The following is a 122750-nucleotide window of genomic DNA, read 5'->3' on the forward strand; positions in this document are numbered from 1 at the left end:
TCAATCAAAAATGTTATGAATTGTAAACTGTTGCTGACCTGATAAAACTATTTTGTTGAACTTTTAAGAGCTCAGAGATTCAAAACAAGACCACATATTTGGTGTTGATCTCTGATTGAAAGGGAAAAATATTGGATTTGTAAACAGTGCAGTTGAAATTTGGTAACAAGTATGATTTGTGTGCTTGTCAACCTCTCTGTGTCCACCAGATGGTGGAGGCTCATCTGCCACAGTCAGTGAGGGAGATCCTGATTTGGACTGTGGATTTCTTCCGGAAAAATCTACTGAGCTGGATTCGGGAACATGGTGGATGGGTGTGTTCATACTGTATCTGATTTCTTTTCTCTTTTTTTTTTTGCATTTCCCTTTGTGTTTTATGGTCACAGAAACATTTTATTCACAAGGAAAATACTATACACTGTTGATTAATATTGGGAATATGCAAGGAATTTCTGAATTTTGAAAAAAAATTTCAATAATTGTAGTTCAATGTATTTAATATCCCATTAGTTAAAATCAAAAACTATTTTCTCTCACAGCTTATAAAATGAAACCATGCAGAGAGGTTGAAAATTTGGTTGAGTGGCAGTTCATTGGATATCCAAAGCTTGTATAATAAAAAGCTTTAATATTGTATAGCTTTATGAGTACTTTAAAATATTAGCATCTGACACTGGCTAAACATTTTTTAGTGTGCAATGTTACTGTGCTTATTTAGCACATTTAAGTAGGCCATTTGTTTGGAGTGTGTTTTAGTAGGAGTTTGCACAGATTTGCTAGAGGAATGTCTTTTTGTCTGAAATATACTGCTCAAAAAAATAATTACAATTATGTGAATCCCTCTTCTGGGATATCAACCTCTCCAGTTAGGGAGCAAAACCAAGTGTGAATCAATTTCACCAGCTGTTGTGCATGTGGAACAAATAACTGGTGTAAATAAGAGGCAATTAATAACCCCCTAAAGGAATCTTTCTGCAGGTGGAAGCCACAGACCATTCCTTGTCCTTATCCTTTCTGTCTGATTTTTGGCAAATTGTTCATTTTGCCAGAGCCCTTACCACTAGAGATAGTATGAGGTGGTGTCTGCAACGCACGGGAGATGCTCAGGTAGTGCAGCTCAGCAAGCATGACATATCAATGCGCACTTTGGCAAGAAGGTTTGTTACATCTCCCAGCCCAGTATCACGAGGATGGAGGCGATACCAAGAGACTGGTCAGTACACCAAGAGGTGGAGAGGAGGCCCAAGGACGGGATCAACACAGCTGAAGGAGGCGATACCAAGAGACTGGTCTGTACACCAAGAGGTGGAGAGGAGGCCCAAGGACGGGATCAACACAGCTGAAGGAAGGCTATCTGTTTCTTCGTGTATGAAGAAGTAGAAGGGGCACTCACAATCCTACAGAATGGAGACGCCGTGGAGAATTTTTCTGCTTCCTTCAACATCCTCCAGCATGACCGGTTTAGCTGTTGGTTCAGTGATGGCCTGGGAAGACATTTTTGTAGACCTGTACACAGACCTTCCTTGAGCTAGCCAGAGCTACCCGGATTAGGTATTGCCATTAGGTATTGGAATGAGATCTTCAGACCGGTTGTCAGACTATACCGTATACTGGTGCAATGGCCCTGGATTCCTTCTGCCCCATGTGGCTGGAGTGTGTCAGCAGTTCCTAAATGTTGAAAACATGCTATGGACTGGCCAGCCTGTTCCCCAGACCTGAATCAAGTCAAGCACCTCTGGGACATCATGTCTTGTTTCATCCACTGCCAGCCACATCGCTAGAGATGGGAATAGATTCCATTTTCAAAACTGCTAAACAATTCGATTCTTTATCGATTCTCAAATTTGTAGTTTGGCAGAGAAAAACATCCAGGGGACTTTGAATAGATTAAAAGAAATAATTGAATGAATAAAATAAAATAAAAAACTCCCACTGGATATTAAATCCAGGCTTCTCACTATCATAAAAACATTATCCCCAAAAGACGATTAATATGCTGTGGTGAAGGTTGTGTATGCAAGTCCCTGCGTTGTAAACGTGCCCTGAGCGGGCACTGTATATCTTGCGGCAAGCGTGTGAAGTATGTTCTTTTCCCCTACCTGAGCATGCTTCAAGATGTTTTAATGACACCCCAGTTGAAGATTATTGAAAAATTAAAAGTACAACAAAAAGAACTACACACATTGTATAGTATTTAAATACAAAGACGCATTGTTGTAGAGATCGCCAACTTATTGCTAACACTCAATGGAAAAACCTATTCACAGGCGAGCAAATATTTCCATTAGCTCACCGGAGGTATTTACCTTCAAATAACATATTCACACACAAATGATGTAGTAACACGTACAGACAGCTAATATAATAATACTCTCAGGCATATTCTTCCTAATCTGTGAAAAATTAGTTTATTCAAGTTCTAAGGCGACTTTCTTCAACTCTTTTTTTTTTTTTTTTTTTTGTAAGCTTTGAGTAAACTTGTAGCTCCTTGCCTGTATCGCTCCACACTGCCCCTAAGAATCCAAGGCAAACTTCCGGTCGCAGTTTCTGGCAGGGGGGATTTTAGTATTTACACATGGAAAATTTGTATTCACTGTCTTCCAGAATGCATTGCTATAGGTAAAATTACTGTATCACATTTTGACTGTGTCTTAGTTTTATTTTCTAAAGACCGGCTTTAATAGTTAAAGTTGTGTTGTTTTTAGTCATTAAATTACTTCTGCTTTTGGTGACAATCTGGCACCCTTACACAGAATGGTTAGAGAGAGGTTACAGTGATATAGCCTGTTAATATCACTTGCAGGTCGATCATCCCGTGAATGTTAGATGGGCCACACGTTGCGTAAATGGCGTAACATGCGGATTACGTCATTCTCCCCTACTAGAATCGATAAGGGAACCATTTGAAAATTTGGTGAACGATTCCAAGGAATCATTAACTTCAGAACCGGTTCTCGATTCCCATCCCAACACGTCGCACTACAGACTGTCCAACAGATGGCCTGATCAAGGTCTGGGAGAAGATTCTCAGGGGAACATCTGTCATCTTATCAAGGGTATGCCCACACATTGTAGGGAGTGCATACAGGCACGTGGAGCCCACACACACAACTGAGCATAATTTTGACTTGTCACAGAACATCAGCCTGTTATCTGATTTGTCCACTTTTACTTGGAGTATGATTCTGAATCCAAACCACTGACTGTTAATTATTTTTCTTTCCATTAATCATTCTTTTGTTATTTTGTTCTCAATGCATTCCACTACTGCGCTATGTGATCATGAAAGTAGCTTCACTATTTAAAATCTATTTTATATTGAAAACTGTGACATAAAATAGCTTTTCAGTCTCAAAATGTCAGATTCAGAAGGAGCAGTGTGGTTTTCGTCCTGGAACACAGAATCAGTTCTACACCCACGGCAGGGTCCTTGACGATGCCTGGGAGTTTGTCCAACCAGTCTAGATGTGCTTTGTGAACTTGGAGGTCCTATGGAGGGTGCTCCGGGAGTATGGAATACCAGAACCCTCTAAGGGCGGTTCGGTCCCTGTACGACCGTTGTCAGAGTTTGGTCCGCATTGCCGGGAGGAAGTCAAATTTGTTTCCAGTGAAGGTTGGACTCTGCAAAGGCTTCCATTTGTCAACGATTCTGTTCATTACCTTTACGATCAGAGTTTCTAGGCATAGCGGAGGTGTTGAGGGAGTCTGGTTTGGTGACCTCAGCATTGCGTGTCTGCTTTTTGCAAATGATGTGGTTCTGATGGCTTCATCAAGCTGTAATCTTCAACCGTTGCTGGAGTGGTTCGCAGTGATTCGCAGTGTGTGAAGCGAAAAGGATGAAAATCAGCACCTCCAAATCTGATGCCATGGTCTTCAATCGTAAAAGCGTGGAGTGGTTAGGGTCTCCGGGTCGAGGAAGAGATCCTGCTCAAGTAGAGGAATTCAAGTATGTTGGGGTCTTGTTCATGACTGAGGGAAGAATGGAGCAGGAGATCGACACGCAGATCGGTGCAGCATCTGCATCTGTATCGGTCTGTCGTGGTAAAAGAATGACCTGAGCCGAAACGTGAAGTATCGATTTACCGGTCGATTTATGTTTGTGCCATCACATATGGTAATGAGTTGGGGGTCGTGACCATAAGAACAAGATCACAAATGCAAGTGGCCGAAATGCGATTTCCTCCGCAGGGTTTCTTACAGATAGGATTATAAGGTTGGCCATCCGGGAGGGGCTCAGAATCGAGCCACTGCTCCTCTGCATAGAGAGGAGCTAGATAAGGTAGCTTGGGTATGTGGTTAGGATGCCCCCTCGACGACTCCCTGGTGAGGTGTTCCAGGCATGTTCCACCAGGAGGAGGCCACGAGGAATACCCAGGACACGCTGAAAAGACTGTCTCCCAGTTGGCTTGAGAACACCTCGCGATTCCCCACTCCCCCCGGAAGAGCTGAACGAAGTGGCTGGGGAGAGGCAAGTCTGGGCTCCCCTGCTTTAGAGGATGCCCCCACAACTCAACCCCTGTATAAGCAGAAGAAAATGGATGGATGGGTGAAATTGTGACATTATGACCACACTACTGAGAAATGTAGTTAAATAAGTTATTTAATAACACTGCTACTGCCCAACACTCAGGGCTGAATTGGGACAAAAAATCGGCTATTCATTTTTGGTTTAGACCAGTGATTTCCAACCTTTTTGGAGCCAAGGTACATATTTTACAATTGAAAAATCTCACGGCACACCAACAAACAAAAATGTCACAAAAGGTGGATACATTAATTACTGTACATACTTCCTGCCATCTAAAAGAAGACCTTTTAATTGTTCTGTCTGTCACTATGCCTCAAAGGCATAAATAGATGAACAAAGATACATTATTTCTTGTAAATAAATATTTTTTTTTAGAAATTATGTAAAATTATACAATTTCCCACAGCACACCTAAAGAGCGTTCACAGCACACTAATGTGCCCCGGCACACTGGTTGGGAGTCACTGGTTTAGACCGGCCCCACATAATCATCAGAACACATACTGTAATAATAATAATAATTTGTGATTATTTTCAATTTGTGTATGTGTTCCCCTAAGGAATGCATTTTACTATTATCTCAAATGCAACTCTAATTATTGTGTTGTGTATGTTATGTAGTGTGTACAGTATAATCCATTTCTAATCCAATCTCTCCTCTCTCCCAACTGCTAAATCAACACCCTGTCTTGACTAGACATAAAAAAGGGAGAGATCTTTTATAATATAGGAGGAGGTATTGCAAACTTAATTATAAACAAAATTAAAATTATAAATATTTACAACTACCTGGAAAAAAATTGCAACAATTTAAACCATCAAAACACTATAATGTGGGACTATTCCACTAATGCTTGCAGATGTTCCATCCTTTTTCATTTGTTTTTTTCCTACGTAGACGGCCCTATTCAGCATGTCACAGTTACATTTTCATTTTCTGATAATAATCTGAAAAGGCACCTAGTCGTGCATGACACTAAGATTACCGAAAAGAAACGGCTTCAGGTGTCCTTATAACCAAAAAAATAGCAGCAACATGTTTATAAGAAAAAACGTACTTTGCATCTAGGCTGATGATAATTTACAGTTAAACATTACTTTAGAAGTCTATCAAATAACCATTTTGTAAAGCAAAAAAGTAGATTTACTCATGCATAGTTGTAGTTTCAAGCATAATGTGTCATCAACATCCTAAATATCAGATGTTTTTGTCCATTGTTAACTCCACCACTTTTGTCTGCTCTGTGTAGTTCAATTGAATTTTTTGATCAGTTTTATTGAAATCGTCTTTAGTATGTATTTTCTGAATTTCCTTGATATTGCAGCTCAATTCCAATTCTCCCAACCTTTAAAAAGCTGTAACATCAATTTGTATCAGACTAAAAACTGAGTTTTATAAGCTCCTGCAAAGCAGCCACATCTTAAAAGCCTTTGACACTGTCTTACTCCTTTTCACTGTGGGCATACCTTTTGCTAATAATGCTTTTATACAACCCCAATTCCAATGAAGTTGGGGCGTTGTGGTAAACATGAATAAAAAAAGAATACAATCATTTGCAAATCATGTTCCACCTATATTTAATTGAATACACTACAAAGACAAGATATTTAATGTTCAAACTGATCAATTTTATTGTTTTTAGCTAATAATCATTACATTTTATGGCTGCAACACATTCCAGAAAAGATGGGACAGGGCGATGTTTACCACTGTGTTACATCACCTTTTCTTTTAACAACATTCAATAAATGTTTGGGAACTGAGGACACTAATTATTGAAGCTTTGTAGGTGGAATTCTTTCCCCTTCTCGCTTGATGTACAGCTTTAGCTGTTCAACAGTCCGGGGTCTCCGTTGTCGTATTTTACACTTCATAATGCGGCACACATTTTCAATGGGAGACAGGTCTGGAATGCAGGCAGGCCAGTCTAGTACCTGCACTCTTTTCCTACGAAGCCACGCGGTTGTAACGCATGCAGAATGTGGTTTGGGATTGTCTTGCAGAAATAAATGAAAAGAACGTAGCTTGGATGGCACCATATGTTTCTCCAAAACGTGTATGTACCGTTCAGCATTAATGGTGCCTTGACAGATGTGTAAGTTACCCATGCCATTGGCACTAACACAGCCCCATACCATCACAGATGCTGGCTTTTGAACTTTGCATCCATAACAGTCCGGATGGTTATTTTCCTCTTTGGGCCGGAGGACACGACGTCCACAATTTCCAAAAACAATTTGAAATGTGGTATTGTCAGACAACAGAACACTTTTCCTCTTTGCATCAGTCCATCTTAGATGAGCTCGGGCCCAGTGAAGCCGGCGGTGTTTCTGGGTGTTGTTGATAAATGGCTTTTGCTTTGCATAGTAGAGTTTCAAGTTGTACTTACGGATGTAACGCCGAACTCTATTAACTGACATTGGTTTTCTGAAGTGTTCCTGAGCCCATGTGGTGATAACCTTTACACATTGATGTCGGTTTTTGATGACGTGCCGCCTGAGGGATCGAAAGTCACGGGCATTCAATGTTGGTTTTCGGCCTTGTCGCTTACATGCAGTGATTTATCCAGATTCTCTGAACCTTTTGATGATGATATGGACCGTAAATGATGAAATCCCTAAATTCCTTGCAATTGTACATTGAGGAACATTGTCAGTAAACTGTTTGACTATTTTCACACGCACTTGTTCACAAAGAGGTGAACCTCTCTCCATCTTTGCTTGTGAATGACAGCAATTCAGGGAAGCTCGTTTTATACCCAATCATGGCACCCACCTGTTCCCAATTAGCCTGTTCACCTGTGGGATGTTCCAAACAGGTGTTTGATGAGCATTCCTCAACTTTCTCAGTCTTTTTTGCCCAAAAAAAAAAAAAGGACAGTCATTGGTATGCCTGGCACAGAAGCCACTGTACGTCAACAATAGTCATTAGGTGGAAGCTCCCTTATTAATATTCCATTCAATGGTAAAGTGGTAGTGGGGCTGTGTCACGTTCAAGGAGGCCATGTTTTTGTGTTATTTGTTAGAGGCAGACTTAATGAGTTCCTTTGGAATGGACTGCATTGTAAGTGGGAGATAGGTGGTGTCGTAAGCCCCCTCCTCTGTTAACCGATGGTCTTTCCACCTTCGCGTAGATGGCCTCTCTCACTCCTCTTTCAAACCATCTGTCTTCCCTGTCTAGAATATACACATTTTTGTTGTCAAAACAGTGCCATCTTTCTTGGAGGTGCAGGTAGACAGCTGAGTCTTGATCAGAGGAGTTTGCAAGTCTGTGTTATGACATGCGTCTGCTCAGTGGTTGCTTGGTTTCCCCGATGTATGAATCTGTGCATTCCTCACTGCACTTAACAGCATACACTAGATTGCTTTTCTGGGTATGGGGTGTCCGGTCTTTGGGCTCTACCAGCCTTTGTCTTAGGGGTTTGCCAGGTTTGACATGTACCAGAATGTCGTGATGGTTGAAAATTCTGCTGATTTTCTCAGACAGACCTGATACATACGAAATGACAATATTGTTGGGTCTGTCACTCTTTTCTTTCTCCTCCACCTTGCTCTTGCTAATGTGGCGTTCAAACAATATTTGTGGTATGGTTAAATAAAATTGTTTCTTTTTGTCAACAGATCAGCAGTTTCTCAGAGCTGACAACATCCTCCATGCAGACCGTGGGATTGAACTCCCAAAACTATATCCTCATCATCATCTTCTGTGCTGGCCTGGCTCTAGGAAGTGTTATCACCTGGAGGCTGACCAGACACTGCTAAGGACCCTCATACAACATGCTGCTTGCTTACCCAGTTGCCACTATTCTACTTTTCTTTTTCTTTTTTTGAGGATTTTGTGTTGTTATGTTTTGGCACCACGATGTCAAAAATGGTACTTTGGTATTTTCATACTTCTATTGAGACTGTATTTTATTAAATATTATGTGTTATCCTTCGTGTGATTAGGACACCAAATTTTAAAAAAATGGCAGCATTCTTGTGGTCTAAATGTATTGAAATTTGTGAAATTAATGTATTTTCTTGTGAAGGAATATTTGAGATTGACAGTTTTTTTTTTATGTGTTGGGGTATATGCAAATGAATGCATCCCTATGGGGGGGCACAAGCCAGTGCAAACTGTAGGCCGGTCCCAAGCCCAGATAAATACAGAGGATTGCGTCAGGAAGGGCATCCGGCATAAAACTTTGCCAAACAAATATGAGCATTCATCAAAAGAATTCCATACCAGATCGGACGTGGCCCGGGTTTACAACGTCCGCCACCGGCGCCGTCAACCTGCAGGGCGCCGTTGGAAATTCAGCTACTGTGGGTCGAAGTCAAAGAAGAAGAAGAAGAGGTGGAAAGCGGGGTCTTCGGCAGAAAGAGAACAGGAAAGCACAGAGCCTAGAACTGAATGTGGGGACTTTGAATGTTGGGACTATGACAGGAAAATCTCGGGAGTTGGTTGACATGATGATTAGGAGAAAGGTTGATATATTGTGTGTCCAGGTGACCAGGTGGAAAGGCAGTAGGGCTAGAAGTTTAGGGGCAGGGTTTAAATTATTTTTACCATGGTGTCGAGACTCAAGAGAAATTGAGTCGGGGTTATTTTAAAAGAAGAGTTTGCTAAGAATGTCTTGGAGGTGAAAAGAGTATCAGATCGAGTGATGAGGCTGACACTTGAAATTTAGGGTGTTATGTGTAATGTGGTGAAAGAGAAATTCTGGAAGGAGCTAGACGAAGTAGTTCTGAGCATCCCAGACAGAGAGAGAGTCGTAATTGGTGCAGATTGTAATGGACATGTTGGTGAAGGTAATAGGGGCGATGAAGAAGTGATGGGTAAGTACGGCATCCAGGAAAGGAACTTGGAGGGACAGGACGAGTGTTGTGCAGCTTTTCGGGAAGAGGTGAGACAGGCTCTCGGTGGATGGGAGGAGCTTCCAGAAGACTGGAACACCACAGCCAAGGTGATCAGAGAGGCAGGCAGGAGAGTACTTGGTGTATCTTCTGGCAGGAAAGGAAAGAAGGCGACTTGGTGGTGGAACCTCACAGTACAGGAAATCACACAAGGAAAAAGGTTAGCTAAGAAGAAGTGGGACACTGAGAGGACCGAGGAGAGGCGAAAGGAATACATTGAGATGCGACACAGGGCAAACGTAGAGGTGGCAAAGGCCAAACAAGAGGCATATGATGACGTATGGAAGGTTGGACACTAAAGAAGGAGAAAAGGATCTATACAGGCTGGACAGACAGAGGGATAGAGATGGGAAGGATGTGCAGCAGGTTAGGGTGATTAAGGATAGAGATGGAAATATGTTGACTGGTGCCAGCAGTGTGCTAGCTAGATGGAAAGAATACTTCGAGGAGTTGATGAATGAGGAAAATGAGAGAGAAGGGAGAGTAGAAGAGGCAAGTGTGGTGGACCAGGAAGTGGCAATGATTAGCAAGGGGGAAGTTAGAAATGCATTAAAGAGGATGAAAAATGGAAAGGCAGTTGGTCCTGATGACGTTCCTGTCGAGGTATGGAAGCATCTAGGAGAGGTGGCTGTGGAGTTTTTGACCAGCTTGTTCAATAGAATTCTAGTGCGTGAGAAGATGCCTGAGGAATGGAGGAAAAGTGTACTGGTGCCCATTTTTAAGAACAAAGGTGATGAGCAAAGCTTTGGGAACTATAGAGGACTAAAGTTGATGAGCCACACAATAAAGTTATGGGAAAGAGTAGTGGAGGCTAGACTCAGGACAGAAGTGAGTATTTGCGAGCAACAGTATGGTTTCATGCCGAGAAAGAGTACCACAGATGCATTATTTGCCTTGAGGATGTTGATGGAAAAGTACAGAGAAGGTCAGAAGGAGCTACATTGTGTCTTTTGTAGATCAAGAGAAAGCCTATGACAAAGTACCCAGAGAGGAACTGTGGTACTGCATGCGGACGTCTGGAGTGGCAGAGAAGTATGTTAGAAAAATACAGGACATGTACGAGGGCAGCAGAACAGCGGTGAGGTGTGCTGTACGTGTGACAGACGAATTTAAGATGGAGGTGGGACTGCATCAGGGATCAGCCCTGAGCCCCTTCCTTTTTGCAGTGGTGATGGATAGGCTGACAGATGAGACTGGAATCCCCGTGGACCATGATGTTTGCAGATGTCATTGTGATCTGCAGTGAAAGCAGGGAGCAGCTGGAGGAACAGTTAGAAAGATGGAGGCATGCACTGGAAAGAAGAGGAATGAAGATTAGCCGAAGTTAGACAGAATATATGTGCATGAATGAGAAGGGTGGTGGGGGAAGAGTGAGGTTACAGGGAGAAGCGATAGCAAGGGTGGAGGACTTTAAATACTTGGGGTCAACCGTCCAGAGCATTGGTGAGTGTGGTCAGGAAGTGAAGAAACTAGTCCGAGGAGGTTGGAACGGGTGGAGGAAGGTGTCAGGTGTGTTATGTGACAGAAGAGTCTTTGCTAGGATGAAGGGCAAAGTTTATAAAACAGTGGTGAAGCCAGCCATGATGTACGGATGAGAGACAGTGGCACTGAAGAGACAATAGGAAGCAGAGTTGGAGGTGGCGGAAATGAAGATGGGGAGGTTCGCTCTCGAAGTGACCAGGTGGGATAAAATTAGAAATGAGCTCATCAGACGGACAGCCAAGGTTCGATGTTTTGGAGACAAAGTTAGAGAGAGCAGACTTCGATGGTTTGGACACGTCCAGAGGAGTAATTGTGAGTATATTGGTAGAAGGATGATGAGATTGGAGCTGCCAGGCTCCAGCTGCCAAAGAGAAGATTGATGGATGTCGTGAGGGAAGACATGAGGGCAGTTGGTGTTCGAGAGCAGGATACAGGAGATAGGCTGACATGGAAAACGATGACGCGGTGTGGCGACCCCTCACGGGACAAGCTGAAAGGAAAAGAAGAAGAGAATAAGAGTGGCGAAAACAGAAGCAGGGAGCAAGGCTCCAATATCCAGAATATGTAAACAGGGTGTTGTTGGTTTACGACAGTGCATCCATCCATCCATCCATTTTCTGAGCCGCTTCTCCTCATTAGAGTCGTGGGCGTGCTGGAGCCTATCCCAGCTATCTTCGGGTAGGAGGCGGGGTACACCCTGAACTGGTTGCCAGCCAATCGCAGGGCACATACAAATAAACAACCATTTTCACTCACATTCACACCTACGGGCAATTTAGAGTTGTCAATTAACCTACCATGCATGTTTTTGGGATGTGGGAGGAAACCGGAGTGCCCAGAGAAAACCCACGCAGGCACGGGAAGAACATGCAAACTCCACACAGGCGGGCCGGGAATTGAACCCCGGTCCTCAGAACTGCGAGGCAGACGCTCTAACTAGTCGCTCACCGTGCCGCTACGACACTACCAGTATATGAAATTTAGAAGTTTCGGATGGTACACTCTGAACTAGTTTAGGGAGTTGTGTAAGAAAAAGTCATCAAGTGGCACAAGAAGGCAAGCTCGAATTTTTTTTTGAAATTATTATTATAATATTATTATTTTTAATTTATTTTTTGAATTTTGTTTTCCTGAATTGTTTTTATGTTTTTTTTTTTTTTTTGGTGGGGGGGGGGGGGGGGGGGGGGGCTTTTCCCTCTGGCTCAGGCCACACCATTGCTAGTCATACAAGCATCCATCCATCCATTTTCTGAGCCGCTTATCCTCACTAGGGTCGCGGGCGTGGTGGAGCCTATCCCAGCTGTGATTGGGCAGGAGGCGGGGTACACCCTGAACTGGTTGCCAGCCAATCGCAGGGCACATACAAACAGACAACCATTCGCACTCACATGCACACCTACAGGCAGTTTAGAGTCTCCAATTTATGCATTTTTTTGGGATGTGGGAGGAACCCGGAGAACACCCACGCAGGCACGGGGAGAACATGCAAACTCCACACAGGTGGGGCCGGGGATTGAACCCGGGTCCTCAGAACTGTGAGGCTGACGCTCTAACCAGTCGGCCACCGTGCCGCCGTCATACAAGCAATTAATTAATTTGCATCCCTAAGGCCGCCGTCGTACAAGCAATTCATTAATTTTCATGCCTAAGTGTTAGTACATTTAACTTTTACCAAAGCTAAATAGAACTTATTTGAATTAGCGAAAGTCCTAAATTGCTTTCACAAATTGAATTGACTTGCAGTGATAAACATCACACACCGTCAAATCAATTTGTTTAACTGAATCATAACTACATTTATTTAGCAAAGCTAAATTAATTAATTGGTTAAATTCGTTTAAAATTTAGTTGATTCGTTTCACTCCACCCAAGTGCACTTCACAACTATTTTAAATCAATGATTAAATTGCCAACTCTCATGCAGCAATTTTAATTTGATCAAATATATTTTGTGCGCATAACTTGACTCCGTTAACACTTTTGCTCGATTCGATCAGTGCTTCTACGCACATTCTCGAACACCTTTAAAGTTACGTGATAAACTCTCACACCATAATCTCACACCATAATTTGCAAACGCTATTTAATTGTTTAACAATTAATTACACCGCTTATATTGTGCCTCTATTCCAAATTAGACACACCGCTTAAACGAGCTTACATTACAAACAATTCAGTTATTATATTATTATATTATTGTTATTATATTCATACAGCACCTGCACACGCAACACAATAATGGCGGAACTTTCAGAAAGTCCGAGTCAATACGACAGACACAATGGAAGAGCATGTCAGTAACTTAACTGGGGACGTTGTCCTGGGCTATGCAGTCTCTCTCAAAAATGCTTTGAAGCCTTGAAGTCCTCAATAACAACATTACACAACTTATGACTGATGACGAGCACAAAACCTTAAAAGATAAAAATCTCGCTTGAACGCTTGGTTGCATGGTGCTGAACTCAAATAGAGTGACCTCGACGACACTCGGGTGAAGCACAGACTGGAAGCTGAACAACATAAAGTCCAGTTAACTGTACATCTGACAGAAACCACCACCTCCTTGATGTTGAAATTGCTGCGGAGGCTCGGTTAGCCAACCTAACTGCTGCAGCATGTCTAAAGACGTGATGATGATAAATCAGCCCAGGCCCCTATCTCTAGTGAACTAACTTCCGGAGTTCACCAAAAACAGCTACAAGACTCTTATGCCGAGATTCCCCACTTAAAAGCTCAAACTGGTATAATTAGCTGACCGACTGTCTTATGACCAAGTGCTTGAATTACGGGCCGAATATCAGCGAGCAACTCTTCTGCTGCGTCAAGATTCCGGTGACATCCAGCGGCTCACCGAATGCACTGAAACGCTCAAAGCAGAACGCTCCAAAGAGATGGAACAGTCCTACGAGATCAAGACAGTCACAGCAGTCCTTGAGACGGAGCTGTCCCGCCTCCAGCAACAGCTCCAGGACCAAGAGGATGAGTTATCCCATGTCAGGCGTGAGCTACAATTAGCACGACAGCTGTCTGCCGACTCTCTGACTCATCCCATCGCTCCGCCCCCTGCTAAAGACAGCCGGGGTCCCTCCCTCGCCAGACGTGTCACAAAGCCCTACAAAACGACTCCAACCTTTGGGCCGGAACCCACCTTCAGGGGGCGCTGTGCAAACCCGTCACGGGTGGCGACCCCACCAGCCTTCAGACTTTAAAAGACGCGTAACATTCCGAGGTTTGAGCCTAAACCGAAAGGGGCACACGACACAGCCGCGTACCTTAGATACCTCAAATTTCACCATAAACGATTCCCTTCCGCTACTACTGACAACAGATTGTACTTTATTAAAGTTACGTCTAGCCGAGAAGTAAGTAGCTTAATTGAATGGCAACCGGTTCATGTACTGGCATTACCCAGCTCTCTGCCAAGCATTGTCTCAAGAATTTGGTGATCCAGAGGCTGCAACCAGCTTATCTGCAGACCTCACAGTTAAACAGGGGAGACTTGAGACTTGTGGGAGGAAACCGGAGTGCCCAGAGAAAACCCATGCAGGTACGGGGAGAACATGCAAACTTCACTCAGGCGGGCCGGGGATTGAACCCCGCTCCTCAGAACTGTGAGGCTGACGCTCTAACCAGTCGGTCACCGTGCCGCTGCTAAGAAACATTTGTTGGCAAATGATACATTGTATTTATTGATATCTTTTCCATTTTTTAAATAATTTAAGTTATTCTGCTATCTGCTATTTATTTTACTGTAATTATGGAAATATGGGTAATCACAAACCGTTTTTAATGTTTAAAAATACAATGCGTAGGAAAAGAAACTATGCATCTATTGAAGATGCATCAACAATTGCTAATAATATTAAACGGCAACCCTTTGAATCGTAATCGAATTGAGTCATGTGTTCTGTGCTACTGGTTCTTTTAAGGACAACCTTCACAGATGAACAGAGAGGAGATTACACAGTGAGAAAAACAGAGCAAATTGAATGAAGAGTATTTTTGATGGTCTGATCTTACCCCCCCCCATTTTGTGGAGTACTTCTGCTTCTGGCTTCCCTCTCTCCCTGCTGTTGGAGGGCATATGAGAGAAAGAGAGAAAGAGAGAGAGAGAGAGAGAATGGATGTGGGCGTGAGACACTCTATCATATCCTTCCTGCTCTGCTCGAACAGAACCAAGTGTTTTAGTAAATTGAAAGAAAGGGAGTGGTGCCGCAGGAAGGGTGGCGGTGGTGTCGGCGGTCAAAAAGGACAGACAGGCGCTTTAGTAAAGGACATTAATTTTCATCAAGCACAGCACAGCACTCCTCACTCTTAAATACTTCTGTTTGTTATGAGCTCAGCAATCTCTTTATAACCTCTTAATCACAATTTAATCATAAATAATCTACAATATGGCATGTTTTGTAACTGTTTTACAGTATATTCTCATCAACAGTCAACTCCACTTATTTTCAATGCAAATACAACCCCAATTCCAATGAAGTTGGGACGTTGTGTTAAACATAAATACAAACAGAGTTTGGTGGGGGTCTTTTTGGTGATCCCAAGACACACACCACACACTCTCATACACTTATACACACACACGCACACGCACACTTACCTCACTTTCTAGTGTACTAGGTTCAGTCTTCTCCTGGATCTCCCTCACTGTGGCTGCAGCGGCTGGGGTCCTTGGCAGGTCCTGCCTCCGTTGGATGGGTGGTGTCACAAGTGCCTTCCCCAGCTCATTGAGAAAGATGCGCCTCTTGTAGAGCTTTGACACATTCTAGTCAGGAAAGATCTCAGTCCAGATGACAAACGCATTATAGGCCGATACATTGATCATGTTATGTAAGATGACCAATGGCCAGCGCGCAGTCATTCGCTTGGTGCTGTAGGACCGTGTTACTTGTTCCAAGTTGTCTACCCCCCCTTTGCTGGCATTGTAATCCAAGATCATGCTTAGTTTGATTTCAGCAGTTTTGTGCAGTGCTCATGAGCACAAAATGTTTTTTTCCTTTTTGGGGCAGTAAGACACTTGGGCTGTGGTGTCTGTGAAGGCAAACATGGAAGATTGACTGACATATTTGGGGATGAAGACCACTGTATTTCACCATTTTCTTGTCTTGCTTGGAGGAATAGGAATATCAATTCCCTCATCTGGTTCAAAATCAGAATCATTACAATCAGAATTTAGCTCAAGATAGTCTTCAGCTTCAGACACATCCTCCTCTATTTCACTGTCATGATCAAAGATGACTTCCACTGCCTTCTGGACTGTCATCCTTTTGCTTCTGTTGCTCATTTTGGAAAGGTCTTCCTGACAGAGTGTAATGTTGGTAGGACTCCCATGCAGAAAATATTTTATATGTTTTGCCCCTCCCCTGTTGAGTGTCCACTGAATGTGGGTGGAGAACAAAAATGGTTCCCGTCAAAAGTCACCGCACTTGTGTGTGTGTGTGTGTGTGTGTTAGTGAGAGAGAGTGATACTAAGTCTCACAGATACAAAGAAAGAAATAGGCTGACATTTCTGACACCCTTTTAACTCCAGTTTGACTGGTGGGTCAAATTGACCTGAAGAGTATCGATGTGATATAAACATGCACGGTTGCAAATATGTGAGATGAACCATTTTCATTTTATATGTTGATTGCACTCATTAAGGCAAGCAGAAGAAGTTTCATGCTGCAAAAATACTTTTAACTATTTTTCCTCGATCTTCAAACCTTAAAACGGTTCAATTTGACCCGTTTTTCTGTCACCTTTCGGGCTGGGGTATATTTTTTATTTCGAAATCTGGATTATGCGAGATTGGGGAGAGCATATTGGGGGCTAATTGAGATCCTGTAGAGTCTAAACTTTTGCACCAAGCCGTTATTGGGTTCTTGAAGCATTTATGCCGTTTAAGACTTGTGGAAATAAATGGGAGTTTTGGGAGTTCGATTTTGTTGCAGTCTATTTGTTCCAATTCGAGCCAAGAATCATACTCCTCATTGTGGTGCAACCATTTGATGATGTATTGTAATTGGTTAGCTAAATAATAGTGTTTAAAGTTGGGAGCATTTAGGCCTCCCTCCTGTTTACTTTTCTGAAGAGTGGATAAACTAATTATATTTTTCTTATTTTTGGAATAAAAAAATATTACAGCAGAATCTAATGTCTGAAACCATTTAAATGTGGGTTTAAATTGAATCATTGCGAATAAATTATTTTTATTTTATTTTTATTGTGGCTATTCTTTCCAGTAGTGATATAGGCTAGTTATTCCAGTGTCTTAAGTCAGCTGTGATTTTTTCCAGAAGTGATGTGTAATTTAGATTGGTTTTGGGGAAATATTAATACCTAACTACTTAATGTTTCCTATAGGAATGGGGTTATCTGAGATTTGATCTGCAGCATTCCATGAGTTTGCTGTTATGGAGTATTGTTGATTTTGTCCAGTTGATAGAATAATCTGATCCATCCATCCATCCATTTTCTGAGCCGCTTCTCCTCACTAGGGTCGCGGGCGTGCTGGAGCCTATCCCAGCTATCACCGGGAAGGAGGTGGGGTACACCCTGAACTGGTTGCCAGCCAATCGCAGGGCACATACAAACAAACAACCATTCGCACTCACATTCACACCTACGGGCAATTAAGAGTCTCCAATTCATGCATGTTTTTGGGATGTGGGAGGAAACTGGAGTTCCCGGAGAAAACCCACGCAGGCACGGGGAGAACATGCAAACGCCACACAGGCGGGGCCGGGGATTGAACCCCTGTCCTCAGAACTGTGAGGCTGACGCTCTAACCAGTCGTCCACCGTGCCGCAGAATAATCTGATATTCGTGAAAATGTTTTCATGAGATTGAAGACTGCCTGAAGAGAAGACTTGGGTTCCTGGAAATAAAGAAGAATATCATCAGCATACAGATTTATTTTGTGTTCTGTCAGTTGCGAGCAGATACCTTTAATATTAGGATTCTGACGTATAGCAGCAGCAAGAGGTTTGAGTTTGGTGGGTGTCCTGAACTTGAATCAACTTTTAGATTGAGAGAAATTGATATCGCTGATAATGATTGGGTGTATTTTGGGGGTAATTCTTTGAGCTGCCGAATTGTTTGTAAGAAAAAAATCTATTCTTGAGAAAGCGCGCTGAACTGACGATAAAAATGTGTATTCTCTTATTGTACGGTTTTTCAGTCTCCATATGTCAACAAGACCAAAGTCGTCCATATACTGCTCTCGTATATTGGGGCATTGTGGCTGATTGCTATTTTTATATATTCCAGTCTAAGAGTTTGTAGTTCTGCTGACGAATGTTTGTCCGAAGCGCAGTGTTATCTAATCTTAACTCGTTGACTTTGTTGATCTTATGTATTTTCTGCTTGAGAAAATGAAACTGGCAGTCATTTATTGGCGTGACGTCAGAGGCAGAAGTGGAGCCCAAATTCACTGCATACCCACCTGGTGGGAGAAAATGAATTTATAATACTATTAAGTTGCAGTATTAACTCATATATCATCCCATATATCGTAGCTGTCGGGTGGAATCCCCTCACCTCCAAAATGACAAGTATTCAGGAAATTTTACAACCACAATTCCAATGAAGTTGGGACATTGTGTTAAACAAATAAAAACAGAATACAATTATTTGCAAATCATGTTCAACCTATATTTAATTGAATACACTCCAAAGACAATACATTTAATGTTCAAATTGATAAACTTTATTGTTTAAAAATGAATAATAAATAATACAAATAACAAATAATCATTAACTTAGAATTACTTAGAACTTAGAAAAGCTGGGACAGGGTCATGTTTACCACTGTTGCATCACCTTTTCTTTTAACAACATTCAATAAACATTTGGGAACTGAGGACACTAATTGTTGAAGCTTTTTAGGTGGAATTCTTTCCCATTCTAGCTTGATGTACAGCTTCAGCTGTTCAACAGTCTGGGGTCTCAGCTTCATAATGCGTCACACATTTTCAATGGGAGACAGGTCTGGACTCCAGGCAGGCCAGTCTAGTACCCACACTCTTTTACTACGAAGCCACGCTGTTGTAACACGTTCTGAATGTGGTTTGGAAATGTCTTGTTGAAATAAGCAGGGGCGTCCATGAAAAAGACGTTTTCTCACGCACTTGTTCACAAAGAGGTGAACCTCGCCCCATTTTTGCTTGTGAATGACTGAGCAATTCAGGGAAGCTCCTTTTATACCCAATCATGACACCCACCTGTTCCCAATTAGCCTGTTCACCTGTGGGATGTCCCAAGCAGGTGTTTGATCAGCATTCCGCAACTTTCTCAGTCTTTTTTGCCACCTGTCCCAGCTTTTTTGAACGTGCTGCAGCCATAAAATTCCAAGTTAATAATTATTTGCTAAAAAAAATAAAGTTTATCAGTTTGAACATTAAATATGTTGTATTTGTAGTGTATTCAATTAAATATAAGTTGAAAATGAGTTGCAAATCATTGTATTCTGTTTTTATTTATGTTTAACACAACGTCCCAACTTCATTAGAATTGGGGTAAAAGATTACAGCTTGCTTGAGTTTCGAAACACCGCTTTGTTCATGTTGGTATTATACTGCTACACTTTTATATGAACAACACTTAGCAACCCAAAATTATGTTCAATCGCTAATTTAAAATGCTGAAAAATCGCAAATGTATTGGGTGTAATTGATTAAAATGATACAAGCATTGGGCATGGTGGACGACTGGTTAGCGAGCCTGCCTCACTGTTCTGAGGACTTGGGTTCAGATCCAGCCTCGCCTGTAGAGAGTTTGCATGTTCTCCCCGTGCCTGAGTGGGTTTTCTCCGGGTACTCCGGTTTCCTCCCACATCCCCAAAACCTGCATGATAGGTTAATTGAAGACTCTAAATTGCCCACAGCTGTGAATGTGAGTGCAAATGGTGGTTTGTTTATATGTGCCGACCAGTTCAGGGTGTACACCGCCTCTCGCCCAGAGTCAGCTGGGATAGGGTCCAGCACGCCCGCGACCCGAGTGAGGATAAGCAGTACGAATGCATGATACAAACATGGCAGGCGAGTGCCACTTTTTGCAAGCCTCATGAACCAAAGCAATCATATATGTGCCTTAATGTCCCAAAAATATCACCAATCCTCACTAAAATTTAAATGGACATATCCACTTATGCCAGCTCCAACCACTGCAAATATTACAACAATCGGTCCAATATTTTGGATTTTATGGACGTCATTATAAGCGTTTCCATCTCCACGCTCTCACGATACAGAAAAAGCTCAATGTCACTTAATGTTAGAAAACTATAATCAGTCGTGACCAAAGATTTATGTGGACATCCCTCCTTATGGCCACTTCAACCTATGAAATTATCAGAATGATACCCCGAATATCATGAATTTTATGGACGTTATACGTGTTCCTTTTTCTCAAGTAGTCGTGTATGGAGAGTAAAATGGTAGTGTCCATAAAATCTAAAATATCTATCCGATTGTTCTGGTACTTTCAGAGGTGTAGGTGGGCATAAATAGAGATGTCCACATACATTTTGGTGACGATTGTAATTTTGGAACCTTAAGTGATAGAAGATTTTTGGCCGGGAGACGCTTTGTCATTCGCTCAAGCCAAGCAATCATACACCATTGCAATTGCTCTCTCACATGAACAAAAGCTATGCAACCGCCCAATTATGTTAAGTCGCTAATTTAATACACGGAAAAATTGCTCATTTATTACACGGTCATTGATGAAAATGGTATGAACACGTCATCCTCAGAAAGTCTTTTAGACATCTCAGAGGCATTTCTGATGCAATCAATACAACATTAAGCTAACGAAACACGTTTCTCAGAATCAGAATCATCTTTATTTGCCAAGTATGTCAAAAATACACAAGGAATTTGTCTCCGGTAGTTGGAGCCGCTCTAGTACGACAACAGACAGTCAATTGACAGAGAACACTTTGGAGACATAAAGACATTGACCAAAAAAAAACAGTCACTGAGCAGTAAAGGGTTGCTAGTTATCTGGTAATGCCGGTACATTATTATTATTTATTTTTTTGATAATTGTGCAAAAAGATGCAGAGTCCTCTAGCACTTAGAGTAGTTCGAATGAACTGACAGAGAATACTTTTGAGACATCCATCCAACCATTCATTTTCTGAGCCGCTTATCCTCACAAGGGTCGCGGGAGTGCTGGAGCCTATCCCAGCTATCATCAGGCAGGAGGCGGGGTACACTCTGAACTGGTTGCCAGCCAATCGCCGGGCACACATAAACAAACAACCATTCATACTCACATTCACACCTACGGGCAATTTAGAGACGTCAATTAACCTACCATGCATGTTTTTGTGATGTGGGAGGAAACTGGATTGCCCCAGAACTGTGAGGGAGATGTGATAACTAGTCGTCCATCGTGCCGACTCAAACTGTTGTATTTCAGAAATAACATTGAGATATTGCAAGCATTTATTTGTTACCAAATATGAAAAATAGTTGAAAATCCTATTACCCTTGATTTCTGATTCCAAAACTAGTTCATAAATTTCGGGTGACGAAGTGATTCGGCTGTTAGGCTATTACAGCCGAACAGGACAAAAACAAAAAAAATAATTATGAGGTTCTTAAAACTTTTATGGTTTCACAGTCATAACGGCCCTCTGAGAGAAACCGTAACTACAATGTGGCGCGGAACAAAAATGAGTTTGACAACCATGCGGTAGATGAAGGGTTTGGTAACAGAAAAATATATATATAATATCTCAGCATTATTGTTTATTATTATGACCATTTGGAATTTGGGTACAGATTTTAACAAAAATCCAGGAAGTTGACAAGCATGATTTGGTTTTGCGGGCCACATAAAATGATGTGGCGGGCCGCATCTGGCCCCCAGGCCTTGGGTTTGACCCCTATGCTCTAGTTCACCAGAAAACAAACCTAAAATTACCAATGAGTCTATTTAGGGGGATTTTTTTCTGCGGACATCGTGTAAATTCTGAACAAACCAATAGTGTCAATGTTCACAGGATTAGCTGGGTCCCAATATGTTTAACACAACCTGTTGACACTAGTTCACCATTGTGTGTTTGAATTTCAAATTCCATCCATCCATCCATCCATTTTCTGAGCCGCTTCTCCTCACTAGGGTCGCGGGCGTGCTGGAGCCTATCCCAGCTATCATCGGGCAGGAGGCGGCGTACACCCTGAACTGGTTGCCAGCCAATCGCAGGGCACATACAAACAAACAACCATTCGCACTCACAGTCACACCTACGGGCAACTTAGAGTCATCAATTAACCTACCATGCATGTTTTTGGGATGTGGGAGGAAACCGGAGTGCCTGGAGAAAAGCCACGCAGGCACGGGGAGAACATGCAAACTCCACACAGGCGGGGCCGGCGATTGAACCCCGGTCCTCAGAACTTTGAGGCAGACGCTCTAACCTGTCTACCACCGTGCCGCCCCATTGTAGTATTTAAAAAAAAAAAAAAACTTACTCTCCTGGCAAATCACTGGCAGTATCAGGTTGTTTTTATTGCCATAACTACATCTATCAATCTAGTTAAATGCTAGTTTATGACAGGACACCTTATGAAACACTGCAAATGGATTTTCAATAGATGGACATATGCTATTTTTTTTAAACAAGTCAGCCAGCTGCAGGTGAGAGACTGTAAAAAAAAAAATACATTATTGCACGATGATGAGTTTGTCTTGTGTAGTTGTTATATACAACATTTCCAACAGTGTTTTCTATTACTCAACTCAAAAGGTGACCTTATAAACAACTAATTTCTTCTTTAATAAAAAATGTTGTCGCGGACACGCCATGAAAAGATGACACCCAGCACCCCAGTCTCTGGCGAGGCTCGCTCTTCCCACCGAGATAGACGGTCACGGAGTGGCGAGACGTAACTTCACATATCGACGCTAAATGAATCAACAGCAGAAACAGAAACAGAAATCATTAATATTTTATTCCACTCTAGTGAGGAGAAGCGGCTCAGAAAATAGATGGATGGGTTTTAAACCACAAAATAATACCAAAATGGGAAATTAACACTCAGAGGTGGTCCAGCTCCCCTTTTGGTCCTGAAGGTGGTAAAGGAAGGCGGGAGGGGGTAAACCACCCACTTCTGGCTCGCTTCAGCCATAAAAAGCCCAGAGCTATGCTCTCTGGGAAGTTCTTGTCTCACCCGACCAACTTGCCAACGTCTGGCCCAGGCAGGACGCAAACCTCACCACGAGGTGACGAGGACACATCGGAGCATACCCGGCTGTAGAGCATCCTGCAAGCGCTCCGAGCTACCCTGTTTGGAGGCCTGAGCTCACACCGAAGGAACGGAAGTGGGCACAACGCGTCCGTTCCTAATGTCTTGCGAGCTGAGACACCCCGGGCTCCTGCTGTCCTGCCTGGGAACTTTTTGGTCTCCTTTTTCCCCTTTTTTCTTCTTCCTTTCCGCCAAATCAACCTGTTCCCGGTGTGGACCGGGCTGGCCGAACACTCGGAAGCTTGAGCCGCCTGCCTCAAACGTGTTCAAGACACATAAATCCAAAATTGCGGTCTACTAAAACTACAGATTAGTGCATATTTGGGTTTAAATTAACGAGAACAGGAATACCAATATGCATTCACTAGACCAATCTCACATCATAAGTCAGTTTCCTTTGCCAATGTTCATCTGTACTTTGTTTTGTGTTTTTCTGTCTTCTTCCCCTCTAGATCCCCCCATGTTACATCATTACATTTTCCATAAAATTCACTACCTGCATTTTTGTGTGTGTGTTTGGGTTCGAGAAAAAAACCCTCTGGAAGTCACGAACACTTATCAAAGTTTTCTAAAGTGTAGCAACCATCAGATTACGAGACTGATAAAAAGGTTTCTCGTCGCTTCTCCTAAATTGTATCCACATAAAAAGCGACGTGGTGCCCCTCTTATATAGAAAATAGCTTGATAAACCAGACATGACGCAGCCGTCGCTTCCAGCTCATTCTTTCCTCCTAAATTAATTACATTTTTATTTAACCCATATATGCTACAATGTTTTTAATATTCCTTTCTTCTGAGATGAAATACTCATATTGTATTCATACTGTTACAAAAGGTATGTGCTTTTCTGACAATAAACCATACTTTTATAATGTATTGAATAAATCTATATAATAATAATAATAATAATAATGTAACGAATACTCCCTACAAAATACATCTGTCGATGGCACACCAAAGAACTGATGATCTTTGCATGGCTACCACTGAGCCCTCAGCCAGCGGGCCAGGACCTATAGACACCAGATATCTGTTTTGACTCAAGTGGACCGATAAAAAAAAAATAGATAAAGACTCCCTCACGGACATCCTGGTGATTCTCATAAATACATTTTTGTGTGGACAGCCAAATGACCAAGAATCTGGGAGGGTGTCCTGCCCAGAGCTTGCAGTTCGGAATAATTGATGACAATGGATTTATTAGTTGCTCTGCGATTGGCTGGCAACCAGTTCAGGGTGTACCCCGCCTCCTGCCCGATGACAGCTGGGATAGGCTCCAGCACGCCCGCGACCCTAGTGAGGAGAAGCTGCTCAGAAAATGGATGGATGGATTTATTAATTAAACTGGCCTCAGTGGATTTATTAGTTGCCCAGACTCCCCATGAACCCGCCAGAGGAGATACAAAGGCCCTTGTGTTGACATTCTTTTTTTTTTGGTCCTTTTCGGTTGTTAGGTCAAGCAGAATGAAAAATCTGAATCCCTTTTATGCTGGAACAGTTTTACTGTATCACAGTGGAGTTTTTAAGCTTCCCCTGTGGTTTCTTAGTATTATAATTGAGGTTTATTGAGAATCAGACTTGATCAGTCGAACAGAACAAAGTTCCTAGAAGGGAGATAGAAACAAAGACAAAAGATAAAGCACTAATTGTAAACAGGATGAGAGAAGTAAATCATTACATTATCAACAGCAAAGAAACATTAAATATGAGTGTTGCAGGGGGCTGTAGTGCTCCACCCTGTGAGGGAAGGACAGGACAATATAGACCAGGAGAAGCATCCAGGACAAGGGTCAGAAGAAGCATCCAGGACAAGGGTCGTGAACACGGCTGTACAACTGAAGTGTGGTGGGATTAATTATGTAAATTATAAAAGTCTACAGGACAAGTGTATAAATGAGGGGATACACAAGCGATTTGCATATTCATGAGTTATTTGTCGCAGTAACTGCGTGACCCCACACCCAGTGAAAGAGTCCTAGGGGTGTGTGCCTGCGGATACATGCAAGTGAATTGACACTGTTTTACATGCACAAAGACTGACAGAAGTGTCCTGTAATTGCTGTGGCTGCACCGCAGAGGCTGAGGACCCCACACAATCAACCGAGGGGCGGGATCAAGCCCAGGGGTCCACCTGAGAGCACCCCGGTGGACGGGACACGTCCCACACCGAGGGATCCAGGACGGTCTGCCGGCCCCACTGAGGCGCCCCGACAACCGACCGAGGCCGCAGGGACCCAATGGCACACCCCAGCCAATCACCCCACCACACCCACCGCCCCACACGCCCCGTGAGACAATGCAAAAGCTGGGAATTATTTTTATTTTAGAGACACTGGGTTTATGCCCACATATAAACTGAGGGTCAAATTCAATAGTAGAGGTGTGTGTGGTTTATTCTCCCGCGGTGGTCTTTTTCCTCTTGTTTTTGCTCTCTTGTCTTCCTTCTGCAACAAGACCTTGGCTTTGGGCCAAAGCCCTCTCCCCCACGTCACGAGTGTGGGCGAGCCCCACTGGCTTGGCCCGACAAAAATCTTCCCAGCCGCTTCAACACTCCCGAGGCCAAAGAGAGCCTCCTCTGCACAACTCCTCAACCACGCATTTCGAGCAAAAGGGTTGAGTCTGTCTGTCCTATATCTTGCGCTTTACGTTTCCCTGTAATTTTCGTTGTGAAGTCCCTCTACGTTGTTTCCCCGAATTCCCCCGTAGTTTTCATTAAATTCCTTCTAAAATTCCACTTCCTGTTGTGTCCTGTGCGTGTTTGAGTGCTGAAATCGAGAACTATCATTCTATTAATGTAGCAAGCCTTTTAGAGAACAGAGCTGGATAGAGGTTATTTGTCGCTTTCCTTAAAGTTTACAAACATAAAAAGAGACGTGGTGCCCTACACGAGACAAAGATAGCTTTGATTCTAACATTCTAACGTTCGTGGAATTACCCCGGAAGTAGACGCAGGCGTTTACTTTCCGACCTTTCCAAATTAATTACAGTTTTATCCAAACCAATATATGCTACAACAACAACAACAATAATAATAATAATGCTATTGGCTCGCGACCAGTTCAGGGTGTACCCCGCCTCTTGCCCAAAGATAGCTGGGATGGCTCCAGCACGCCCGCGACCCTAGTGAGGATAAGGAATACGGATGGAGGAGAATAATAATAATAATACATTATTTTTATATTAATACATTATTATTGTATTATATTATTATTATATTATATTCCATCCAGCCATCCATTTTCTGAGCCGCTTATCGTCACAAGGGTCGCGGGAGTGCTGGAGCCTATCCCAGCTATCATCGGGCAGGAGGCGGGGTAAACCCTGAACTGGTTGCCAGCCAATTGCAGGGCACACATAAACAAACAAGCATTTGCACTCACATCCACACCTAGGGTAATTTATAGACTTCAATTAACCTACAAGCATGTTTTTGGGATGTGGGAGGAAACCGGAGCACCTGGAGAAAACCCACGCAGGCACGGGGAGAACATGCAAACTCTGCACAGGCGGGGCCGGGATTTGAACCGCGGTCCTCAGAACTGTGAGGCAGACGTGCTAACCAGTCGACCACTGTTCCACCTTTATTATAATTGTTATTATTATATACATTATTTTATTATAATACATTATTATTATTATACATCCATCCATCCATTTTCTGAGCCGCTTCTCCTCACTCGGGTCGGGGGAGTGCTGAAGCCTATCCCAGCTATCATTGGGCAGGAAGCGGGGTACACCCTGAACTGGTTGCCAGCCAATCGCAGGGCACACACAAACAAACAACCATTCACACTCACATTCACACCTACGGGCAATTTAGAGTCGTCAATTAACCGAGCATTCATGTTTTTTGGGATGTGGGAGGAAACCGGAGTGCCCGGAGAAAACCCACGCAGGCACGGGGAGAACATGCAAACTCCACACAGGCGGGGCCGGGGATTGAACCCCGGTCCTCAGAACTGTGAGGTAGACGCTCTAACCAGTCGTCCACCGTGCTGTCTATTATTATACATTATTATAATAATACATTATTATTATTATTATTATTGTTAGTGGCATTTGGGTTTTCCACCAAATGGTCTTTTTCAAGGTCTAAAAAGTTAGATCAAATTTCAGAAGAGTACGTTCCAAAATTAGGTCAAGGGCTCAACCCACCAAAAAGTACTCGAACTTGACTCTTTTTTTTTTTTGAGAATCAGAGCTGCGATTGACTGGCGACCAGTTCAGGGTGTACCCCGCCTCTCGCCCGAAGGTAGCTTGGATAGGCCCCAGAACGCCCGTGACCCTAGTGAGGAGAAGCGGAACGGAAGATGAATGAATGAGAAGCCAAGCAATTCGCATATTCGTGAGTTATGACAGGGGAGCCCAAACGCCAAGCAGTCATCCAGCCCGGGGGGGCCCGGCCTCAAGAGCACCGCCATGAAACTAAGTGAGAACCCACTTTCCCCCCGTTTCTATGACTGCTAGGTCCCCGACTGGCAGTCATTCGCCCTACTCCGTGTATCTACTCCCCCCCCCCCCGAGTGATGTGGTGCATTAAAATCTGGAGAGGCTAGTGAGCCGGGGTGGGGACAGTGTTGCCAGGCACTGCTGCCTAGCAGCCACATACTCCCCACCCAAGACCCACCGGCCCCCAGAGGTTGGTGTATGTGGTGCATTAAAACATGGGGATGAGTGTGTGTGATGCATTCAATTCCAGGGGGGCAGTCAGGCCGGAGGACCGGGAAACAGCACAGACGTGCTGAAACCCGGGCCGACACCCACACCCTCCCGATCCCATACCAGTCCCCCAGGAACCCCTGGATATGTATATGTGCCCAGATGTGACTAGTGAGAAAAATCTCGACAGTGAGTGGAGTGAGTGTGTGCTAAGTGAGTGATTAAGAAGCTTAATCAGCAGGTCGTCTAATAGAATTGTTTTCTTCGTGGTAGCTAACACGATGAGTAATGATTGTGAATATTTATAAGGAAGGTCGATTATGCTTAAATCGCCAAGTATGCACAATCTTGGGGAAAGTGGAATCCTGAAATTCAAAATACAAGAGCGTTTTTGTGTAGCCGAAGACCAAAAGCATTGAATTGGTGCCCATTCCCATATAGCATGAAAATAGGTGTCTGGGTTATTTTTGGTGCATTACGCGCATATATTAGATGGAGAGAAGCCCATTTTATGCATGGTGTACTGAGTAAAGTGTGTTCTATGGAGCACTTTGTATTGTATAAGATGTAAATTTGTGTTTTTTGCCATTCTAAACGTATTGTTACATATCTGTATCCAGTAGTTACGGACAGCGGACAGGGAAAGGTCTTCTTCCCATCGAGTGATTGGTAAGTGCATTGATTTAGTGCATGAAATTCATTTATAAACTTTTGAGCGAATTCTTTTACTTTGCGGAAGAAGCTTCACTATTTGCTTGACAAACTCAGGCAGTCCGAGGGTGCTCTGGAGTGTTGGTATTCTTTTTTTTTTGTATTGCTGCTTTTAATTTATTGTATTGAAGGAAGTTTCCACCTGTTATTTGAAATTCTTGGAAAACTTCCATCATGTGTCCTAAAAATATTATCGTTAAATAGTTGTTGTCGGTGGTCAATTCCATGTTGTTCCCATGTGCTAAAATGAAGGGGTCTATTATTAATGTCAAAATCAGGATTATGGCAGATTGGGGAGAGCATACTGGGAGCTAATTGAGATGCTGTAGATTCTAAACTTTGCCACCAATCCGTTAAGGTGGAAGTGATTATTGGGTTCTTGAAGCATTTATGGCGTTTAAGACTTGTGGAAATAAATGAGTGTTTTGCAAGTATAACGTTATTGCAGTCTATTTGTTCCAATTCTAGCCGAGAATAATACTCCTCATTGTGGTTTAACCATTTGATGAGGTATTGTAATTGGTTAGCTAAATAATAGTGTTTAAAGTTGGGAGCATTTAGGTCTCCCTCCTGTTTACTTTTCTGAAGAGTGGATAGACTACTTCTATTTTTCTTATTACTGGACTGAGTTTAACATTCCCAAATGACCATAAAATTGTACTATATATATATATATATATATATATATATATATATATATATATATATATATATATATATATTTTTTTTTTTTTTAATTTCTTTTTTCTTTTTCTTTTGGCAAATTTGGGTATGGGTCTATTTAGCACATCAGCCTCGCAGTTCTGGGGACCGGGGTTCAAATCCCGGCCCCGCTTGTGTGTAGTTTGCATGTTCTCCCCGTGCCTGGGTGCGTTTTCTCCGGGCACTCCAGTTTCCTCACACATCCCAAAGACATGTGTGGTAGGTTGATTGAAGACTCTAAATTGTCCATAGGTGTGAATGTGAGTGCGAATGGTTGTTTGTTTCTGTGTGCCCTGCGATTGGCTGGCGATCGGTTCGGGGTGTGTGTCCCTCCTGCCCGAAGATGGCTGGGATAGGCTCCAGCAGCCCGCGACCCTGGTGAGGATAAGCGGTAAAGAAAATGGATGGATGGAAATAACATTGGCTTTTGGACAGTTTCCATTTCAACCAATCATTGTTTCAACAGCACAATTAACGACCCAGCGTGGTGGAATGGTTGGAATCCTAAATCGCAGAGCCAAGTTTTGTTTTGCTCTTTAAAATAGAATATTTTTCAATGTTAAATGCATTATGGAAAGTAAAATGTTAAGCAGGTAAATTAATTCCTAAATTTATAGTGTCGTAAAAAATAGTGTCAAATCAACTGATTTATAGTTAACAACTTGAATGTAGGATTTGGCAGTTATTTGTGAACTTACTGAATTGTATTAACTGGATAAAATTATTCATTCATTCTTTCATTTTCCGTACCACTTATTCTCACTAGGGTCGCGAGCGTGCTGGAGCCTATTCCCTCCTATCTTCGGGTGATAGGCGGAGTACACCCTGAACTGGTCGCCAGCCAATCGCAGGGCACATATTTATCATTCAAACCTCGGGGCAATTTAGAGTCTTCAATTAACCTCCCATGCATGTTTTTGGGATGTGGTAGGAAACCAGAGTACTCAGAGAAAACCCACACAGGCACGAGGGAGAACATACAAACTCCACACAGGCGAGGCTGGATTTGAACCCTTGTCTTCAGAACTGTGAGGCGAATGTGCTCACTAGTCATCCACCTTAGTGTTTGCAAAATATTAACAGTTGGATTGATGTTCCCCCCGCCCCTCCCTTTCTAAATCTCAATGTATTAAAAGCGCATTGGAAGAGATCTTCAAACACAGCGATAAATGTGGACAATTGTTTTCATATGTTGTACATGAATGTCTTACAGTTTTCATTCGACAGTGATGGTATGATAGGCCTAGGGTGAGTTGGAAAACTTTTTTCACAATTTACAAATTGTAATGGAATACCTCACTCTATCTATCTATCTATCTATCTATCTATCTATCTATCTATCTATCTATCTATCTATCTATCTATCTATCTATCTATCTATCTATCTATCTATCTATCTATCTATCTATCTATCTATCAGCTTTTGCAGTGGGAATTTATTTGATTGATAAAATCAGCTTTCCTTGTGTAGCCTCCCCCATCTCTCTCATCCCCACACAGCACACAGCACACAGGCGCCAGCGCAGACTCCTCCTTCACTAGCTCTCTCTCCTCCTCTCCGTGACACCTTGCTGGGATGCATTTCCAGAGACTAAATACACAACGGGGATCGGCGGCGAATGGGAGAGGGTACTAGCAGAATCAGCATCGCACCACCACCACCACCCAGGCGCACCAACCGAAGCATGCCCGATCGCAGACATGACTTGCTCGGTGTCAGATAGCGAGAAGATCGTGATCAACTGCGGCGGGATCCGACACGAGACCTACCGGAGCACCCTGAAGACGCTGCCGGGCACGCGCTTGTCCTGGCTGACAGAGCCCGACGCCTACAGCAACTTCGACTACGACCCCAAGTCAGACGAGTTCTTCTTTGACCGCCACCCGGCCACTTTTGCCTTCATCCTCAACTACTACCGCACCGGGAAACTTCACTGTCCTAACGATGTCTGCGGGCCGCTCTTCGAGGAAGAACTCGCCTTCTGGGGAATCGACGAGACAGACGTGGAGGCCTGCTGCTGGATGAACTATCGGCAGCACCGCGACGCTGAGGAAGCCCTGGACAGCTTCGAGACCCCCGAGCCCGACGCGCCCGAGGACGACCCGGCTCTCACCGGCGGAGCGGACGGTGACCTGAAGCGGCTGTGCGTGCAGGAGGACGGTCGCAGGGCGACGTGGTGGGAGGTGTGGCAGCCCAAGATGTGGGCGCTGTTTGAGGACCCATACTCATCAAAATACGCCCGGGTGAGTGGCCGAACAGGCATGGGCTATTCTCACATTATTCTTTCTTTGCACGCACGTTCCTCTGCATACATTGGTCACTCCAGTGTTACCACTGCGTTTTTTTGCGGGGGGAAAAGTTACCACAAACCTGCCCTGGCAAGAGAAAGAATGGCACTACACAGATTTGCACTTGCAAAAAAGTTGACACAGGTAAATTTCAAGAGAAAGGTTGCACCCCTCAAACCATATAAAACCGTGTACATGTACTGTATATGCGTCATTTTCATAACATTTGTTTCAATAACGGTGAAGAGGTGGCCCACTGAATTTCCTTTTGGAAAATCAACTAATTTTTACTGATATGAGTACTTGAATTATTGGCAGTTGTTTCCCATCAAAAGCTCATGATTGTTTCTTTTTTTTTTCTTTCTTTCTTTCTTTTCTTTTTTTTTTTAAACCTGTCCTCTTCAGCTGCATTGCCTTGCAGAATGGTGGTTCTGTATGCCTTTATGCTGGAACACTTTTGCTGTGCACCAGGGGAGTTTGAAATACTCCCTCTCCTTATTTACATTTTTTTTTAAAATTCTGATGTTTATTGAAAATGCAGCTGGACAGAAAATGGTTTTAGGGGCAGACAGAGGGATAGAGTGGACAAGGAGACTAGGGGTGAGAACCACAGCAGAACAATAGTGAGACAGTCTAGATATTTGAACACAAGTAACATTACAACAGATCGGGGGCACCCGGTGAGGACGGGAGGGGGGGGGGGGGGGTTCCACCCGATGAGGACATGCAATAACTAACCAAGAGAACAAGATAAGAGAGGACAGAAAAGTATAGGACATGATGTGTGAAAATGAGCAAGGCTATATACGAGTGGTGCGGTGGGATTCTTTTTTAGTGCCTCAACACCTGTAAGAACCTGTGAGTTGATATGTTAGTATAACCTGTGTTGTTGTTAGTGATCCCAGTAATTAAAGCCTATCATGTGCCTATCAAACTTATTCGTGAATGAACCCCTTATCACATGCATGTTAGTCAACTGGTGTACGGAGTTTCTGAGCCGGCACATCGAGAAAGGGTGAGTTCCCCCCACCCACAAGGAGTGGAGGGTGGGGGGCAAGTCAGCGAGCCCGTCCAGCACCGAGCCCCCAGAACCCCGGGAGCTCCCGAGCCCGACCGAAGTGCCCAGACCAGTCCCAAAGGGATGGGCACAGGCCCTGGACAACAAACCCCGCACCCCACCCAGCGAGTCCCCCGCCGCCCCCACCAACCCCGGAGAGCATGGGGCCCCACCCACCAACAGGGTTCAACGCAGGAGCCAGCCGCCACCCAAAAATGGTCATATCCCGCCAAAGCAAGCCCATGTTAAGCGCCCGTTGTGAGCTAGGACGGGCGAGGGCACCAAGAGAGGGGAGAGGAAGGCGGGGCCCAAAGGGGGCGCATGCCCCAGGAGTTAAGTCAAGAGAAATATGAAAACCCACCACCCACTCTATTTCTATGGTTACCAGGTCCCTGTACCGTGATTGTGTGTGGTGCAGTGTTGTGTATTAAAACTGGAGAAACTGGTGGGGATGAGGTGAGACGGTCCCAGGGAAATACTGACCTGCAACCGTCATCCCCACCCAGGCCAACCAGCACCCCAAGGATGTGCGAATATTTGTAGTGCAGTAAAAATCCACGGGAGAAAGGCATGGCGGGCCAGAGAGCAAGACACCTGGTTGTGTGTCCTCCCCAGCCCGACCCAGCCCTCCCCCCACAGACGGGTGTATGATAGATTAAAACTGGCGGACCAGCTGAGCAGTGAAGGGGGAAAGAGGGGGGCAACCAGACCGGAAACCAGCACAAATGTACCAGCACCCGGCCCGGCGCCCGCCCCACCATACCTGGTGCCAGTCCCCCAGGGGACCGTGAAGGAGATATGAGTGTGCCCATTGTTGCGGAGTATGTACAGTGTGAGTACTAAAAATGTGCTGATTGTGAAGTAAGAGGCTAGACTCCTACGGGTCTGCCGACCGCCCGGCAGACCGCAGAGAATGCTAATTCTGACCCCTCCAACCAACCATAGCCCAGTGACCAGAACAGGGCAAGAAGTCAGGCCCGACCGAGGTGGAAGGTGCTGACACCCAGCATGACTCCCAAGTCAGCCGGGGACCCCACATAGCCCGAGGGAAAGAAGGACGACGACCACGGCAAGGTAAGAGGAGGGCATGCAGCAGCACGACCCCCAAGCTCCCACCCGGAGACCAAGACGAGACCCCGGGATTGGGGTCACCGACACAACCATACCCAAGAGGAGGAGGGGGGAACAGGCCCGGCATCCTCAGAGGCCAACCTCGCAATTCCAGAAGGATAGGGGTTAAAATGCATGCAAGTGTCCATATGACGTGCACAGGGGTCTAAAATGACAAGAAATGATTTGGTCAGATTAATTCCATTTACATTACAGATTACATTATATTACATTTCTGTATGACATTCTTTCCAAGGCAAACAGAATCAAGCTTCAAGGTTCACCATTTTAATGAAAGGTGACCAACTTTTCCTAAAATTACCCATTTGCTTATTACGTTTGGCAGAAATATTTTCTAGTGTTATATACTCTATGACAAGATTTTGCCATTGGTTAATGTTGATAGCTTGTTTTTAGCGATAACTAGAATTTGTAGATAATTAGTATTGGTTGAGCATGTTTACTTGGAAGATCTATACCTTTTAAACCACCCAGCAGACAAAGATGAGGAGAAAATGGAATCCTACAGTTGAAAAGTGAGGAAAGTTTCTGTGTAACTAGTGACCAGAAGTGCTCTACGGGTGTACAATGCCAAAGAGCATGCAAATAAGTGTCTGGAGCGTTTTCAGTACAACGAGTGCATATGTTTGATTTTGAATAGCCCATTTTATGCATACTATATTGCATAACGTATCATCTATGGAGTACTTTGAACTGGATTAGCTGTAAATTATTGTCATCGAGAATGTGTTTCTACAGATTTGTGCCCAGTAATCAATGTCAGTAGATACTAAGAGGTGTTTTTCCCATTTTGAGATTCATAAGTATATTAAATTAGTATTTGAGATTAATTTGTATACTTTTGAAAGGAGTTTTTTGTTTTGTGGAAGTAGTTCTACTATTTTCCGAACAAAAACGGGCAGTTCCAAAGTATTCACGTGTGTTAAGAATAGTTTTAGGATTGTTGTTCTAACTTTATAGTATTGAAGGAAGTTACCACCTCTAATTTGAAATTCTTGGAATAAGCTTTCACGTGACATGAATACATTGTTTTTGTATAAGTGATGTCGGCGGTTAATTCCACTTTGTTGCCATATGCTGCAGTGAAGGGGTATTTTGTGATCCACAAAATCAGGATGGTGCCAGATTGGGGAGGAATGATATGGTGCTAACTGAGATTGCGTGGTTTCGAGACTTTTCCACCAAGATGATACAGTGGCAGCAATAACCGGATTCTTAAAACAATTGTGGTGTTTGAGACTTGTGCTGACAAATGGGAGGTCTGAAAGTTTGGTGCTATTGCAGTCTAGTTCTAGTTCCAGCCAAGATTGTTTTTCAAGATTAGGATGAAACCATTTAATGAGGTACTGTATTTGACTAGCTAAGTAATAGCGTTTGAAGTTGGGTGCGACAAGTCCCCACTTCTGCTTTACCTTTCTGAAGGGTAGCTAGGCTGATTCTATTTTTCTTATTTTTAGAGTAATATTTTAAAATATCAAGCATTTGGAACCATTTTAATGTGGGTTTGAATATGATCCTTGAAAATAAATAGTTCATTTGTGGTAACGTTTTCATCTGTAGCTATATGCCCTAAACGTTTTATGAAGCTGTTTATGACTTTACTGTTATGCTCTTTTGTCTTTAACATCATAAAAAGAAGTGTATTACAATAGGCCACCACCATTTGCTGTCAATAAAGATTGCCTTTACGATGAATGCCTTCAATTTTAAATCATCACTAACTTCCTGAAAATAGGAAAGCATGGCTGTTTCTCTGTTGCAGAAATAACCCATATTAAAACCAAGGCAGGCTGCACGGTAGCCGACTGGTTAGAGCGTCTGCCTCACAGTTCTGAGGATCTGGGTTCAATCCCCGGCCCCGCCTGGGTGGAGTTTGCATGTTCTCCCCGTGCCTGCGTGGGTTTTCTCCGGGCACTCCGGTTTCCTCCCACATCCCAAAAACATGCATTAATTGGAGACTCTAAATTGCCCGTAGGCATGACTGTGAGTGCGAATGGTTGTTTGTTTCTATGTGCCCTGCGATTGGCTGGCAACCAGTTCAGGGTGTACCCTGCCTCCTGCCCGATGACAGCTGGGATAGGCTCCAGCACGCCTGCGACCCTAGTGAGGAGAAGCGGCTCAGAAAATGGATGGATGGAAAACCAAGGCAGCATAAAAAAATGCTTTTTTAAAAAAAAGCGTCTTCATTATTGATCAAATTCTATGAAAATTACCCATTCTTAAAGCAATTTAGGCCCGTCATCTTGATCAAATGCAAGATGTTAGGTCACTAAGTCACCAAATTCCCTCAATGGCACTTATGTGTGAACCATGTTGCCCTGGATGCAGTATCATAAGTCCTCAGTAATGATAAGTGAATCTCCACTTTGGTTTCAGTCAGACTGCCTTGGTTGACAGGTCTCTGCAACATTGCATGGACATCAGAGAAATGGCCTCTGGAATGGCAGATTGGGGTGGCGGTCCCCCTTTTTAAAGGGTGTGTGTTTTAACTACAAGGGGTTTCCGCTCTTCAGCCTCCCTGGTAAGTTATATTTGAGGGTTCTTGAGAGGAGGGTCCATCTGGAAGTTGAATCTCAGATTCAGGAAGAGCATTGTGGTTTTCATCCTGGCCGTGGATAAGTGGCTCTACACTCTCAGCAGGGTCGTGAAGGATGCATGAGAGTTCCCCAAAACATTATACACGTGCTTTGTGGACTTGGGAGAAGGCATTTGACTGTGTCTCTTAGGAGTCCTGTCCAAGGTGCTCCAGGAGTATGGGGTACTGGACCCTGATATGTGGTGTTCAATCCCTGTATGACCAGTGACACACCGGGGGAAGACGACCTAGGACACGCTGGAAAGACTATATCTCCCGGCTGGTCTCCACAGAAGAACTGGGCAAAGTGGCTGGAGAGAGGGAAATCTGAGCTTCCCTGCTTAGGTTGCTGCCCTTGTATTCCAACCCCCCGGATAAATGGAAGAAAATGGTGGATGGATGGATACTTGCATTCCTGAGCAGGGGAAAAAAAAAAATTTAGTGTTTGAATGTTATGCATGATTATTATTTTACTTCTCATAGAACCGTGGTGAGCTAGCTCAAATTTGCATAGAAACATTTATAAAAAGGAGAATTCTACATTCTACACAAAATGGTAAAAATAGGGAGCTCACAGAAAGTGAAAGAGTCTGCACAAAAGTATTTCATGATGCTGGATAGACTTCAAATGTTTTATTACAGGTGGTTGAAGGAATGTTGTCTGCCTTGTGTGTGTATGGCAAGGTAAGAAAGAGAATTGTAATTACTGAAAAACATTTAGTTTATTCTGAATTATTTAACTTTGAGTTAAGTGGAACAAGTACAATGTAGTGGTGGGACTGAATAAAGAAAATATATCATATCAAACTGTTGAAATTCAGATCCGTTTTCGTGAATGGATAGGCATAGATGAACTTAAACAACAAAATGCAATAAAAAATGTTCGTATTACACAAGGTTACTATACACAAAAAAATTGGTGGCGTTTTTACCAAAGTGCAATTATGGGAACATGATTTCAAGCTACATTCTGAGCTGGTGTTATTCCCAAGGCTCTAAATTAAAGTTTCCTATTTGCAAGCTTTTAAACAACCTTTTGTAAACTTAAGCATTGCTGTTGCAATATAGGCCATAAGAACGTGAGTAACATTTTAGTATGATTTAATCACTGGGTGGGAGGGGAGGGGTATTTCGCAATCGAAATACATTTGTCGAGCGGGGGCTTGGTTTTTAATGCCCACCTGTTTGGATGCCTCCCTTGTTCTGGATGCCCATGGCCACCACCCCCAAAAGCTTCAGGCTTCTGCTAGAAAGAAAAAGAATGTCAGGAAAAGAAGAAGAAGAAGAAGAATCACCTTTTATTGTCATGAACCTTCCCATGGGCTCACCACCTGTGGGAGGGGCCATAGGGGTCAGATGCAGCGTGAGCTGGGCGGTGATCCGATTTCCGGCTAAAAAAGCTAGCTCTAGGGTCACCTCACCTTTTCTGGCAGGGACGGAGCCCGAGCTGGTATGTGAGGTCGACGTTCCGACTAGATATAGTTGGCTCTGGTACCAGACCTCTTGAGAGGGATTTGACTCCCTTCCACTCTGGAGTTGCCCACGGTGAGAGGCGCTGAGCAGGTGTGGGTATACTTATTGTCTTCCGGCTCGCCACCTGTACATTGGGGTTCACTCCAGGAGAAAAGCGGGTACCCTCCCTCCGCCTTCGGGTGGGGGAACGGGTCCTGACTGTTGTACCACCAGTGTCAGCGTTTGTTCCGCATTGCTGGAAGTAAGTCAAATTCATTTTTCAGTGAGGGTTGGACTCCGACAAGGTGAGTGTGTAGCGGTTGGGATGAAAATCAGCACCTCCAAATCTGAGACTATGGTCCTCAGTCGGAAAAGATCTGGGATGAGACCCTGCCCCAAGGGGAGGAGTTCAAGTATCTCAAGGCATTGGTCACGAGCGAGGGAAGAATGGAACGGGAGATCGACAGGAGGATCGGTGCAGCATCTGCAGTGATGCAGACTTTGTATTGGTCCGTTGTGGTGAAGAAGGAGCTAAGCTGAAAGGCGGCGGTCTCAATTTACCGGTCGATCCATGTTCCTAGCCTCACCTATGGGCATGAGCAGTGGTTCATGACCAAAAGAACAAGACCCCGGAAACAAACGGCCGAAATGGGTTTTCCTCCACAGGGTGTCTCTCCCTTAGAGAAGCTCGGTCAGCCGGTCACATTTGTCACCCTGGGATGTGTAATTTGTAGACGGTCACTAACACGGACGGTAAGCGACATGTAGAATCTAGCGTCGTTATTCCTGTTATTGTATATACATTTGTAGTGACAACAAATCCCGCTGCGATTTTTTTACAAACATCCGAAATTGTCCTCCACATACTGCATGTGATATAGTCGAAAATGTAGTTATGAGGCCCAGTACGAGCGTGTGAGAACTGAATGTCAGGCCAATATTAAATATTAGGCCAACTTTCTCTCACTCAATATCAGCACAATCGGCCCTATATATTTTATATTTTATTGATGTATTGAGCTTTTTCTGTCCTGTATAGTGAGCATGTGGCGAGGAAAATGTCCCAAAAATTCTAAATATTGGTGCGATCATTGTAATAATTTCAAAGGTTGAAGGTGTCATTAGTAGCGATGTCCATGTAAATTTTGGTGTTGACTGGTGACAGTTTCGGGACATTAAGCTAGGTACAGTATGTGATTGCTTGGGTTCATGAGACTTACAAAGATGTGGCACTCGCCCGTGATGTTTGCATCATTTTACTTGTTGACCCCCTAATAAATTTGCGATTTTTAAGCATATCAAATTATTGATTCAATATACTTTTGGGATGCGAGCTGTAGTTCATGTGAGAGTGCAGTGATTTACAGTATGAGAGCAATATAAGGTATAATACCAACTTGAGCAAATCTGTGTTTGGAAGCTAAGCAAGCTGTCTTTTTTTATTTTCTAAAAAGTTGTTATTTTGGAGATGAGGGGATTCCAACCGACCACTATGATATATAAAATGAGTTAATACTGCCACTTTTTAGTATTGTACATTCCTTTGTCCACACCAGCTATGCACTGTCTCTAGTCGTTTTTTTTCTTTTTTTCCTAAAGTTGTCACTTTGGATGTGTGTGTGTGTGTGTCTACCATAAAATATGACTAAATACTACCACTTTATTGTATAGGACATTCCGTTTTACACTCCAGCTATGCAGTTAATTTGGTATCCACTTCTGCCACTGATGTCACACTAAGACAAGAGGCATTTCGATTTTGGCGATAACAAAAGGGGCATTCCAAAGGTAATTAATTATTTACAAATTGCTCCGAAATGGATTGATATATTGGAAATGACATCCAGTTTAATTTTGTTGAAAGAAAAAAATATATATATTTACTTGTTAGTGAAATATGGACCATTAAGACCCTATCCCTCCTTTGATCAGCTAAATCCTGCCTTAACACTTTGGATATAAAAAAATCACCAAGTTAGAAACTCAAATGACAGCTTAATGAGTGATGGAAAACCAAAGGGATGACAGTAAAAAAAAAAAAAAGTAATTGCATGGCAGGTGAAGGGTAGAGTCAACATAAAAGCAGAGGTGACTTTGAAAGTAGTGCAGTCTGTATTTTGATTGCCAATACAGTAGCAAAAAGATAGCTTGGGAAGATGGAAGGGGGGAGGGGGTGCCAGTGCAGCATCTGCAGTAACAGCCGCAGCACTTCAGGTCTGGTAGCACCTCAGATTTACCCGCTTAGCTCAATTCATGGCCAATGAAAACCAAGGATCATGGCATCGCTTGTTCAGTGCATTCATCAGTCTAACAGAGGGGATTTTAATAACCTAATTTTAGATATATTTATATGCTTTTTTATTTTGCTTGCCACTCAGTCAATTTTGAGTCATCACCACTGACGGCACTGGTTGTTTTAGAAACAAGATTTGTTCGTCGTGTACAGCATGATTGCAGATTATTCCTTCAAATTCCCCGAACTCACCCCCATCTAGACTTACCCCATCCATTCTCTTCTACCCCCCACTTCATTAGTGGATGTTATCCAGCTGACTGGTTGTGCTATAGTATAACACTGCAGTGCCAGTAGTAGCTGACTGCGCTTTACTCTGCAGCACAGGACAGAGCCACACACTGAAAAAAGGCGTGTTTTTGGTCTGCCGGGGCGGGGGGTGTATGCAACGGCACAAAGAGTAAGGAGCAGGAGTAGAAGATGAGGGACAGGCTGGGGGTCATTTTCCATCCCCCCAGTCTCCATTTTTTTGCTGAGCTTCACATGCTGGATTGCTTGTACCCTTTTATCGATCCAGTTGTACCTCTCAGCTCGTTTTATTCAGGCAGATGTCTCAGCTGAATGGTGTTCCTTTGTCGGCAAAACCTTCAAACACACATTCCCCCCTCTTTCTCTGCCTCCAACCTCACCTTCAAATAATGTGGATGGGAAGGGAATAACCAGTACTGAAAAGGAAAATTAGGTTAGTATGCGCAAGTTACCAAAGTGTCCGATATTAGTGAAGTGGTATTCATGTAGAGAGCAGTGAACAAGTATTTGCCCCCTTCTCAGATTTTTGTTTTTTGTACAGTTTCCTCACTTTATTTTTTTAAGATAATAAAATAAATGTAAATATCAGACAAAGATACCTCAGTAAACATGTAATGGTGCTATTTAATTGGTGATTTAATTTATTAAGGAAAAAAATAATATTCAAAGCTACCTGGTCCTGTGTGAAAAGGTAATTGCTGCCCTTGTTAAATCATGAAAATGATCTGTGGCTAATCAAATTTTTGGGAAAGCTGAGTTCATTTTCACTGACCTCACCCAACTGAGGAGACGAAAGTTGAACTTTTTGGAAGGTGTGTGTCTAAATTTGGCTTAAATGTAACATAGCACTTCAGAAAAAGAACATCATACCAACAGTCAAACATGGTGGTAGGATGGTCTGGGGTTGCTTTGGTCCTTCAAGGCCTGGGTGACATGCTGTGATTGATGGAACCATGAATTATCTTCTTTACCAGAAAATCCTGAAGGAGAACATTTGACCATCAGTTTGTGACCTCAAGCTTGAAGCGCACTTGAGTTCTGTTGCAGGACAACAATCCAAATCACAGCAAGATGTCAACTTCTGAATGGCTTAAAAATACAAATCAAGAGAAATTTTTTTAAGTGGCCTAGTCAAAGTCCAGACTTGAATCTGATTGAAATGCTGTGGCATGATGTGAAAAAGGTCATTCATGCTCAAAAACATTCCAGTATTGCTGAATCCAAACAATTCTGCAAGGAAGAGTTGGCCAAATAGCTCCACAGAGATGTGAAAGGCTCATTGCCAGTTATAGAAAATGCTTGATTTCAATTGTTATTAGGTTTAGGGGGTAATTACTTTTTCATACTAGGCCAGGTAGCTTTGAATAACATTATTTTAAAAACTTTACGTTTACTTGGCTTGTCTTTGTCCAACTTTTACATTTGTTTGATCATCTTTACCATTCAAACGCATGACCAATACCCTTGTTTGCACTCAGGGTCACTTAAATCCAAATGAATCACATCCTGAAGTTTCAAATTTTCACCAACCCAGAAGTTTTCTGAATTTCCCTGGGAGCCGTAGCATCTAAACACTATTGTCCACTGTACATTACCTCATTAGACAAATTTAGTTAATATTCAGTGACAAATTTAGCCAAATAAGGGATACACTGCCAACTTCAATGACTGCTTGTTAGTGGGTTATGCTGCTTCAATTTTGTCTTCAGTAAAAGACTTCACTGTACAGATTGCAGCAGATGGATTTGGCTCGACCCACCTAATTTGGCGGTGACCGAGTTGAGGTACTGCCTCAGTTGCAGGAAACTGCTTTAATGTCAATTGTTTGAAGCCTCATTAAATGTACCAATTGGTAAAATAACAATGGAGGACAATTATGGTTTTTCATAATATGTAGTACCTGTAGGTACAATGTACTGCAATTTGCAAAAGTTCCTTAATATCACAATACACCACGCTGCACTTCGACAATTGATTCACAAGCACAGCAACACAGTACAAACCTACTTACACAACTATTCAGGGTTTCAATTAATCTGCACCCCGACAGGAAACGTGGCATACTGCATTTGCCTGTGAGGGGAAATAACAAAAACAAGAAAGCAGCCAGGACCTTACACTGTAAAGTCGGTTTTTACATCAATCTGTTTTTTTCTACCAATTTTTTGGGAAAACCCAGTTATGTCATCATGACATCATTTAAACTGCACATTACAAACAATTTGGGGAAAATAAGTTCTTAAACTTCTCATTGGAATGGAAAACACAACAGAAAGCATAAGTGAGAAGATTTCCATTATTATGGGAGCCTTTAATCCATCATCGTCATATATTGTAATCTTACTCTTTTTGTCATGTGTACTCAATAAAGCTTTATTGCTAACAAATGTAAAGCAAGCACATACATCTGCATCAGTAGTCATTTAAACAGAAACACCAAAAAGGACAGACCATAAGTGGAATAAAAAAAAACAAAAAACATTTCAGGTTCAGCATTTATTTTTTTAATGTGAACTGTAACTATTCCTTTCTGTGTGTTTTGTGTTGCTAGGAAGCATAGTAAAATATGAATTAAACCAGATACTGCTACAAGTATGTCATTTAATGCACAGCATCCCAAATAAAAGTGTGTATTTTTAAGAGTGGAAGTTACAAGTTTGTCATCCTGTTTTGATTATGGCGGTACGGTGAACGACTGGTTAGCACATCAACCTCACAGTTCTGAGGACTGGGGCTAAAATCCCGGCCTCGCCTGTGTCGAGTTTGCATGTTCTCCATGTGCCTGTGTGGGTTTTCTCCGAGCACTCTGGTTTCCTCCCACATCCCAAAAACACTCATGGTAGGTTAATTGAAGACTCTAAATTGCCCATAGGAGTGAATGTCGTGTGAATGTTGTTGATATGTGCCCTGCGATTGGCTGGCGACCAGTTCAGGGTCACCCGCCGGAAGATAGCTGGGATAGCCTCCAGCACGCCCTCGCGGGCTTGTGAGGAAAGCGGTACAGAAAATGGATGGATGGCTGTATGGATGTTTTGATCATTTGTACAAAACAGTATAATAATGAAATTTGACTTTGTACGCTTTGTTCTTTTCATTTTGTCAGACCTGCAATTTAAATTTACTTCCACTTTTAACAAATAATAAGCATCCATTCATCCATCCATCAGATCCATCCATCCATCCACCCACCCATTTTATTCCACTTATCCAGAGTCGGGTCACGGGGGCAGCATCTTAAGCAGGGAAGCCCACACTTCCTCTTCCCAGCCACTTCGTCCAGCTCTTCCGGGGGATCCTGAGGTGCTCCCAGGCCAGCCGGGAGCCCTACTGTAGTCTCTCCAGCGTGACCTGGGTCGTCCCCGGGGCCTCTTCCCGGTGGGATGTGCCTGGAACACCTCACCAGGGAGCTGTCCAGGGGGCATCCTAATCAGATGCCCGAGCCACCTCATCTGGTTCCTCTCAATGCAGAGGAGCAGTAGCTCGAGTCCGAGTCCCTCAAGGATGAGCGAGCTTATCACCCTATCTCTAAGGGAGAGCCCTGACACCCAGTGGAGGAAGCTCATTTCGCCCGCTTGTATCCGCGATGTTGTTCTTTCGGTCACGACCCACAACTCGTGACGATTGGTGAGGGTAGGAACATAGATCTACCGGTAAATTGATTGCTTTGCCTTTCGGCTCAGCTCCTTCTTCAACACAACAGACCGTTACAGAGTCCTCATCATTGCAAATGCTACACCGATCCGCCTGTCAGCCTTCTGCTCCATTCTTCCCTCCCTCATGATGAAGACCCCAAGATATTTGAACTCCTCCACTTGGGCCAGGATCTCTTCCTCGACCCGGAGAGGGCACTTCAACCTTTTACAACTAAGGACCATGGCCTCAGATTTGGAGATGCTGATTTTAATCCCAACCACTTCACACTCAGCTGCGAATCGCTCCAGCGAAAGTTGAAGATCACAGTTTTAATGAAGCCATCAGAACCACATCATATGCAAAAAGCAGAGATGCAATGCTGAGGCAGTGTTGCCGCAGATACCTTGAAAAAGTAACTTAGTTACTTTACTGATGACTTGAGCTTAAAAGTAACAGTTACTTTCCTGATGACTTGATTTCAAAAGTAAAAGGAACTTTTTAGTTACTTTCAGCAGCTGTCAAGTGGCAGGAATATCACTTATCCACAGTACAAAAAAAGCATTAGCTTAACCGTACCCATTACTTGGTAATCAACATGAAAAAATAATTTAATGAGTTGTTGAAGCCACATTAAATGAGCAACTTAGAGCAGACTTGACATGCCAAATAGCCACCTAAATATAAACAAGCACACCATTCTCAGTACACTTCTTTCAAGACTCTTAACGGATAGATAGATAGATAGATAGATAGATAGATAGATAGATAGATAGGTAGATAGGCAGAGAGGCAGACAGGCAGAGACACAGACTGTAGCATTTATTAGTCATTACTAAAAGAAAGGCTGAAAATTGGTCTACACTTAGGACATGCACCGTGACTGAATCAAGTGTCTTGGTTATTAACTTGCCTCATGTTCCCAAGCACTGTAGTCTGTTAAGAACAAATATCTGTTGCTTAAGCAAAAGTAGCGTATTTTAATATCAAAAGCATATTAAACTCTGGTTCTCTTGAACAAAAAAGTAACTATTGGCAGATAAATCAAAGTAACTGTAATCTGACTACTGTAATATAAAAAGTAACGTGTTAGATTACTTATGACGTCACCGGACCGCATTTTTTGAGTAACGTGTTATGTGTGTAACGCGTTACTGGCATCACTGTGCAGAGGCCACCAAACCAGACCCCCTCAACACGTCGGCTACACCAATAAATTATGTCCATAAAGTTAATGAACAGAATTGGTGACAAATGGAAACTGGAAATGAATCTGAGTTACTGCCGGGAATGCGAGCCTGACTGACTCCGGTTGTACAGGGACTGAACAAGGGTTCCGGTACTCCATACTCCTGGCGCACCCCCCACAGGACCCTTGAGGGACATGGTCAAACGCATTCTCCACGTCCACAAAGCACATGTAGACTGGTTGGGCGAAATCCCATGAACCCTCGAGGATCCTGCTGAGGGTGTAGAGCTGGTCCGCTGTTCCATGGCCAGTATGAAAACCACACTGCTCCTCTTGAATCTGATGTTGTCTGACTTCCAGACAGAACGTCCTCTCCAGAACCCCTGAATAGACCTTACCAGGGAGGCTGAGGTTCGTCAATTCAGAAGCACTGTCCCCGATGTCGGTGCAATGTTGCATTGGCGGGTCAGCCAAGAGAGCCCCAAAACATCCAGAGCCTTTCGGAACTCTGGACGTATTTGCCACCGAGGAGCTTTTTAACCACCTCAGTGACTTCAAGCCCAGAGAGGGCAGATTCTGCCTCAGATTCCCCAGACTTTCTTATAGGAAGGCATGTCAATGGAATTGAGGAGGTCTTCCAAGTATTCGTCCCACCGACTCACAACATCGCAAGTTTAGGTCAGGCACCCCATCCTCACTATACAGTGTTGACGGTGCCCTGCTTCCCCCTCCCGAGACACCGGATGGTGGACCAAAGTTTTCTCAAAGTCATCCGGAAGTTGTTCTCCATAGCCTCACTGAACTCCTCCTATATTATTGCCTCTGTGACCACCAAAGCTGCATTCCGCTTGGCCAGATGGTACCCAGCAGCTGCCTCTGGAGTCCCACTGGCCAAAAGGGCCCATAGGACTCCTTCAGCTTGACGGCATCCCTTACCGCTGGTGTCCAACAATGTGTTTGGGGATTTCCGCTACGACAGGCAACGACCACCTTACGGCCAGAGCTCAGGTCGGCCGCCTCAACAATGGAGGTGCGGAACATGGTCCACTCGGACTCAATGTCCGCCGTATCCCTTCTGACGTTTTTGAAGTTCTGCTGGAGGCGGGAGTTGGAACTCCTTCTGACAGGGGAGTCGGATCAGACGTTCCCAGCAGACCCTCACAGTACGTTTTGGTTTGCCAGGTCGGACCGCCATTTTACCCCACCATCGAAGCCAACACACCACCAGGTGTCCTGGTGCCAAATGCATGTATGGACACCTTTATGTTTGAACATGGTGTATGGTATGGACAGTCCGTGACGAGCACAGAAGTCCAATAACAAAACACCGCTCGGCTTCTGATTGTGGGGGCCGTTCTTCCCAAACACGCTGTTCCAGGTCTCACTCTCATTGCCCACATGAGCGTTGAAGTCCCCCAGAAGAATGTGGGAGTCACCGGTAAGGGCGCTCTCCAGCACCCCTTTCAAGGACTCCAAGAAGGGTGGGTAGTCTGAGCAGCTGTTTGTTGCATAGGCACAAACAACAGTCAGGACCCATCCCCCCACCAGAAAGCAGAGGGAGGGTACCCTCTCGCTACCGGGGCGAACCCCATCGTACAGAGATCGAGCCAGGGGGGCAACTTCACAGTGGAAAGGAGTCCAACCCCTCGCAAGAGGACTGGTACCAGAGTCCAAGCCAACCCAGGATATGATGAATGCCCGGACCACCTCTGCTGAGGTAGTAGATTACAAGGGAATAATTTCCGGCCACCTGCTGGTACTGTATACCATGGTGAGGAGCTGAGTGAACCTGCAGGAGGGAGGGGTCCCACAAGGTCGATACACCTCTCCAGCACGAGAAATGGCACCAATGGGGCTGTGGTATGGCGTTGTACCTTGGCGCGCTGGGACACCATACAGGAGCCAGCCCATGTCATGACGTCCTTCCTGAGGCCCGCCAGATGAAGCCACCACTAGCCTTGTGGAGACCTTCACACCCCAGTGGGTAAGGCCGTGGATGGTGTCAATCCACGGCCTTACCCACCGGGTGCGATCGACTTGGAGAAACATTCAACAACATGGTTGTCTTTGCCAGACTGTCTATAGTGAATTTGTAAATGGCAGAGAGCTGACTGGCAGTGAACTGGCGGTCCTCCAAGAGGAATTTGAAGATGCTGTACTTCCTCTTGTTGTCACGAAGCTGCTTGCTGAAGAAGGCCAGTAGACGCCAGGCTCCGCCCACCCACTGTTCACACACTGCGTCGTCTGACGCGTCTGTCGTGAGGGTAACCGGGGCAGTGGGAGACGGGTTCTCTGGCAGGGCTGCGGTGGCCAGCGCAGGCTGGGCGGCGTGGAAAGCTTCGTCCATCTCTGGGGACCAGTCCACTTCATCCTTGTGTGCTTTTAACCGCGGAGGATCACCTGACACACCTCCGGTGAACTGCATGAGGAATGAACCTGTTATAAAAGTTCATCATGCCAAAAAACAGGGCCTTCACAGTCAACCTTGGAAAAAAAGGTGGTGGCCACCAGGTGGGCGGAGAAGTCCTGTATGTGTGGGAAGGGATACCGGTCGGGGGTTGTGGCGTTGTTCAGGTGGCGGAAATCGCTACAGGAGCGCCAACCGCGGTTAGCCTTGGTCACCATGTGCAGTGGGGAAGCCCACAGGATGTTCGAGCGGTGTACGATGCCGAGGCATTCCATGGTTTTGCTGCGTCAAGGTGCCGAGCACGTGCATAGACTGGGGGACCTGCAGTCGTGATATGGTGCACATGCCATGCTTAGCCACAGCTGCAGAGAACATGGGTGTGGTCAGGCTGGGGAACTCGGTGAGCAGGCATTGATACGGATCCCCGCTGGCGAGCGTTTTTGACAGGCATAGTGCTCCAACCCATTCAAGCGTGCAGGGGTACGTAGAAAAAGTGATTGTATCGATAAGGCAGCAGTTCATAATATCCACGACGGCACAGAGAAAGTCCGCCCCCAGCAGTGGCGTAGATACAGTGGCCATGACAAAGTCCCAGCTGAAACGCCGTCCACCAAAACACATTTCCACATACGGTGCTGTCGGTACGTATCAGAATCAGAATCATCTTTATTGGCCAAGTATGTCCAAAACACACAAGGAATTTGTCTCCGGTAGTTGGAGCCGCTCTAGTACAACAGACAGTCAATATACAGAACACTTTGGAGACATAAAGACATTGACAAAAAACAATTGTGCAAAAATATGCAGAGTCCTCTAGCATTTAGAGCAGTTCGAATGACTAATATTGCAATAGTCCGGTGCAATGACCATTGTGCAAAGGGCGCTGAGACTTCAAGGAGTGTATGCGGTTTAAAGTGACGAGTAGTGCGATCATCTGGGACAATGATGGTTGTGCAAATGTTACAGATACTCCTCAATCAGTGTGCAAATGGAGCAGATGCTACTCTGGCATGAGTGGCCAGTATATGCAAATAGTGCAGCATGGCGAGACAACAGTGAGTGCACGAGTAATACATAATTGGCCCCACAGAAATGTGACAACGAACTCAAGTCAAAAAAATTTCCAGCTTGTTGTAATAGAATTATAGGTTAGGTGTTTAAGAAGTTGATCGCAAGAGGGAAGAAGCTGTTGGAATGTCTACTAGTTCTAGTTTGCATTGATCGGTAGCGCCTACCTGATGGAAGGAGCTGGAATAGCTGGTGACCGGGGTGCAGACGGTCCGAGAGGATTTTGCACGCCCTTGTCTTAGTTCTGGCAGCGTGCAAGTCCTCAATGGTGGGTAGGGGGGTACCGACAATCCTTTCAGCAGTTTTGATTGTCCGTTGCAGTCGGAGTTTGTCCTTTTTTGTAGCAGCACCAAACCAGACTGTGATGGAAGAACACAGGACTGATTCGATGACTGCTGTGTAGAACTGTCTCAGCAGCTCCGGTCGCAGGCCGTGCTTTCTCAGAAGCCGCAGGAAGTACATCCTCTGCTGGGCCTTTTTGAGGACAGAGTTGATGTTGGTCGCCCACTTCAGGTCCTGAGAGATTGTAATTCCCAGGAACTTGAAGGTCTCGACGGGTGACACAAGGCAGCTGGACAACGTGAGTGGCAGCTGTGGCGAAGAATGCCTCCTGAAGTCCACGATCGTCTCTACAGTCTTGAGCGTGTTCAGCTCCAGGTTGTGTCGGCCGCACCACAGCTCAAGCCGCTCCACTTCCTGTCGATATGCAAACCCGTCACCATCCTTGATGAGGCTGATGACAGTGGTGTCATCTGCAAACTTGAGGAGTTTGACAGCCGTGTGCGCTGAGGTGCAGTCGTTCGTGTAGAGAGATGGAGCTCTGGCTGTTGTCGAAGTGTCCAATACCGCTACCACATGGAAATATTTGGTAACATCCTAGGTATTCCTCTCAGCTGGAACTGGGCATCGATGTGCTGGAACCACATTCTGCCCCTAAAGTCGGGCAACTTGACCATAGATGCTGGTATTAGCTGCCTCATTCACGGTACTCTGCATAGGCACCACAGGTCCATTATTGTCACCATCGTATTCTGACATTCTTGATGCATCGGGGTCACCAGTTGTGGCGATGTGGTAAATAAGACGAGGAGACAAGAACCAGTGATGTCACTTTACTGTTTCACATCAAACAGCCGACCTGACCCGACCAGAGGGGACACACGGGCTGGCTTGAGCATGCTGATGTGAAAAGCAGGGTTGACCCGCATCGACCTTGGGAGCCTAAGCTTCACGGTGACAGGGTTGATGATCTTTGTGATGGGGAAGGGATTTGGCCTTGGACTTGTAAAAAACATCTTTAATGTCCTGGTAACAGGAGGGCACTTGAGCAAAGTCAGGATCCCCAGATGAGGTCTGTGGATTGTCATTTGAAACATAGACCTGAACATCACATGGAGGCCTGAAACAGTTCTGGGCGCAATTGCTGCCCCATGACATAACCTGCCCAGAGGACCAGTCAATGTGGGGGCTATGTAATTTCAACCATGGGTTCCCTAAAATAAGGTCATGATTCATGGTGTCAAAAACATGAAAACTAATGCGTTCCGAGTGAGAATCAGGAAATGTCAATGTGAGTGTTTGGGTGCGGTGACTGATCTCGCCCATAAAACTGCCATCTGCAGCATTGGTGTTGCGGTGGCATTTTATTTGAAAGGTTCTAAGGTGCATACATCTAAGGAGGAGCGAGTTGAGTAAGTTTGCTTCAGTACTAGAGTCAATTAATACAGGTGTATGAATTTCTTGATCAGGAGAGCATAGTGTCACTTTAGGAAGAACCCGGGCAGGGTCTTCCTTCATGAAATTTAGACTCACCTCTCCCGTGCCCTTGCTACCGGCACCGGCAACCTCAACGTGACACACGGAATGACCCAACTGCCGAAGAAGAAGCACCGCCCTTCCCTCAGCCGGCGTTAATGTTCCTCAGGGGAGAGACGGAACCTGCCCAATCTCCAGATAACCTCTCCGGTCGAGAGAGCTGTGGGCAGACAGCAGCGGAGGTGGCAGGTGGCTGCATGGTGACTGCTTCACCTGGAAACGATGGTACAGTGGCGGCATTGGGTGCTGCGCCAGCTGGTTCCTTCATCTGAAGCATATTCATTAGCACTTCAAAGTGTGAGGCCACCTATCTCATCATATTGTCCTGATGCTCTGACAGTCCCTCTAGATGAAGGTGGAGGGCAGCAAGCTGTTCTGCTTGCTTCGAGAGGCGTTGACCCTGCGCTTGAAGGGCTTTGCGCACCGGCTTGGAGTCTGCTGGGTCCATGTTATGGCCAGTTCGTTCTGTCATGAACGGAACAGAGGATAGGACTCAAAAATGCACGACTCCAAAACAAATGGACAGTTTTAAAAAGAGAGGTTTAATATACGGGTCGAGGTCGGTACACAGGCAGGCAATCCAAAAAAGGCAACAGTATCCAAAAACATGAGGCTAAAAAAGCCAGCTCAATAATCGGAACAGGGTCTAGTCTTACTGTGAGTCGGTGACGTGGAAACAAGGAATGCTGGAACACGACGACAAGGTACAACGAACTGGCGACGAGAAAGAATGAGACACGAGGTTAAATGCAAGGTGTAATTAGGGTGAACGAGGCACAGGTGGTGAAGATGCTCTCAGGAGCAGGTGTGTATTAAACAGGGGGAAGACAAAAACCGGAACACACACCCATGACAGCAGGACTGTGAGTGCACTACATTTAAAGGGAATGAGAGGAGCGGCTTTGATTGGCGGCAAATTAAGTCGGATGTAGACACACCCACAGTGGTGTAGCCCACCCACCAGCAATCCGCTGGACTGAGCTGGTCTACAAAATGACCCATACCAATCTAAGCCACCCCTGATGCACAGTTGCACTGCTTGCTGCGTCTGATTTATGCCGGTCATGAAAATAGGACCCTAATATTCAAAATCTTTGCAGAATACCGATGTGAAGGGTCCCATGACTGGGTTTGGCTGGCCTTGGGCCCCCAAATAAAAAAATACACCCCTGACAGAAACAAATACCCATTGTGAAATTGTCAAACGTGAACATGTAGCATCAACATGCAATTGCAATGAATACTATTGATAGATGATAGATCTCATTTAATTTTTTCATTATTTTCTATTTTTCTGTTACAAGCAAATATTACAATCTTGTTCCTCTTTTCTGTTTCTTCTTTACTGCACTGACATTTTTAATGATTCCACATGTTTAAAAAAAAAATCCCCTCGAGCTCCTCCCCCTCCCTATCTGCTGGTTTGTTCCGCTATAGGCAATATATCAACCAGGATCCCTCTTCCCCCTCTGTGCTTTTCAGGATAATGCTGCGACAGGGCTTTCGTTCCCTCTGTGTCACCCGTCACAGGAGAGAGAGAGAGAGAGAGAGAGAGAGAGAGAGATAAAGAGAGAGAGAGAGAGAGAGAGAGAGAGTACTGTATTTGATGACACGTCAAGAACTAGTATTTCACCTCTGCATGATCTTTACTGTCATCACATCACACCGAGGTCCTTTACACAGTCAACATCAAGCTCCAAAGCACTCAAACAAGCATAGCCTATAGCTTGTGAGGATAACCTCATTCTTGGTTTAACAAGTCGGCGCACACGCACATATGCAGTGGCTTACTGCAGAATGATCTGCTGTTATGTACTATGCAGCATTTGCGTGGGGTAGGGATGTGTAGTTAATTATTCTCAGATATCATATACTATATTATGATCATACTAGCTGCAATTTGACACCTTTACTGTACCAGCTTTTATTTGTTAATAAATCATCTAACATATTAGTCTCTTCGTTTCTTTGAATCTCATGTTATTTTGGTACCATTTTAAAATAAGGGCACGGTTACAAAACAATGCTAAATCGTTTACATATTTATGACTGGGGCAAAGTACCGACATTGCAATATACTGCATCCTTATCTGTCATGGTCCAGTATCAATACACAAAGTTCAGATATTGACACTGTCGCTGTGTGATTCCCAAGAATATGCAGTTGCACAGTTATGGCCAAGTTTTAATTTCTAATGCCGCGTGTAATATACTGTATGTACTGTTAAATCGCTTCCTAAATGTAATTAATGCCTTTTAAGTCACAACAACCAACAACGTATTTGGAAAGAACAAGAGTTAAATGTGGGCTAACTTTAAAGAGGGAGGCTTCTCTCGCTCTGCTTATCTTGAAAGAGGTCAGAGCATATTACTCCCATTCTAAAGTCTCTACACTGGCTCCAAGTCAGCTTTAGAATAGATTTTAAAGTTCTGCTCCTGGTCTATAAATCACAAAATGGTTTAGGCCTGAATACATTAAAGAAATGCTTATAGAATATAAACCCAGTAGGGCTCTGAGATCTACAGACTCAGGTCAAACAGGCCATAGCAAACATGATGAAGCAGCATTTAGCTGTTATGCCACGCACAAATGGAATAAGTTGCCAACAGAAGTGACGTTAGCCCTAAGTGTGAATGTTTTTAAGTCAACGTTAAAATGCTTATTGTGTGTTAAATTCTGTTCATGCTTTTTAAGAGCATTTCCACTTTTAAATAATATTTCTTTCACTGTACGCTGTTTTAATTGTACTTTTATTTTTCTCTTTGTTTTAAATGTTTAGAAGCTGTTGTTGTTTTTTCTTTGTTTTTAAATGCTTTTAATGTGCTTTTAAAGCACATTGAGTTACCTTGTGTGTGAAATGTGCTATATTTGCTCTGTTTTGCTTTGCTAATGCAGTCTTAATAAAGTATTAACAAGCTCATTAATAATTAATATACAAACGATTTGTTGAGTGAGGTTACTGTCATGTGTTTTTTTTTTATTTTTGACTTTGAAATTTTTTATAAAGAGAAAATAACATTTTATTTAACATTGGCTGGCCACTTGGGGGAGTTAGCAAAGTATTCATAATGACTGAAATTGAAAATTTTCATAGAACAAATATCCTACTCTCAGTTTGTTCATCTTCAGTAGAGCCTCTGAGGTTGAAAACAATCATTTCTGTGATGCTGGTCAAAAATCAATTAGTTTGAATTTCAAATTATTCCCATAAGAAATAAATTTAAATGAAAGACTGGGCGGCAGACTATCACCCAAAGTCAGCTGTGATAGAGTCCATTTCACCTCTGACCCAGAACAGGATAAGCGTTAAAAAAAAATGTGTGGATGTTCCAGAGTCAATGTGTGCCTATTATAAAAGCTTTATTATAAGACAGAATAGACCTAGTCAATGTTTTAAGTAATATTTTCAAACTTTTGGTGGCTATTCAAGAGGACAAAAAACCCAAACACTGTTACGAGCAGACAAAGCAGGGCTCACTAAAAGACCCCTGAGAAGTAAAAATTATTGAACCACATCATTTTTCCTGGCGGCACGGTGGACGACTGGTTAGCACATCTGCCTCACAGTTCTGAGGACCGTGGTTCAAATCCCGGCCCGGCATGTGTGGAGTTTGCATGTTCTCCCCGTGCCTGCGTGGGTTTCCTCCCACATCCCAAAAACATGCAGGCCCTTTGTTAATTGACGACTCTAAAATGCCCGTAAGTGTGAATGGTTGTTTGTTTCTATGTGCCCTGCGATTGGCTGGCGACCAGTTCAGATTAGACAGAACGGCGGCATTTTTACGTACAACCATTAGTGCTAGCACTAGTTTGGTAGGCTGTAAAACATTTTTGGTGCCTGCTTGTGAACCGTATTGTATTAGAAAATATGTGAACATACCTCAAGCAATCCTTGAAAGAACGTCCTCTCCCGAGCACTGGTGATGACCACCACACGGTTTTCCTCATTTTGTTCTTTTTTTCACCCGACACAAAACATTGGTGCTGCACATTGTTGTTGTCGTCCCCATGGTAACGAGTGCATCCGGTCGCGTTGACCGGTCACACGTTTTCTGGTTCCGCCTCTCCGACAGCGTTTGATTTGACAAGATAAAACCCCGTGATCGGAATACATGTCGTGTAGTGTTGCCACTGTCTGACCGATATACGGCAAGATTTTATGCCAGTAGTCTGACATGCAATCAGGAAATACCAAATTTGTCTTGTAGTCTGATCCAGGCATTATGGTTGGCTTGCACACTGAAGGGGTGCAGTCTAGTTAATTTGCGCGCCGTTCGTAACCACGAAACCTCATAGGGTCAAGACCGTCCTGAACTGAGGACCCCTAGTAAAAATTAAAACAAATGTGAAAGGAATGTAAAAAACCCCAAATTATAAAAGTGAAAATATGAGGTAAAACATAACCCAAGACTTAATATACTGTACATAAAACATAAAACCCAGGAGAACAAGGATAATCCAATTGTTAAATAGGCAAAATTGTCATTGTGGAGATACAGCTTACATTGGACAGCAGCAATAAATATGATTAAAGCTAAATCCACCACACGTTCAAACTTTTTGGAGACATAATTTTGAAACAGTTGTGCGTCTTTAAAAAATGTTTTAACTGAACACACTGCAAAGTTGTATTATCACATTATCATTTACAGTGATTGCGAATGGGGGCCCTTACACAGTAGCAAACATTTCACATATTAGTAGCACGCTCAGTCACTCCAAATACAGTCTGACGCTGGAGGTAACACACGCAATCTCAAATGTACCATGAAAACACAACACAGGCAATGTATGTTCATGTATCCACCCACACACAAACACAAGTGTGCATGCATGCGCGCACTCACACACGCACTGTGGTATGATTTTATATATTTATGACAGGCGTGACATTTGAAGAGCTGTCTTCTGGGAGGTATTGACCCAAGGAAACCTTTCATAGTTTGACCAAAGCAACAGGGTAATTTCAACATCCAATACAAAGCCCCTGGCTGTACCAAATCACAGAATTAAAAACCAAGAAACTATTTCTAATTCCAGTCATTCTGAAAATTCATTTAACTCATGACAAATATTACTGTTTGTTTTTATGTTAACAGACAGCAAGTAGAATTTAATAGTTTAACACCGTCTTTGCAAATGTTGGGGAGTGAAACATTTTAGAGTAGAAATAGTTGTGATCATGAATTTAAAAAAAGTCAACATAATTTTCAGAGGCAGACAGAAAAATCCTTCTGCAAGTGCTTCACTTTTCATTTACTTGTACGCGCACCTACGATTGATTCAGGGCTGAAGTACGGAAATGTATTTATTTGTGTCTAATTTTTTTGTAAGAAAAAATACTTTTTTTCAAACTTATTTAAATCCATCCATCCATCGATTTCGTTTATCCGAGGTCTGGTCACGGGGGCAGCAGGTTAAGCAGGGAAGCCCAGACTTCCGTGCTTCCTCCTCAGCCACTTTGTCCAGTTCTTCCAGGGAGATCCTGAGGCTTCCCAGGCCAGCCGGGAGACATATTATCTCCAGCGTTACATATAGGGGGTCCTGTACCCATACTCCTGGAGTACCCTCCACAGGAATCCCTGCGGGACACGGACGAACGCCTTCTCCAAGTCCACAAAACACATGTAGTCTGGTTGGGCGAACTCCAATGCGAGGAACCAGGTGAGGGCGTTGAGCTGGTCCACTGTTCCACGGCCAGGATGAAAACCACACAGGTCCTCCTGAATATGAGATTCGACTTCCTGACAGACCTTTCCAGTATCCCTGAATAGACCTTACCAGGGAGCCTGAGGAGTGTGATCCCCCTGGAGTTGGAACACAGGCTCCAGTCCCCCTTCTTAAAAAGGGGGAACACCACACCGGTCTGGTAATCCAGAGATACTGTGCCAGATGTCCATGCGATATTGCAGAGGCGTGTCAACCAAGACAGCCCTAGAACATCCAGAGCCTTTAGGAACTCTGGGCAAATCTCATCCACCCCCAGGGCCTTGCCACTGAGGAGCTTTTTAATCACCTCAGTGAATTCAACCGCAGAGATAGGGGAACCTGGCTCAGAGTTCCCAGACTGCTTCTTCCTGGGAAGGTGTGTCGGTGGAATTGAGGATTTCTTCGAAGTCATAAACCAGGTCAGCAGTGCCCCAACCCCACAATACACAGTGTTGATGGTGCACTGCTATTCCCCTCCTGAGACCCCGGATGGTGGACCAGAATTTCTTTGAAGCCGTTGCTTTTTTTTGGCCTCACCCAACTCCTCCCACACCTGAGGTTTTTGCTTCAGCGACCACCAAAGCTGCGTTCTGCTTGGCCAGCCGGTACCCATCAGCTGCCAGTGGAGTCCCACAGGCCATAAAGGCCGGATAGTACTCCTTCTTCAGCTTGACGATATCCCTTACCACTGGTGTCCACCAGTGGGTTCGGCGATTGCTGCCACGACAGGCACTGACCACCTTACACTACAGCTCCAGGTGGCCCTCTCTTCACCTGAGTGTCGAAGACATGCGGCCGCAAGTCCGATGACACGACCACAGAGTCGATCATAGAACTGAGCCCGAGAGTGTCCTGAGCCCTAGAGTGACACCCTTATGTCTGAACATGATGGTCATTATAGACAGTCAGTGATGAGCACAGAAGTCCAATAACAGAACACTGCTCGGGTTCCGATCGGGGGGCCGTTCTTCCTAGTTGCCCTTGCAGGGCCTAGGTGAGTGTTGAATTCCCCCAACAGAACAAGGGAGTCCCCAGCGGGAGGGCTCTCCAGCACCCCCTCCAAGGACTCCAAAAAGGGTGGATACTCTAAGCTGCTGTTTGGTGCAGAGGCACAAACAACATTCAGGACCTGTTCTTCCCCGAAGGCAGAGGCAGGCTACTCTCTCGTCTACTGGGGTGAACCCCAATGTACATGCACCAAGCTGGGGGCAATCAGTATGCCCACACCTGCTCCGCGCCTCTCACCATGGACAAGTCCAGGGTGGAAGAGATTCCAACCCCTCACTAGAAGACTCGTACCGGAGCCCAAGCGGCTTCTTGACGTGAGCCCGATTATGTCCAGTCAGAATTTCTTGACCTCACACACCAGCTCAGGCTCTTTCCCTGGCAGATAAATTACATTCCACATCCGTAGAGCCAGCTTCTGCAGCTGGGGATCGGACCACCAAGGCCGCATTTGGCCGGCGCCCAGCTGACACCCTCCTGGACCCTCCTACAGATGGTGAGCACATGGGAAGGGGAACCCACGTTGCCTTTTCGGGCTGTGCCCGGCCGGGCTCCATGGTTGCAGGCCCTGCCACCAGGTACTCGGCATCAAGCCACACCTCTTGGCCTGGCTCCAGAGGGGGAAGGGAACAATTATGTGGTTCAATAATTTTTACTTCTCATAGGGGGTCTTTTAGTGAGCTGTGCTTTGTCTGGTCCCTCACCTACGACCTGTTTGCCAAGAATGATTCCGCCAGAGGCATAAAGCCCCAGACAACTTAGCTTCTAGGTCATCGGGACACGTGAACCCCTCCACCACGATATTAAAATAATATAAACAATAATATATTAATATTTATTGATAGAAAGGTAGCACAAGTTCAGTTCAGTTCTCTTTGGAGCATTGAGCCTTTTTCAGCAAGTGTTCCACAAATTTAGTTTTGGTTTGCTATAGTCTCATCAATTACATTTTCATTCTGATAATTCTAGAACTTTGACTTTGTTGTTGTGGTATTGTTTTCTATTACACTGTATTTTTGGTGGTAAATAAGTCACTTGTTGTTATATTGTTTTTAGTGAATTTAGTTTAACCTTTAAATTATTTTTCTGTATTTCTACATTATTTTACATATTTGTCTACTGTTATTATCAGACCAAGGAGTTATTATTTGTGTGTGTGTGTGTGTGTGTGTGTGTGTGTGCGAGCGTGTGGGTTGCTGTTTTTTAAAGGAAACTTCATAATTGTTAGAATATATAAACAATATCAATTTCAGCTCACAAGCTGCATGCGGCTCTTTGCCCACCTCGGTGCGGCTTGTGCCTCGTCTGTCAGACAGACTATTCATTCAGCTTTCAGGGATCTTCCACTTTCAATCTGCAGTACTCCGTGCTCTTACAGGGGTAAGGCAGGAGGTGGAAATTAAATCAACTTTAAATGTGGCTAGATTAGAAATGTAACATGAAGGATTGTCACACAAAAAATATGTAGTCTAATAGGGTTCAATACAAGAGGTGTATAAAATATGTCTCCCTCTCATGAACTCACGAAAACGTCTTCATATTTGTGTATGTAAGTAAAATACTGTAAAGGGCTATTTTCTTCTCACAAAACACCTTCCATAAATTGTTGTTGGTGTTTTGCCCCCCCCCAATGTATTAATTCCATTTGCATTAATTTTCAAAGTATCCCCAATGTGCTAGTACCTCAATATGGACAATATGCGAGTGCCCACTCATAGGTGCTCTCAGTTCTAGTTATTATTATCGTGGAATACATTTGCAGTGGTGTGCAAAGGTGTGGTAAAGCGCGGGGCCAACTGCGCTCCATCAATGGTGTGCTGACAAGGGTTATAATACAAATCCCAATTCCAATGAAGTTGGGACGTTGTGTTAAACATAAATAAAAACAGAATACAATGATTTGCAAATCGTGTTCAACCTATATTTAATTGAATACACTACAAAGACAAGATATTTAATGTTCAAACTGATAAACTTTGTTGTTTTTAGCAAATAATCATTAACTTAGAATTTAAGGCTTTAACACATTCCAAAAAAGCTGGGACAGGACAGATGGTAAAAAAGTTTGGAACATCCCGCAGGTGAACCGCCTAATTGGGAACAGGTGGGTGCCATGATTGGGTCATTCACAAGCAAAGAGGGGGCGAGGTTCACCTCTTTGTGAGCAAGTGTGTGAGAAAATAGTCGAACAGTTTAAGGACAATGTTCCTCAACGTACAATTGCAAGGAATTTAGGGATTTCATCATCTACGGTCCATAATATCAGAGAATTCAGAGAGGTTCAGAGAATCTGGAGAAATCACTGCATGTAAGCGGCAAGGCTGGAAACCAACATTGAATGCCCGTGACCTTCGATCCTTCAGGCGGCACTGCATCAAAAACCGACATCAATGTGTAAAGGATATCACCACCTGGGCTCAGGAACGCTTGAGAAAACCAATGTCAGTAAATACAGTTCGGTGCTACATCCGTAAGTGCAACTTGAAGCTCTACTATGCAAAACAAAAGCCATTTCTGAACAACACCCAGAAACGCCGGCGGCTTCTCTGGGCCTGAGCTAATCTAAGATGAACTGATGCAAAGTGGAAAAGTGTTTCAAATTGTTTTTGGAAATTGTGGCCGTCGTGTCCTCTGGGCCAAAGAGGAAAATAACCATCCGGACTGTTGTGCACGTAAAGTTCAAAAGCCAGCATCTGTGATGGTGTGGGGCTGTGTTAGTGCAAATGGCCTGGGTAACTTACACATCTGCGAACGCACCATTAATGCTGAAAGGTACATACATACATACACGTTACATACATACATACGTCTTTTTCATGGACGCCCATTCAGCAAGACAATGCCAAACCACATTCTGCACGTGTTACAACAGTGTGGCTTCGTAGTAAAAGAGTGCAGGTACTAGACTGGCCTGCCTGCAGTCCAGACCTGTCTCCCATTGAAAATGTATCGCGCATTATGAAGCGTAAAATAAGACAACGGAGACCCCGGACTGTTGAACAGCTGAAGCTGTACATCAAGCAAGAATGGGAAAGAATTCTTCCTACAAAGCTTCAACAATTAGTGTCTTCAGTTCCCAAACGTTCATTGAATGTTGTTAAAAGAAAAGGTGATGTAACACAGTGGTAAACATGACCCTGTCCCAGCTTTTTTGGAACATGTTGCAGCCATAAAATTCCAAGTTAATGATTATTTGCTAAAAACAATAAAGTTGATCAGTTTGAACATTAAATATCTTGTCTTTGTAGTGTATTCAATTAAATATAGGTTGAACAAGATTTGCCAATCATTGTATTCTGTTTTTATTTATGTTTAACACAACATCCCATCTTGATTGGAATTGGGGTTGTACTTGAAAGTGATTTTCTTCAAATAAAATATGGAATTCATGTTTTACAAGTGGTTTATGCAAATGCAGAGCTAAGAAAGAATGTTGACATATTCCAACTGGGACATGTAACAAACAGATACCACAGTGATACATAGAACTTGTTAAATACATTTTTCAGGAACCCCTACGGCTGGATTTTATGAATACTACTGTATTTGTACTTTCTGATTAAAGGAAATGCAATAAAGGAAAGATACACATATCACAGCAGTCAACACCTCCTCAGTGTTGATTTGTCAGTAAATACACTGGTTAGATGCACATACGCTCCATTTTGTAGCTGAAGTCGGCCATAACAATTTCCTTCTGAATGTACAGTATATTTCACTAAAACAGCCTTGTTTGTGGTATGGGAGAGAGGGGCTGAAGAAAGGAGGGAAAGACAGTCAATTGTATTCCATTCTAAGCAGGTCTTTTATCATTATTGCAGAGTGTGCTGTTTTTGTCTTGCATGCACTAGACATGCACACATACACAGACATACACAAACACGCATTCTAGAAACCTGGTTGTTCGTCTTCCTGCTCTCCATTGATAATGCAGTGATTTCCTTTCAGCCTTACTCTGTGCTTATTCATTTCCAGTCTGTCAAAGCACAAAGTGTATCGATTATGTATATGTGCTTATGTGTGTGTGTGCATGTGTGTGTGTGTGTACATGTGCACGCGCACGTGTGTTTGCGTTCATGCATGTGTAGCTGTGTGCTTGCACTTGACATAGTGATAAAGGGAGAGCTGTTCCTGCCCCTCCCAGTTATGATAATTTAACCTGTTCTACACTTAAAGGTCAGAGGACAAAGATGTTAAAAATATTCTTGATAACTCTAGAACCTCTTTAAAAACCACATCTGCCATTTCGAAGTGATTATATAGCAGATATACAACAGTTAAATCGATAAATATGATGCAGAATGCGCCTTCTGCTTTTTGCATCTCGCGCCTTCCGGTCTTCGGCTCCATTCGGCGCTGTGACGTCACACGAGCCAAACAGCCTGTTCATTTGGCGTTGTGCAGGATTACTGAATGCTGTTCTTCCCGTCCTTGTATATTTGTCGTATGATTTACCGGTTTCACATTGGTTTATTGTGTGGCATTTGGTTGTACAAATGGTTCAGGCAGTGGCAAGAGTTAAATATGGCTTTCCAAGAGAAGAAGGAATATGTGACCGGTGGTTCTGGAAAGTCAATCGATAGGGGAAGAAACGTAGTCAGCTATTGGTGCCGAGCAAGCATTCTAAACTCTGTGCTGATCACTTCAAACTGGCGTGTTTTGAGAAAGACTTAACAGAAAGCATTGAATACACAGGTGTAGTTAAGCACAGGCTGAAACCAGCTGAGGTGCCATTTTTCATACGGCCATCGGGACCACAACCGCCAGCAAGAGAAGTAAATTTGGTGCAGCGCAGACAAGAGGTGATGATTTCCTTGTATATACCTATGACTCTATTATGGTTAGGATGCACTGGGCAGTAAGAAAAAAAGACCCATGCAGTACTTTTCAGTTCTGTCATCTGTACTTTTGCCTATATGACAAGCCAACAGACACGGCAAAGACTTTCTGGGCGGCACGTTATAAAGCTACTCGAGCGAGTGGCACACAATATATAGGAATACTACATACTATGTAAAAGCTTGTGCCGTGTCACTGAAACATATGCTCCTGCACTTCGAAATCCCCCTCCTCCTCATATTCCAACACGTTGCTCACCATTGCGTATAGAGTGTAGCACGCTGTGTTTGGCTATTGCAACGTCACTTAGGAATCAGAATCAGAATCAGAATCAGAATCATCTTTATTTGCCAAGTGTGTCCAAAACACACAAGGAATTTGTCTCCGGTAGTTGGAGCCGCTCTAGTACAACAGACAGTCAATTTACAGAACACTTTGGAGACATAAAGACATTGACAAAAACAATTGTGCAAAAAGATGCAGAGTCCTCTAGCACTTAGAGCAGTTCGAATGACTAATATTGCAATAGTCCGGTGCAATGACCATTTTGCAAAGGGCGCCGAGACTTCAAGGAGTGTATGCGGTTTAAAGTGACGAGTAGTGCGATCATCTGGGACAATGATGGTTGTGCAAATGTTACAGATACTCCTCAATCAGTGTGCAAATGGAGCAGATTCTTCTCTGGCATGAGTGGCCAGTATATGCAAATAGTGCAGCATGGCGAGACAACTACAGTGAGTGCACGAGTAATACATAATTGGCCCCACAGAAATGTGACAACGAACTCAAGTCAAAAAAATTCTAGCTTGTTGTAATGGAATTATAGGTTAGGTGTTTAAGAAGTTGATCACAAGAGGGAAAAAGCTGTTGGAATGTCTGCTAGTTCTAGTTTGCGTTGATCGGTAGTGCCGACCTGAGGGAAGGAGCTGGAAGAGCTGGTGACCGGGGTGCAGACGGTCCGAGAGGATTTTGCACGCCCTTGTCTTAGTTCTGGCAGCGTGCAAGTCCTCAATGGTGGGTAGGGGGGTACCGACAATCCTTTCAGCAGTTTTGATTGTCCGTTGCAGTCGGAGTTTGTCCTTTTTTGTAGCAGCACCAAACCAGACTGTGATGGAAGAACACAGGACTGATTCGATGACCGCTGTGTAGAACTGTCTCAGCAGCTCCGGTGGCAGGCCGTGCTTTCTCAGAAGCCGCAGGAAGTACATCCTCTGCTGGGGCTTTTTGAGGACGGAGTTGATGTTGGTCGCCCACTTCAGGTCCTGAGAGATTGTAATTCCCAGGAACTTGAAGGTCTCAACGGTTGACACAAGGCAGCTGGACAACGTGAGGGGCAGCTGTGGCGAAGGATGCCTCCTGAAGTCCACGATCATCTCTACCATCTTGAGCGTGTTCAGCTCCAGGTTGTGTCGGCCGCACCACAGCTCCAGCCGCTCCGCTTCCTGTCGATATGCAGACTCGTCACCGTCCTTGATGAGGCCGATGACAGTGGTGTCATCTGCAAACTTCAGGAGCTTGACAGTCGGGTTCGCTGAGGTGCAGTCGTTCGTGTAGAGAGAGAAGAGCAGCGGAGAGAGGACACAGCCTTGGGGCGCCCCAGTGCTGATGCTGCGTGTGGATGAGGTGGCCTCCCCCAGCCTGACCTACTGTGTCCTACCCGTCAGAAAGCTGTAAATCCACTGGCAGATGGCAGGTGAGACGCTGAGCTGGAGAAGCTTGGTTGAAAGGAGTTTAGGGATGATGGTGTTGAACGCTGAGCTGAAGTCCACAAACAGGATCCTCGCGTAGGTCCCTGCACTGTCGAGGTGTTCTAGGATGAAGTGCAGTCCCATGTTGACTGCATCATCCGCAGACCTGTTCGCTTGGTAGGCAAACTGCAGGGGGTCCAGCAGGGGACCTGTGACACTCTTGAGGTGGTCCAGCACGAGACGTTCAAAGGACTTCATGACCACAGATATCAAAGCGACAGACCTGTAGTCATTCAGACCAGAGATTGCAGGTTTCTTGGGGACTGGAATGATGGTGGAGCGTTTGAAACAGGATGGAACTTCGCACATTTCCAAAGATCTGTTGAAGATCTGAGTGAAGACAGGAGCGAGCTGGTCTGCGCAGACTTTGAGGCAGGATGGGGACACATGGTCCGGTCCTGCCGCTTTGTTAATCTTCTGTTGTTTGAAGATGCGTCTCACATCCTGTTCATGGATGGTTAACGCAGAAGTCAGAGGTGTGGTTGTGGTCGCGGGTGCGGCCGGGTGGGTGTGTGGAGTGAAACTGTCCTTTTCAAATCTGCAATAGAAGGTATTCAAGTAGTTGGCTACTGTGCTATTGTTCTCAGCTTGGGGGGATCGTCGCTTGTAATTAGTCAGCGATTGGAATGCATGCCAGACTGATTTTGAGTCGTTCGCGCGAAACTGTTTTTCCAACTTTGCTGCATAGATCCTCTTTGCAATGTTAATTTCTTTAGTAAGCTGGTTTCTAGCTCGATTATACAGGGCCCTGTCCCCGCTCTGATATGCATCTTCCTTAGCTTGGCGAAGCTGCTTAAGTTTAGCAGTGAACCACGGCTTGTTGTTGTTGAATGTCCGAAATGATTTTGTTGGTACACAAACCTCTTCACAGAAACTGATATAGGATGTGACAGTGTCCGTATATTCATCCAGGCTGCAAGCTGAATTTTCAAAGACACTCCAGTCTGTGCAGTCTAAACAGCTTTGAAGTTCCATCTTGGCTTCATTGGTCCACTTTTTGACTGTTTTCACTGTAGGCTTCGCACATTTAAGTTCTTGCTTATACGTCGGTATTAAGTGAATTAAGCAGTGATCAGACGAGCCCAGGGCTGCACGAGGTATAGCACGGTATGCGTTTTTTACCGTAGTGTAGCAGTGGTCTAAAGTATTATTTTCCCTGGTAGGACAGTCGATGTGCTGCTTGTATTTAGGGAGTTCGTGGTTGAGTTTAGCTTTGTTAAAGTCCCCGAGAATAATGAGGGGTGAGTCCGGGTGTTTTTTTTCAATTTCGTTGACTTGTTTGGCGAGCGTTAGCAATGCGGCGTTCGTGTTAGCTTGCGGTGTAATATAGACTCCAGCCAGTATAAACGATGCAAACTCATGTGGCGAGTAGAATGGTTTACAGTTCAAAAACAGCGACTCCAAATGCGGGCTGCAGTGCGTGCTGAGCACCGTGACGTCCGTACACCATTTTTTGTTGATATGGAGGCATATCCCGCCGCCCTTCGTTTTCCCCGATGATTCCATGTCGCGGTCCGCTCAATGAATGTTGAAGCCGGGAAGCATGACGGCGCCATCGGGTACAGCGTCGCAAAGCCAGGTCTCCGTGAAGCACATGGCCGCGGAACGTCCGAAGTCTTTACTGGTCTTTAACAGAAGATGAAGCTCGTCCATTTTGTTGGGTAGGGAGCGTACATTCGCGAGGTGGATCGACGGGAACGCCAATCTGTGTCCTCTCTTGCGGAGTTTCACCTGAATGCCGGCTCGTTTTCCTCTGTGGCGCCGTTTCCGCCTCCATGCGCCGAAAACCGCGGACGCCGCTCCGGTGAGTAACTCGGGGAAAAAACTGAGCGGATTTTCGAAAGTTGGTGACAGAAAGTCCGGAGTAGCCTCCTTGATGGTTAGCAGGTCTCCCCTTGTGTAAGTGACTCGTGTAAGGTCTCCAAAGACGGACGAAAAACACAAAAACAAAGACAATACTAGAGAGCGCGTTACCGAGGCGACCACACTGGTAGGCGCCATCTTGCTAGACACCCTGAACTGGTCGCCAGCCAATCACAGGGCACATAGAAACAACTCATCAGGATAATTATTTTATACCTTAAACCTCTAATTTCTGCATTACAAGTATACCATTATGTATGACAAAAAAGGACAAACTCCGACTGCAACGGACAATCAAAACTGCTGAAAGGATTGTCGGTACCCACCATTGAGGACCTGCACGCTGCCAGAACTAGGACAAAGGCGTGCAAAATCCTCTCGGACCCTCCGCACCCCGGTCACCAGCTCTTCCAGCTCCTTCCCTCAGGTAGGCGCTACCGATCAATGCAAACTAGAACGAGTAGACATTCCAACAGCTTCTTCCCTCTTGCGATCAACTTCTTAAACACCTGACCTACAACATGCTGGCAATTTTTTGACTTGAGTTCATTGTCACATTTCTGTGGGGCCAATTATGTATTACTCGTGCACTCACTGTAGTTGTCTCGCCATGCTGCACTATTTGTATATACTGGCCACTCATGCCAGAGTAGCATCTGCTCCATTTGCACACTGATTGAGGAGTATCTGTAACATTTGCACAACCAACATTGTCCCAGATTATCGCACTACTCGTCACTTTTAACCGCATACACTCCTTGAAGTCTCAGTGCCCTTTGCACAATGGTCATTGCACCGGACTATTGCAATATTAGTCATTCGAACTGCTCTAAGTGCTTGACGACATCTTTTTGCACAATTGTCAAAAAAAAAAAAAAAAATGTACCGGCATTACCAGATAACTAGCAACCCTTTACTGCTCAGTGACGGTTTTTTTTTTGGGTCAATGTCTTTCTGTCTCCAAAGTGTTCTGTAAATTGACTGTCTGTTGTCGTACTAGAGCGGCTCCAACTACCGGAGACAAATTCCTTTTGTTTTTTGGACATACTTGGCAAATAAAGATTATTCTGATTCTGATTCTGATGAATTGTGACTATTTTCATCTCCTTTTGTGCTTTCTATTCTCTCTGAATCCAATCAGATATATACATGCATATACTCTTGTGCATACACGCACACGTACTCTCTCTCACTCCCACATGCCCACACATGCACATTCATACACCCTTATTGGGCAGAGATAGTCAGCAAGAAGCAAAGAAAGACAACAGACGACAGAAAGTTAAAGCACCTTCAGGAAATTTCTTTACTTCAGTGTTTGATGCTCAACATTTTTCGGAGACACTGTCCCATAAAAAGCACTCCTTGCATTGTTGTACATGCGGGTGGCTGCTTCACACTGGCAAGTGTGCAGCAATGCAAACTGTGTTGCCAGGTTTGCGCGCATGAGCGCCCGAAAAGTTTCTTTCTTTCTTTGTTTCATTAAAAAAAAGGCAAACCGTCTTCATTAAAATGCAGATTTCCAACTCTGAATGAGATGACTTGTCAATCAAATCATGTAGTTCAAGTCAAAGTCAACTACCAAGTCTAAAGTCTTAAGTTTTCTTGGGAAGCTAGTTGCAAGTCATAAAAGTGGCAACTCGAGTTGACATGAGATTTTTCCGTGATGTAGGTTTGACGTGTGGTCAATATGTCCTGCAATTCACATTATTTATCGCCGCTAGCTAGCTGGCTTCTTCAACAATGCACAAGCTTCTACTCCCACTTTGGTTGTCAGCACTGGCTCGAACCAGTTCACACCACATCCCCACCCCACTAATGTAGTTTAGACCACTTGGTCCTGCTTTTGAAATCTCTTACAATTATTTGACAACTAAAGTTAGCCTACTAATTACCACCAAAGATTTGGAATATTAAGGTTTATCTTAACTAAAAAGTTTGAATATAAGAAAATTCTATGTAAAGTCCTAAAGATCCTCCTTGAGATTATCAAATAAGTGATTCATTTTAACACTTTTACTGTAATTGATAAGAACTTGAATCAACATTGAATATCCATCCATCCATCCATTTTCTGTACCGCTTATCCTCACAAGGGTGGTGGGCGTGCTGGAGCCTAACGCAGCTATCTTCAGGCGAGAGGCGGGTACACCCTGAACTGGTCGCCAGCCAATCGCAGGGCACATATAAACAAACAACCATTCCGAATCAGAATCATCTTTATTTGCCAAGTATGTCAAAAACACACAAGGAATTTGTCTCTGGTAGTTGGAGCTGCTTCTAGTATGACAACAGACAGTCAATTGAGACATAAAGAGACATAAAGAAAAAAAATACAGTCACTGAGCAATAAAAGGTTCCCAGTAATTTGGTAATGCCGGTACAATTATTCTGTTTTCCTAATCTTGACAATTGAATAAAAAGATGCAGCCCTCTAGCAATTAGAGCAGTTTGAAATGACTAATTGAACAATAGTCCGGTGCAATGACCATTGTGCAAAGGCAGAGATTTCAAGAAATGCATGCAGTTTAAAGTGACTAGTTGTGCGCGCCAAAGCCAAAGCCAACAGAACCACATCATCTGCAAAAAACAGAGATGCAATACTGAGGCCACCAAACCGGACCCCCTCTACGCCTCGGCTGCGCCTAGAAATTCTGTCCATAAAAGTTATGAGCAGAATCGGTGAAAAAGGGCAGCCTTGGCGGAGTCCAACCCTCACCGGAAACGAGTCCGACTTACTCCCGGCAATGCGGACCAAACTCTGACACTGGTCATACAGGGACCGAACAGCCCGTATCAGGGGGTTCGGCACCCCATACTCCCGAAGGACCCCCACAGAACTCCCCAAGGGACATGGTCGAATGCCTTCTCCAAGTCCACAAAACACATGTAGACTGATTGGGCGAACTCTCATGCACCCTCAAGGACACTGCCGAGGGTGAAGAGCTGTTCCACAGCCAGGAAGAAAACCACATTACTCCTCCTGAATCTGAGATTGACACCACCCCAGTCTGCCAATCTAGAGGCACTGTCCCCGATGTCCACGCGATGTGTCAGAGGCGTGTCAACTAGGACAGCCCCACAACATCCAGAGCCTTTAGGAACTCCGGGCGAATCTCATCCACCCCCGGGGCCTTGTCACCGAGGTGGTTAAAAAGCTCCTCCGTGACCTCAACCCCAGAGATAGGAAAAGCCCGCCTCACATACCACAGACTCTGCTTCGTCATGGGAAGGCGTGTCGGTGGAATTGAGGAGGTCTTCAAAGTATTCTCCCCACTGACTCACAATGTCCCGAGTCGAGGTCAGCAGTGCCCCATCCCCACTATACACAGTGTTGATGGTGCACTGCTTCCCTTCCTGAGACGCCGGATGGTGGACCAGAATTTCATCGAAGCCGTTTGGAAATCGTCCTCCATGGCCTCACCGAACTCCTCCCACATCTGAGTTTTTGCCTCGGCAACCACCAAAGGTGAATTCCGCTTGGCCAGCTGGTACCCATCAGCTGCCTCAGGGGTCCCACTGTCCAAAAATGCCCGATAGGACTCATTCTTCACCTTGACGGCATCCCTCACCGCTGGTGTCCACCAACGGGTTCGGGGATTGCCGCCACGACAGGCACTGACTAACTTATCGCCACAACTTAGCTCCAAGGATCATTGGGACACACAAACCCCTCCACCACGATAAGGTGATGGCTCAAGGTGGGGGGAAATCGGAGTCCACGGAGAAAACCCACGCAGGCACGGGGAGAACATGCAAACTCCACAGAGGTGAATTTGATTTGAACCCTGGTCCTCAGAACTTTGAGGCAGCTGTGCTAACCAGTCGTCTACCGTGCCGCCACATTTAATATAATAATAATAATAATAAATAATAATAATAATAATAATAATAATAATAATAATAATAATAATAATAATAATAATAATAATATTATAATATTTCTAACACTTTTTTACATCTTGGTGATGTAAAGTATCACTTATATCACTCTCCACTTTATCTCTATACTTTATATATTTCCTCAAGTTTAGCTGACCTGATTGGGCTTGTTCTTTACCACAGCGGTTACTTAAGCGTTTACTTGACTATTCATGTCCGACTCGACAGTGCATCCGCCACCATCAGCTGTTTAGCAGGAACATGTTCAGCAGTAACGTTAAACCTCATGAGGCATATTAACTGCCTTAAGCATTGTACCGGTCGCTTTGTCAAGGTCACATGTGTTTATCAGTGACACTAAAGGCTAACCGTCAATTTGTAACCGGAAGCCACCCATGACCTGTATTGCCAAGGGCGATCGGGGCATGGGAAGCGGACGCAGTAAACCAGAGCTTGGTTTAGAGGATATCTTATTTTGAGGACATACTGTGGATGCAGAGACAAAGGACCGGGATGATCTTCCATGGTGGGCCACCAGAAGCGTTGACGGAGGAAGGCCAATGTTCTGCGGATTCCAGGGTGACAGGTAAGTCGCGATGAATGGGGCCACTGTAGCACCTGGGGTCGGACCAAATCAGGGACAAACAGGGAATTCAGGGGACCCCCACCAGGATCAGCTTGTTCTTCCTGGGCCTCCTTTACCAGCGTTTCTATTTCTAATGTGATTGAGCCCAGAAAGCAACGGGGAGACAAGATGGGATCTGGCTCAATCTTGACACTCTCCGAGGTGAACTGGCCAAGCACGACTGGAACTTGAAGACAGGGGAAAACATGAAAAGTTGAAGTCTCAAGATGATTACCTGATAGCTTGAGGGAAACGGGAGCAGTCTCTTGCTGGATATGGGTGATCAGCTCCCCATCAAGGGCAGCGGCATTCTTGGGATTGGTCAGAGCCTGTAGATGAATTTCCAGCTGCTTAACTAGGCGGTGGTCAATGAGATTCTCGTCAGCTCCAGAGTCTACTAGGGCTAAAACGAGCAGGGACAAATCAGTCCAGCAGATGGTAGCAGAGATCTGAAAACAGACAGAAGAGGAGGAACTTGCATTCTGACTCACCAACTCCTCCTTTATTTGCGAGTCTGCCAGTTTGATGGACGTGTGGGACAATTTGCGATGTCGTGGCCCGCCTCGCCACAATCCAAGCACAAATTAGAGGTTCTCCTGCGTGTTTTCTCCAAATCTGAGAGATTTGTTTGTCCAAGTTGCATGGGTTCACCGATCTCGGGAAGCGGGGCTGTTGACGAAGTCTGCGGCTCAAAGGAGGATTTGAGAGTGGAGTGCTGTGGAGAAGGAAGTCCTTGACCTCGAGTTGCGTTCCCTCCACCGCTCACGGAGACGACAATCCAGTCTGACAGAAAGATCAATCAGCTAAGTTAGGGAGCTTGGCTCATCCCTGGAGGCCAACTCGTCTTTAAGAGACTCATTTCGGGCCCCCAAAAACGGCCCTCACTTTCATTGCGACTCAGGTGTCGTCTACCAACCCTCCGACTTGGTCCATGTTTCAAGATGGGTCAGGTAGGCTGCCGACATCGCTGCAGACCCCTGATGCCTGGTTGTGGGCCGGTACCCGCCAAGGGCGGTCCGATGCGGTCGGGGACCCACTGAGCCCTGGTGTACAGCCGCGGCTGGGTCAGGGGGGCCCTTCTTCATGTAAGAGGAGGGTGCAGCGATCACTTGTTCCACGGCCCCGGAGGAAGCGGCGAGGTCCGGGCGGGGGAGCGCTGTAGAGGGAGCGGGTCGCGGAGGAGCTAAGGGGGGGAGGAGGATAAGCTGGTGCCAACCCCCATCCCCCCAACTTTCACCCTCCAGAAACCTTCGTCCCGACCCTTTCCAGGGCGTCGACCCGGTCGTGGTGCACCGCAGCGGGGGAAGTGCGCCCGCCGGCCTGGGCTGCCGAGAGTTGGGCTCTCCTCCGACAAAACCCCTGCCCCACCCCAGGGAAGGGGGGGGGGAGAGGGAAGGGGATGCGCATGCTCTGCGGACGCCCGGGCGGACCGCCGGGTTGAATACCCCGCGCGAACTGCACAGACCCCAACCGTTTACCTCTCAACGGTTTCAAGCCCTGTCGACTATCGGTCTCGTGCCCGTATTTAGCCTTAGATGGAGTTTACCACCCGCTTCGGGCTGCATTCCTAAAGAACCCGACTCTGGGAAGACCGCGTCTTGGCACGCCGGGGGCCACTACCGGCCTCACAACGTCCACGGGCAGGGCCTCCATCAGAAGGACTCGGGCTGAAACGTCCTTCCATAGGCCACAGGTCCCGCACCCTCCGGTAGGCGGGGATTAAGCGCTGGGCTGCTACTGTGGGAATCCTGGTTAGTTTATTTTCCTCCGCTTAGTAATATGGTTAAACTCAGTGGCTTGTCTCGTCTGAGCTGAAGTTGGAGGCGCGGGCGTGGGCGGAAAGCCGGACAACCTCGGGGGCGGTGGCCCAACCCCGGGCCGGCGACCGACCTTGCCTCGCGAACTGTGGCGGCGCTGCCGCCGAGGTAGGGGCGTCCTGCGGGCTGCGCGATTGAGCTCTTCACCGGGAGCCAGTCCCAATTGGGGGAGCGTTGAACCGTGGCAGAAGGAGGGTCTGCGCTTAGGGGGACGGAGGTGGTGGCGGCGGCCTTCGACAGCCCCCCAGCCATGGGAAGGACGTGGCCCTCGTCCCCGATCGATGGCTAAGCAACATTCAGACAAGCGTAGCCTCGGGAAGGACCTGGGGCCGCGAGGTGGGTCCGAAGTGTCGATTATCAATGTGTCCTGCAATTCACATTAGTTCTCGCAGCTAGCTGCGTTCATCATTGACGCACGAGCCGAGTGACCCACCGATAAGAATTGTCACTCTCAGTTTCGGTCGGGATTTTGCCAGGCGTCAAGGACAGAGCGATTACGGGGGGTTAAGACGAGTGGCCGCCGGGTGGTGAGACATTGAACCCCTCTGGGGAGAGTTGGGTCCTGGGGCCGGTTGTGAGTTCCAAGGCGGGCGAGGGTGGCTCGCGCCGGCGGGAGATTGGACTCCCGGGCCGGCCGTGGCTCAGCCAAGGACCAAGAGGGATGCTGAGGGCTGCGGGTCATGCCGCGCGGGGGCGGGGTGGGCAAGCAAGCCGAGACAGCCATCCCACCCAGCCGGAGACGGCCATTCATCCAGCCGTCCATCCAGCCATCCGACCGTCTTGCCTCCCCCACCACAAGTGAGCACGCAACGACACTGCTTCAGACCAAGTGGGTCTAGGCTCGGCGGCTGCAGGGCATGCCGCACAGTGTGGTAGTGGTGGACAACCCAGCTGAGACAGCCACCCAGCCAGCCGGAGCCGGCCGTCCATTCAGCCGTCCGTCCATCTGACCGTCCGTCCCGCCTCCTCCCAACGCAAGCGCACCCCGACCCCGGGTCCAATTAAGCCATAGGCTCCACTCCTGGTGGTGCCCTGGTGGTGTCCTTTAAGTTTCAGCTTTGTAACCGGACGCTGCCCGGTGGGTCATGGGAATAATGCTAGTCGGCATCGTTTCTGGTCGGAACTATGATGGTATCTGATCGTCTTCGAACCTCCGACTTTTGTTCTTGATTAAAGTCAAACTCCGGTTGTGGCACATCCGCCGCGGAAGAGCAGGAAACACAAACGAGGCATATATAAGCTCAGCGTCGCTCCCCATTGAATAATTACTTGCACTTCGCCGCTCTCCTGGCCGGGTTTCAATGCGACTCAAAAGCTGGAAAAATGCCACTCTGCTGGTATGGCAAAATCAAATGACTCCAGGGGACCAAATTTGTCATCCTTTTGTCACTGTTAGTGTGTTGTCCCCAACTCTCACACCATAACATGAGAAAGGAGTGAGGCTTCGATTGTGTTGGCACAAATCTTTTTATTTTACAAACCTTCAGTGCAGTAAGAAACATCTTTTAACTCTCTCTTGCTGGTAAGATACTTCCGAATAAGTCAACACTTTCCTGGATGACCTAGGGCATTCTTGGATGGACATAAGGCAAACCTCACAACAGGTACCAACAATTTGTTCCATGTGTGTATGATAATTATGGCCTTGTGAAAACAACATTCTAATGGTAGCCTTTGGACAGTGCTGTACAAACACACAAAGTTCTATTTATATCATGCCTAATTATACAGAAGTATATCAGTTACTGTATATGAAAGAAAAACAATGATATGGTAAATTATCAATCAAGCAATCATCCCCGCCACTCCAGGCTCCCACCTGTAAACTGTAAACTTGCCTTATACTAAATTCATCCATCCACAGAATCCTCGAGTGCAAAGATGAGGAGATGAAGTGCAATTAAAAGTTATTGGGATGGAGTCTTAGGACAAATTAATAAATAGGGTACCCAAATATTCACTCCCCATGTATGTGCAAAATTTGGGTTCTGGCAGCGGATACTTCTGGCCTAACACTCATACCAGTGGCAATATTTGGCAGATCTTTGACTGCTTAATGTAGTACAGCTACCTCTTCACTGAGCAGAGCAATGCAGCCTTCTGTAGCCTGTAGTACCGCAGCACAAGGTGTAAGGAGGGAAACTCGTCTCCTGCTGTTCTTAATATTTTCTTTCTGGGCACAATTTTTGCTGTCAAGAACATGAATCCTACTGACTCCTATCTTGCAAGCACACAAACATGGTTTCTCACATACGTTTGTGGCAAATGTTGAAAAAAAATCAAATCAGTGTAGCTGCATAAAACATGGAGAAGTGTCTTTCGCTGCTGAGCTTGATTGGAACAGGAGAAGCACCTCTTCCAATTTCCAATCTCATTTTTGTATTTTAGATATGCATTGGATGGGTGGTCACGGATTGCATTAGCTTTTCTTTTGAAACTTGAAGGTGTCTTCCACAATAGCACTGGGAATGTTTGACCTACATCATCTTGTTATGCACCCAGCAACTGGAAATACTGCAACTCATGGAGATGAATAGTGATGATGTTTTCTATAGATTTATAATGAAAAGACAATGCTTTTTTATTTTTCATCCTATTGATCTCCTTTCGTTGCACCAGCAACCTGTTGTTGGTTTGTCAATCATTGCTGAAAAAGACTGGAAGAGCAGGAGGCATAAAAACATAGTTTTACATTCGGCGAGGCAACTAAAAAGTGATATATTTCCGTCTTTTTGTTGGACCGTTGTAAACATAATACAAAATTACACAATACCTTCGAGGGTTAAACATGAAATAATTAATGGGATATCCACAGAGGCATTGTAACCATGTTAGAGTGGAAGAACAACAACTAATGGACACATAGTAGCTACTAGAAGCAAGCTACATATACTGGAGATTTCCTCTCACTTTATAACTCCTCTACTGTGTGTGTAATTAAACAGACTGCTGTAGTCTGGGGGGTAAACACCATTACAACTGTTCAACCAGACAATTTGTTGTAAAGTCACCTTTACCCAGGAGATTGTCTGCATTTGTGTAAACATGTGTGTGTGCGTGTGTGCGCGCGCTAGTGTGCGTGCGTGTGTATGTGTGTGTCCGTGCTGCAGTCTAAAAAAGGACGTCCTGGGTGCTGCACCACTGCTACGAAAGAAGTGACATCATTAAAACAAAAAAACTGCTGTTCAACTGCTGTCACATGATGGATTGTAAAACTGTAAGATTGTGTGTCCGATTTTGACATTTGATTTTGTCTGTGTAATTAGTCTTATGAAAAGTCTTATGTAATTACAATAGTGATTTTTTTTTTTTTTTCAAAAAGGTATTTTCCTTTTTAAGTATCACGAACTATGGCAGTTTCTCAAGGTCAGTTTTGTAGTGTCTTGTCCTTACTCATTGTCCAAACACATAAAGAAAATGTTCCCAGTGAATATTTGAGGACAGTGACGGACGGGACCCAGGTTCAATTCCATCAAGTGCTTTTGCGATATTGGCAGGGGGAGTAAATGAGCAGCATTACACACTTCACCAGTGACATTTCCAATGCATCACTATAGGCTGGGAGCCAGGTCCGCTCCGCAGGATGTTTCTTGCTGCCCTTCTTTCACTATTATTTTCTGTTATCTTATACCTTGGGCCATCACAAGTTGATAACGACCACCCCCAACTCGGCCCCGTTTGGTTTTAGAGGCCAAAAAAACCAACCTTTTTGGGAAGCGCTTCTGATGTAATTATGTAATTGTATATATTAAGGTACTTCAACTTCATAAATGGTCATATAACCCCAACATTTTGCTTGGTGTATCCTGATATATAGGAGAAACTCTCCAAGATTCTTGGGTTTGCTGCCTTTTTGCTGTCAAATATCCCCCTCAACATACCCCAAAAAAAAAATATATATATATCTCTCTGCCTGATAAATTGTCATCAAAGGTGATCACTTTTCAGCATTTTATTATCCAACCCCAATTCCAATGAAGTTGTTCCAAACAGGTGTTTGATGAGCATTCCTCAACTGTCTTTTTTGCCACCTGTCCCAGCTTTTGTGGAACGTGTTGCAGCCATAAAATTTTTAACACAATGACCCAACTTCATTGGAATCGGGGTTGTACATATTACTACCTCAAATATACAATAAAAAACTTCCCGGGTTTATCAGCTTCAATTTAAGTCCAAGATAACTTTTCTATCTAGAGGATTACAGCTGGTATAACCTCCCAGTTCTCCAGTATACCTCAAATCGGAGAAAACTGAACTTTCGAGCATTGACATTTTTTTGCATACAAACAATATTTTTAAAAAGAGTTTACTTGACTAATGTACAGCTACCTGTACTATATGAATTGAATGACCTTGCAAGTGAATAATAGTAAGTTCCCAGGTGGACTGACATTTGGGAGTAAGATCAAACAATGATAAGCAGTTTACGGAGATAAACACACTAACCAACCAACACATTAACCATCAAACACCCTAACCCTTCCTGTCACATCCTGAAGTTGTTCAGCAAAGATGAATTGGAGGTAAGTTGACCCATGTTCCTGGTTAGAGAAATACATTGATTCTATTGGGAGATTGGCGTCCTATATTTTTCTCCAGTACATGAAAGGTGCCCACTGTGTGTGCGTGCGTAATACATAATAATAATACGTAATATATAATAATATATAATAATATATAATAATATATAATAATATATAATATATAATATATAATAATAATATATAATATATAATATATAATATATAATATATAATATATAATAATAATATATAATATATAATATATAATATATAATATATAATATATAATATATAATAATAATACGTAATACATAATACATAATACATAATAATACTGGTCATATAATTAGAATATCATAAAAAACTTTGATTATATTTCCATAATTCCATTGAAAAAGTGAAATGTATAATGCATACATTCATTTCACACAGACATATAGTGTTTATTTATTTTAATGTTGTTTTAATGTTGTGTGTTTTAATGTTTTAATGTTTTAATGTTGATGATTATAACTGACAACTAATGAAAACCCCAAATTGAGAATCTCAGAAAACTATAGTATTGTGTTGTGTTGCAATATTGAAGACACCTTGTGCCACACTCTAATCAGTTACTTAACTCAAAACACCTGCAAAGGCCTTTAAATAGTCTCTCAGTCTAGTTTTGTAGGCTACACAATCATGGGGAAGACTGCTGACCTGCCAGTTCTCCAAAAGACGACCATTGACACCTTGCACAAGGAGGGCAAGACACAAAAGGTCATTGTTAAAGAGGCTGACCGTTCACAGAGCTCTGTGTCCAAGCACATCAATAGAGAGGCGAAGGGAAGCAAAAGATATGATAGAAAAAAGACTGGACTGCTATCGAGTGGTCCAAAGTTATGTTCTCTGATGAAAGAGTTTTTTGCATGTCGTTTGGAACTCAAGGTCCCAGAGTCTGGAGGAAGAGAGGAGAAGGACAGAATCCCGTTGTTTGAGGTCGCGTGTAAAGTTTCCACAGATCGTGATGGTTTGGGGTGCTATGACATGTGCCGGTGTTGGTCCACTGTGTTTCCTTTGGTCCAAGGTCAAAGCAGCCGTCTACCAGGAAGTTTTAGAGCACTTAATGCTTCCTGCTGCTGACCAACTTTATGGAGATGCAGATTTCATTTTCCAAGTTGGCACCTGCATACAGTGCCAAAACTACCAGTACCTGGTTTAAGGACCATGGAACTGGTCCAGCAAACTCGCCTGACCTCAACCCCATAGAAAATCGATGGGGTATTGTGAAGAGGAAGATGCGATATGCCAGACCCAACAATGCAGAAGAGCTGAAGGCCACTATCAGAGCAACCTGGGCTCTGATAACACCTGAGCAGTGCCACAGACTGATCGACTCCATGCCACGCCGCATTGCTGCAGTAATTCAGGCAAAAGGAGCCCAAACTAAGTATTGAGTGCTGTACAAGCACATACTTTTCACGTTCATACTTTTCAATTGGCCAACATTTCTAGAAATATTTTTTTGTATCGGTAATATTCTAATTTTCTGAGACACTGAATTTGGGATTTTCACTAGTTGTCAGATATAATCAATATTAAAATAAATAAACATTTGAAATCCATCAGTCTGTGTGTAATGAAAGAATGTAATATACAAGTTTCACTTTTTGAATGGAATTAATGAAATAAATCGACTTTTTTTATGATATTCGAATTATATGACTAGCACCTGTGTATAAATATACTGATTATCTGATGGTTGTCATCAGGTCACCAGTTTGAGGCTAGACTTCAGAAAAATATGAAACATAGGATTGAACGTATTTTCTGGCGGCACGGTGGACGACTGGTTAGAGTGTCAGCCTCACAGTTCGGAGGACCCGGTTTCAATCCCCGGCCCCGCCTGTGTGGAGGTTGCATGTTCTCCCCGTGCCTGCGTGGGTTTTCTCTGGGCACTCTGGTTTCCTCCCACATCCCAAAAACATGGATTAATTGGAGACTCTAAATTGCCCATAGGACTGTGAGTGTGAGTGCAAATGGTTGTTTGTTTATATTTGCCCTGCGATTGGCTGGCAACCAGTTCAGGGTGTACCCCGCCTCCTGCCTGATGACAGCTGGGATAGGCTCCAGCATGCCCGCGACCCTAGTGAGGAGAAGCGGCTCAGAAAATGGATGGATGTATTTTCTTGTAAATGTCTGCTCCTTTTAGCAGTGCAGGTTAGCTAAGAGCTAAAACGATGTCACAGCAGCATGACTTGACTTTTGGCCACTTGGGGGGCTCAAATGGTCTAAAAAGATCGAACACTTTGCATGCGCCAGCCTGGGTTTTCTCCGGGCAGTCCGGTTTCCTCCCACGTCCCAAAAACATGCACGGTAGGTTAATTGAATTGTAAGCACATCTGCCGCACAGTCAGCAGCGTTGGGATTTTTTCCTCTAATTTATATATGTCATATTTTCCTTGGTTCTCTGACCTTGACTATGTTGCACACTATGTTCCACACATCACCTGATCTTTGATATTTGCACATTCAATTAACACTTTTTATACTGTGTATACCATAGTTTTATTTAGCTTTTTATATTGTTATTATTTGTACTTTTTACTCTTTTTTAGCACCCTGGGCCCTTGGGTACCATAATTTCAATCCTCTGTATGTGTTACACGTATTGAAGAATTGACAATAAAAGCACCTTGAACCTTGATAAATACTCAAGTAAAAGTAAAAAGTATGGTTCATTCAAACTACTCTCACAAGTCGAATTTTCCAAAATGTTACTTGAGTAAATGTAACGGAATAAGTGTAACGTGTTACTACCCACCTCTGGTCCCAAGTTTACATTTAAACAGCCATTGTGGCAGCATGTGTTCAGATAATTAAATATGTGGTAACGTCGGCGCCTGCATCTGGGACAGCGACAATTGCTTTGACACAACAGAGTGTGGGCAATGATTCTCTGATATTTAAACTTCACACTCTGGTTGCACCTTCCTGCTGTACGCCTGTGATACTGATATGTTTGAAGCGGACTAATTTGACTTCAACCCCCAACTCATATCGGTACCTTACACACAAGGCAGCAAGCCATGAAAAAGACTGTTTCTGTGGCCAGTGGGAAAGGGGCTGTTTTTTTTTTTTGTTTTTTTTGCTATTACAGACATACTACCTCTTCCTACATTTTTTGCTACACGTGGACAAAATTGTTGGTACGTGGTAAAAAAACAAAATGGTCTGAAATAACTTGAAAGTGACAAATAAATAAAACAAACATTTGCTGAAAATTAACTAATAAAGCGCAGATATTTATTGTTGTGGTGCAACTGAATTACTAAAGACAAGTATTTTTTTCGGTGGCACGGTGAACAACTGGTTAGCACATCTGCCTCACAGTTCTGAGTACCAGGGTTCAAATCCCAGCCTCGCCTGTGTGGAGTTTGCATGTTCTCCCCGTGCCTGCGTGGGTTTTCTCCCGGCACTCCGGTTTCCTCCCACATTCCAAAAACATGCACAATAGGTTAATTGAAGACTCTAAATTGCCCGTAGGTGTGAATGTGAGTGCGAATGCTTGATTGTTTATATGTGCCCTGTGACTGGCTGGTGACCAGTTTAGGGTGTACCCCGCCTCTCAGCCGAAGATAGCTGGGATAGGCACCAGCACGCCCGGGACCCTAGTGAGGATAAGCGGTACAGAAAATTGATTGGTGGAAGTATTTTTTTCCTCCTTTTCGCAAGCAAACGGCTCCAGCTGTATCAGGTTTAAAGGGGGCCGTCTACAGACAGATATCCTTCTACAGTCTTCAGAATAGTAAATTTTGTTGTTCTTAGCTGTTCCTGGGTAATTTTAGCTGTGTGTTTTGGGTTGTTTTCCTGTTGGAGAAACCATGACCTGTGGCTGAAACCAAATGCACTATGTACTCAAAGCAATGAAGCCAAAGGAAAGGAAATAAAGAGAATAGATTGCTGGGAATTGAAATTAATAACATTTCATGGAACGAATATTATAATTTTGTTTGTAAATGTAGGTCAGTGTTTCTAGTGTTTTGGCCAGCAGAGAAAGCCTTGCTGGCCCTGAAACTGGAGGTTTCACTGGAGGATTCCTATCGATGTTAGGAAGACACAAACACAAACAAATGAATAGTGTAAAAAGAAAAAGTGACAGAAAGGAATTAGGAAATAGAGACAGGAGAAAAAAAGAGCAGTCAAAGATGAGGAAGATAATGACAAAAAGCTTGAAAAAGATACAGTAGACAGTTGCTCAGGGAAGGAGGTAAACCAAAGAGATTTAGGTTATAATGTATGAATGACAGGAGTGAGGGAATGGGATGATGAAGAGAAGAACCACTGAGGAAAGTGGGGAAGCAAAAAGCATGTTCTCTTCTGTAACGTGTCATGTAGGTTTAATAACTGCAAGTACAGTAGCCGGATTAGGAGGTTGAGGTTGAGGAGCTTCCATTAGCAAGTATCAAAATCCACACTCACCACGGCACCATTTGAAATCAGACTGTTCTTGCCTACAGAGCACATCAACTAAATCACCACACTCAAATTTGATAGGATATAAAATACTATTATACGTATGTCCAGAACTTTGTAAATAAGATTTTTTCAAAGAGCATTTTACAAATACTGCATCCTTACAAACGTATTCGTGAATCAAGCCCATTGTGAGGATGATGACAAAATACTGTGTGTATATGTTTTGTACTCTCTCTATCTATAGACATCTATTTGTCCTAACTGTAGACTGATGATATTAATCCTTTTGAGGTACTTTGCTAACTTTTTCCAGCTTTATACAAGTCAACAATTCTTAATTTTATGTCTTCTAGGAGATCTTTTTAGCGAGGCATGGTATACATCAGGCAATGCTTCTTGACAAGAGACAATTCTAAACTGGTGTGTGTTCAAGTGGCCAGAGCAGCTTTAAGCCACACCTCCAAGCCTGTCTCATTGCTGGGACTCCAGGTTGGATCACAACTAAGTCTAATTAGCTCTCGGAGAATAAGTAGTCTAGAGGTTCCTTATTTAAATACGTGTTCTGGCGCAGTCTTAAGTCCTGACCTCAACCTGATTGAGATCCTGCGGCATGACCTCAAGAGAGCTATACACACCAGAAATCCCAGGAATATTGCTGAACTGCTTTCATATAATGCCCTGCAGTTCCATTATTGGAGCCTCTCTCTCTCCCACCTCCCCTCTCTGTTTTCAACACCTGTCTCCAATCAGCCTCATCACCACCGGTATATAAACCTGCCTGTTCCCGGAAATCCTCGCCAAAGTATTGCAGCTACCTCAAGCGGTACCACGGCCCACTGGCCTCTAGTAAGCCACTTTATTTCTCATTCCCCTTTTGACTCCTGTGTCTCTCCTAGTTCCCAGTGTACTCCCTGTGTTCCGGATCATTCCTGCCGCCAAGCCAGCCACCTGTCCTATCCACTGCCTTCTATCATTCCATGCCACTGCCTGCCAACCCACCTAGGACCACATCCATAACCTTTCCTTAATAAACTGTTCATCATATTACATCTGCCTCCGCCTCCTCTTGGGTCCAGCTCCTCTCTATACGTGACAACTGCAACAGTTTTTTCAAGAGGAATGGTCCAAAATTCATTTGATCGTTATGCACTCGTTATGTCTGATGAGCAACTACAGGAAGTGTTTGGTTGAAGTTGATCCTGCCAGAGGAGGATGAACCAGTTATTAAATCTAAGGGTTCACTTACTTTTTCCTCCCCGTGCTCTGAGTGCTTATGTTATTTTCAATAAAAATATAAGAACATGTAGTTAATTGTGTGGCATTAGTTCATACAGTCGGTTGGTTTATTCTTGTGATTTAGGTAAATATCAGGCCACATTTTATGACCAATTTATGGAGAAATTTAAGAAATTCCAAAGGGTTCACATATGGTTTCCTCCCACCAATAAATAATAGCAAAAGAATGAACAATATAGTAGCACTAAGACATTGTTGACTGCAATTTTATTGGTGTAAGACCTCCCATTTGGAAAGGAGATTCAAAGAAAAACCTTGGTCTGTAGCTTCTCTTTAATATTTTTCAGCCCTACTAATCGGTGTGTGTTTGGGAGTGTGCGTGAGAGAGAGAAGGTTTGTGTAACCAGGACAGCTCTAGATAGGGCTGTTAAATTAGACCATGGTTAATAAGCTGTGGGACTCAATGTGCTCTCTTTGGATTAGACGAAGACTTCATCTGTCTGTCTTCATCATTGACCTGACACATACCCACATAGCGCACCTCACACACACACACACACACATACCATTTGTGCACCCATACGGTATACGTATACAATGACAACAAAATGGTTAATCGGACAAAGAAAGATTGATGAGCAAGAAAACAATATTGCAACCCTTTACACTGACAGAAAGTGTACAGGACAAGTTTACTTGGCACACGTTACTTGTACATCTCCTTAACTATGTTTGTATTTGCAAATTATGAGTTTTTTTTCCTTCTTCCCTCAAGATGGCAGCACGTGCATATGCAGCACTGCTCTCTGTCCCAAACGGTGTTTTCGTGTTTTTCGTCTTATACGTCAGTGTTTTAGTCCGTCTTCGTCATGTCTACATGTTCCAAGCGCAGATACAGTATAAGCTTCTGTTCGACATCAGCAGAACTACTTTTACGCAGTTAAAGTCTACTCTCACTGAGGAGCTACGGAACTACGGTCTGCGCCGGGTGCCTACAACAGCTGCAACCCCCACTCCTGCATCACGCCCAGAGTGGTGGAAGCAGAAGAAATAGGGCAAGCGCGGAGGTATCTGAGCTAGGCTAGCGGCTAAACCACACAAGCCAGCTATTCCCTCCACCGTGTTAGCCAACGTATGATCTCTGGACAATTAGCTGGATTACATTTGACGACTCCGCTCTACCCGTAAGACTGTGAGTGTTGTGTTTTTGTGTTTGTGGAAACATGGCTTCACAGCAGCGTTCCAGACAGCCCCATTCCGTTCCAGCAGCTAGCATGCTACTGAGCAGACAGAACTCTCGCGGGAGGTAAGACTCGCGGCGGTTCAAAGATGCTGACCCCAAGGCTGTGTTTCCAAAACTCTACTCAAACATTGACTTTCCAACACGGCGAAATAACACTGGACAATATCTTTACCCCCCTGAGATGGCCTACAAGGCCCTTCCCCTCCACACCTCGGCACCTCAGACCAGATCACTGTTATGCTAATGGCAGCTCACAGACCACTGGTTAAAGTCTCCCAACCAGTTAGGAAACAGGTACGAGTGTTGCCAGAAGGGTCCCTTGAGGCACTTCAAGACTGTTTCGCCAACGCAGACTGGACCATGTTCAAACAGGCTGCAACCTACAACTCCATCAGGAGTACACAGAGACTTTTACTGCCTACATCAACAAATGCATGGATGATGTCACCAGCACTAAGTCCATCACTGTCCGTGCTAATCAGAAGCCATGGCTGTCGGGGCAGGTCTACAGACTACTGAAGGTCCGCAACACAGCTTTTAGATCTAGGGATGAGGAGGGCTTGAGGATAGCCAGGGCAAATCTGTCCCGTGGCATCAGGGAGGCCAAGACGGAGTACTGCAGGAAGATCGCCCACCGCTTCAGTGACAGCAGTAACACCAGGAGTCTGTGGCGTGTTATTCAGACCATTACAGACTATAAACCCTCACCACAGACTAGCAACAGCTTCACCTCCCTGCTAAATGAGCAAAATTACTTCTTTGCTCGCTTTGAGGCACACAACAGCAACCCCTGCTCAAAAGACTCCACCCCCTCCTGGTGACCAAAGGCTGACACTGACCCGGGACAGCGTGAAAAGATCAACACACGAAAAGCCCCGGGCCCAGACAACATACCTGGTCGTGTTCTGAGGGACTGTGCAGCTGCACTCACAGATGTCTTCACGGACATCTTCAACACCTCCTTGAGTTAGGGTGTTGTCCCCACGTTCTTCAAAGCCACCACCATCATCCTGGTACCGAAGAAGTCGTTTCCCTCCTGTCTCAATGACTACCGTCTGACAGCACTCACTCCCATCCTGATGAAGTGCTTCAAGCGGCTAGTCATGCACCACATCAAGTCCTCCCTCTCCCCCTACTTGGACCCGTTCCAGTTTGCATATCGGTCCAACCGGTCAACCGATGACGCTGTCTCCGCCGCCTACCACTCTGCCCTCACACACCTGGACTCTAAGGACTCATATGTCAGACTGCTGTTCATAGACTTCAGCTCAGCATTCAATGCCATCATCCCTAAACAATTGAGCTACAAACTGCACCAGCTGGAGCTCAACACTTCGATGAGCAACTGGCTGCTGGACTTTCTGATAGGGAGGGTAGTACGGGTCGGCAGAAACACATCCAGCACCATCACTCTGAACACGGGGGCTCCTCAAGGTTGTGTGTTGAGCCCCCACCGCTTTACCCTGCTGACCTATGACTGCACATCGACATACAGCTCCAACCTCTTCATCAAGTTTGCAGACGACACAACTGTGGTGGGTCTCATCAGCAACGGCGAAGAGACAGACGGCAGGAGTGAGGTGAGCCGCAGGTGGTGCACGGACAACAATCTCTCCCTAAATGTGGAGAAAAGCAAGGAGATTATTCTGGACTTCAGGAGAGCGCACTCCCAGAGAGAGAGTGCGCAGCACCAAGTTCCTTGGAGTGCACATCACCAAGGACATCTCCTGGACCAGCAACAGCTCATCACTGGCCAAGAAAGCTTACCAGAGTCTCTACTTCCTGCGCATGCTGAAAAGAGCCAGAGCCCGACCCCCATCATGTGCTCATTCTACAGAGGGACCATAGAGAGCATACAGACCAACTGCACCACTGTGTGGTACGGAGCCTGGACCGCATCCTGCCGAAAGACTCTCCATCGCATAGTGAGGGCAGCTGAGAAGATCATCGGAGCCTCTCTTCCCTCCCTGCAGGACATTTACAGCACCCGCCTCACCCGCAAAGCCCTCCGCATAGCGTGGAATGCCACCCATCCATCATACAGCCTCTTCAGTCTGCTGCCATCAGGGAGGAGACTGCAGAGTCTTTTGTTTTGTGGAAATGACACAAGCACATGGCAAAAGACTAGAAGACATTGTGTTAAAATATACATCTTATTTTATAAATTGGTTCTTCATTAAACTTGGACACTTTTGACACCTAAATAAGTAGTTTTTTTTTGTTTTTTTTACTTGTGTATAAGTGCTCTGATCCATACTCAATTGCTGTACACTTCCCACCCATGGTACATTGCTCATGCACAGTCGCACGCATTACCACCCAACCTGAGCAGAGATGTTGCAGTTGGGACTCTCATTGCGCCACATTTAAGGTATTTTTGCACTGCACTCACCTAGTGTGAAAGGTCCGTACAGCAGCACGCAAGGACAGCACTGGAGGGGAAACTATGCCCATATTTGGAAGTGCTGACATAGCAGCTCTACTACAAGGATGTAATGGTGGCTTTCCCTGCTGGTAGACAAGTATACCGCACCTCACAAATATGTATTTGTCATTCTTACAAAAGAAAGCCCTTGATCTTCATATTGTAAGGAGGAGGAGGAGATGAACAGTCGTAGCAAAAAAAAAAAAAAAGGGAATGGGTGCATCCCATTAATGGCACGGCAGGATCCGAGAGAGTTTAAGCTTGTTCATGAGCTACAGTTCTACAAAGAGCATTTCAAGGTGTTTTTGAGGCTGAGCAGGGAGCACTTTGAAAGCCTACTGCAGAGACATCTCAGTACTTTACATTTATACTTTATAATACTTTATATTTTTCCAAAGCTCAGGACACTAGGACACCGCCTTTCTTATGACTTCCTCCATTTTCCCCTTGCTGTTTATAGTACAAGTTTGCCAAACACTCAGAAATCACTCCGCCAGCCCCTCTCTGATTGGAGGTGCTTTCTGACGTCACCACGATGCCTTGAAAAGAAAATTGTTCTATTCGAGGGCGTGTCGCGTTAACTGCTGCGACACGGCATTCCATATTCCTGCTCCTTTAGCACATATGCAATGAACTAGAAAGCCGACGGTGCCCTTTGCGTTGTCAAGTGCAGTGTGAAAAGGCCTTTAAAGGGAATGAGAGGAGCCGCTTTGACTGGTGGCGAATTAAGTCTGCTATAAACACATCCATAGTGGCGCAGCCAGCCCACTGTCTGAGCCGTCAGTGACCTAACCAACACCAGTCTTACCCGCCCCTGGCGGACAGTTGTGCCACCCTAAGAGTGAGTGCTCTATCGGCTTGATTTTAAAGCATCCATCCATCCATCCATTTTCTGAGCCGCTTCTCCTCACAAGGGTCGTGGGCGTGCTGGAGCTATCCCAGCTGTCATCGGGCAGGAGATGGGGTACACCCTGAACTGGTTGCCAGCCAATCGCAGGGCACATAGAAACTAACAACCATTCGCACTCACAGTCGTGCCTACGGGCAATTTAGAGTCTCCAATTCATGCATGTTTTTGGGATGTGGGAGGAAACCGCAGTGCCCGGAGAAAACCCACGCAGGCACGGGGAGAACATGCAAACTCCACACAGGCAGGGACGGGGATTGAACCCCGCACCTCAGAACTGTGAGGCTGACGCTTTAACCAGTCGGCCACCGTGCCGCCCTGATTTTAAAGCATACTGTATTATCTGGATTCAGGATGTTGCACACAACAATTATGTAAACTGTTTGTAATAACTACAATAGTGCTTTGTTATGCGATACTACTGCAGCAACGCATTACAGTTCCATATTAGTGCCCCTTGGAGTACAAGTTTGACAAGTGTCCAGTAAAAAACTGTATTGAGCATGTCCTTGGCCAGAGATGACAACAAACAAGTGCCTGATGATGAATATGTTTGAGGAGCATATTTTTACATCATACAGACAAATACTTTGTGATGACTGTTTTAGGTGTTATTATAATCTATTTTGCAAAGACGAAAATACACGTAGACATTTATCTCAGCCGTTAAGGGGGAAACATCACTCACACACACATGCACACACAATGGAGCATCTTACTGCAGCATATAAAAAGGGGTGTAAGGATGGAGCGAGGGAGGGAGGGAGGGAGGGAGAGAGAGAGAGAGAGAGAGAGAGAGAGAGAGAGAGACAGAGAGAGTGCGAGAGAGAGAGAGATATGGGAGAATGAATGGCAGGCAGCAGGAGAATGCTGCAGCAAAAACAGAATAGAATTGCAAACTCAGAAAAAAAGCTTCCTGAAATACATGGGTGATTAACAAAACTGCAATACTGTAGTTAAACTGTGTATACAGGATATAGTGAGTGGTCGATGTTTGCTCAATGATAAATATACACTATATGTTTAATAGTCTTACAACATTTAAGAGTGCTCTGCATACATGTGGATCGATTGAAAAGCTATGGCATACCTGACATAATATGTCTAATCATCCCACTATTGTTTTGATATTCACTTATTTTTCTTCGTTGCTTTTTCTCTATATCACACAGTGAGCTTGTGCTTTATATGTTTTACTACTTTTCTCGCTGCGTGTGCTGTAATGAATGAGTTTGCAGCATTGAGGACATTTGCACTAACATCATTGCTCCACTCTCCACCTTGTTAGCGATACCCCCTAATGGCAATTTCTTGCATAACAGCTTCATATGGTGCAATGCCTCAAACCTCGTCTTGCACAAAGAACAAAATATTGAACAAATGAATGCAGGGTTAAGGCTGGAATTAGCCAAAGTAACTAGTGTTCACAGACATGACAGGATACTGTTGTCATCTATTGTAAGATTAAGAAGACAAAGATGAGTTTGAATTGGAAACGTATTAACCCCCTCCATTTCCCCCCTTCCTCTGCAGTATGTGGCATTTGGTTCACTCTTCTTCATCCTCCTCTCCATCTCTACGTTCTGCCTGGAGACCCACGAGGCCTTCTACACCATATACAACCTGACTGAGAACGTCACTGGTAGCAATGTGACACACGAGGAGGTACTTGATGTTTTAATGTGTTAATGTGTCTGTTGTGAGCTTAAACATCGAAATTGCATGAATGATCAAAACCCTAACAATGACTGGCGTTTCAGGTTTGTGCTGTTCATTGCGAATTATTTCAACATTTACAAAATAACGTTAATTTTACATTCAATCCACAAACACAACCACTTTTCACTGGTTAGTCAGGACAAAATCCTTTGTACCCTTTTGTTAAAAAAAGAAAAACCCACAGTGGTTACTGAAATAACTTGATACTGACAAAAATAACAAATACAATTTTATTAAAAATTAACTAGTGTGCAACAATTTATCAATTAATCGATAATGAGTTTTGATAATCGGTTAATTTTTTAAATCCTCAGAATTTCAGCCTCTTAACAGTAAATATTAATAATTATATTTATTATTATAAAATATAATTATAATAATAAATATAATTATTAATATTTATTTTATAATTTTCTACCGCTTATCCGAGGTCGGGTCATGGGGGCAGTAGCTTTAGCAGGGACGCCCAGACTTCCCTCTCCCCAGCCACTTCATCCATCTCTTCCGGGGGGATCCCGAGGCGTTCCCAGGCCAGCCGAAGGATGTAGTCTCTCCAGCGTGTCCTGGGTCGTCCCCAGGGTCTCCTCCCGGTGCGACGTGCCCGGAACACCTCACCAGAGAGGCGTCCGGGAGGCATCCGAATCAGATGCCCCAGCCACTTCATCTGGCTCCTCTCGATGTGAATGAGCAGCGGCTCTACTCTGAGATCTTCCCGGATGACCGAGCTTCTCACCCTATCTCTAAGGGAGAGCCCGGACAACCTGCGGACGAAACTCATTTCGGCCGCTTGTATCCAGGATCTTGTTCTTTCGGTCACGACCCACAGCCCGTGACCATAGGTGAGGGTAAGGCTTTCGCCTTTCGGCTTAGCTCCTTCTTTACCACAACGGATCGATACAAAGTCTGCATCACTGCAGACGCTGCACCGATCCGCCTGTCGATCTCCCGTTCCATTCTTGCCTCACTCGTGAACAAGACCCCAAGATAATTGAACTCCTCCACTTGGGGCAGGATCTCATCCCCGACCTGGAGAGGGCACGCAACCATTTTCCGACTGAGGACTATGGTCTCAGATTTGGAGGTGATGATTCTCATCCCAGCCGCTTCACACTCGGCTGCGAACTGCTCCAGTGAGAGTTGGAGGTCACGGCTTGATGAAGCCAACAGAACCACATCATCTGCAAAAAGCCCAGATGCAATACTGAGGCCACCAAACCGGCCCCCCTCTACGCCTCGGCTGCGCCTAGAAATTCTGTCCATAAAAGTTATGAACATAATCGGTGACAAAGGGCAGCCTTGGTGGAGTCCAACCCTCACCGGAAACAAGTCCTACTTACTGCCGGATATGTGGACCGAACAGGGACCGAACAGCCCGTATAAGGGGGTTCGGTACCCCATACTCCCGAAGCACCCCCCACAGGACGCCCCAAGGGACACGGTCGAACGCCTTCTCCAAGTCCACAAAACACATGTAGACTGGTTGGGCGAACTCCCATGCACCCTCGAGGTCCCTGCCAAGGGTGTAGAGCTGGTCCAATGTTCCACAGCCAGGACGAAACCCACACTGCTCCTCCTGAATTTGAGATTCAACTTCCCGACGGACCCTCCTCTCCATCACCCCTGAATACACCTTACCAGGGAGGCTGAGGAGTGTGATGTAGTTGGAACACACCCTCCGGTCCTCCTTCTTAAAAAGGGGGACCACCACCCCAGTCTGCCAATCCAGAGGCACTGTCCCCGATGTCCACGTGATGTTGCAGAGGCGTGTCAACCAGGACAGCCCTACAACATCCAAAGCCTTGAGGAACTCCGGGCGAATCTCTTGCCACCGAGGAGCTTTTTAACCACCTCGGTGACCTTAACCCCAGAGATAGGAGAGCCCGCCTCAGAGAACCCAGACTCTACTCCCTCATGGGAAGGCGTGTCGGTGGAATTGAAGAGGTCTTCGAAGTATTCTCCCCACCGGCTCACAACTTCCTGGGTCGAGGTCAGCAGCGCCCCATCCCCAATATACACAGTGTTGATGGTGCACTGCTTCCCCCTCCCGAGATGGCGGATGGTGGACCAGAATTTCCTCGAAGCTGTCCGGAAGTCCACCCATGCCCGAGTTTTTGCTTCAGCGACCACCAAAGCTGCATTCCGCTTGGCCAGCCGGTACCCATCAGCTGCCTCAGGAGTCCCACAGGCCAAAAAGGCCCGATAGGACTCCTTCCTCAGCTTGACGGCATCCCTCACCGTTGGTGTCCACCAACGGGTTCGGGGATTGCCGCCACGACAGGCACCAACCACCTTACGGCCACAGCTCCGGTCGGGGCGCCTCAGCAATGGAGGCGTAGAAGTTCCAACTAGATATAGTCGGACTTGCCTCCACGCACAGCTTGGGCTCTGGTACCATTCCTATCGAGAGGGGTTGGACTCTCTTCCAGTCTCGGGTTGCCCACGGTGAGAGGCGCCGAGCAGGTGTGGGTATACTTATTGCTCCCCGGCTTGGCGCCTGTACGTTGGGGTTCACCCCGGTGGACGAGAGGGTAGCCTCGAGTCCGAGTGGAACATGTTCCGTGCCTACATTGCTGAGGCGGCCAACCGGAGCTGTGATTATCTTTGTGGTTCATCAAAATAAGAGATTTGCAAACATACTCTCTTACATTAGAAAAACATTATCAACATTTTTGCCTATTTTCTAACATGTTACAGCTCAGTCCTAATCTAAATAAATTTATTTTTGTGCATTTTCTGCACTGTCAGTTTCAAATCATGTCATTTTTTAAAATAAAGGGCTGAAAATGTTTACGTTATTTCAGATTCATCGATTAATCATAAAATACAGACAGATTAATTGATTATTAAAAGAATTGTGAGTTGTAGCCCTAAAATTAACTACCAGTAATTGAAATCTGGTATTGCTTATTTTTTTGTTTTTGTTTTTTGTGGTCTAAAAGAATAATTTAAAACAAACATAGGCTCCAGCACGCCCGCGACCCCAGTGAGGATAAGTGGTACAGAAAATGGATGGATGGCTGGATAATGAAACTGGCCTAGGGAAATATGATGGTATGCTTAACTTATGTTTCAGCTCCGTCCACAGATGTTCAATAGGATTTACATTAGGGCGCTTTGGAATAGTTCTGTTATGTTCCAGGAAAGGGTCCTCCATCACGATAAAACTAAAACAGACAGCATAAAAATAACCAAGAATGAAAAAGAAGAAAACATCGCACTAGCCCTGATCTGTATTCTGTAGAACATCTGCGGAAAGTGAGGAAACCTGCAGTCTGGAGAAGGCTCCCTTCAAACATGAGACGGCCAAAATACCAGTTGACGTGCACAAGTGCCATTGAGAGTTACAGAAATCAATTGGTTTCAGTGATTGAAACCAAATATTAAGTTAAGGAGACCATACTTTTTGTCTAAGTCAGTTTCATAAGACTTTTTCAATAATTCTGTTTGACCAAAAAATATAGCAATGCTGGATTTTTTTATGTATTATAGTGGGAGGTAAAAGTATGTGAAACCTTTGGAATGTTTTACATTTTGCTCAAATTGGTAATGTAATGCAGTCTGATCTTCATCTAAATCACATGAATAAACAGAGTCTGCTTAAATTAATAACATACAGACAATTATATGTTTTAATAAATCAGGTTGAAGTCAGGACTTTGACTAAGCCACTCCAGAACATGTACAGGTATTGTGTTCTTCTGAAGCCATTCTGTTGTTGATTTGCGTCTGTATTTTGGATAATTGTCCTGTTGCTGCATTCATCCTCTTTTGAGCTTCAACCGTTGGACAGATCGCCTCAAGTTCTTCTGCAAAATTTCTTGATATACTTGTTAATTGATGGATAATATCAACCTGTCCAGCCTCTCAAGGAGTAAAGCATGTGTGTTGGAAATTCCTCTTTTGCAGAATAATTAAGGAAACAGTCTCATTTTTATGGGATTTTTATAACAAAGCGCTATTTACATGATCTGCGATTAGCTGGCAACCACTTCAGGGTGTACCCCGCCTCCTGCCCGATGATAGCTGGGATAGGCTCCAGCACGCCCGCGACCCTTGTGAGGAGAAGCGGCTCAGAAAATGGATGGATGGATGGATATTTACATGATATAAACAACAGAGACAGAGGGAGAAAGGAAAGGGAAGGGAGAAAGAAAAAGGAGAAAGAAGAAACAGGAGAGCTAGAGGGGTTGTCCTCTTGCTCCCCGCACTCTCTGAAGCCGAAACTCCAAAAAACACATAAGGTCCTTCAGTCAGATTCAGTACATTTCCATAATCAGGACATTACCACCAGCTGTGGTAGCCCGCTTGGGCATGTCCTTGGATAAGACAAACAATGGCTTGCTGCTTTTAGCAAGGCTAGAGATCTCAGAAAGTTACATCAGAGATATGGAACAATAAAATAATACATTATAAAGGAAAGGCATTAATGTGAATATATGTAATTTTGCCAACTCACAGGCCCATGCTCCCTCCACCATGCTTCACAGTTGGGATAAGGTTTCAATGTTAGTCTACTGTGCCATTTTTCCACCACACCCAAACAATTCAACTTTGGTTTGATCTGTTCACAGAATACTTTGCCAGGAGTGCAGAAGAACATCCAAGGACTCTTTAGCAAACTTCAAATGTGCAGAAATGGGTATTTTTGACAGCAACGTCTTCCTCCTTAGTGGTCTCCATGAACCCCATTCTTGTTTAATGTTTTACGTATGGTAGATTTGTCAACAGAGATGTTGGCATGTGCCACTCTAAGGTTCTTTACCTCACATTCTGCTATGTGCTCTTGCAGTCATCTTTACAGGACGCCCACTCCTAGCAAGAGAAGTACCAGTGCTAAACTTTCTCCATTTATATACCATTTGTCTAACTGTGGACTTTTAGAGACACATTTATAACCATTTCTAGCCCTTTTGCTGCTTTTCCTTCTGTGAGCTCTTTTGAGCGAGGCATGGTACACATCAGAGGCAATGGTTCTTGACAAGAGACAGTTCTCAACTGGTGTGTGTTTTCTAGTGGCCAGAGCAGCTTTAAGCCACACCTCCAATCTTGTTCATTGATTAAACTTCAGGTAGGCTTACACCTGACTCTGATTAGCTCTTGAAGAGTCTGTAGCCTAGAAATTCACATACTTTTTCCTCCCTCTTCTGTGAATGTTTACATTATTTTTAATAAAAATATTCCCAAGGGTTCGCATACTTTTCCCAACCACTGTATTACCTCTTAGGTTACTCAAGTTATGTACTTGAAAAATTTCACTCTCGCAACATTGCAGTCATTAAAAAGAATGAAGTTTTGGAAATTGCAAATATTAATCTCTAGTTTTCCATTATTATTTAAATGTTTTCTCTGGCATGCTTGTGTTAATTTCAGATTTATATTGTTGCAATGAAGTAAAACGTGAAGGAGTGAATTAATGATTTTTTTTGTTCAATATTATTATCTGTGTTGCTTCCACTTTACAGATAGTGTTTGAAGTGGTCACAGATGGATGGCTGACATATGTTGAGGGTGTCTGCGTCATTTGGTTCACAATTGAGGTGCTGCTGCGCGTTATCTTCTGCCCTGACAAAACAGAGTTCTTCCGCAGCACCCTGAACATCATAGACTTTGTGGCCATTGTGCCCTTTTATCTGGAGGTGGCGCTTAGTGGCCTTTCCTCCAAAACAGCCAAAGATGTGCTCAGCTTCCTGCGTGTGGTGCGCTTTGTTCGAATTCTTCGCATATTCAAGCTCACTCGCCACTTTGTCGGTTTGCGGGTCCTGGGCCATACTCTGAGGGCAAGCACCAATGAGTTCCTCCTGCTCATCATATTCCTGGCACTCGGGGTCCTCATCTTTGCAACTATGATTTACTACGCTGAACGTGTAGGTGCTGACCCGGAGGATCCAACTGCTGGTCTCCACACAGACTTTAAGAACATTCCCATTGGGTTTTGGTGGGCAGTGGTGACCATGACAACACTGGGCTATGGAGATATGTATCCGAAGACGTGGTCAGGAATGTTGGTGGGCGCCCTCTGTGCCTTGGCTGGTGTGTTGACCATCGCTATGCCTGTTCCTGTCATTGTCAACAACTTTGGTATGTACTACTCCCTGGCCATGGCTAAGCAAAAGCTCCCCAAGAAGAGGAACAAGCATATACCCCGACCCCCACAGCCAGGCAGTCCCAACTACTGTAAACCAGACGCTCTCGCCATGGCAACCGCCTCGCCGCACAGGCTAATGGGCAATGTTCTGGGGCCTGGCATGGTGGGATCTGGCAGCATGATGGGTGCTGGAGATTGTCCACTTGCACAGGAGGAGATCATTGAAATCAACAGGGCAGGTATGTTATCAACAGGAAATTAGATCAGTTGTATTTGTTATAGTGCCTAGGCATACTGTTCGTATACTCTATTGTCCACATAGCCAATTATAGTGTATAGCAAATACTGTACTGTAATGACGTTGTGCAAGGCCCTGACCTCTGCCAAGGCTAAAAAAATCAGAATCTGAATCAGCACTACCACAATTGTTCACCAGCTAATCTGTATGAGACAACATATTGATATTGCAACAACGTCACTAAATAACCAATGAAAACAGCATTTTTTAAGCTTATCCACTACTCACTGCCCGGTTCACATTGTTTTTATGAAGAGGAAATAATCATGACATGGTAAAGACTTGAGCAGACTAGTGTTACTTTGTTTGAATAAGTTAATGTTTGTATTATTTTCGCTTGGTATAGACCAGTGGTTTTCGAACCAGGGTCCATTCCGGTCCTTCTATGATCCGTAAATTGGGGGTTGGCAAAATAATATGCAATAAATTATGTTTTGTCAGTTATTTAAACGTGCATACCTACATATGGGGACTAGAGTGCCACTAAAATAAATACAATATATTTAACGAAATACTCCACCCAATCTTAGCTTTGGGTTAATTAAATAGTCTGATATGATTGCGACATATCACATACTGTACGTCTGACATCCCTACCGTACATGTGTCCGGCATTTCTTTTTCCATGTACAGTTGTACAGGTGAGGCAAGGCGAAATATCTGTGGCTTGGAAACACATACCCCAGCCGGGTCTAAAGTTTCAAACGTCGATAAATCACTGACTTGTCAATGTTCAGCTCAATTGACTCTGAGAATGTTTTCCACCAGGCTCCTTTCTTGTCATACGGAAAGCAATGTGAAAATGATTCAGGTCCTGTATTTCTTAGCTTTTTAAAAACATAGCCATTAGAGCGGTCAGAAAAGTCGCTAAATATAATGACCAAATCACTAAGTTGGCAACACTGACTGTGCTTTTGTAAACTACTGTACTTCCTTTCTGGTCAAAGCCATGGAAACAGTGAACGTAAGCTAGCGATGGTGGATGTACAGTATTACCGTATTTTCGCGACCGTAAGGCGCACCGTATTAAAAGCCGCAGTCTCAGTTACAGGGTCTATTTCTGTATTTAACACATACATAAGGCGCACCATATTACTGGGCGCAGGCATGGTAAACATACGTTAGCTTAAAACATACGGTAGCAAGCATGCACGCTAAAACATATGCTAGCATTTAAAAAGACAGCGGGAGCAAAACTGAATTCGGTTGTACTTTATTGAAATATTTAACAATGTACTCATGTTATTTTTTTTTTATCAATCCTCATCCACAAATCCATCAAAGTCCTCATCTTTCTGTATCCTAAATGAACAGCTGGGGATGTTCTCCATCAAACACGCCTCTCGTCATTGTCGGAGTCATTCTCGTTGCTGGGGTTGTTCAGCAATGATGACGCCGTTTTCCTGCTTCCTCCACTTGCGAACCATGGATTCGTTGATGTTGACTTCTCTCGCGGCTGCTCGATTCCCCCATGTTCCTCCGCGTAACTGATAACTTGCAGTTTAAACTGTGCTTCGTATGCGTGTCTCTTCATAGGGGCCATTTTCGGGGGTCCTTAGTCAAACCAATGTTGTTTTGCACAATGCACATACCGGCACGATATACCTACTGGGGGCGTGCCTATAGCGTCCTCTTTCACGCGCACCCTTCCCACTCTTACGTCCGCATGCTGTCCTCCATCACGTCCGCCTTTCCTCTATATAAGCAGCATGTCGGCAGGAAATGCTCCCAGTCAGTCAAGCGGAGCGCTCATCAAAGTCATACAGCAACATTTGCAGATTTTGGAACTCGGTGCACACATAAGGCATGCCGCATTATAAGGCGCCCTGTCCATTTTGGAGAAAATTTACGACTTTTAAGTGCGCCTTATGGTCGTGAAAATACGGTATATAATTCATTCAATCAATACCTTTGATGTAGAAAGTGTTAATTTTTAAGCTCAGACGTATTTTGACATTTGGGAAATTGTAAATATGTTTAATATTTACAGTCGGTGAAGGCTTTAAATTTAGTTTATTTCTCAGAGCCAGGCGAATTCTTCTTTGCCCGGCCTTTGCTGCAGGTAGCTTCAATTGTTGCTTATTTGTGTGTCTTGCTGCTTTCACCATTGTCTTCCGTAAGTAAAAGGTATACTGCAGGCTTGAGATCAGCCATTGAAGAAAATTTAATGTATTTGACATCAAAAAGTCTTCAGTTGATTTTTGCATTAGTTTGCAGTAAAAAGACAAGTAGGGTAGATGGGAAAATGTATTCCTGAGTAAAATACAAGAAAGCCTTATTAGACTTTGCCAGAAAGCAAATAAAAAGCCCCACAAGTTCTGGAATGTGATTCTTTCGACAAATTAAACTCGTATCAGAATGATTTCAAGATAAAAGTTTGGCAAAGGATAGGGACAGCTTGTGAGTCAACAAAGCATACCTAACAAGTTGTCAAACATGGAAGAGGTATGTTATGGTACATGAGGTCTGTCAGAAAAGTTCCAGGTCAAGTGTAACAAAAGACATATTTCAACCCCAAACTGCAACCTATGTGTTTTCCCCAGTGGCATACAAAGGGAAGGCGGACAGTGCGGTGGCCCCAGGGGTGGCATCCAAATGGGGTTTTGGCAGCATCCACCGATAAGTTTTCCCTGGCAAACGTTGTTAATAGGCACCCAAAAACCTTGCTAACCTCTGTCGTTGATTGCTTTTGGGGGGCATCTAAATTGAATCCGGCCCCGGGCAGCGAGTAAGCTTGCCACGCCAGTGGTTTTCCCCTTGTATATGGGCCAGCACATCTATGAAGAAATCCTGTGGTGTTTGCTTCATTAATGCGAGGGTAGAGGCGCTCATAGCTGCTTCACCATGACAATTTGCCTGCTCACAATGTCCTAAGCGTCCGACAGTTCCTGGCTGAGAAGAACATCGCCGTGCTGGAGCAACCTCTCTACTCACGTGACCTGGCCCGGTGTGATGTTTTTTCCTCTTTTTCAAGCTCAAGGTGCTCTTTAAGGGAACCCATTTTGAAGACGATGGGTCTTATCGTTTGAAGACGATGGGTCCTATCTTGATGTCCTCTAGGACATCAAGATAGGAAAGAAGGCTCAGCGAAGTGTATTACACTCCAGGGGGATTACTTCTAAGGGGAAAATGTGTAGTTTTTAATTTGGTGTGAAATATGTGGCACTAGTCCTGCAACCTTTCTGACAAACCTTGTAGGTATTTGTGGCTACTAATGTAAATTGCTCACTAGTGTTTAGTGATGATGTGACTACCAATTGTGAGAGTGGTAAAGTGTATTGGGCTTTATTCTCGGCTCACATTCAGCAGAAGGCTCCAAAACAGAGAGAATATTTTACAATGCAGATAATAACTACTTTAAACAGATAATAATGACTCTAAACCAGGGGTGGATCCAGGGGGTGGCCTGTGGTGGCCACGTGTGTTGGGAATGATCTGGAAAATATTTCCGGTCACAGTTCGATCAGCCACTTCACGCCCCGCCCTTCCCCTCCCCATTAACGAGCGGTTTTCAAGGGGCAAAAAGTATGATGAGCACCGCCCGTTGGCGATTGGTTTTCAATGGTCAAAAACTTCGATCAGCACATACCCCCACCCCATTTGTCGACCATTTGATTTCATGCCCCCCCACTGAAAAATTCCTGACTCTGCCCCTGCTCTATGTGCAATTAACATAATACTTCTTAGCTAAAATAAATGGTATATTCTTCAATGACTGAATCAGTAACCTGATATCTAACAAATAGACTAGAGTACAGCTTTTACTGATGGAAGACATGTAAGCCGCAAGACCAACAAACAAAAAGCGAGTGGAGTGGAGTGTGTTTGACTGCAGTGAAGTGCTGGTAAAATATCTCCAGAGAGGAAATTCAGATCTTGGTGATCTCTATGGGCTCGAGTCTTCAAGCACTCATTGAATGCAAATGATTTTTATTCAAGTATTACAAACTGCCTCACAGTCAGGAGGTTTTGGATTCAAATAAATGCTTCAAATTATATGTTTTTGAACCCCCGTAAATTATTGCGGAAAGTCTATACTTTAATCACATCTTGATTGTTTTAGTTCAATTCCGTATGATTGAGGTTGAGGGTTGAAAACTCATACAAACCCTGACAAAGTACAAAAACCTATGGATCTAACTACTGTACATAGCCTGAATATTGATGCTGCAGTATTTCCTTTCAAGTGTGTTGTAATTTGAACTCTTTAGTCAAAAGAGTGTGGAACTTTGTGTTTGCTCCCTTCTGGCCTGTGACTGCTAAGCTTTTAAATTTCACCAGATAAATGACAGCTGTGTTAAAACCTACAAACACTTTTCCCCATTGATCCATGCGCTTGAGTAGTACAGTCTGAATGTTCAAACTTTGTCTGCACCCCACTCTAGAGCAGTGTTGGTCATGTGATTAGACCCAACCATCCAGGCTCCCTTACTCCCTACCTCTTCTTTCTCTTCTTTGTTTCCCATTATCCTTTTTTTTCTACTTCCAGCACCCTGTTTTTCCTAACCATTTTTGTTTATGTTTTGTCCTGGTGTTTATCTCCTTGTTACACCATCTCATATGCCACCTTTAATTCCTATCTCATGTTCCCATATTTACTGATTTTGTGCTCTCAATGTTCCTTTTCTCTCTTCTTCTACCTCTTTATTTCTCCCTCCCCCCACCCCCACCCCCAGACTCCAAGCAAAAGGGAGATGCAGCAGCTAATGCAGCAGCGCTGGCTAATGAAGACTGCCCCACCATTGACCAGGTTTTGGGGGATGACCGCAGCCCAGCCATCAGGGGCCACGGTTCCACCACCAGCCGCGAACGCTACCCGCACGATCGGGCCTGCTTCCTACTGAGTGCTGGGGAATTCCAGCGTACAACAGATGGCAACGTTCGAAAAGGTAGGAGCAGCAAATGGCTTTACCTGGAGGTTGACAGCACACTGTTTCTAGACACGTATAGTTTTGGCTGGCATGTACTGACAATGGTGTTTTTCGTTATTTACATCAATGATTGGAATTACATCCCAAACAAACACACGTAAATATAATGTGTTGCATAGTAACAATAACAATAATAATAATCATTATTATTATTGTTATTCACACACCTTACACAAAGTGTGCAATAAATACTTAAAATTCATCTTCACACACATGCACACACGCATACACACAAATTTTATTCACTTCACTTTTCTGTACTCCAGAGACACTTTGTCGAGGTAGTTTAAATTATAGATCAGTTTAAATGACATCAAGACATCTCGTCACCATAGATAATTACTGACATCAGTTTTTTTTTTATTCCTTCTATCTTGCATGTACTGTACATGTATATACGCTAAACAAATGTCATATAGTTAGATTTTATGTTTTGAAGTTGTTTTAAAGAGGATGTTCATAATGTTTAATTTTGCATTTTTAGCCAAGCTGTCATCATGGCTCAGGTATGGAAAAGCAGAAACAGAAACGCATTATAAACATAAAACCAGGGTAATAATCAGCATGTTTATATGTAAAATTACTAGGACAACGTTTTCTATATTTGAGGTATTTTTATTACTTTTACAATGTCATCTTATTCATTTGGAAAGTGTCATCCCATTCACATCGTGATTTCACAATATCAGGAATGACTTCAGCTCCAGTAGCTTTCCCAAGAATACTCGAAAATGGCTGCAAGGGAACTGGGAATTGAGCCTTGAACCTTCAAATGAGAGAGAATAACTCAAGGACCTGAACCGAGACAATTATTCTCCTTCCTGGCATGTATCCCACTTCTGTTAACCTACGTGCATTTAAACCCATTCGAAATTATCTCAGTTCATTAACCAGTCTTACGATCACTGTCCATGCAAGGTGTACTGCTCCACTACTTTTTGGAAAAACATTATTAAATGCAGTACCCATCTTATAGTATTCAGTGGCAGCAAACACAGCATAGCCTGTCGTGATTTGTAAAATAATTATTTCAAAATACAAATAAGAATGTCTACCAACAGGCTCTATCTGTCAGAGCATGGTGAAGACCTTAATAACTTGTGAAGTAATGCTGAGGATGTGAGTTCAAGCCTCACTTGGTGCAGTGAAGCTTGATCTTAGAGGATGGCACTGAACCCAAGTTAATAGCCCTACAGTTAGTGTGAACAAGAATAAAACAAAGGCACACATCGAAAACATTTGAACACATTTTATCTTTAATACAAAATAATGTTTCCGTCTTAAATATGCCCACACCACACTTGTCCCCTCATCATGTTTGTAGGGCTGCCTTCCACCATTTTTGTAGCCTTGTGACATCGGCTTGTGGCTTTTGTCATCTTGTTGTCTGAGTCATGTCATGCACTTCTTCCTGTTCTTTGAGATTTGCATATTCTTTCTCCACTTGTTTGCTGTTAGACTTGGTTTGTACACTGGATTAGAGAGATCGTAAAACCACTACTCTCAGATACTTTATTTATTAAACTGTAGAACCATTTAACGTCTATTTAGTATTCTGGTATTGTTGTTCATTTGTTTTCATTAGGAAAAGTTACAGGGTTACAGGACTGTACGGTAAACAGTTCAATATTTTAAAAAGTAGATTTCTCTAAATGGCGGCACGGTGGACAACTGGTTAGAGCGTCAGCCTCACAGTTCTGAGGACCCGGGTTCAATCCGCCTGTGTGGAGTTTGCATGACCCGGGTTCAATCCGCCTGTGTGGAGTTTGCATGTTCTCCCCGTGCCTGCGTGGGTTTTCTCCGGGCACTCCGGTTTCCTCCCACATCCCAAAAACATGCATTAATTGGAGACTCTAAATTGCCCGTAGGCATGACTGTGAGTGCAAATGGTTGTTTGTTTCTATGTGCCCTGCGATTGGCTGGAAAACCAGTTCAGAGTGTACCCCGCCTCCTGCCCGATGACAGCTGGAATAGGCTCCAGCACGCCCGCGACCCTAGTAAGGAGAAACGGCTCAGAAAATGGATGGATGGATGGATGGATGGATTTCTCTAAATGTCTAAATACTGCATTGCCCAATCTGCTCTGATCTAGGTATAATATTTTAGATAAAGAAACGTTCAGACTTTTACCCAAAACAATGTAATTATTATTATACCTACAGTGCAGTAAAAACAATACTACATGTGAGGAAAATTGTTTTTTATCACATCTTGTCGAATGACACACCTTCAAGATTTAAGATCGAAGCCATTCATTCTTAGTTGTTTTTTTTAACCCCCTCATGGTTGCAATCATCTAATAAAAGTGATATTATTTGGACTTTTTACTCAAAACATGAACTATACTGTGTATTCATACATTACTATTGTTCATGATTGATTTCCACATCGTGTTCGGTGGGGCATCTGAAAAAAAAGAAATCCATTCATAATCTGTAATTATAAATCCAAGAAAGAAATTGTCTGATTCAACTAATTTCAGGCAGATCTCCTCTTTTAAGGCATTTACTACATTGAAAATTAAACCACATGCCGACATTAAACAGACTAATCACGCAGATTCCCGAAATCCGATTATCTATCCCACCACCCCCACCCCCAACCCCTCCCATACACACAATCATCACATTTTTGTGGTTAGGTGTGTACAGGAGTGTTTAGAATGCAGGTTTGTTCATTTGTTAGACTGATCCTACAGTACCTTTATAATGCTGCCTTTAGGTAAGCAGGTCAAGAGGGTATTGCGGGTCAAAGCTTTTAAGGTTCATGATTGCATGTTGTTGTTGTTTGTTGTTGTGTTCCTGTTCACGCTCTAGTTTGTGACAAGTCACGTGTTTGCACAAAGTACGTTGTTTGTTTGTCGTCCCAGTTACATGATCCATCACTCCGTTTTTCAGCCTGTTTTTTTCTCTATTATTTTCTATGTTGGTCCATCTCTGTATGTCTTTTCCTTTTTTCATCTGTCTTCCCCTCATTCTGCTCTTCCTCCTCCTCCTCAAACCCCCGTCTCTTCTCACTCTGGTACCTAAAAATAGGTGGCTCCAAAAAGATAAAGAGTTGGGATGATTTTCTCATAGTATACATGAACAAAACATTCTTATTTTATTGTTTTAGTTGCAAATTCTACAGCATAAATTATTTAATTGTTAGAAAATGTTACTATTCAGCAAGATTAAATTGATATGATCATGAGAGAGATATTATTGTTATTACAGGAAAAATTGAATTAAACATAATGATGGGTGCCAAAGTGAAAGTGGCCAATTTGTACTGGTAGGCGCATTGTTGTGCCAGGCCAGTGAGAGCTGGTGGTTGATTGGTTGGTCTTGTCTTCTCTTTCTCCTCTGGAACTGAGCCCAGAACAGTTTTTATATCATAGTCCTCTGAGTGCACTGCCTATTTTACAGAGGACTTCACTCCAAAATTGCATTACAGACTGGCAGGATTTTATTGGGAACCATTTTGATTTATGCCAAAATATAAACAACATTAAATTTTCTACTAATTGATGTCACATGGCGCTTTTCTGCCTTCAAAGAGTGATTTCTGATCGCTTAGGTAATTCAGTGGTCTGTAGTTGGCGTGTTAAATAAAGGGTGTATTTCAAGTGCTACATAAATCAAGTTTGTTGCAAACTGACACACAGAAGAAAGATAAATACTGCCCCAAAGATTAAAAAAACAAAAAACAAACAAACAAAAACAAAAAACAGTCATTAGTAAGTACAACAAGCTGTACTGGCTAGCATAGCAGTGGATTACTATATTGATCCTGTACCATCCTCTTCAGCTGTCAGATGTGACTTCAGATTTTGACTTTTTAATTGTCCTAATCTTTCATTTATTGTTTTTCTTCATGTGACTGAAGAAAAAAACTACCGACATATCTGGCATTATATGTGGTTGCAGGAAAAAAAAAAAAAGGCTTTACATATTTTATTTGTGCTCTTCGATGACTGGTCAACTGGACAACTGAACTGTATTAAGCCACTGTAACATATGCACAGTTTGGGAATCACTGCGCTAAACTATTTATTGGCTCCAAAGACAGTCCCTTCAGTTTTGTCTTGCAAAATCCAGACATTCAGTTAATTCTTTGCAGCCTCAATGCTGCTCTTTACACAACAAATTAAGCCATGCATACACTGTATAATTGAAGTGTTTTTTAAATTCCATTTCACACTACTTATATAGTGACAGTGTAATTGACTGAGAGTCACGACTTCACTGATCACACATCGCGTTCAGATTGTTGTTGTTCCACCAAGTACGCATTTCAAAATGCCAATACTAATTGGCATCCTAATGCTAATAAAAAAGAAACATGTTTGACTGCTGATTAAAACACCTTACAAATTAATAAACATGCTGATTTCTGACTTCTCTCAAATACAATTTGTCAACTTAATGTGGCCAAATAACTTATGCAGAATTTTTAATTGTACAGTATTGTCATTTAGGTTATGCAATAGAGATGCAAAAGAAAAAAAAAAGAAAGAAAAAGAAATCAGATTGATTTCAGCAGCATTTTACATGGAAGTTCTGATATGTAACCAGATCCAGTTTGCCGTATAGCGTTTCACTTTTGAATGGAAGTCCCCACAACTTTATTTGTTAGCATTTTATGCACAGCCGAGTGTTAAAGCATGAAGGATATTTATTGGGGAAAAAAATAAGTATGCATCCACTTTCTCATTTGTTAAATGCATTGCGACACTAGTATTGTGGAACATTAGCTAGATTCACCCTTTGAAAATTATTTGTCTTTGTATAATATAATATATATATATATATATATATATATATATATATATATAATATATAATATACACGTCATATGAAAAAAAAAATTTATATAGGGATTATTTTTTTTGTGAATTACAACACAGGGGAGCATATCGCTGTGGTAATATTTTAAGAAAGATAGTTGCGCAGCGCGGCCAGTGCTTATACATTCCCTCCTCCTGAACATCATTGACAGGCAGTCGGCATACAGCACATGTGATGAGAAATCTAATCAGTAAGTGGCTGGAGCTAAAACAAGAAAATGGGATGCTGCATTAATCACTCACCGAGTTTTATGTTCTCTCTGACTGTCACCCTGTCTCCATAATTCCTTATCTAGACCTATCCTCATCCTCTTCACTGTAGAAACATTATTGATTATCTACAGTCGCCAACAGATTGGTCTGAACTGACTCTTGAGGGTTACTGAGAGGCCCAAAAGCCGCAGCAGCCTCGTTTGGCTGAAACGTAGTGCCAGGTGAGATTTCGAGCATTTCCCCCCCCCCTGTATACAAGTATTGTTAAGTTTTGTCACAGTATCCGTGTCAGGGGGATGGGGCTGCTGTGTCCCAGAGTTTCAAAAGACACTACGTTTTGGCCCACAGTTTACCACGGATGCCAGACGCACGTTTGTTGTCCCAGCAGAGTTGACTGAAGCTCCTCTGCCAGGCCTAGCTCCGGAGTCGACGTAAGCGCAAGGAGGCACATGTATACCCTACTGCCAATCAATAAATGCCTGATTGAGTACTGTCAAGTCTAGTTGCGGACACTAGGGGTCGCACAGCTAATTATTTTTCGTAGTCGACCCTAATGTGATGAGAATCAAAGTCGATTGGTCGATAACGTTATTGATATTTCTTCAGTACAGTAGAGTGGTCCCCAATTATGTTTGCGCCTCAGGCTGGTAGCACCTGAAGACATATCTTTACAGACCGCTACAGGAACAAATAAAAACAAATGACAAAAATAAAACTTTTCATTACGCTTAATGTAGTTGTTGTAATTAGTGGGACTCCTGCGCATGTTTCACTGTTTCTATTTCACTTGGGGTTTTATCGTATTGAGGATAGACTTGGAGAGTTTGTAAGTGACCGTGCTACCGCTCTCATTTTTGGTAAGGTATTTTCACACGCTTGTAGTTGCGGTGAAATGGCATATGCTACACTGACGTTTGTGTCGTACAGCAAGTTTTAAGTGACACGAGTGTCAGGAGGTTGGCGCATGTTGTACAACTTATATGATGAAAAAGTTCTTATTAGCACACAGTTGTTGTCTGCATATTATTGGACATAACATTTTGGCGACAAAGATCGAGCTATACTCACGCTGCTGCGCGGATTATCTTTCATTAGCCACGGTTACAAATCAATTAGTCAAAAGTCCACTGTATATTGGCTGCATGAAAGATGAGATGCTAAAAACACATTACTAGCGATTTGTCAACTTTAAGCTTTTAATGTTTATGAAGAGTAGTAAAGCCGACTCATCAGCTAGTCTATATAAACCCAGTTATAACCGCCGCATGTAACCCGTTTTACTCTGGATTACTATTTTTTTTTTTTTTTTGCATCTGCACCGTGACCGCCGTGGGAAATGTTTTGACACATTAAACAAACCAGTCACGGCCTGTCACGTTTTCCCAGCCCATTTGTTTTGTTTTTGAAAGAAAATTATTATTTATAATAAAAACAGAGTTAAAGGTTGTAGATTTAAACACTAAAATGTTCAACCAAACAAAGTCATTTTATCTGATGAAAGCCTGCAAGCTTAATGCTAACATATAATACAAAATGCCATAGCCAGGTAATGGAGATGTCATAGTAACAATTAACCTCTAAACAACTGCTACTGCCTGCACGGTGGGGGAACTGGTTAGCACATCTGCCTCACAGTTCTGGGGACCGGGGTTCAAATCCCGGCCCCGCCTGTGTGGAGTTTGGATGTTCTCCCCGTGCCTGCGTGGGTTTTCTCCGGGAACTCCGGTTTCCTCCCACATCCAAAACATGTGTGGTAGGTTGATTGAAGACTCTAAATTGCCCATAGGTGTGAATGTGAGTGTGAATGCTTGTTTGTTTCTAAGTGCCCTGCGATTGGCTGGCGACCGGTTAAGGGTTGTACCCCGCCTCCTGCCCGAAGATAGCTGGGATAGGCTCCGGCAGCCCGCGACCCTAGTAAGGATAAGCGGTAAAGAAAATGGATGGATGGATGGACTACTTTAACACACGGAGCAGCAGCATACTGTACAACATTACAAACCCATGCATATTTCTATACCGCTTGTCTTCATTTGGATCGCTGGTGAGTTGGAGCCTATCCCAGTTGATTCTGGCTTGAGGGGTAAATTCAGGACTGCTCGCCAACCAATTGCTGGGAACACATAGACAAATTACCAATCCCACACACATTCATGTGGACAATTTAGAGTCTTCAATGAACCTAACATGCATTTTTGGGGGAATATACGAGGAGGCTGGAGTACCCGGACAAAAGCCACACAAATACGAGGAGAAAAATGCAAACTCTACATATAAGAGTCGATATTTAGACCCCAAACCTCAGAACTGCAAGATAGACATGCTACCCACTCTTGCACCGTTCCATAAATATGCTATAAGCAATATACTGTAGACATAAAATTTAGGATTGCAGCGCTGGCAAAGTGAAATCTGTATGAGCTCAGTTCCAGATGACTTACCCATGCATATGTTGCTGGCCACAGTTCTTGTTCTTAAGTGAACAGGTGCCACTAGATACTTTGGGTTAGTGTGTGTTGTCCAGTAGAGATGCACCAAAAAAGGACAACAAATATTGAATTTTCAAAAACAGTAGGAGATTTGTGGATTTGTATTAAACAATTGTATCATCCCTTGGACACAGTTGTGCCATGCAAATCTATGTGTTCAAGGGATGTTGTGGCAACTGATTTTTGTAACCCATGTTTCTGTTTTGTCCTGTGTCTGTCCGTCCATCTGTTTGTCCCTCTGTCTACCTGTCTGCCTTTTCCAACTTCCTCCTTTGGTCTAAACTATTTAATTTCTTTGGGCTGTTTTTTTTTTTTTTTTTTTAAACTTGACAAATGCTTGTTCGTTATATTACTGTTTCTAATGTGTGCTGCTGTCATGTATACATACACGTATTTAACTTCTGTTTACTTTGAAATTTACATTTCAATCCCATAACACACATTGCTTACATTACTACTTTTGTCATGAAAATATGAATGCTCATTGTGGTCGACATGTGCATCTCATGTTATGTAACCACAGGTTATGAGAAATCCCGCAGCCTAAATAACATTTCTGGGATGTCGGGTGCCCCACTGCGCCTCACCCCTATCACCAACTCCACCTTTGAGCCTTTCGAGTCACCTGGCCTTAGGCGATGCCACTCCCCCATCCCTTCCATCTTGTAGTACAGTATAGCTAACAAGGAAACATCACAATACACAACTATACAGTACATTTACATGTGTGTGGTGAAAAACAAAAACATGGAAGGTGTACCTCATGGACACCTTATCCATCTCAGCTACACTATCATCAAGATAGAAACAATGAATTACAGTTGTTCTGGCTCTATATAGAAATATATATCATTTTAATAAATATTCATGTCCCAAATTACAGTCTCAAAACCCTCCTGAATATATTGAGATAGGTAATTGGATTTACAGATGTATTTTTAAATACTCTAACATACCTGACTGACTAATAAGGACAGAGGCTAGGTTAGTTTCGGTTTATACTGTATAATAGCTAAATAGCTTTCTTGTGCTACTTCTAGCCCCTGTGTCCATTGCACCTGCACTTGCAATGATTTATGCTGTTTTTACATTTTGACTTGTTTAAACGGAACTTGTGGTTAGAGTAGTTCAATCTTGTGTGAACAACACCAACAAAACACTAGATTGAAAACAGCTGGACTGAAATGTCCCATTGTTGGAGATTTAGTACAACTAATACAGTCCCTTGGAATGAACATGGCCCTAATTATTGCATTTATTAGATACCACCCAATAGAGCAGTGGATTAATGTACTATAATGATGCAATTGTACAGAGAACAAGTACTAGATGTCTTCTTACATACTGTATGTACAGTATGTGGTGAAGCTCTTTAGGTTAATTTGGATTTTTCTCAGTGCAAAACCAAATTGAACCAAATGCACCATGTTCGCATGCTTATCAACACATTTGCACCAGAGCTACAGAATCTCAAAATTGAAACTTGGATATACTTTACATTGCCATAGAAGCTGTACACTGACTACTCTAAATTATGTCCAAGTTTCATTTTAAAATATTTTCTCTTGAGCAGATATAATAAATTGTTGCTAAAATATGAAGGAAATATTAACTTTTGTGAAATAGTATATTTGTTGATTTTGAGAATGCCCTGAGACATGAAATAAACCCCAGAAGACACGCACACAGATAAAAACACACACAGACGGAAATCTACAGCATGTGTTTTAATTCCTGAAGTCAATAACATAAAAAAATAATAGTATATATTTACAAGTAGATTGAAAAAAAAAAAAAAAAGAAATTACAGGTAAAAAAAACATATCAGAAAAAAATGAAGCTGTGGCACTACCTTCGATATGAAGTCAAATGAAAGCCACACTATTAGATGCACGCAGCACAGTTCTTGTTCTCACTTAGTCCAGTGAAGAAGAAGATAGAGAGTCTGAATAGTTGCATTGTGTACCTGCAATATAAAATAAATAATATATATGAGCTTTCTCCTGCTTCCAACTCGGGCCTCTCGCTAAAGCGCACTAAACATGCAAGGCATGTCGCAGGAGAAAGGGAGAAAAGTATTGGACGCAATGCGTCATTAATTGCCGATGGACCCTGAACTTGGGAACCCAATGGGCTTGGTTTGGAGGTATTGGGAAGAAATAATGTCCTCTAGTTTAATTTTTATCCTCTTTAGTAGGGACAGTAATTCTAGACTCGTTTAGACACACTTTAAACCTCTTAAAGGTGTTCCAATAAACCTAACAGAGAAATACAAATTACTCATTGTCTTTATTTGTCCACCAAGAATAGTATATACATATTAAAGTAAACAGCTTTATAAGAGTTCTCATGTCACACATATTCATATTTGAAGCTAATCTTCGTAGCTTCCCTGTTTTCCGTTTGCTGTTATTGACGTGTCAAATCTCTTTTGTTATTAATACACAAAGCTTCATCAATCAATGCCTGACGATACATCTTACTCATCATCATACTGGGATTGTAACCTTGGGTGAATTGATGTCAAACACAACTCTACAATTGGTAATGCATACAGGAAGGTCGCTACCTTTATTTTAGTGAGTCACACGCCATACATTTTGGCAGTCACGGTCACAGAAAAGTATGGGATGCCTGGGGAGCAAAGTTGCTGAATCACCCCCACATGCTCCCTGTGTGCTCTCACCTGACATCTCAGTAAAAGACTGAGCTGCATAGTTGACATATGAATGAGCTTTTTAATTTGTGAGTCGGTACTAATCAATAATAATAATGATTTAAAAAAAAAAAGAAAAAGTGGATTTATCTTATTTCTTGTGAAAACATTGCACTGTACTCATTTAAGACAGTTTTTTCAAAATTTTCAGCAAGGCATAAAGATCTTATTTTAAGAATTGTATCAAGTCGATTCAGCCTAGTTCAATTGGCAGATTTATTTATTTTTTAAATAAGTGAAAAGAAATGTTACTAGAACTAGAATGAATTGATGACTTCTTGTGACAGCTCCATGAGCAAATGAAAAAATAGGAGGAAGAAAAACATGTTTTCAGGGTTTTGTTTCTGCATTAATAGTCTTGAAAAGAAAAAAGCTGCATGTGCACAACAAAAAGGAGATTTGAATGTGTTACTGAAACAATATAATGCAAATGTTCTCTTGTTTTTATTGGTAAAGCAGTGAACCCATAATTTCCTTTTAAAACAATAAATAAACACTCATTTAGCAATTATTCAATATTTTTCTCCACTTTTTATCTTGAGGTGACAAGTGTAGTAACTCTGCAGCTCAGCCCATATACAAGAATCTCATCTCATCACCCATCACCACAAACAGCGATACAACTTTGCACTGAGTCCAGTGTGATTTGGCTGTGAGTGGCAATATTTTCAGTTTACGCCCTTTTTGGCTTCTCTTTCTTTCCCTGTTGTAACCCTCATTGAACTCCCACCCTGCCCTATCCCCGTCCCTCCTCTTCTGGCCATCCATCTCGTCTTGGCTGTGGAAATTCAGTCAGAGGCACCGTAAACGGCTACTGGAGCGACAGCCCGTGGTAGAGGAGAAATGGACAAAAGCAACACGGCCTGCGGGAAGATGAACTTGAAAAAAAGAGAGACATCTTTCAACATCCAAATATGCAAGTAGATCAAAGAGACTGCGCTGTGGGATCTGTGAGGTTGTGTTCTGACACAACCAGTGTGCACATGGATGTGTGTGTATGTGTGTGTTCATGTGCACATGCATCTACCTCTATACCTAGATGCACAAATGTCATCTTTTTTGAGAAGAGGAAAGAATACTACAAACTTTGTATTTATTGTTTGCATAATGCACCATCATGTCTTCTTCACAATGGGATGCCTGTTTCTCTGGTTTGGCATATAATGCATCACAATTGAAATTATTTATTTAATACTGATTAATGTATATGGCCTTTGGTTAAACCATTATGTTGTTGTACTCAGACTAACAAGGATTTAAAACTAAAACTATAAATACATCAGTCAGAAATATAACATAATTATTTGACAAAATTAATCCTCAAAAAGTTGGTTTCTGTTAATATTTTCTTTATATTTTTATGGTTGGTGTTCTGAGCACTTCAATGAGAAGATTGCCTGACAGGAAAAGGTAAACATTTTTACAGGAAAATTAGTTAATGTTCTATCAAATATGCTTATTTTCATTCTGGGCAAGATGGAGTGTTAAGGAGATCAATACTCGTCTTAAGTGCTAAAGTAGAGCCAGACATTAGAAGTGCTTTTTCATGATCGATTTGCCCTTGATTGTGCACCAATAAGGCAAATGTAGAACAAAGTGTTCATCAGGCAAATCTTGGAACTTTTGATGAGTCAACCTTACATTTCCTTTCAGCGTAATTTACTGTGCAAGATAGGTCCTCTTGTTTTTTTTCTTTCAGAGCGGCTTTAGATAGATTTCTCATTATAATCTTTGAAGGTAAACGAAATAGCTTATTTTGGAAAAATAACTTGCATAGTAGGACTTTCTGATGAAAGGTGCAGGAATATTGTGGTAAGTTGTACATGTACATACCAACGATTTGTACCTGCACAAATGTTGACCTGGGTAATTATGTCAGGGTGACTATACCCTGATTCAGTCAATTCAAGGCAGCTTTAACATGGACTGATTGAAATGCTATTTGGTCATGCAGGGTTTTATTGTACGTTCGTTGCACAATGTGGGCATGTTGGGCAACAGCTTCCATTTTTCCTGAGAAATCTAATGATTTATTTTGTCTTTTTTTATTGTTGTTTGGGTTCCTGACAAATATGTCACTTTTGTATGTAGCATCAACACTGTGCACACACAAAGACACACACATCAAGACCTGTTTCCCCAGTTTATACCTCTCACACCTAAGCCTCCTATCTCCACTTCATCACAGTGCGTGCCACTTTTGTCATAGTCATGTACATAAAATGTAAAATGTGCATTGTAGTTAACTCTGCATGGGTTTCCATTGCAAGCAATAAGGATTCTGGCATGAAAATAATGTGAGGGTGTTTGGTAAGATTTTAGTCTTGAGTTGTTTTTATATAGACTACCAGTTGTGTGTGTGAATGTGTGTTTTGGCATATGCATATGCACTGACAAAAGCATGAAAAAAAAATCTCTTTGAATGTAAGAAGAGGCGGGACATGCTGACATTATGCATGCCAATATGCTATGATGCTACTGGTCAGTAAAGACTAAATTAGGTACTGTAGCGGGGCTGGGCAGGGGTGGGAAAATTTATTTTTGCAGGATGGGATGGGGTTATATTTCTTAAGTATAGCAACTTTCTTATTAATCTTGAGAGACTTGTGATAAGAGAAACATTAACATGTTTAGCTTTTGATTTTCCCCTTTGTTTCTGTGCTTTATTATTATTATTTTTACAAAATATGCTACTCTGAAAGCCATGTGCTTGTCAGATTTATGCAAAGACATGTAGTAAATATGCACGAATGCAAAGATGTAAAAAAAAATATAAATTTTTTTCCATGAATGTTTGAATGTCTGCTCTTCTGCATGAAGACCATTCTCCCATCCAAGAGACTGCCCTACCAAAACTTCCTGTTCTTGTTTTTACTTCTTGTATTCATTATCTACTTTCTACATTATTTAATATTTCCATCTGTCAACACCTTAAATTGCTCGTTCAGGTGAGGTAAACATCTACAATGTAGTATACAAGAAATGAGGATCAGAAAACCTCAGCCTCTAACTTGGCAACAGAAACCTTTTACTACTTTACACCCTCATAGTTTTTCACTGAGCTTACCTGTATTTGATTATTACCAAACAAGTAATAATGTTATCTTTATAGTGAGATACAGATACACTCATGGTTGAATTTATTTAATTACAAGTAGGGTCATAATAATCATGTAATTTTTACAATGAGATACAGATAAACGCGACGTTGAATTGATTTATTTACAAGTTGTATACAGTTCAAAACTGAGCCAAAAATATGTTTTATTATTATTATTTAAAATGGAAACTCTGAACTAAAAATTCATACAAATGTCATACAATTTGGAGACCGACCAACATTTTTTGGGAAAAATGTCCCAAAGAATCTTGGTGTTTGATGCCACGCCAGACAAAAGTACTGTATATCTCGTTGGACTTAACCCCCATAAGGATTAACTCCATGTTTTGTGTTTTCTTTGGGTATTTTGTGCTTCCTTTGGGATGCCTGAAAAAAAAGGGTACTTGTGATAGCATAGAGGAAAAGAAGGATGGTGCCATTAGTTAGCTGTAAGTAGCTGTAGGCTTTACTGTAGCCACGTTCCGACAAGACGTTCCAGTTGGCTTTGGTACGCTACGCATTTTGTAAGCATTTCTACTGCTAATGTGAAGTCACCAGCGAGAAGTAAACAAGAAAAACTCTAGATCCGTAGTCTGTTGCAGCCCAAGTCATTTTCTTCATTTTGTATTGTGCCAAAGTAGCACACAGGGTTTTATTTAATTTCCCTTATGAATAAAGGAATAAAGTAACTATCCATCCTTTGCAGTGAACCCCTGCATTTGGCAATCACAAAGTTTGCCCCGTCGCAGATTTTTGGGTTTTGAGTTGATTTCCATTATTTGCTAAAAAAAAAAAAAAATAGAGACGAAGAAAACAATAACACCTATTTGCTGTTTTTGTGCTTAGGCCAATGCGATAGCACTATTGTTTGGCACCTCTAGTAGCATCTTGGTGTCATGAACATATGTTTATGTGAATTGAGGAGTTTCATCTAGACAGACATAGTACTTTGCCATCATCTTGTGGCATCAACAAGGAGGACACAGTCCCTATCTTCTGTTAATAGTGGTATTCATTGAATCTTATTCTTTAGACAAACCAAGTTATGAAAACTGAGTTGTAAAGAAGCAAATCACAAAATACACATTGGGGGACACAAGTACTTCCACTACTTCCAGCTTATTATTGAATCAAGAATAAAACAGACATTCATTTTCTACACTGCTTATCCTCACTAGGCATGTTAACAAAAATTGCTGATGTGAGGTAGCTACAGATTCCAATCCTAATTCAACGTGGAAGTGATAATTGTGTCAATCATACCGACAGACTTCAGTATCTTTTTTTTTTTTTTTTTTGGCCTGTTCGGTTGTTAAGTCAAGCAGAAAGGAAGAGCTGCATCCCTTTTATGACAAACAGTTTAGCTGTATCCCTTTTATGACAGAAAGGTTTTTTGTCACAGTGGACTTTTTAAGATGCTACTGTGGTTTCTTTGTATTCTGATGGATATTTATGGAGAATTACAGTTGTTCAGTGAAACAGAACAACTTTTTTAAAGGGTAGTGAGAGAAAAAACTGAATGAAAAGGTAACTAAATAATATCGGAAAAGAAGACAAAGCACTAGCTGTAAACAAGATGAGGAAAGTAAAATGACACATTGGATTCGAGTGTTGTATGGGTAAGTAGTGCTACACCCTGTGAGGGAAGGACAGGACAATACAGGACAGGACTGGACAGGACAGGGACAGGGGTCGTGGACCCGGCTGTACAACTGAAGAGTGGTGGGAGTGACTATGTAAATTATAAACATCTGTTGGACCAGGGTATACCCAAGCAATTTACATAGTGATAAGTTATTTGTCGCCTTGAGTGAGTGGCCCCATACCCAGCGAATGAGTCCCAGGGGTGTGTGTCTGCAGAGACATGCAAGTGAATTGACACCGTTTCGCATGCACAATAACCGTCAGAAGTCTCATGTAATTGCTGTGCCTGCACCGCAGGGGCTGAGGACCCCATCCCACCCAATCGAGAGGCGGGATCGGGCCCAAGAGTCCACCCGAGAGCGGCCTGGTGGACGGGACACCTCCCACACCAAGGGATCCAGGAAGGTCCACCGGCCACACCGAAGCGCCACGAAAAGCGGCCACCTGGAGGAGGCCGCAGGGAACCAATGCCACCTCCCCAGCCAAACCCCCCAAGAGCAAGGCACCCCCCACCAACCCACTAGGCCCACAATGTAGCCAGTCCTCGCCCAATCCAAAGGCGAGATCGTGTCCCCTGTTTGGTGGAAAGGAGAAAGGATTTGGGCGCCTGACAACGATAAGGGTGGCGACCAGGAGTGCAGCCACGGGGCATGAGAGGGGAGCCCGCACACCAACCAGCCATCCAGCCCGAGGGGCCCAGACCCAGGAGCACTGCCATGAGCCTAGTGACAACACCCACCCACCCCCGATACTATGACTGGCAGGTCCCCGACTTATGCCAATTTAGAGCAGTTGGAAATGACTAATAGAATAGTCTGGTGCAGTGACCATTGTGCTAATGACTTCAAGAAATGTATGCCGTTTTAAGTAACTAGTCAATTCTGCAAATGATGCAGATACTTCTTAAGCACATGAGTGGCCAATATTGCTCAACAACAGATATGCAAGTCGTGCAGAGTGGCGAGACTACTACAGTGAGTGCACGAATAATGTATTGTATAATTGTCCCAACAGAGATGTGACGACAATCTCAAGACAAAATTGCCAGCATGTTACAATGGAATTGCAAGTTAATGGCAAGAGGGAAGAAGCTGTTGGAATGTCTGCTTGTTTTAGTTTGCTTTGATCCATAGCGCCGACCTGAGGGAAGGCGCTTGAAGAGGTGGTGACCAGGATGTGGAGGGTCCGAAAGGATTTTGCATGCTCTTGTCCTAGTTCTGGTGGCGTGCAAGTCCGCAAGGGTTGGTAGGGGGGAACCGACTATTTTTTCAGTAGTTTTGATTGTCCGCTGCAGTCGGAGTTTGTCCTTTTTTGTGGGGGCACCAAAGCAGACTGTGATGGAAGAACACAGGATTCAGGATTCAATGACTGCTGTGTAGAACTGCCTCAACAGCTCCTGTGGCAGGCCGTGCTTCCTCAGAAGCCGCAGGAAGTACATACTCTGCTGGGCCTTTTGAGGATGGAGTTAATGTTGATCTCCCACTTCAGGTCCTGAGAGACTGTAATTCCCAGGAACTTGAAGGTCTTGACGGTGGACACAGGGCAGTTGGACAGTGTGAGGGGCAGCTGTGGTGAAGTATGCTTCCTGAAGTCCATGATCGTCTCTACAGTCTTGAGCGTGTTCAGCTCCAGGTTGTGTCAGCCGCACCACAGCTCCAGCCGCTCCACTTCCTGTCGATATGCAGACTCGTCACCCTCTTTGATGATGCCAATGACTGTGGTGTCGTATGCAAACTTCAGGAGTTTGACAGCTAGTTGTGTTGAGGATGTGTCCTCTCTCCCCTGTTCTTCTCTCTCTACACATCCTTGGGGCGCCCCGGTTTCTGGTGGTGCGTGTGGATGAGGTGGTGTCCCCCAGCCTGCTGTGTCCTGCCCGTCAGGAAGCTGTAAATCCACTGGCAGATGGCAGGCGAGACGCTGAGCTGGAGAAGCTTGGAGGAGAGGAGTTCGAGTATGATGGTGTTGAACGCAGAGCTGAAGTCTACGAAGAGGATCCTCGCGTAGGTCTCCACGCTGTTGAGGTGTTCCAGAATGAAGTGCAGTCCCATGTTGACTGCATCATCCACAGACCTGTTTGCTCGGTAGGCAAACTGCAGGGGGTCCAGCAGGGGACCTGTGATGCTCTTGAGATGGTCCAGCACGAGGCGTTCAAAGGACTTCATGACCACAGATGGCGACAGGCCTGTAGTCATTCAGACCTGAGATTGCAGGTTTCTTGGGGACTGGGATGATGGTGAAGCGTTTGAAACAGGATGGTACCTCGCACAGTTCAGAGATATAATGAATATCTCTATGAAGACTGGAGCGAGCTGGTCCACGCAGACTTTGAGGCAGGATGGGGCCACAAGGTCTGGGCCTGCCTCTTTGTTGATCTTGTGTTGTTTGAAGATACGTCTCACATCCTGTTCGTGGATGATCAACGCAGGACAGGGATTCAGAGGTGAAAAAAAGTGCAAAAAATATTTACAGTGAATGGTGTGAGTGTGTGCTAAGTCAATGATTAAGAGTCATGGCACCTGCAGGTCGGGCACATTGGGCGGGACAACCACAGAGAGAGAGGGCCGCTACACCCAGCCCCGCAGTACCGACACTGGGAGAGAAGGGTATGTAATTATGTAATTGATTGTTTCGTTCCACAGATATTTTTTCTAATGTAATACACTCTATGATAAGATTTAACCAGTGATTAATATTGATAGATTGTTTATTTTTCCAGTTTAATAAAATTGTTTGCTTAGCGGCAGCTAACACAACAAGTATTTATTGTGAATATTTATTGGGTAGGTCGATTATGCTTAAGTCACCAAGTATGCACAATCTTGGGGAAAGTGGAATCCTGCAGTTCAAAATATACAAGACTTTCTGCATAACCAAAGTCCCAAAGCGATGAATTGGTGTGCATTCCCATATAAAATAGGGGGTTCTGGGGTATTTTTAGTGCATTGCGTGCATATAGTACAACCCCAATTCCAATGAAGTTGGGATGTTGTGTTAAACATAAATAAAAACAGAATACAATGATTTGCAAATCATGTTCAACCTATATTTAATTGACGAGTCCACATCTCAAATTGTTTTTGAAAATTGTGGACGTCGTGTTCTCAGAGCCAAAGAGGAAAAGAACCATCCGGACTGTTATGGTCGCAAAGTTCAAAAGCCAGCATCTGTGATGGTGTGGGGCTGTTAGTGCAAATGGCATGGGTAGCTTACACATCTGCGAACGCTCCATTAATGCTGAAAAGACTATGCCAAACTATATTCTGCACCTGTTACAACAGCGTGGCTTCATAGTAAAAGAGTGCGGGTACTAGACTGGCCTGCCTGCAGTCTAGACCAGTCTCCCATTGAAAATGTGTGGCACATTATGAAGCGTAAAATATGACAACGGAGACCCCGGACTGTTGAACAGCTGAATCTGTACATCACGCAAGAATGGGAAAGAATTCCACCTACAAAGCTTCAACAGCTTTATTTTCTAAAAACAATAAATAAATATCTTGTCTTTGTAGTGTATTCAATTAAATATAGGTTGAACATGATTTGCAAATCATTGTATTCTGTTTTTATTGATGTTTAACACAATGTCCCAACTTCATTGGAATTGGGGTTGTAGATGAAGTATATTAGATTGAGTAAACTGTGTTATATGGAGCACTTTATATTGTATAAGCTGTAAATTAGTATTTGTTGTCATCCTAAACATATTATTACATATCTTAATTCAGTTATTGCGGTCAGCAGACATAGAGAGGTCTTCTTCCCATTTAGTGATTCGTAAGTGCATTGATTTAGTGCATGAGATTAATTTATAAACTTTTAAGAGATTTTAATTCCTTTGTGGGAGAAGCTTCACTATTGGTGTTGGTATTCTTTTTTTTATTATTATTGCTGCTTTTAAGTTATTGTATTTAAGGAAAATTCCAGCTGTTATTTGAAATACTTGGAACAATTCATTACGTCATAAAAATATTATTGTTAAACAGTTGTTGTAGGTCAATTCCACGTTGTTCCCATATGTTGAAGTAAAGGTGTATGTCGTTAATTTTTAAATCTGGTTTGTGCCAGACTGGGGAGAGCATACTGGGAGCTAATTGAGATTCTGCATTTTCAAGACTTTCCCACCAAGCCGTTAAAGTAATTGGGATTATTGGGTTCTTAAAACACGTATGGCGTTTAAGACTTGCAGTAATAAATGGGAGTTTTGAAAGTTTGATGTTGTTGCAGTCTATCTGTTCCAATTCTAGCCAAGAATGATGCTCCTCATTGTGGTGCATCCATTTGATGAGGTATTGTAAATAATGTGTTTAAAGTTGGGAGCATTAAGGCCTCCCCCCTGTTTACATTTCTGAAGCGTGGATAAACTAATTATATTTTTCTTATTTTTTGAATAAAAATTTATTATGGCAGAATCTCAGGTTTGGAACCATTTTCATGTGGGTTTCAATGGAATCATTGAGAATAAATTATTTATTTGAGGTAAGGGTTTAATTTTTATTGTGGCTATTCTTCCAAGTAGTGATATAGGCAAGTTATTCCAGCATTTTAAGTAGCTGAGATTTTTTTCCAGAAGTGGTGTGTAATTTAGATTGGTTATTTCTGTGAGTTTTGGTGAAATATTAATACCTAAATACTTTATGTTTCCCAAAGGAATGGGGTAATCTGGGATTTGAGCTGCAGGATTCCATGAGTTTGCTATTATTGGGAGCATTGTTAATTTTGTCCAGTTGATAGAGATAGATGACTGATTTTTTTATTTTTATTTTAGTAGTAATTTGATTGCAGCTGCGTTCATATGGCTACTAGTTTGACCTTTATCTTTTATCTCCTTGACTGTTCTGAAAAATAGAGGCACTAGGATTGGCCAGAAGTGTTTAATAAATTTGACCGAAATTCTGTCTGGGCCAGGCGCTCTTCTTGATTGCATATTTTTTAATGCATTATGTAATTCTGTGAGGGTTAAAGGAGCAACAAGGCTGTCTTTAGTTTTTGTGTTTAATTGAAGAATGTTTAGTTCATTAATTAAAGTTTCAATTTATTTTCATCTGCGTTGCTTGAAGATGTGTATAAGCTTTTATAAATCATACAATATTTAATTTATTTCTAGTGGTGACTGTGTAGAGCTGCCATTTGAATCTTGAATGGCTGTAATTAAAGATTTTTCTTTCTTGCGTTGAAGTTGGTTTTCAAGACATTTGCCTGATTTATTATTGTACTCAAAGTTAGTGTATCTTAACTGTTGTTGGAGAAATTGTGTTCTTTTTTATATGATGATGTCTAATTGATGTTTAGCTTTTTGGTTTCTAAGGGTATCTGTTGGATTAATTGCATATTCTTCTGCAAGGTGTTTAATTTTAATGTTTAATTTTTAGTTCTTTTTTTATCTTGTATGATATGATTCAACCTCTCATTACAGACTTCCCAGTTTCCCACAGCAGAGATGGGGATATAGTTGGGGAGTCATTGAATTTGAAAAAATCGTCCCATCTTTTTTCTCACAAATGAATCAAAGTCCGGCTTTCCAAAGGGACGTGTTAAAGCGTCATGTTGGTGGCTACCGAATTATTCGAGAGGAAAAAAAAATCTATTCTTAAGAAAGTGGTGTACCAACAAAAAATATGTGTACTCTCTTAGTAGTCCAAAGTCGTCCATATACTGCTCTAATATATTGGGGCATTGTGGTTGATTGCTATGTTTGAGATTTGAGCGATCTGTAAAGGGATTAAGAGTAAGGTTAAAGGTCCTATGATCATTGTAGAATTGGCTGACAAGTTAAGCAAGTGTGAAAAAAGCGAGTGGAAAAAGGCCGGGTCATCTTATTAATTGTGTATAATTTGTTAAATATTGTTGCTTGTATAATTATGTATCAGCCTTCTGGGTCCGCTACTGTACTATTTATTGTAAAATGTAGTCTTCTATGAACTAGGATTGAGACACCTCTTTGTCTGCTGTTATAAAAAGACGAGATAGCCTGGGTAAAATTCGAGTCAATGATTCGGTAAGTGCATTAATTGGAGACTCTAAATTGCCCGTAGGCATGACTGTGAGTGCAAATGGTTGTTTGTTTCTATGTGCCCTGCGATTGGCTGGCAACCAGTTCAGGGTGTACCCCGCCTCCTGCCCGATGACAGCTGGGATAGGCTCCAGCACGCCCGCGACCCTAGTGAGGAGAAGCGGCTCAGAAAATGGATGGATGGATGGATTCGGTAAGTGTCCATCCATCCATCCATTTTCTGTACCGCTTATCCTCACTATGATTAAGGGCGTGCTGGAGCCTATCCCAGCTATCTTTGGGCAAAAGGCTGGCTATCCCCTGAGCTGGTCACAAACCAATCGCAGGGCACATATAAACAAACAACTATTCGCACTCACATTCACACCTACGAGCAATTTAGAGTCTTCAGTTAACCTACCATGAATGTTTTGGGATGTGGGAGGAAACCAGAGTTCCCAGAAAAAACCTACACACGCACGGGGAGAACAAACTCCACACAGGCGAGTTCGGGATTTGAACCCCAGTCGTCCACCTAAGTAAGGTGCGTTTCTTCTAATAGGAGGAGGTTCTGTTTTAAATTTTGTGTTCCATAATCTTCATTCTCTTTTCCTGTGATCGAATGCCAATGACATTCCATGACACCAAAGTTAAGTGTGACATATAATGGGTGCATGTATCATAATTTTGAATGGATTGGGTTCCATGTATTCTTTCTTTTTTTTTTAATGGTATAATGTTGATAGATGTTATTTAAAGAGCGGATAAGGACGATTTACTTAACTTTAGCAAAGCCAAGGTACATAAAAGTGTAGCAAACAAACATAAAACAGTAAATAAACAATAGTGCTTAGGGGATATTATGGTGTATAGTTGTTTGTAGTGCACAGGAAGAGTGTTGTGAGGATTGTAAGTTTGACGTGTGTGAGAAGAGCAGGGAAAGAGACAGAAAGGAGTGAGGATTCATGCTGGTGGGATGCGTGGTTCCGTTCTTTTGTTTGTCTAAGCAAAATGAAAAAAAGGAAACAAAATACAACAAGCTTTTGACAATTGATAACGACAAGTAATCAAGAGAAGTGCTTATCTAGAAGAGCCAGGGGGTGACGTTAGCATCACAAAACAGTTGACTATTGATGAACAGCTTGTCAACAAGCAACCACGCTCGTTTGCCTTTCTCACGGTTGTTCTTCATCAACATGTCCAAGATTTTACGCCTCGTATTGATTTCCTTGGGGAACTGGTCATTCATTCCAAAAGATGTGCCTTTGAGCTCACCTTTTGTTTTCACAAACTTTTTTTGTTGTTCAAACTTTGCAATGATGGGACGAGGTCTGTTTCCTGGACGGGGGCCTCCTAATCGATGAACATGGTGAAAGGTAATCTTGTCGACTGTATCTTGCTGTTTCTTGAGCGCGGACATCATGAACTTTTTAATCTGCATCTCGGGGTATGCCCGAGAAAATGAGATTGTTGTGCATGCTTCGTGATTGAATGTCCAGTGTGGTTTCTTTCATGATTTTAGATTCCAATCAGAGAGTTTTAAATTCTGCTGTCATTGGCATCATGTTTGATCGAAGCGCAGCATTATCAAATCTTAGCTCCTTGATCTGTTGCTGTGTAAATTCCAAGCAGCTTTTAAGCTCAGTGATTTCTTGGCGAAGCAAGTCGAGAGTAATTGACAATTTCTTGTCAATTGAGAGGAGGACACAGGCCTGTGTTTCTGGCGAACCGAGTCAAGGTAGCGGAATCTGTCTTCGTCCTCTTCAGCGGCTGCTCAGCGCGGGAGCTGGGATTCTCCATGACAGACGGGACGGCGTTGACATAGCTGTCGGTGAGAATCTCAACTGGCTCTCTGCTATGTATCATTGTTAGTGAAACTGGCGAAGGAGAAGAGAGAAAAAAACAAAGTGAGAAGCCACCGCTGAAAAAGGAAAAAGACGTGAAAAGAGAATGTTTGTCTTGTAGGAGCTGCTTTTTCCAGGTCTACGCAAGAGGTGCTGTCATGTTTTTGTCTCCAACGCAGTCTCTCACGTTGTTACAGCATGCTCGCCTTGTAACCTGAGTCAGCTGTTCTCAGGG

General features: G+C 43.5%; 2 protein-coding genes and 1 pseudogene across 6 annotated transcripts in view; 2 read left to right on the plus strand and 1 right to left on the minus strand.

The window, feature by feature from the left end:
- LOC133415089 (apoptosis regulator BAX-like) overlaps window positions 1-8508 on the plus strand; it is a 12233-nt gene extending 3725 nt beyond the window's left edge. The window contains exons 5-6 of the mRNA XM_061700910.1: window positions 210-314; window positions 8150-8508. Of these exons, the coding sequence (XP_061556894.1) occupies window positions 210-314; window positions 8150-8290 (246 nt within the window). The 3' untranslated portion in view covers window positions 8291-8508. The remainder of the gene's footprint in view (window positions 1-209; window positions 315-8149) is intronic.
- Window positions 8509-30854: 22346 nt separating this feature from the next.
- On the plus strand, window positions 30855-107891 carry LOC133414781 (potassium voltage-gated channel subfamily C member 1-like). Of its 5 annotated transcripts, none has more exons than XM_061700396.1 (5): window positions 30855-31470; window positions 88196-88327; window positions 93844-94705; window positions 99441-99659; window positions 107746-107891. In XM_061700396.1, exons 1-5 carry the CDS (start codon window positions 30928-30930, stop codon window positions 107889-107891), a joined length of 1902 nt encoding a protein of 633 aa, XP_061556380.1. In that variant the 5' UTR covers window positions 30855-30927. The 5 variants fall into 5 exon arrangements, with proteins under 5 accessions (XP_061556380.1, XP_061556384.1, XP_061556381.1 ...); XM_061700400.1 differs by having other exon boundaries at window positions 99441-99654; window positions 107720-107891; XM_061700397.1 differs by having other exon boundaries at window positions 99441-99653; window positions 107740-107891.
- LOC133415519 (5.8S ribosomal RNA) lies at window positions 72161-72314 on the minus strand (annotated as a pseudogene).
- Window positions 107892-122750: the final 14859 nt, after the last annotated feature.

The sequence above is a fragment of the Phycodurus eques genome, chromosome 16, assembly GCF_024500275.1.
Source record: "Phycodurus eques isolate BA_2022a chromosome 16, UOR_Pequ_1.1, whole genome shotgun sequence".
In the NCBI taxonomy this organism is placed as follows: Eukaryota; Metazoa; Chordata; class Actinopteri; order Syngnathiformes; family Syngnathidae; genus Phycodurus; species Phycodurus eques.

Excerpts from the sequence above, each read along its gene's own strand:
- LOC133414781 (XM_061700400.1), top strand. The coding sequence starts at position 30,928 with ATGACTTGCTCGGTGTCAGATAGCGAGAAGATCGTGATCAACTGCGGC. Across the intron at positions 31,471-88,195 it reads ACTCATCAAAATACGCCCGG|TATGTGGCATTTGGTTCACT; the intron begins GTGAGTGGCCGA and ends CTTCCTCTGCAG. Across the intron at positions 94,706-99,440 it reads CATTGAAATCAACAGGGCAG|ACTCCAAGCAAAAGGGAGAT; the intron begins GTATGTTATCAA and ends CCCCACCCCCAG.